Genomic DNA, 144,179 nt, shown 5'->3' on the forward strand with positions numbered 1-144,179 from the left:
TCAAAGAACTCAAGCAAATTTGTCAAACATGACTTCCCCTTCATAAACCATGCTGACTTTGTCCTATTAAATTATGTTTATCCAAATGTCCCGTTACTGTCTCCTTAATAATGGACTCTAAAATTTTACCAACCACAGATGTTAGGCTAACAGGTCTATAGTCTTCTGCCTACTACCCTTTTTAAATAAGGGTGTTAAATTAGCAGTTTTCCAATCTGCCAGGACCTTTGCTGAGTCCAGGGAGTTTTGGAAAATTATTACCAATGCATCCACAATCCCTACCGCCACTTCCCTCAAGACCCTAGGATGTAAGCCATCAGGTCCAGGGGATTTATCAGTCTTGAGTCCCATTATTTTACCAAGTACCACTTCCTTAGTGATTTTAATCGTATTTAGCTCCTCCCCCCCTAGAGCCCCCTGTTTGTCCAGTGTTGGGATATTGTTAGTGTCCTCTACCGTAAAGACTGATACAAAATAATTGTTCAGCGTTTTTGCCATCTCCATGTTTCCCACCATTAATTTCCTGGTCTCATCCTCTAAGGGACCAACATTTACTTTAGCCACCCTTTTTCTTTTTATATAACTACTAGCTGAAGTGCCCGGCGGTGCCGAGGCTTTTTCGAGGGCATGTTGTTGTTGGAAGAGAGAGAGAGAGCGACTGGGGGGAAGAGAGAGAGCGACTGGGGGGAAGAGAGGGAGGGGGGGGAGGGGAGGGGGGAGGGGGAGGGGAGGGCGGGGAAGGGAGGGCGGAAGGGAGGGCGGGGGGGTGAAGGGAGGGGGAGGGCGGAGGGGGGAAGGGGGGGAGGGCGGGGAGGGCGGGGAGGGGGGAAGGGAGGGGGGGAGGGCGGGGGTGAAGAGGGCGGGGGGCCCCCCCCGAGGGTCGCGGCCCCCCCCCCAAGGGTCGCGGCGGCCCCCCCCAGGGTCGCTAGGCCCCCCCCCCAGGGTCGCGGCGCCCGCCCCCCGAGGTGAAGACTGCCGATTGCGCGCGCAGCAGGAGCTGAGACACGGCGTCTCTCTCTGGTGGCTGGCGGGCCCGGTTGCCAGGGTAACCGTGACGCTGACCAAGCCCCACCCCCGGGCCGAGCCAGAGAGAGAGAGACGCCGCATCTCATCTGCTCCTGCTGCGCGCGCGGCCCCCCCCCCCCGCCCGAGGGTCGTGGCCCCCCCCCCGAGGGTCGCGCCCCCCTCCCCCCGAGGTGAAAACCGCCGATTGCGGCTGTGCGAGACGGCCGGCCGGGGTTGCCAGGGTAACGCTTGACGCTCAGCAAGCCCCGGCCGGCCAGAGAGAGACAGCGCGTCTCAGCTCCTGCTGCGCGCACACCCTAGCGGCGCTGGGCTGAGGCTCGGCCCTCCAGCCTTCAAGTGGGGCCGGGAGGTGCCTAGCTCGGGCGTGGGTGCGGAGGAGACGCCGAGGCTTCTAGGCCTACCTGGAAAAACGGGGAAAGGTAGGAAAATTAATGAGATTAGATAAGTTAATTACTTTCTAAATCATTTTTTTTTAAAACAATATGTGTTTTAAAAGCAACGTTTTTTTTTTAAGACGCAGAAAGTGGGAAAAAGAAAGGAAAAGTTTGGAATCAAGATGACGGCAACTCACCTCGGTTCAGAACGATAAAGCCCGGCCACACACGCACCGATTGGCCCGGCGGCACACGCCAGCAACCCGGCGTACGATTGGTCGAGCTCGAGGTCACTCTGTCGCTAATGAGCGGATAATGAGATGCTAATGAGCGGAATGTTGAAGGTTTTTGGGATACCGCGAGCGCAATTTTAGCCCGGCCGAAACGTAAATACGCTTAAAACCGTCTCGGAAGCGTAAGCTTTCTTTGGAGGTAACGCGCGCGTAGGTACGCCCTGTAACTTTCGAGCGCATACCCGCAAGACGCACACGCGATGACAGACAGAATGACAGACAGAAGTACCGATTTATATATATAGATAGAAACTTTTGCTATCTGTTTTTATATTTTTTGCTCATTTACTTTCATAATCTATCTTCCCTTTCTTAATCAATCTTTTAGTTATTTTTTGCTGTCTTTTAAAGACTTCCCAATCTTCCAGCCTCTCACTAGATTTGGCTACCTTATATGCCCTTGTTTTTAAGTCGGATACTATCCTTAATTACTTTACTTAGCCACGGATGTCTATCTTTTCTTTTACACCCTTTTTTCCTCAGTGGAATATATATTTTTTGGAAGTTGTAAAATAACTCCTTAAATGTACACCACTGATCATGTACCGTCTTACCCTTTAATCTATTTTCCCAGTCCACTCTAATCAATTCCGCTCTCATACCTTCATAGCTCAGCACGCTTGTTTGAGATCCAACCTTCTCACCCTCTAATTGAATATGGAATTCAACCATGTTATGGTCACTCATTCCAAGGGGATCCTTTACTAGGACATTTTTAATTGATCCTGTCTCATTACACAGGACCAAATCTAAGGTTGCTTGCTCCCTGGTCGGTTCATTTACATACTGCTCAAGAAACCCATCCCTAATACACTCAATGAACTCATCCTCAAGGCTGCCCTGCCCAATTTGATTTGTCCAGTTAATATGATAGTTAAAATCCCCCATAATTATAGCTGTTCCCTTATTACAAGCCTCAACTATTTCCTGATTAATACTCCGTCCAACAGAGTTGCAACTGTTCAGAGGCCTATAGACTACACCCACTAGTGTTTCTTTCCCCTTATTATTCCGTATCTCCACCCAAACTATTTCACTATCCTGATCCTTTGACCCAATATCATTTCTCTGTATTACACTGATTCCTTCCTTTATTAATGTTTTTTAATTTGACCCCTAGCTGTTCATACTCCTTTAACAGAACCTTCTTCCTTGCCCTATCTATGTTGTTTGTACCAACATGGACCACGACAACTGGATCCTTCCCCCTCCCACTCCAAGTTTCTTTCCAGCCCAGAAGAGATGTCCTTAACCCTGGCACCGGGCAGACAACACAGCCTTCAGGACTCCCGCTCTCGACTGCAGAGAACCCTATCTATCCCCCTAATGATACTATCCCCTACCACTACAACATTTCTTTTTACTCCCCCCACTTGAATGGCCCCCTATTCCACTGTGCTGTGGCCAGGTTGCTAATCCTCCCTGCAGTCCCCGCTCCCGCCCTCACAAGGAGAAAGAATCTCAAAACTGTTTGACAAGAGCAAGGGCTGTGGCTCCTTCAACACTACCTCCTGGATCCCTGTACCTGCCTCACTCATAGTCACACTGTTCTGTCCCTGACCACGGACTACATCTGAATTAATTAATTTCATAGATGTGACTATCTCCTGAAACATAGAGTGCAGGAACTTCTCCCCCTCCCTGATGTGTCGCAGTGTCTGAAGCTCGGTCTCAAGCACCTCAATACGGAGCTGGAGTTCCTCTAGCAGCAAACACTTGTCGCAGATGTAATCACCGTGAGCCTCAATGGGGTCCACCAGCTCCCACATCTCACAACAGTAACACATCACCTGCTCCATTCTATATATTTAATTAAATTTCTTATTATTAGTTATGAAGACCCTGCCCGGATATAGATGATAACAGTGAGCTGTGTCCAGACTGAGCTCTCTCAGTGAGCTGTGTCTAGACTGAGCGCTCTCAGTGAGCTGTGTCCAGACTGAGCGCTCTCAGTGAGCTGTGTCTAGACTGAGCTCTCTCAGTGAGCTGTGTCTAGACTGAGCTCTCTCAGTGAGCTGTGTCTAGACTGAGCGCTCTCAGTGAGCTGTGTCTAGACTGAGCGCTCTCAGTGAGCTGTGTCTAGACTGAGCGCTCTCAGTGAGCTGTGTCTAGACTGAGCGCTCTCAGTGAGCTGTGTCCAGACTGAGCGCTCTCAGTGAGCTGTGTCTAGACTGAGCGCTCTCAGTGAGCTGTGTCTAGACTGAGCTCTCTCAGTGAGCTGTGTCTAGACTGAGCGCTCTCAGTGAGCTGTACCCAGACTGAGCGCTCTCTGAGCTGTGTCTAGACTGAGCGCTCTCAGTGAGCTGTGTCCAGACTGAGCGCTCTCAGTGAGCTGTGTCTAGACTGAGCGCTCTCAGTGAGCTGTATTCAGAGCTGTATCTGAGAGCGCTCAGTCTCGATATGAAGTAGAACCATAAACAGGCATTATTCGGGCAGTAGAAGAAGTTAACCTTGTGGCTTATCTTAAGCAAGCAGGCATGAGGGTTGATAGAGAAAACGCTACTGGCACAGTGCTGCTAGTGCGTGTTGAACAGAATTAGTTTTAGTTTTGCTGATGTTGAGGTGCAGGACATTTCAGCTTATCCAGAACTTGATATCCAATAAGCAGTCAAATAGTACAGCACCATTCCCAGAACCAATGGCGATGCTGGAAATTAGGGTTGGGAGTCATTGACATAACATATAAAAGCTGACCCCATGCTTGTGAATGATGCTTCTCAAAGGCTAGGATGTGCATGAGATTGGAATGATTTAACCACAGAATTGATGGTTTGTGGGAAAATTACATACAAAGGAAAAAAATAACCAATGCTTTCAAAAATTAAAAATAGCAGACAAAAGTGTAAAATTAGGATATTATGTGGGGGTGAAATACACTTTTAGCAAAAAAATGGAAGAATGTCTGTAATTAATAATCTACTCATTAAATCAGTAGTGGGCCATTAATTGCGCCAAAAAAATATATTTTTACATGTTCATTAGTAGAATTTCAGGACCTTGTCATTAGTTATGGACAACTAACCTTTGTTGTCCTGGCCTGAAGAAGCATTAAAATCTGGGTATGTGATCCTCCATGCATTTCTTATACTTCAATCCGCACACTACCATCTTTATGGCACTACACAGCTTAAAATAAATATCCTTGGGTATATAAAAGTAAAACACTGTACTTGTTACTGAATGCTTTTGGAAGATGAAATGGAGAAAGTGACAGTAACAGGGATCCAGTGCATATGCACGACTTGAATGAACAGTGCCAAGTGCTTTTTTCTACCATGTTTCTTTATGTAAGTACCATAAGATGCAATACTTGCTTATTTTCTAAAGTGATGACTGCACTTAGAAAAATGAGCTGCAGCTTCAAGAAAAATAAATTGGAGTCAAAGCTTTTTAAGTGCTTCAGTCATGAAAAAGTTGATGCAATTATTTGCCAGGAGTATTGAAGTGTTTCAATTTAGATTTTCCTCCGCCTCCCCCCACACACACGCATATTTTTCATTGTCATGCCTCCATCCTCCGCAACCTTGTGGCATCCTCCTTAGCTGGCAGACAACTGTATGTTAAACAAAGATGTCTTGTCACTAAATTGGTTCTGCTTGCATGTCTCTTGATAGCTGCCATGCTTTACAGAACTAACATTTCCAAAGCACATGATAAAAGTCACATTAATGTAAAGGAAGTTGCATTATTTAAAAACTACAGGGGAATAGGTAAAAAAGTGGAACAAATATGTATAATACCAGTAATGGTACATACAGGATAGAACATGGTGGAAATGAGTTTGGCTTAATTGCTGCCTAGAACTCTTGGTGCAGATGGGAATCTATGTTTAATTGCTGGTGGTGACTCAGACTAATTGCTTGTAAGATTTGAGAGCTCAACCGAACTTTCGCTATGTCATGTGTTGGTGTTTGAGTCAATTCAGTCATATTTTTCATCTGATTAATAAATGGATCAAATACTTCCTTAGTCACAATGCCCCCTATTTTCCGATGCCTATGGGTGTGTATGGGCTGTGTACACACCCGTAGGGACATCGGAAATGCCAGTTTCAGGCATGCAAAACGCATGCGCTGAAAACCGGCATTTCCGATCTGTCAATCTTGACAGATCGCACGCCTGCCCTGGAGAAGGGCCTCTGCAGGTGGACAATTCCGCTTTCTGCAGAAACTCCGCCCGCTGAAAACCTTTAGAAATCTTACTCCTGGTAAAAGCAGGCGTAACGCCTGCTTTTACCAGCATAAGAGTTTAAAAAAAGTGAAAAAAAAAATGTTTTCACTCATTTATAATTTTTAAATACTTTTAAAAAAGTAAGTTTATTTTTAGCCCCATAAAAAACTTTAATTATTTTTTTCAAAAAATTAAATTTTTGTTTCAAATATTTAATTTAATGTAATTTTAACTCATTTTAAAAATGTGAGGGTTTTTCAAAATTTGTTCAATGTTTTAGTGTCTTTTTGGGGTGGTCTCCATTTATACTTTTGATAGTTCTATCTGTCAAAAGTATGAAGGGAGATTCCCTTCTTTCATTGGCTCGCCTGGCCCACGTGATCCCAGGGACGCTTGCGAACCGCATGCGCCCCCGGGATACGTGGGCCCTGCGCATTTCGACTGTGGAGAGGCCCAGGATCGGAAGTGTCCGGACCTCGGGAGCCCTCAGGGAAGTGCGTAGATTTTTTTCCGATAGGAGGCCTCCGCACACAGGAAGCTTCCTATTGGAAATTACGAGCCAATAATTCTACATTCCTGCAGGGGGCAGAGTGAGAGGGCAGTTGGCCAGGGCTGATTTGAGATGGTAAATATTCTGAACTTTTGCTAGACTACCCAGATCAGGGAGTAATTATTTTAAAAATTCCTTCAGGAGGTTAAATTAGTGGGCTAGCATTTACCTAGATGGAGTGGCTTGATGGGTGAAAAGGCTTGTTCTCATTCTTGGGTTGACAGAATGGTAGCTGTTAGGCAAGTATTTACTTAGTCTCACAACCTGCTGTGTGTGCTAACAAGACCTCCTCTAAATTAGTGAAACTGGAGACATTGTTTACAGTTTAATTCGATCTCAGAAGCACCTTTATGTCCTGAAGAAAGAACTTGCATTTATATAGCGCCTTTCATGACCTCAGGATATCCCAAAGTGCTTTACAGCCAATGAAGTACTTTGAAGTGTAGTCACTGTTTGCGCAATGCCAGGTCCCACAAACAGCAATGGGATAGTGACCAGATAATCTATTTTAGTGATGTTGGTTGAGATATAAATGTTGGCCACTGGAGAGAACGCCCTGCTCATCTTCGAATAGTACCTAGGGACTAGGGCAGACAGGGCCTTGGATTAACCTCTCATCTGAAAGATGGCACCTCTGATAGTGCAGCGCTGCCTCAGCACTGCACTGGAGAGTTAGCATAGATTTTGTGCTCAAGTCTCTGGAGTGGGACTTGAACCCATGACCTTCTGACTCAGGTGAGCGTGCTACCGCTGAGCCAGATTTGGGTTTTTTTGGTCAGTAAATAATTTGTTTTAAATTTTTTGTCTGCAACATTACATGGTCCAATTGTGGATACTGCCTTACACCAGGCAACCATCAGTTTGGGGATATGATAATGTCATTCTCCGCCACTGTGATGAAGGTATCAAGTGTTGCAAAGCTTTTGTTAAATTTCATTGTAAAAAAACATTGGCCCAGAAATTCGGGTCGGGTGCTTCCCGCAGGTGCAAGCCCCCGACCTGCACTTACCTTGTGCGCCGGCCGTTGTGTTGTGGGCCCCCGTGGAATTCCGATCCTGGGCCTCCTCCAACTGCCGGCGCGCAGTGCTTGCATATCCCGGGGGCGCAGTTAGTTCGGTGCGTCCCCTGGGATCACGTGGGCCACGGAGAGCCAATCGGAGCAGCGAATGCTTCATTCATAAGTTTGACAGGAAGGGCTGTCAAACTTATAAATACTATAAGCCCCAAAACATCACTAAATGTTCAAATAAAAAAAATTTTTAATCACATTTTTTAAATAAACTATAAATTACATGAAATAACTATTTTAAACAATAATTTAAATGTTTGAAAAAAATAATTTTATTTTCTAACGGGGCTAAAAATAAACTTACCTTTCTTTAAAGTATTTAAAAATAATAAACCTGTGGAAAAAATGTTTTAATTTTAATTAATTCACCACTTACCTTGTAAAAAGCAGGCCTTGAGACTGCTTTTTAAATGTCTAACTTCTGGAGACTTACCTTCCCGGGAAAACCTGCAAAAAATACGTAAGTTCGATGCGCACGCACTGCCTCTCCTGTGCACGGGTTCGAACTCTGAACCCCTTCTTTCAGGGGAATGGAAGTGCCAGTTTCCTGCGCATGCGCAGTGCATGCAGGAAACCGGCACTTCCATTGGGCTTATGGGTGAGTACCCCGTGTGTACTCACCCGTGGAGACCCGAATGTCTGGGCCATTGTAAAAAACATTGCATTTCACAGTATGGGCTTAACTGGTTACGGATGTATTGCTGCCAAATGGAGAGCTAACAATTTTATGTTTTTATATATATCTGCTTAGTGAAATAATGAGATTTATTTTTTAAAAATCCCACAGTTACTGTATTCAATTTTAGCTGTTGAGGTCCCATTTAGATTTTTTTTTAAAATAAGAATTAACTAATTTCCCTTGTACATGAAGCTTGGACATGTTCTGCTAGAATAATTATTTGACGATTTATAAATGTAATGAATTTCTGTAAGAATCCATAATCACTTAAAAGATATTCCAACTTAAGGGAACATTGTTGTCTGGGAAATTGCTTTGTGAAACAATCAGGGTAGTAAGAAGTTGAGACTGCAATGATGAGGCTATTGAACACGATGACCTCACACCATGGGGGTAATTTTCAATTTGGTCGCAGGCAGAAAACTGCCAGTTCCAGATGCCCGTCATGCACCTTGCCCATTTTCACATTGTCCATTTTTCCTTTTCATTGACTTCAATGGAACTGGAAGTCAGCCAGGGCATAAAAAGGGTGGCCAACTACAAATGCCAGTTCACCGCTCGTGCGGAAAGTGAAAATCAGCCTTCATTAGTCACATCTGTTTCTCATTTTAGTTTGATAAGAGCTGAAGAGTCAAAACAAAATTGTATAAATTTGCATTTAGTTGGAATAAGTATTTGCTGCAGATCTCAACATCAGCTTTTCCTGGTGGCTAACGTGACTTTGGTCTGAAATTCTCAGGCAGCATTGCTTTTTGAAAGAAAATGTATTTATTTACTACTATTGATTAATTCATTGATGGGGCAAGCAGAAGGTTTGTGGCTGACTATTGGTCTGTCTAATTGCTTCTTTGCCAACTTTCCATGATTCCGGACTTTTGTGCATTAACCTCTCCCTTTGCCAACTGTTGGTGGCCGTGCTTTCAGCCTCCTAACCTGAACACTCTGCAATTCCCTCCCTCAACTCCTCCCTCCCTCAACTCCTCGTCCTCACTCTTTTTTTAAGGTGCTCCTTAAAATCCACCTCTTTGGTAAAGTTTTTTTTCACCCCTCCTAATATCTGCTCTCTTCTTCTTCTCAGGCAGTCCCTCGGAACCGGGGATGACTTGCTTCCACATTAAAAATGAGTTCTCAGGTGACTTATGAGTCCAGTGCAGGACCTACAGTCTCTGTCACAGGTGGGGCAGACAGTGGTTGAAGGGGCTGGTGGGTGGGGTGCGCTTGGCTTCCGCTTGCTCCTGGCGAAGTGACTCGAGGTGTTCGGTGCCTTCCCGGATGCTTCTCCTCCACTTTGTGCGGTCTTGGGCCAGGGATTCCCAGGTGTCGGTGGGGATGTTGCACTTTTTCAAGGAGGCTTTGAGGGTGTCCTTGAAGCATTTCCTCTGCCCACCTGGGGCTCTCTTGCCGAGTCGGAGCTCCGAGTAGAGCGCTTGTTTTGGGAGTCTTGTATCGGGCATGCTGACAATGTGACCCGTCCATCGGAGCTGATCGAGTGTGGTCAGAGCTTCGATGCTGGGGATGTTGGCCTGAGCGACAACACTGACGTTGGTGCGCCTATCCTGCCAATGGATTTGCAGGATCTTGCGGAGGCAGCGTTGGTGGTACCTCTCCAGTGCTTTGAGGTGCCTGCTGTCTCTGAGGCATACAGGAGGGCGGGTATCACTACTGCTCTGTAGACCATGAGCTTGGTGCCGGGTTTGAGGTCCTGGTCTTCAAACACTCTCTTCCTCAGGCGACCGAAGGCTGCACTGGCACACTGAAGGCGGTGTTGGACTTCATCATCGACGTCTGGCATTGTTGACAGTCGGCTCCCAAGGTATGGAAAGTGATCTACGTTGTCCAAGGTCTTGTTGTGAATTTTGATAATCGGGGGGCAGTACTGTGTGACAGGGGCAGGTTGGTAGAGGACCTTTGTCTTACGGATGTTTAGTGTAAGGCCCATGCTCTCGTACGCTTCGGTGAAGGTGTGGACGATGGTTTGGAGTTTGACATCCGAGTGTGCGCAGACGCAAGTGTCTGCATACTGTAATTCGATGACAGAGGATGGGACGAACTTGGATCTGGACTGGAGGCGATGGAGGTTGAACAGTTTCCCGTTTGTTCTGTAAATTAGCTCCACTCCAGCAGGGAGCTTACTGAGGCTTACTGCTCTCTATTATGCCTCTGTAAAGCGTTCCGAGACATTTTTCCACTTTAAAGGTACTGTATCAATGAAAGTTATCTTGTTACACTGTAGGCACTGTTTTGATATTGTTAGCTGCTTTATAGCAGTGCAAAGTGATTTGTGAATGTGCACTACTGACAGAAAAATCTGCCCACCAGCTCCGTATTTTAAGAAATTCTGGGTCTGTAAATCTGTATGCATGGCCCAAGGGTGAGGCTCCTTGCCTGTAATTGCAAGCTTATAAAATCAGCTCTATAGTGCCTGCTGCTTATTGCTGTGCAGTCCAGTACGCATGTGTTTACCAATGTCAGAATGGTGCCTGCAGTATAACAGCACCATCAGTTAAACTGAGAGATGACCAGCTTACCAATAAGTTGGCTACTCACTCCATCAAAGAAATAATTCAATTAAAATAAATATACTCCTTTGAAGGATATTATTGCTTGAATAGGGTTTTTTAACAGAACAAAGGAAATGTTCCTATTCTATCCCCCATTTTTGAACTTGTAAGAAAATGATAACTATTACAGATTCAGACAGTCCGGACATATTTTTACTGAATTACTGGGAGAAAATTTTAGCCGTGCTGTAATCACGAGAGAAAATTTGCTATGGCATATTAGAACAAGAAGGTTGAAAGGAAAACCAATGAATAAACACAATTGGACAAATGGTTCAATGTATCGCTTTCTTGAGCTGAATAGTATAATGGGTTAGTCGGCACAGTTCAAGGACTCGGATGTGATGTTGTCAGGCTAACAAAATGCATGTGGATATTTCAAAATGTCAAGTTAGCATCCTAACCAGGAACAATACTCTTTTCAGTGTCTCCAATTCCCAGGAATCAGTCTTTATTTTGTCAGCATGGTGATCTTACCTGGGTCCCTGATTGGTTTTGCTACCATAAAAGGAAATGGGATAGTGACAGGTACAAATGGGTGCAAAAAAAAGTGGCATTTAAAGCAACAGTCTGTATTGATATGGATCCTGGCACCAACACAGGCCTTCATTTATATTCGTCAATCACTACAGCTCTTATAACCATCCCCTTTATCATTGTCACAGTCAGCAAAAACTCTGGAGATCAGTCATTTGTTCTAGCTGTGTGTTGCCATCTTGCAGTTTCACTTTGGACTTGTGGGATTTGGAAGAAATTGATGTGTCATTAAAAGTCAACTGAATAACAGTCAGGTGTATGGTCCTTCCTATGTATGGTTCATTCTGATTATGTCAGACATTCTGGAGTATATGTTTTGTGATTTAATTGCCTTGTTAGATAGACCTAATTAAGCCCTCTTATTTACTGCTTTTTTTAATGAAGCAGAGATTTTTATGCTACTGTCAACTGTGACATATAATGCGCTGCATGGGCAGTGGGGTCAGTACAATTGGCCTTAACGGCCTCAAGCTTGAGGAGAAAAAAATAGCTATTTTCTGCTCCTGACCACTATCTAGTAACTTCTGTTGTGTGCATTTGTCTGGTGAGGAAAGGATCAGGCTCTTTATGGTCTAATATCCTGCCAATACTCACTATCTAGGGTCCCGTGTTAAGAATGGGCACTTGACAAGGCTGCTGATGTCTATGCTGCTGAACCCCATTATTAGGTAGCAGCTTTGCAGATGAAAAAGTTGGCAATGCCATTTGCATTGATCAGATTGTCAACGTTATTACGAATGAAAAGTCTACCAACAAATATTCTCCCTCTGTTTGGACTGATTTGGACATGAATTTCTCAGTGTAATTCAAGTAATTCAGTCAGACGTTGCATTTTGAGCTGCAAATACCTCTTGGATATTTAAATCTGAGGGATCTAATTAGATGGAGCCAGAATTGCACACACCTGATGTGGCGTCGTTATTGGGTGTGATAGCACAACCAACCAGAATTAAAGAAACTTCAACCCCTGATTTTTTTGAGGAAAATTATTCTAATCACAACCCACAAAAGTTTTGTACCTTGGACAGAGTTCAATTCTCCCATAAGTGGGGGAGACCCTAACAGACACAAGGGGAGCTGTATTTGGAAGTCCACATTTCCTAGTTGGACCTGGAACTTGGCAAACAAAATGGTTGCAAGCTTGGTTTCTAGTCAATAATTATGTGACAACATTGGCCTGGATACGTGCTGCCCACAAGCAAAAAGTGGTATGGACTCATCTTGGATACAATCACGGGTGACAGAAGTTATGCTTTCCAGTTAGTTTGGACAGTGTCTTTTCTCCTTCCTTTTGTATCATGCAGGAATCAATTTTAACACTCAATCTAATCTGCAAATCCCTTTTCAGTAGTTTTGAACCAAATGCAGTTGTTTAAATTTGTACATTTTTATTGTTTTCCTCTTATGGGGTTAGATTCAAATTGTAAAATCAGTAACCCCAATTTTAACTTGGGGCTGGAATAGGCAGGCAGGGGCCGAGGTGAGCGACAAACCACCTTGATCTTGGTCCCATGAGGTCCGGCAATTTTAATACTCAGGCTGCATCTGAATTCCCCAGGTCAGCTGCCCATCCGATACTGGCGGGCAGCAGCAGCTGGCCAGCAGGCAGAGGCGGAATGTCAGCAGCAGAATGCCACTGACAGTGACCAAAGAAACAGTCCTCGGCACTCAGGTAAGTCGCAGGAACGAGGTTTTGGGAGGGCCTCGAGCAGGCAGTGTTGGGTGGTGGCCTAAACTCTTGACCCACAAGAATAGTAAGAATTTTTTTTTTTTAAACTTACCTTTTTGGGCCTCTTCTGTCCCCGATTCCTCCTCCCACTAGCTTCACCTGATGGGAAAATGACAACAGTCTTAATACTCAGGCCACTGGTTAAAATCTGGTCATCGCACCCCGATTTTCATATTTAAGGAAGGACCCTTAAATTGTAGATGCAATTTAATGCAGATAAGTGTGGAATGATGCACTTTGGGAGAAACAACATGGCGAGGCGCTATAATCTAAATGATACTATTTTAAGGCGGGTGCAAGAGCAGAGGGTGTTACGTCCGTGTAATAATAAGAAAAGGACTGCAGAGAACGGTACAACAGGTGTTTACTCAACATGCTTCAAACTGCAACTGAAACAACAGATTACTACTCAGCATTATATACAGGTGTGGTCACTGCCGGTACTACAGTATACATGAGCTGTAGAAAGTATTTCCCCCCTTAAAGGTACATACATTACAATTCCTCCCCTTTTAGATTAACAGTACCATAACACTCATTTAACAATTAAATATCAAACTACTTACAATTAACACTTTTAACATGCAACATTAGCTGAAAATAGTCTATTTATAAATTTAGTCTTTGGGGAGGCTTCCTGGTCCTTTCTGGATAGCGCCTTTCCCGAGTGTCTTGCTCTTGGTGCGGAGGCGATTCTGGCCCCCTGTCGTCGGTTGGTTCATCAGCTTCCGATGCTACTGTTTCTGGGGTAGATGCTACCTGTACGTCGGGTTCATCACCAGGTACGTATGGGCGAGGCATGGGGTTGACTCGTTCCTGTGACTCTAGGATCTGGTCAGCATGGCGTCTCACGATGCTCTCCCCAACGTCCACTGTGTACATTAGTGGCCCCTGCCGTGTGCATATCGTTCCTGGTTGCCATTTCTCTGTTCGGTAGTCGCGGGCCAAGACTGGTTGCCCTACATTGAAGCTCCTTGTCGGCTTCTCATTGATGTGCTGGAATTGCTTACTCTCAACATCTCTTCGTACATTTGGTCTGAGCAAATCCAGACGAGATCTCAACCTTCTGTTAAAGAACATCATGGCCGGGGCCTGGTTGGTGACTGCATGTGTCGCATTTCTGTAGGCTAACAGGAAATTGTCCACCTTATGCTGCAGTGGAATGTCGTCATCGCACATGGCCTTTACTGCTTTTTTAAAGGTTTGTACGAACCTCTCAGCCAATCCATTTGTGGCTGGATGATACGGGGCGGATGTGTAATGCCTTACCCCATTCCTTTTCATAAATCTTCGAAACTCTTCGGACACAAACTATGGTCCGTTATCAGAGCAAATCTGCTCTGGCAAGCCGTTCCTGGCAAAAATGGTCCGTAGGACTGCAATAGTTTTCTCCGTGGTGGTGGAGGACATTTTGATCACCTCAGGCCATTTCGAGTGCGCATCCATGGCTATTAAAAACATTGAGTCCATGAATGGACCAGCAAAATCAATATGCACCCATTGCCATGGAGATGAGGGCCACTCCCACGGGTGTAGAGGGGCATGTGGTGGTGCATTTTGGACCTTCTAGCATCCTGAGCAGCTCTTTGTCAGGTCCTCAATTTGCTGATCGATCCCTGGCCACCACACATAAGCCCTAGCAAGGCTTTTCATTTTCACCCCTCCCAGATGACCTTCGTGAAGCTCATTGAGCACTCTCTCCCTTAACTTGGGTGGAATTACCACTCGGGATCCACACATCAAGGTCCCCTGGCATACTGACAGCTGTTCTCTTCTGGATGAGAATGCTGGCAACAGTGAGTCGCCATGTGCTGGCCATCCCTTCACCGTCAAATCATATACCCGAGACAGTGTCGGGTCATTTCGGGTCTCCTTCTCTATACCAGCGTTAGTTACTGGCAAGCATTCAATTGGAGTTGAATGAACTATTTAAACAGGATCCACTGCTGGTGCTTCCTCCGCAGTAGGCAGTGGCAGGCGTGATAGCCCATCACCGTTTCCATGCTGTTTCGTGCCCTTATACTCGATTTCATATTGGTGCGCCCCTAGAAAAAGGGACCATCTTTGTAGCCGTTGCGCAGTCATCACCGGAACGCCCTTCTTTGGATTAAAGTTGGAGACAGGTGGTTGGTGGTCAGTCAGCAAGGTGAACTTCTGCCCGTGCAGATAGTGATTGAACTTTTTCACTCCCCACACTAGGCTGAGGGCCTCCCTGTCAATCTGGGCGTAGTTACGCTTGGCTGAGGTTAGTGACCGAGACGCAAAAGCTACTGGCCTCTCCGAGCCGTCTGGGAATTTGTGCGACAGCACCGCTCCAATGCCATAGGGTGATGCATCACACGCCAACCGAATTGGTAGTGCTGGGTTGAAATGAGCCAACACCTCTTTTGATGTGATCAATGCTTTGCTCTTCTGGAAAGCTCGTTTACATTCGTCACTCCACTTCCATGGTACCCCCGTTTGCAGTAGGGTGTTCAGTGGGTGTAGTACGGTAGACAAATTCGGCAAGAACTTATGGTAGTAGTTCACCAGCCTGAGGAACGACCTCAGTTGTGACACATTTTCCGGTGCTGGAGCCTTGGCTACTGCCTCAATCTTTTCAGGGGACTTACGTAACCCTCTATCAATAACGTGGCCACAATACGAGATCTGCTTCTGGAAAAACGCGCATTTGTAGCGATTAGCTCGGAGCCCATATTCCTTCAATCTAGTGAGCACCTGCTCCAGGTTGGCGAGGTGATCACTGTCATTTTCGCCCGTGACCAGGATTTCGTCCAAATAACACTGGGACCCTGGAATCCCTTGCAGGACTTGTTCCATTGCCCTTTGCCAAATAGCCAGAGCTGATGCTACCCCGAACACCAGCCGGTTGTATTGGTAGAGACCTTTATGAGTGTTGATCGTGAGGTACTGTTTCGAGGCTTCTTCTACCTCCATTTGCAGGTACGCCTGGGCCAGATCAATCTTAGTGAAGCGTTTCCCTCCAGATAGCGAGGCGAAAATATCTTCAATCCGCGGAAGCGGATATTGTACAGTGTGAAGGACTGGGTTCACTGTCACCTTAAAGTCCCCACAGATGCGAACCTTCTTTGGTTCCCCAGGCGTATTACTCAACGACCTCTTCATTACAGGAACGATGGGTGCAGCCCACTCGCTCCAGTCCACTTTGGACAGTACTCCTGAACGTTCCAAACCTTCCAGCTCTGCTTTGACGGCTGAGCGGATCGCATAAGGTACCGGTCTGGCCTTAAAAAACGTTGGGCTCGCATTTTCCTCTATTTTGATCGTCGCTGTTATGCCTTTTAGTGTTCCGAGACCCTGCTGGAACACTTCTTGTGCGTCAGTTAGCATTTTTGACAGTCGTCCAGGTGTGACGTCGTCATCCTTTTTGGCATCTACAGTCAGTGCTTGTATGGAATGCCAATCTAGCTGTATCTTCCGGATCCATTCACATCCTAGTAGTGGTGGTCCTCCATCTGGCAATACATATAGGTCCATTTTTGGTGTTTCCTTGCCGTTATATATAACGTTCACCCTTATTTTTCCTTTGGGGTAGACATTTTGCCCCGTGTACGTCTTCAAGACAATCTTTGTATCTCTCAAGGGCATATGTGAGAATAGCCGCTTGTAGTCCCTTCGGTTTATGACTGTTAGGGCTGATCCTGTGTCCAATTCCATTTTCACTTGGACTCCTGCTATCTTGAGCGTGACCCAGATAGTTTGGTGATCCTCTGTTTTGATCACATTATGTAGTTTCAGACAATCCAGCTCCTTGCTTCCGGAGTCTGTATCACTCTTCTGTTCGTCTGAATTACTCTCCGTCACCTTATGTACCTTCTAGTACTTCTCCTGTGGAGATTTCTTGCTGCTGGTTTTCTTTCCCGACCTGCAGACTCTTGCTATGTGTCCTACTTTTCCACACTGTCTGCACACTTTGTCCTTGAACCAGCAATCATTATGGTCGTGTGTTGTTCTGCCGCAGCGATAGCACTTCACTGTTCCGTATGACATTTCATTTGTGCCATATTCTTGCGGTCTCCGTTGTATCTCTGCAGCGCCCCGTGCTGCTGCTTCGTGTGATACTGCAATGCTGAAAGCCTTGTCCAGCGTAAGATCCTTTTCTGATCGAAGCCGTTTCTGGGTTCCTTCACTTTGAAGCCCACACACAAACTTGTCCCTTAAAGTGTCTGCTAGTCCCGTTCCAAACTGGCAGTGTTTAGATAGCTTGCGCAGTTCCGTTAAATACTCAGCATTACTTTCATCTTTATGCTGGTTCCTTTTGTGAAACTTAAATCTTTCTGCTATCAGCAGCGGTGTGGGGTTTAAGTGGTCCTGTAGGATTGACACTATGTTTTCAAAATCCTTTTCTACTGGCTTCTCTGGGGTTACTAGGTTTCGTAGTAAGCCATACGTTTTTGCACCCATTGAATTCAACAATACCAGCGCTTTCTTGTCATCTGGCACTTCATTCGCCTTACAGTATACTTCTATGCGTTCGACATATGTCGTCCAATCTTCGACTTCATTGTCGAATGCTGTGATACTGCCACTCTTCGGCATTTTTGGGTGTGGTTAGACTGGCTTAAAATGGCGTCTCCCGCGCTTTCCTTTCTTCCCCGCTGCGGCTTAAAATGGCGTCTCCCGCGCTGCTGCCAACACTGCTCTCGGCGGTCCTCGTGGCAAATGGCGATGCCCTGTGGGTTTCGTGCGCTTCTCCTGCGCTGCTGCCAACGCCGCTCTCTGCGGTCCTCGTGGCAGTGGCAGCGCCTTGCGTTTTCCTGCGCGCCTCTCTCCCCCGTTGACGCTGCTCGGCCCTTGACCACCGGCTGCGCCCTGCTCTCTTTCGCCTCTCTTCCCCCGTTGATGCTGCTCGGCCCTTGACCACCGGCTGCGCTCTGCTCTCTCTCGCCTCTCTCCCCCGTTGACGCCGCTCGGTCCTGAACACCGGCTGTGCCCTGTGCGCTCTGCCCTCTCTCCCCCCCGTCGACGCTGCTCGGCCTTTTTCTGTGCCGCCCGGTCGGGCTCTAGCCCATTGCTGTCCGGGAAGGGTCTGTGCAGTACCTGTTGCCAGCCCGTTTCACTGGACCACCGTGACTGGAACGCCAAGCCTGGCTCTCGACAGCCTCCCCTGCGATGCTCAAATCTCCGCTGGATGACTGGGCGGTTGCCCGTGGTCGACGCCCGTGCTTCTGGACTCGACCTTCTTCCACTGTTCTCCAGGAGCGAATCCCTGGGAGGTGATGCAGAGTTGCAGGTAGGTTCGAAGTTGCTCGTCGCCACTGTTACGTCCGTGTAATAATAAGAAAAGGACTGCAGAGAACGGTACAACAGGTGTTTACTCAATGTGGTTCAAACTGCAACTGAAACAACAGATTTCTACTCAGCGTTATATACAGGTGTGGTCACTGCCGGTACTACAGTATATATGAGCTGTAGAAAGTAGTTCCCCCCTTAAAGGTACATACATTACAAAGGGACCTGGGAGTACATATTCACAAACCTTTGAAGGTGAAAGGGCTAGTTGATAAAGCAGTTAAGGAAGCATATGGAATACTGGAGTTTGTAAATACGGGCATTGAATACAAAAAAGGAAATTATACAAAATCTTTACAAATCACTGGTTAGGCTTTAGCTGGAGTATTGTGTCCAATTCTGCGCACCACACTTTAGGAAGGATGTCAAGGCCTTGGAGAGGGTGCACAGAAGGTTTATCAGGATGATAGCAGGGATGAGAGACTTCAATTATGTGGAGAGATTGGAGAAGATGGGATTGTTCTCCTTAGAACAGAGAAGCCATGGTGTGGAGATGCCGGAGTTGGACTGGGGTGGACAAATGTAAGAAGTCACACAACACCAGGTTATAGTCCAACAGCTTTATTTGAAATCACAAGCTTTCGGAGCGCTGCTCCTTCTTCAGGTGAAACTCAGAATCAGTCTCATTCCTGGACACACGAATCTCCATCAAAGACGGACACCTCAGCACTTCACTCTACCGCAAGCCCACGGACAACCTCACGATGCTTCACTTCTCCAGCTTCCACCCTAACCACGTTAAAGAAGCCATCCCCTATGGACAAGCCCTGCGAATACACAGGATCTGCTCAGACGAGGAGGAACGCGATGGACACCTACAGACACTGAAAGACACCCTTGTAAGAACGGGATATGACGCTCGACTCGTCGATCGACAGTTCCGACGGGCCACAGCGAAAAATCGCATAGACCTCCTCAGAAGACAAACACGGGACACAACCAACAGAGTACCCTTCGTCGTCCAGTACTTCCCCGGAGCGGAGAAACTACGCCATGTTCTTCGCAGCCTTCAACATGTCATTGATGACGACGAACACCTCGCTAAGGCCATCCCCACGCCTCCACTACTCGCTTTCAAACAGCCGCCTAACCTCAAACAGACCATCGTTCGCAGCAAATTACCCAGCTTTCAGGAGAACAGCGACCACGACACCACACAACCCTGCCACAGCAACCTCTGCAAGACATGCCAGATCATCAACACAGATACTATCATCACACGTGAGGACACCACCCACCAGGTACATGGTACATACTCATGTGACTCGGCCAACATTGTCTACCTCATACGTTGCAGGAAAGGATGCCCCGGAGCATGGTACATCGGCGAGACCATGCAGACACTGCGACAACGGATGAACGGACACCGCGCAACAATCACCAGGCAGGAGTGTTCCCTCCCAGTCGGGGAACACTTCAGCAGTCAAGGACATTCAGCCTCCGATCTTCGGGTAAGCATTCTCCAAGGTGGCCTTCGAGACACACGACAACGCAAAATCGTCGAGCAGAAACTGATAGCCAAGTTCCGCACCCATGAGGACGGCCTCAACCGAGATCTTGGGTTCATGTCACGCTACATGTAACCCCACCTGATGCAGGGTCATCCAGACTCGAGTTGACATTGGCTTGTTCTCTCCACACAGATGCGGCCGGACCTGCTGTGATTTCCAGCCAAAAAAAATGTTTTTTGTCTTTTTTTGTTTTTCATACAGACCCCAGCATCTGCAATATTTGACCCCTTGTGACCCCACCTCATTGTTCTTTGATGTAATGTTTCCCTGACTGACCTGTTTGGACACCATTCACACCTTTGACTGCTGTGATTATCTCTCTGCCGAGGTGTGATAAATGGCAGTTGGAAAGGTTACCTGTAAACATCTGACATGATTCTCTGACTATATAAGCTGTGTCTTTATGCATTTCTCCACTTCACCTGAAGAAGGAGCAGCGCTCCGAAAGCTTGTGATTTCAAATAAAGCTGTTGGACTATAACCTGGTGTTGTGTGACTTCTTGACTTCTTACATTAGAACAGAGAAGGTTAAGCGGAGATTTAATAGAGGTATTCAAAATTATGAGGCGCTTTGATAGAGCAAGTAGGGAGAAACTGTTTCCTCTGGCAAATGGGTCAGTAACCAGAGGTCATAGATTTAAAATAATTGGCAAAAAAAACCAGGAGAAATTATGAGAAACTTTTTCACACAGAGGGTTGTTAGGATCTGAAAAGCACTGCCTGAAAGGGTGGTGGAAGCAGATTCCATTGGAACTTTCAAAAATTAATTGGACACGTACTTGAAGAGGACTAATTTGCAGGGTTACGAGGAAAAAGTTGGGGTGTGGGACAAAATTGGACAGAGAGCTGGCACAGACACAACGGCTGAATGGCCTCCTTCTGTGCTGTAAGAATCTATGATTCTATTCTTCTATGATTCTATGACCCCACCGATTTCTAGTGGGTATCCTTGCCGCCTGTTCAAATGAGCAGTTTAAAATTGAAGACAGTGAGAAGAGAGCGAGATATAGACAGGTAAATCTCCTACGCAATTTTAACTGCCCACCCACTTTATTTTTGCAGGCTGGGTTAAAATCGCCCCTTGCGTGGGAGCTAGATTCTACACAAGAATATTACTAGAGCCTTCTCTAGCAACTGGAGTTCAGTTTATACAATCATGCATATTTGGAACACTGGCTCTCATAGAATGCACCAAGATTATTTTTGTATCAAGTCACAAAGAAAGGTAACAGTTAACCTTTGAAGTAGCTCTATTATTTCAGCTTACCAGAAAATCCTGGTACATCTTCTGTCAGCTAAAGGATCCCAATATTCAGGGCTTATTTTCTTGTTTTGCTTAAAAGTCATCAAGCGAAAACAGAAAAAAATTTCTGTTTAAGAATTTATGATCCTTCTGGCAATACATTGCTGGTGTGATGAAATCTTTAATGATCCATCATCATATTCATCATGCTTTTATTGCAATTTGCTGAATAGCAAATTACCTTTGAAGATCTAGTCTTCGAAATGTTTGAAGATCAACGTGTTGTATAAATAAAAAATATCATGTGCCATGCAAAGAAAAATGAGAAATCAAGCATATTAGTATCACAATTCAAAATGGTAAGTTTCTTATGAATAAAAGATGATCTTTACTGTGCTTCTTATGCATTGTACTTAGGATGAAGCTACTAAGATGAAAGTATCAAGAGGGGTTCAAAACTGGCTCAGATACATCACAAAAAGCTACAAAGTGCTGGAAATCTGAAAGAGAAAAACACAAAGTGCTGGAAACATATAGCAGATCAGTCAGCAGAACACATAAAGGCCTAGCAATTTGAGCGAGAAATGGACATGGAAGGGTCCAAATGGTGTGTGGCGTACACGCGACCAATCTGCTCCAGAAGTGTGCCGCATGCCATATTGGTTAGGCTGTCCCTGTGGTTGTCCAGGGCCTCATGCCTGTTTCGGACCCCTTTGCCAAACTGGGTCGCACTTAAGCGCAGCATGAGTCTTACAGGGACCGTTGTAGGCTGCCACCAAAAAGTTAAGTAAAAAATGTTACACTTACCTGAATGTAAGAATTAAAACTGCGGGCTGCTGCCAGCCCACACTCACCTCCTCCCCATTGCCTCACCCCCACTTCGCAGTAATAAACAAACAAAGCCGGTGGACCAATTTCACATGGTCCTGTCGTCGTTGGTTACAATCGAATTTCTAGGCCAAATTGTTTCAGGCATAAAACTGTTTATCAGAACTAAAGCAAATGAACGAAGAACAAGAACTGTATCAATGGAATGACTTGCAACCTGTTTAAATGAAAAATATAATTCAGATCATTTTTATATCAGACAATAGAAAGAAGCATTAGCAAAATTAAATACATTAAAGCAATCTATTTATGCACACCTTAAAACTTTACTATCCTCTTCCATTTGTGTGTGTTTGCAGAGGGAACTGCAATTAAAGAAAGCTTACATAGTACCTATCAATATCTCAAAGATATCCCCCACTATATTCAGTTTTTGCAGCAGGTGCTCAAGAAGTCATCCCTGCGTAGAGGCCAAGACACTCGGCCTGCCCATATCTGAGGAGATCTGCATGTGGAGACTACAGTTTACCAGAGAGGTAGTGAGACAACTTCGCAGTCCATTGCAACCAGACCTTAAACTCACTTCCAGGACAGGGATGTCTCTGTCACTGGCTGTGAAAGTGACCACCCCCTTTATTTTTTGTGCCAGTGGATTATTTCAAGCAATAACCTAAGATGTGTGGCAAACCTTCAGACATGCTCTGTGCAGCAGTCATGCAGGTGATGTATGTATTGTTTGGGCAGGCCACAGATACACTACAAGGCTCAAGCTGTGCAAGGAACTCATATAAATTATTAAAATTAGCTGACCTTACTGAAGGCTGCAAGGTCAGCTTTCCCCTCCAGTTGCGCAAGTCATTTTTTAAAATCAGTGATACCATAGCTATTTTCCTCAGGGTTGTTTTTTTCTCTCTAACCTGAGTTTGAATGCAGTCCAGACAGATCCTATGGAAGCCACCTCTCTGTCATCTGTCAAGATCCTAATTGAAATGAGTCTGGGCAGTCTTGCCTTAGCCGGGAGTGCTTAAAGCTAACACTGTAGGCCCGATTTTAATTGTGCAGCATGCAGGATCTGGGCAGGTGAGAAGCATCCCCGATGGCCTCGGCCATCTTACCTCCCGGGTCTCATTAGCATGTAGAAGGATGGACTCCCGCTCGAACCCGGCAGCAGTGATGAGGTGGCTGGGGGGATTGAACACGGCACGCAGCAGGCGGTCCCCAGCAATGGGTAAGTGATGATGGGGCGAAGGGGGTCTGGTCACGGCTGGGGAGGGGGAGGGAAGTTCAGGGTAGGGGAACATAAGAACATAAGAAACAGGCCCCTCGAGCCTGCTCCCCATTCAATAAGATCATGGCTGATCTAATCTTGGCCTCAACACCACTTTCCCGCTCTCTCCCCTTACCCCTTGACTCCCTTGTAGTTCAAATGTCTGTCAATCTCCGCCTTGAATATAGTCAATGACTCCGCCTCCACAGCTCTCTGGGGTAGAGAATTCCAAAGATTCACGACCCTCTGAGAGAAGAAATTCCTCTCCTTAAATGGGCGATCCCTTATTCTGAAACTGTGCCCCCTAGTTCTAGATACCCCCACTAGGGGAAACATCCTCTCAGCATCCACCCTGTCAATCCCCTCAGAATCTTTTATGTTTCAATAAGATCACCTCTCATTCTTCTAAACTCCAATGAGTATAGGCCCAACCTGTTCAACCTTTCATCATACGTCAACCCCTTCATCCCAAGAATCAACCTAGTGAACCTTCTCTGCACTGCTTCCAATGCAAGTATATCCTTCCTTAAATATAGAGACCAAAACTGTACGCAGTACTCCAGATGTGGTCTCACCAGCACCCTGTAAAGTTGCATCAAAACTTCCCTACTTTTATACTCCATACCCCTTGCAATAAAGGCCAACATTCCATTAGCCTTCCTAATTACTTGCTGTACCTGCATGCTAACTTTTTGTGTTTCATGTACTAGGACCCCCAGATCCCTTTGTACCGCAACATTTTGTAGTCTCACTCCATTTAAATAATAATTTGCTTTTTCATTCTTCCTTCCAAAGTGAATAACCTCACATTTTCCCACATTGTACTCCATCTGCCAAATTTTTGCCCACTCACTTAACCTATCTATATCCCTTTGCAAACTCTGTGTCCTCCTCACAACTTGCTAACCTGTGAAGGAATAAGCCATATTCAGAAAAATACACCATTCTATGAAAGAATTCTGGCCTTTGTAACATGACAAACTGGGTTTGGAAATCTGGAAGTCTCAACAATCTAAAGCTATTAACAGCATACAGGCTATTGAGATAAGATAAGTTGTTGACACTGAATCAATAACCTTACTGAAACAGTAGGTTGGAGGTTCCTGATAGTCTGAAGCTTTGGAAAGAGCACAATGGTACACCCTGTTAAGGTGTCCTAAATTACACTTTGGAAAGAATCACATAAGATTAAGAAACATATGCCTTCGTAAAATGACATCAAATCAAACACAGGAGACAGCATTCTGTGTTCCAACCAGCTGAGGTAAATAAGAATTGCATAGATCACCCTGGTTGAGGAGTTTTAATTTACACATTGTAAAAAGACACAAACAGAAGAACTTGGTAAGAATGACATCAAATAGATGCACCTGCTGGTTACACCATTTTTTATGATAAGCTTCGAACACCTAGGGTAGAGACATAATTCTTTATGCTATCGGCTGATCGAACTGTAAAAATAGCAGGGGTCAGCAGAAAAATGACAAGATAATTAGCTTACATCAGCAGAAAACGTCAAAGGAAATACTACTGCAAAAGCGTATAAAAATTGAACTTTCAAATGGGATGATAGATCTGCTGTAAGGGGCAAAGTGATTCTCGGCTTCAGAGGCAGGCTCTGTAAGTTTAGAACTCTTTGTGTCTTGGGGATCAACGGTATATTTGATTTTGGTGGATATTCTGAATAAGACTAAGAACTGTGAAAATGTAGAGAAGTTAAGATTTGAGAATAAGGATCTTTGATAATAGAATTGTAAGCTTTTTGTTTGTGGAACTGTTAATGTTGCGATTGAAACACCTGCTGTAATTACATGTCGGTTCTTTAATAAATCTATATATTTTTAAAATTGTTTCACATAATACTTCTGTATCAAACTCGCGAACTCAATCTCTGTATGCTCTTTGGTGAGGAGTTTCAGAATTCTAAGGGCGTTTTCTGGACCCTCCTAATATCCGGAACGTTACAGTCTAGCTAAACTTATTAAAAGTGCTATCTGGAGGACGGTAACATCTTCAGGTTGTTCCTTTCCTTTAGGGAGAGATAGTCTGGACCTTTAGACCCAATTAAGCATCTTTATGATTCAGCTACCTCAAACTTTAGTTGAAAGTGAATGTCTGGGGAATACACCTGATCCGGGGTAGCCCAAAAGGGGCTAAGACTAGTAATTATCCCTTCAAACCCACCGATCTTTGTATCATCAGCAAATTTGTCTACAGTACACTCGGTCCCTTTTTCCAAGTCATTAATATAGATTGTAAATAGTTGAGGCCCCAGCACTGATCCCTGTGGCACCCCACTAGTTACTGATTGCCAACCGGAAAATGACCCATTTATCCCGACTTTCTGTTTTCTGTTAGTTCGCCAATCCCCTAACCATGCCAATATATTACTCCCAACCCCGTGCGCTCTTATCTTGTGTAGTAACCTTTTATGTGGCACCTTATCGAATGCCTTCTGGAAATCCAAATACATTACATCAACTGGTTCCCCTTTATCCACCCTATTTGTTACATCCTCAAAAAACTCGAGCAAATTTGTCAAACACAATTTCCCTTTCATAAAACCATGTTGACTCTACTTGATTGTCTTATGATTTTCTGAATGTCCTGCTATTACCTCCTTAATAATGGATTCCAGCATTTTCCCAATGACTCATGTTAGGCTAACTGGCCTATAGTTTCCTGCTTTCTGTCTCCCTCCTTTCTTGAGGAAGCCCAAGGTTTACTTATGTGGAAGCACTCCTGCTCCTCCTGGACTGCAAGAAACCATTAAAAATAAATTGAAAATGAGAACTTACCTGGGTATGTTCTGGCCCCAATCCTGCTTGCCGCCAGGTTTCACCGATGGGTACGCAATCCTCAATAAAAATTGAGTTGGGGACTGGCTGATGTTATCGGATCCCATTTTTTAAATATTAATGAGGCCCATGCCTGCCAGTAGCGGGTGGCCCCAATGCTGCCGAAAACATGGCTGTTAAAATGGTGGTGGGCATAAATGCAGTGGGAAGCACCCAACTGCTGCTTAACCGTTTCCATCAGGTGGGCAAGGTTAAAATCAGCCCTTATGTGTCTAAAATGGAAAAAATGTGTTCCTCACTGATGAACATTGAATTCATGAATTAAAAACATGACTTCAGACTCTTTTGTGCCTGCAGTGCTTATGAATTACGTTGTCCAATACAGAAAAAGCATTGGATTGGGATTGGGATTATTTGGCTATCTCAAACTGCATAATAAAATCAATGACCTTGCTGAAAAATACCTATTCTCTAAAAGTTACAGTTATTTGATAACTCCATTTTATTGCACAATGTTGGCAAGATCTTATTCATCACAACTTAAATATGCTTAAATATGGTACCAACGACATAGATAGGACAAGGAAAGAGGTTCTGCTGAGGGAGTTTGAGCAGCTAGCGGCCAAATTAAAAAGCAGAACTACAGGGTAATAATCTCTGGATTACTACCTGAGCCACGTGCAAATTTGGCTAGGGTAAATAAAATTAGAGAGTTAAATGCGTGGCTCAAAGACTGGTGTGGGAGAAATGGGTTTTGCTTCTTGGGACACTGGCATCAGTACTGGGACAGGAGAGAGCTGTTCCGTTGGGACGGACTTCACTTGGCCAGTGCTGGGACTAGAATCCTGGCGAATCGAATAACTAGGGCTGCAGAGAAGGCTTTAAACTAATTAGTGGGGGGGAGGTTTTAAGAGAGCGAAAAATAAAAATGATAGCAGAGAAGGCAATAGAGCAAGGTAGCAGTGGGGAAATTAAAAACCAGAGCGTGTCAGGAAGGGACAGAACGTATAATGATAAAGGTAAAGTAGTAAAAGGGGTAAAAGCAGGAATAAATTGTCAGAAAACATATTTGAAAGTTCTTTATCTGAATGCACGTAGCATTCGTAACAAAATAGACGAGTTGACGGTACAAATAACTACACATGGGTATGATCTGGTGGCCATTACGGAAACATGGCTGCAAGATGATCATGACTGGGAACTAAACATACAAGGGTATTTGACAATTAGGAATGACAGACAGGAAGGAAAGGGAGGTGGGGTGGCTATGTTAATCAAGGATGGAATCACTGCAATAGTCAGAAATGATATTGGGTCAAAGGATCAGGATAGTGAAACAGTTTGGGTGGAGATAAGGAATAATAAGGGGAAAAAGTCACTAGTGGATGTAGTCTATAGGCCTCCTAACAGTTGCAACTCTGTTGGTCGGAGTATAATTCAGGAAATAGTTGGGGCTTGTAATAAGGGAACAGCTACAATCATGGGGGATTTTAACTTTCATATTGATTGGACTAATCAAATTGGGCATGGCAGCCTTGAGTAAGAGTTCATAGAGTGTATTAGGGACGGGCTCCTTGAGCAGTATGTAACTGAACCAACCAGGGGGCAGGCAATCTTAAATCTGGTCCTGTGTAATGAGACAGGATTAATAAAAAATGTCCTAGTAAAGGATCCCCTTGGAATGAGTGACCATAATATGGTTGAATTCCAAATTCAGTTTGAGGGTAAGAGAGTTGCATCTCAAACCAGTGTACTGAGCTTACATAAAGGATACTATGAAGGTATGAGAGTAGAATTGACTAAAGTGGACTGGGAAAAAAGATTAAAGTGTAAGATGGTACAAGAGCAGTGGTCTACATTCAAGGAGATATTTCACATCTTTCAAGATAAATATATTCCACTGAGGAAAAAGGGGAGTAAAAGAAAAGACAGCCATCCATAGTATCCGACTGAAAACAAGGGCATATAAAGTAGCCAAATCTAGTGGGAGGATAAAAGATTGGGAAGCATTTAAAAGCCAGCAAACAATAACTAAAAGATTAATTAAGAAAGGGAAGATAGATTATGAAAGTAAACTAGCAAAAAATATAAAAACAGATAGCAAGAGTTTCTACAGCTATATAAAAAGAAAAAGGGTGGCTAAAGTGAACGTTGGTCCCTTAGAGGATGAGACTGGGAAACTAGCGGTGGGGAACATGGAGATGGCAAAGACGCTGAACAAATATTTTGTATCAGTCTTTACAGTAGAGGACACTAAAAATATCCCAACACTGGACAAACAGGGGGCAATGGGGGGGAGGAGCTAAACACGATTAAAATCACTAAGGAGATGATTCTCGGTAAAATAATGGGACTTAAGGGGGATAAATCCCCCGGACCTGATGGCCTACATCCTAGGGTCTTGAGAGAAGTTGCGGTAGGGATTGTGGATGCATTGGTGATTATTTTCCAAAACTCCCTGGACTCAGGAAAGGTCCCGGCAGATTGGAAAACTGCAAATGTAACACCCTTATTTAAGAAGGGAAGTAGACAAAAAGCTGGAAACTATAGACCAGTTAGCCTAACATCTGTGGTTGGCAAAATGTTGGCGTCCATTATTAAGGAAACAGTAACAGAGCATTTGGATAAACATAATTTAATAGGACAGAGTCAGCATGGTTTTATGAAGGGGAAGTCATGTTTGACAAATTTGCTCAAATTCTTTGAGGACGTAACATACAGGGTGGATAAAGGGGAACCAGTGGATGTAGTGTATTTGGACTTCCAAAAGGCATTTGACAAGGTTCCACACAAAAGATTACTGATCAAGATAAAAAATCACGGGATTGGGGGTAATATGCTGGCATGGGTGGAGGATTGGCTATCTAACAGAAAACAAAGAGTTGGGATAAATGGTTTGTTCTCGGGCTGGCAATCAGTAACTAGTGGTGTTCCACAGGGGTCAGTGCTGGGACCCCAACTCTTTACAATCTATATCAACGATTTGGAGGAAGGGACTGAGTGCAACATATCCAAGTTTGCTGACGATACAAAGATGGGAGGGAAAGCAGTGAGTGAGGAGGACATAAAAAAACCTGCAAAAGGACATAGACAGGTTAAGTGAGTGGGCAGAGATTTGGCAGATTAAATATAATATTGGAAAGTGTGAGGTTATGCATTTTGGCAGAAAAAATCAAAGAGCAAGTTATTATCTAAATGGAGAGAAACTGCAAAGTGCTACAGTACAAAGGGATCTGGGAGTCCTGGTGCATGAAACACAAAAAGTTAGTATGTAGGTGCAGCAGGTGATCAGGAAGGCCAATGGAATCTTGGCTTTTATTGCAAGGGGGATGGAGTATAAAAACAGGGAAGTCTTGCTGCAGTTATACAAGGTATTGGTGAGGCCACACCTGGAATACTGCGTGCAGTTTTGGTTTCCATATTTAAGAAAAGATATACTTGCTCTCGAGACGGTTCAGAGAAAGTTCACTCGGTTGATTCCGGAGATGAGGGGGTTGACGTATGAGGAAAGGTTGAGTAGGTTGGGACTCTACTCATTGGAGTTCAGAAGAATGAGAGGTGATCTTATCGAAACATATAGGATTGTGAGGGGGCTTGATTGGGTGGATGCGGTGAGGATGTTTCCACTGATGGGTGAGACTAGAACTAGGGGGCATAATCTTAGAATAAGGGGCTGCCCTTTCAAAACTGAGATGAGGAGACACTTCTTCACTCAGAGGGTAGTAAATCTATGGAATTTGCTACCTCAGAGAGCTGTGGAAGCTGCAACATTAAATAAATTTAAATCGGAGATAGACAGTTTCCTAGCAGATGAGGGAATTAGGGGTTACGGGGAGAGGGCAGGGAAGTGGACGTGAGTCTAGATTCGGATCAGGCACGATCCTATTGAATGGCGGAGCAGGCCCGAGGGGCCGTATGGCCTACTCCTGCTCCTACTTCTTATGTTCTTATTAAACATATATGTATTTAGAGGCAAAAAACATTTAAAGTGCAGAGGGCATCAAATTATCTATTTAAATCTCAGTGGGGTGATGCTGTGAGCTGGGAAATTCCAATTGATAACTATCCTGATTGGAAAGTTAGTTTCCAGCTTGGCTCCAAATATAACCAAAGCCAATCAGCTGCTTGCAACTAATCCATACCCATAGAATTCTCAACAAGCCAGCTTTTATCTCTTTTCCTTATTTATATTTGTGGTACTTGCACTTATTTACTGGGCACTAGAGAGTCTCCTATTGGTTGTAAGCACATTGTAGCAATTACATTCCAAAGTCTTTTCTTGTATTGTTTTGTTATTCTTTGACAAAATGTTCTACAGGGTCTGGAAGTAAAAACAGCTCGTTATTACCACACTAATTTAAGTGTTTATTCGGGCATAACACTCACCATGCGTCATTCCCTACCATGGTGCTGCATTTTTTGGACAAATACACCCTCTAATTTTCCCTGTCTCGCTGTGGGGAAGTGCAAATAGATGGGGAGCTTGCTGTGCTAAGATTTAGCATTGCTAATTCTGGACAGTTTTGTGCTGTTGCTTACACCTCTCTCAAACTAGATTGAGGCTAACTATCTTCTTTTCACTTTGTAACGTTGCAATCAGAAGAAAGAAACTCTAATCCCATCAGTCTAGCTTGGATTTGAACTAAGATGACAGTGGCCTGTAATTTGCAGTCAGAGGTAAAGCAAAGGCGTTCGCCGCTGGCCCCGAAGAAAGCTTCCCACAAAGATCTCACCATCTCTGTGGCGAGAAGTTCAGCTTTTTCGAAGTCCAGTTGAGATCAGTGCAATATAATGCAGAATTCCTCGCGTGAGCTGCTGTGACATCAACAAGCTGTCTAAGCAGCCAATCACAATGCAGAATTCTCAGAGACTGGGAACCAGGAAGTGAAGAAGCTCCTTTTATTCTAACTTTTTAAAAATGTTAGAGAGAGCAAAACAATGATTGGGGCTCTCACATGGGGAAAAGGTAAAACTGAAATAAAACTGAACAGACTTTTAAAAAAATATTATTTTTTTAAAAATTTCTTTAAAATTTGTTTTTCAGGGCCATAACATTTGTTTAGCAGTCAATCCGTTGTTAAAACCAAAGTTACACCTAATCCAACAAGGTCTAACTTTTAATGGGGTATTTAGCAGCGATGTTACTGCAGAAAAGCGTTTTGTCAGTTTCACTGATTTCCCTGATTACACTGATTGCCGGCTGTCGGAGCAGTGAATGAATGACCGCAACTTCAGGATTTCTGCGTTATGATGCACATGGGCTAAATCTTGAAGTTGCGGACAGTTTCAAAGGGGTAATAACAGCGAAGTTAAATTGTTAAATTCAGTCGACCAGCTCAAAACCTTTGGGGTGATATTAACGGCACCGGGAGCTCACCTGCCACGATTTTTACCTGCTCTCCTAAGCCGACGTCAAGGACACCCGCCCAGAGCAAGTGGGGTCCTTTTTAACATATGCATGTTGGTTCCCGATGACATCACGGGGACCCGACTGCAATTTCGGTGGCAGAAGTGCTCCTCCGGGAAACAGAGCAGAATTGATGCACTACCTGATCCCACATCACAAAACTACCATTACTTAGAAGAACTGACTGGAAATTGGTCTATATTGGAGAATGAAGGATAGAAATTCTGTAACATGTAATCCCAGAGTGGAGATAGTGTGCAGTGGGATATCTGCCTGATGCACTGTGCACGGCCATTCCTGCTGGTTCTTTTGATTAAGCCTCTAATTAATTATACTTTATGAGCTACCGCCGAAACAGCAGATTACCCCTGGGAGCTAGCACAACTGAAAGTGCTTCAATTGCAAAGTGTCTGACAAATCTATGGTTTTAGATGTATAAATGAAATTACAGCTGGCAGGTCAGATAGTAGGATGAAGAATGCGCTGATAAAGGAAAGTGAGTGCACAGTTTTATCTACATTAAGGAATGACTAACCACACAGTGCGGATCATATGCAACTCCTGTGGCCTGGCAATAAAGCCCTCAAAACCCATGCAACTCAGTCTTCATTGCGCTTGTATTTCTTATTTGCTGGTTTCTCCTGTTTGAAGGTTATGGGCCTAAAGGTTTGGAACAGGCTGTCATTAGCAGTCTTGCCTCTTTGGTGGATAAATAGTAAATACCAGGATCTGATAGTATCAGAAAGCTTAGATATTTGCAAATTAATGACAATGTGAATTTAAACTTGTTATGTGACCCTTTTGCTCTGTGCAGAAGCTTGTGCTGTGTGTTCTGAGTCTTTCAGTTACTTTCAATCCCTTATTTGCATTTTGCTCCAAAAAGCAGAACTTGTTTAGGACATAAATTTGTAAGACACTGAGATATAATTTCAAAGCAATCTCGCGAGTCGTGAGTGCAACCAAAGTCTTCTGGAATGATCATCCCTCTTGAAGTTATTATTAAACAAATGAAAGAAAATGGTCACACGACTGAAGGGAAGAGGATGAGAAATTCATAGTATTTCTCGCCAATGGAAGATTTCTGAAAGGGCTTGGGCATTTTTACGAATGCTGCCCTTGAGGTGCTGAACCATGCAGAGGAAGTTGCGGGAGGAGGGCATGGGGTACCCGAGCTGCATACTCAAGATCAGCCTTCTTAGAGTAGAGTCATCCAAATTGTCTGGCAGGTGATAGCTGATAGGATGGTTGCCCTCTGCAATGCCATTAGACCTGGCTGCAAACATACAAGAGCATGGCTGACCTGAGAAAAGATGCCACAGTAACATTACCCAACAAATTTCTATAGCAAGCATCTGTCCCAAGTATGCATACTACAGAGTGTGTCCTCAGAACCTGGTACTCTTTTACTTCATATTGATCCAAATCTGTCATTAAACTTTTTGAATGCTTCGCATGCATGGATATACAACATGACACATATACAGGATGTCAGTTCCATTTGGAATTGTTGTCGCACTAAATAGTGTTTCCCATCGCAAATTCTACCAAAACATCAATGTTCAGATACCAGCACACAGGAAGGATTGCAGAGTGATGTCATAGATGCCTTCAGTGATTTTCTGCCCTTTGTAAAACATCAGTGCAGTGAGATTGTGCAGTTATGCCATGTTGCTATTGCTGTTGAGTGGGAAAGGAAATGAAAGTGCTAGCCCTACTGACCAATGCATCAGTCACTTGTTTGATGCATCTGTGGGCGTCATATTGGGTGATACTGCAGATGACCCATGTGTTACCTGCAGGGAGGCAAAGGCGTAATAGCTGAGGGACAATGCGACTTTGATTGTCATTGGCAGTGTTGCCCCTATGATGAAGTTCCTCAGCAGATATTCTTATAGCAAAGGGCACAGCTTTGCAACTGCCTCTATGCTGATGCAGTGCCTGTGGAGAAAGCCCTCCTTGGTCTTTGGCAGGTATGTGTGCCAGGCAGACTGCAGTGCAAAAAAACCCTCAACAGGACTGTCCCCACTGATTGGCAATCCACCTTTCAATAACATTTGAACCCTCACAAAAGCTTCAGCTTACACTCTATATTGAAAGGAGGTTGATTCAGTAAATATTAAAAAAAAACCTTTCCCAGCTTTAATCCTGAGTTGAACCAAACTACATTCATCAAACTAATAAATGCTGAAGTTATACAGAATGAACTATAATTATTCTCAAAATCATGCAAAATATAGAGCTTTAACTGGGAATTGAACAGAGTTTATAAAGTTAGTAAACCCTTGAATGACGCAGAGCTGCAATTACCCACAATGCCTTTCAAAATTTACAACTCCCAGCTTGCAATGGATTGAGATACAGTAAATTTATCACACTAATAAAGTCTGCAGTGCAAAGAAACTATAATTCTCTTTATAGAGGGAAGCTCTAGCCCTGAGATCATCAAAAATGTTTATTAATAAACCTGTTCTTCAAAAAATGTTTAGCTAATTAACCTCAAATATGACCATATTGGGGATAATGTGTTAAAGTGAGTTTCTACAACACTCGCACCCACAATCTGGGTTTATGTCCAGTTCAGACTGGTCGAATGAAGGTCCCCTCTCTGATTATTGAGGTCCTACCTGAAAGTCCAGTTCTAAGTGGACTTGAGTCCACAGAGGCAAATTTGTCATAATTAACTCTAAAAGGCAGTCTCACAACAGACACAAAGATAGACAGAATAAGAAGTAAAAATATCGCACTGGTTCAGTAGGAGGTGCTGTAAGGTTGTGATTAAATGTGTTGTTTCCCTCCATCCAATCTATGCTGTAAATAATATTTACTTTCTGGAGAAACTGTTATTGGGAGAGGCTTAGACATTGACAACTCACTTAGATAATTTTTCTGAGCTGTTAAGCACTTTGCAAATTTTACTCTACGCTGTTCCAGTGGGAGCAATCTTATCCCTTATTGCATTTTTGTTAGTTTCTGTGGGAAATATGATCTCTCACTGCTCCCACCTTGCAAAAACACATACAGTGTAAATATGGAGAGAAAATATGAAAGAAAATTATCTCCACAGGACTGGTACAATTGTCATATCAACCCAACCATTAAACCTTGAGGGAGGCAACCAGCCATATGTAAGCCTTTAAGAAGATCATACATCTGGCCAATCAACATGACAGTTTTCTGAAACATATACAAGCAAGAACAGACTTCTATATGTCACCTTCATCTGGATTTGGCACCATCCAGCTCAGTGGTGTTTGAGTCAGGGAGTCTGAGTCAGGGACTAGTGCTCTCGGCTAAGCACTTGGGAGCAGATGCCAGAATAATGGATACCCTTGTGAGACTGGATAGAAAAACAAGTAAGTGGAAGGTGCACCTTGAAGTCACCCATCAGATGTTCAGGGCTCAGCTATGTCTGGAGATGGACTTGTTTGGCTTTTCATACAACCATCATCTAACCTGTGTTTGTGCAAGGACTCAGGATAGGTTCTCCTTTTTGTGGATGTAAAATATTGTGTCTGCATTTCCCCTGTTCCCCTTACTTTTTCACTGCTAGTACATAAAGGGGGAAAAATTTGGTTGCTTTGCGCCTCCCTAAGAGGGCGCTAACGGGGCGCAAAGCAGCTAGTGCCCAGGCGTGGCGATGCTAGCGCCGCTCGCGAAATTGACCAGTCGTTTTGCGGCGGCATAGACACTACCGCCACGATCTCCTGCGCCCACAGATCGTGACATCAGTCAAGCGTGCAATGCCCCGGTAGCACCCCAGACCAGATATTGAGTTGCGCTGCCTGTCTAGCACCTGCCGCTAGGAGCGACAGGTAGAGGGGAACGTTTTCAAGTCGGGAAGGGGCTGGGGGAGCGCTATTTAAAGGTGGGCGCTTCCTGCCGTTTCTTGTCGGCAAAATTTCTGGTTTTAATGCTGTCCTAAGGAGTTTTGGCCCTCAACACCACTTTGGTGTTTCTAAGTGCCGAGCTCTTTCTGTGGGCCCAACCATTAGTGCTTCCAACACAATTGCTTTTGAGGTCTCTCCAGGCCGAGATTCAAGGCTGCAATGAGCAGGGAGTGGCTGGCCAGCAAGATGGCCCCTCCCCTTTAAGAATTGGATGGCGCCAGTCTGTCTGGCTTCCATGGAAACTGGCATCACCTGAGCTTCGGTAGCGTTCTGAGGTAGCGCCTCGCTCCCTGACATTTGCGCCTTAAGAGAGGTGTGTAGCACCTGATTTAATGCTCAAATCACCTCCAGGGGCGATAGAGGCAAATTTTGCAGTCGGAGGCGATAATTAGCGCCGGGTGCTAAACTTTGCGCCCGGCCGATATTAGCTCCCCAAAATGGGCGTTACCAATTTTTCCCCCTAAGTCTTTTCCACTGGCACTGCTCTTGAGAAGTTGGATGATAACACTGCTATGTTCCCCTCTGCCACCAGTCATTTATCCCCACTCTCTTAGTATCTCACTATGTCTTATTTTGTTGCTATTAATTATCCCTTGTCTCCTGACGGCCATTATCTCCTCTCAACATTTTAAGTGGTAATTTTTCTCTAAAAATAAATGCTGCATGAAATGGGATTTCCCCATCCAGTGTTGACGGGCCCAGACCCAACGATCCCTGTAAGCTGCGCTTTCTTCTGCACGGCCTCTTTCTTTTAGTGCGAGGTCCCTTTAAACTGCCACACATGTGCAATAGTTACAATAGAGAAGCCGGTGAACGACCTGCGTGGGACCTTTCCCATTATTGTGCTGCTGTGCAGCTTAGAGGGAACATTGCCTAGACCCTGCCCTCCCCTCACCGCTGACAGCAAGAATCCACCATTGAGCCAATTTTACATTCCAACTGCATTATGCCAAACTTCAGTTTCATTTTCCGCAGTGATGCTAGAGCAAAAGACCACTCCCCATGCTGCCAAGCTCTGGAAGCCCCACTGCAGCACTGTCAACTCCAGGACACTCACCCAAGTTCTGTCAAATCCCAGGATCATTCTCCAGTGCTACCAAGGCATAGAACTTTTCTTAATTCCCCCTCCCCAATAGTGCTAACAACCAGATAGCTATCTCCAGTTAATGCACCTTACATACATTGTTGCTGTATATTCTCAGATTTAAAAATGGTAAGGGATAAAAATTAATTACATAGGTAAAGGATTATATATCAATTAAAAGCTACCCATTTACAGTTTTCACAGAATAATTGACAGAATTGTTTAACTTAACCTCCAGAACACCAGAATATTATTTAATAAAAATGGAATGTGACTTATTCACTCACTTTAAGTCAGTGTCCCTGATGTTATCCTGAATATGGCATAAACATCCCTATTGTTATAAAATAGCGAGGCCATTGACTCACCATGAGTAATGCCACAGGTAATCTGTTCTTCGGTTAAAATTTGTCACGAATGATTTCTCTTCTTTTCCTTAATCTTTAACCTTTAATATCTCTGCCTTATTCCCTCCTCAAGCTCTCAACCTTCAATGCTCTATCACCTGGAAATTACAGCAAGTGATGTTATTGTATAAATGCTTAATGTTCAATATCAAATTCCTCTTTCACTATTTCATCAGAGGTGTCGACCCGTTGATATCTCTGCTGAAATAGTGAACAGAGGAATTTGATTGAACAGTAAGCACTGATATGAAAAGTCACCAAAAATTTCCATGCTTTTGTGTCTTACCTTTTTCTGTCTCCTACGTTTATTTTCCTTTCTATTTCAGCACCAATTTTTATTAACACACCCGCCTGAAATATAAACTGATAGAAATGTTGCACTTTGTAATCCTCCCTGATCCGCCTCATAGACCTACATATAGTTTGACCAGAAGGTTGCAATTTGAAAACCAGTCAAGCAGATAATGTAAAATGGTATAATAATTTTATTAGTAACCAACCTGCTTCCTCCTCCTCCCGCAAGAAAGTAAACAAAATATTTTCTCAGTTATATGTTGGACACTGCCTCTTACCTTCGATGCTTCATGAACGCGACACAGAATCCTGCTAACCCTGAGAAAAATGATCATTTGCTTAAATATTTTTAGATGCAATTAAGTCACTGTAGACAGTACACTTACTATAATTGCAAGGCAGCAACTAAACTCAATTTAAAGTATGTACAATAGTAACTACACATCAAAATGTACATAATTGGCTGTAAAGCGTTTGAGAAATGAAACGTTCTATATTAAAGGCAGTCTTTCTTTTTTACTTAAGACTGTAAACTAGCTTTTTGGACTGTAAGAATTAATTCTCTTTATCCTCAAATTAAGGACAGAGAACAATTTAATATCTCTGGTGATGTAATTTTGGTAACAATGACATCAAAGTAGGTCCGAATCAATAACAACTAATGGAATTTTAAAAACAAATTTTAAAGTCCGGTACAACAGCTATACGCCATTTAATTAACATAGTATCTGTAAGGTTTGTTTCTTATTAAATCATAGGCTGCAATTTTCTCGATCGATGCGGCTTGGGAGCGGGTCAGCTGGTTTCCGGGTTCTAGTCCCGCCCCCAACTTCATCCGGCCCACGGACGTGATTTTACGTCAATTGGTCTTGTTAAGCCCACCCTGTGGGCCTGCTGGCCAATTAAGAAGAAGCCGGTCAGATGACGTCATTTGATGACGTGTCATCTGCCGGTTTTCTTAAAGAGACCACGCACAATTTTTCTTTGACAGCTCATTTCTCAGTGTTTGACAGCATTGAAGTGCTGCAAACACTGACAATGATTGTTCACAGGTGAGTTCCTGCACCCAGGCTCTCCAGTGACTCCCTCCTTTAGCTAGAACAGATGACAGCTGCAGGTAAGTTTACAGAAGCAATCTGTCACTGGTGAAAGAGGTTCTCCCAATGAGGTGGGACCACACATACAATTCAAAACTTGTTACCTACTGAAAAGTCTAAATGCATTAAAAATGAATTTCCCAACATTTTCTTACATCTGATACTCACCAGTGCACCATTGGATCCTTCACACCACTTTTGCAGCTGTCATCAATGCAGAAACATTACAGCAGACTCACAACATGCCACACTTACCTGGCATGGTGTCCAGACATCAGGAAACCCGAAGTAGAAGTGTCAAAATTGAAAAAGAGCCTGTTAACAGGCAGTTAAGTGGCTATAATCCTCTTCCCGCCACTAGGTGTGGGTCCATGCGCAAATCGGGGACCCGACACTTGGGAAGATTGATTGGAGACGGGTTAACAGCGGGTTTCCTGCCCACTGTCAATCTTTGCGATTTTGCCAGCAGTCCTGCCTCCACACTCGCCCCCTGAGCCCTGGCAAAATTCCGGCCATAGTATCCAAATGGTTGTTAGACTAGAGTAGTTTGACCATAATATTGCAACTGAATCATTTGTAATGGAACTTATTGGGCCAGAAATTAGGATCGGGTGCTTGCCGCGCGTGCAAGCCCCCGATCTGCACTCACCCTGCACGCTGACATCTGAAGCCCGGGCCTGCTTGCATTTCCTGTCACTGGCCCGGTTCCGATGTCGGCGCGATGTGCTTACCTGATCCAGCGGCGTAGTTAGTGTGATGTGCCGGCTGGGATCAGGTGAGCACTGTGCAGCCAATCAGGGGAGGGGAAACTCATTCATGAGTTTGATCGTAAAGACTGTCAAACTCATGAAAAGTACAAGCGCCCAAAAGACTAGTTTAACTTTTATTAACATTTTAAAAAACATCCCAATAATTAAATAAACTATAAATAACTTTAAAAAACTATTTAAAACAATTAATAAAATTTTTGAAAAATTTTTTTTTTTTACTAATTCGGGTCTAAAAATAAACTTACCTTACTGTAAAGTCCTTAAAAACAATGAAACTATGGAAAAAATGTAATAATTTTAAATAATAGACCACTTACAAAAATCCACTGCTTACGCCTCCTTTTTTCATTTCCAAAAAGTTCAGTCCCTTGCACACGCGCAAACCTGTCTAAACGAAGGAAGTTCAACGCGTGCGCGCAGCGTTGGACCTCTTAACCCCTTAGTTCGATGGAGAGGAAATGCCGGTTTCCCGCGCATGCGCTGTACATGCTGGAATCCGGCACTTCCAACCGGCCACACGCGTGAGTACACCGTCCGTACTCACGCGTTGGGACCGGAATTACTGGCCCAATATTCCTAATTATCAATTAATTAAACATAGCAGTCCCAAATTGATTTTTTAATTAACTGTTACAAAATGACTGAGCTTGCAGAGCAAAGAGAAAAGTTGGGAAACCTTTCCTTATTTCTCACAGCTCCAACATGGTGGAACAGTGAGCATACTGCATTTTTAAAGTTACCCAGTGGCCAAATAGTGGCAGTCTGGAGATTGGAGCAGATGTGCTGCTGGTGGTGAAGTAGCCAACTGAGGCAGAAGGCAGTGATGTGAAGTAGACTCGGTGGTTTGGGAGAAACATGGCATTTTGGAGAGGAAAGTGGCGATGTATACAAGGAAGTGGCAGACCTGCAAGCCACACAAAATATTTCATATCTGGTTGGTGACCTATAGTAGAATAAATGATGCACTCTAGGGAGTATCCTGAGGGAGTATAAGGTCAGCTTTTAGATTTTTTAGGGAAACCATACTAAATTCTCTCTCTTTTTGCCCCTTTTCTCTTTCAATTCTTTGATCCCCAAATGTAAAGGAATTTGTGTATTTTATGGAAAAGGTTTGTGATTCATAAGCTTTCTGAAGTAGTTGGACATCCCATTTGTATTACGTTACATGGAGCATGTATTAAAGTTAGCCCTGGCTTTCGAAAGCTAGAAATGAATAAAGTTGATTTTAGTTTAAACATAAAAATAAAATCATGTTTGAGATGTGAGAGCAATTATTGGCATTGAGCATCAGATTGAATTCTGAATCTTAATAGGTCCAATTTGGACATTTCAAAGTTTCTGTTGGCCTCTGGTTTTGGAAAAATGATGGCATCCATGGTCAGAGGGAAACAATGCCACCTCTGTTCCTGTGCTTCACTGGCCTACTTACCTTGGTTCAAGTTTCCTTGTAGTCATGGTGATTAGCAGGCAAATGTGTGCTAAGTTTATGTAACCCCGTCCCCCTCCAAATAAAAGTTATGTTCCAAAACCACCACATAACCTGCCAGCTGGTGGTTTTTGGACAAGTCTGATGATCAGTTGAATACAGTAAAATAGCAGCAGTTCTTAACGATGATAAAACTGATGACATTATACATTGGGCCATAATTTGTGGCCTCTACGGGTGCGTACGAGGTGTGTACATGCCCGTAAGGGCCGCGCAAGTTCCGGGTTTAGGCATGCGCTGCTCACGCGTGAAAACCCGGAACTTGCGATCTGTCAAGAATTTTCTTGACAGATCATCCGCATCCCCGGGAAAAGGGCATCCATGGGCGAAGAGTTGGGCTATTTGCCCAACTTCTACCCAGCGAATGCCCATGAAATTCTTATACCTGGTAAAAGCAGGCATAAGGCCTGCTTTTAACAGTGTCAGGCCTAGAAATTGGGTATAGCCCCGCTTGAGGCGTTAGAACTGGCGCTGCGCAAAGTTTATAGCCAGACGAAACTTATCGCTGCCTGGCGAGATATTGGGTTGCATCGCCCCCAAAGGGGATTGAGGCGCGAACTCAGACGTTGCACGGGGCTCCTAAGGCGCAAAAGTTCAGGCGCTGCCCAATATCGGCGCGGACGGGCGCAGCGCAGGTGATCTCAATTACCAGAAACCACGAGACTTCCAGGCGTCGGCCGGCTCTTAAAGGGGTGGGTCAGTCAGCCTGAGCTGCCACACTCAATGCCCTGTAGGCCTCAGAATCGGTGCTCGCCCTTCTCTGGCGCAAGAAACTTGGTCAGGATGGAGAAGGTGAGACAGAGAGCAGAGCGCTTCAGCACTGAGGCTCTGGACCAGTTGGTGTCTGCAGTTGAGCGCCATCGAGATGTTCTGTATCCTGACAATGGCAAGAGGCCGAATCAAAAGGCTTACCGGCGATCTTGGAGGGAGGTTTCTCTGAGGGTCAACTCCAGCAGCATGGTGACCAGGACCCCTGTTCAGTGCAGGAAGAAATTCAACGACCTCACTCGGGTCGTTAGGGTGAGTGTTGGTTATGCAAACTTCTGATTCCCTCCATCTGCACCTGACTTCGAGCACCCTGTTGCCATGATGCCCCAATGGCCATGTGTCAGCAAGCACCCATGGCCCTTTCTGGGCACACACATGGACATTTCACTCAAGGCCACATGTAAGGGCCCTTGCACCATGGGGGGCATGCGATGATCTCTCAAGGCCTCGTGTAAGAGCTGTTGTACCATGGGGGGCATGAGATGATCTCTCAAGGCCTCATGTAAGAGCTCTTGCACCATGGGGGGCATGAGATGATCTCTCAAGGCCTTATGTAAGGGCTCTTGCACCATGGGGGGCATGCGATGATCTCTCAAGGCCTCATGTAAGGGCTCTTGCACCATGGGGGGCATGAGATGATCTCTCAAGGCATCATGTTACAGAACTTCCCCTTTCCCCTGCAGTCCAAGCTGGCAGCGAGGCGAAAGGACCAGACTCGAACCGGTGGCGGGCCTCCACAAGTCGTCACTCTGATGGATCTCGAGGAGAGAGTGCACCAGATTCTTGGAGGACGTCTGTCTGGTCCTGTTACCACTGCAGCTGCCGACCCCATTTCCGACAGCGAGGGTAAGGCTCTCTCCTTTTTCAGCTGTTTCCTTCCACTTGGTCCCCCCGCCAGCATGCTTCCTCAGTGTGCAGCCATGTCAGAGCCTTGCCGCAATCTGGCATGCCTTTCCGCCAACCTGTCCTTTTGCTAAAGCCACTCTTCCATCTCCCTGCTTTCAGATGATGCATCACCAACTCGGGCTCAACGCCCTGAAGCTGCCAGTGCCAGTGCCTCCGGAGGCGAGGATCAGGAGGAAGCCGGACCATCCGTTCCAATCTCAGGGGAGCATACACATCTACAGACTGGGGATAGTAGTTCCCTGGAGGGGAGGGGGGGGTGCTCTGAGGATCAGCCAGTTGCCGGAACAAGTGGCATGCAGCAACGCAAGGAGGGTAGGCAAGTTCGGCCACCGTCTCCCCGGAGGGCAAGGCAGGTAGTGATGACTGCTGCACAGAGTGCAGAGGAGGTGCGTCGCCTGGCTGAAATGAGCACCCAGGCCCGGCTCAGGCACACTGAGCTGATGGCTGCAGTGGGGAGGATGCCTCAGTCAATAGATACACTGGCAAAGAGTGTGTTGGACTTCGGGGCAACAATGGAGAGGACTCTCCAGGCCTTCGGGGCAACAATGGACAGGACTCTCCAGGGCTTCGGGGCAACAATGGACAGGACTCTCGAGGGCTTCGGGGCAACAATGGAGAGGACTGTCCAGGGCTTCGGGCCAACAATGGAGAGGACTCTTGAGGGCTTCGGGGCAACAATGGAGAGGACTGTCCAGGGCTTCGGGCCAACAATGGAGAGGACTGTCCAGGGCTTCGAGGCCGCTATGGAAAGGACTGTTCAGGGCTTCGGACAATCCCTGGAAAGGTCTGTCCAGGGCTTGTCCGAGGCAGTGGAGCGGTCGGCACCGGCCTTGTCCGAAGCAATGGAAAGAACTGTCCAGGGCTTCTCCGAAGCACTGGCACCTGGCTCACAGGTCCTCACTGCTGCCACACAGTCACTTGCTGGCCTCGTCCACACCCAGATTGAGGCAACGCGAACTCTCACTGCAGCCACCCTATCTGCATCAGCTAGGATCACCCCGGGCCCTTCCAGTCCCATACAAGGCCAGGAATCAGTGGAGCATGCGATTGTGGCGGATGAGCCGAGCCGGTCCCCTCAGAGAGCCAGTGTGTCGTCCGACCATGGTGCAGGTGTCCCCTCTCGGCAGGTGACCATTCCACATGCCAGCGCTGGTACGTCTGCAGTGCAGCTGCCACCACCTGCAGGGCACACTGCTTCCAGCCATGCTCAGATCAAGCATCCTGCGTCCGCACCCTCCAAGCCCAGAGGTCGGCCAGGCCGTCCCTCGGGCTTCTGTGCTTCCACACAGTCAGCAGGCGTCCCCCAGCCTTCACCCTGCCACTGGGGTTCAATTACGTAGGAGCAGCAGGGAGGGAAGGGGCTGTCCGCGAAAGAGAAGTCGTTCTCCATCAAGGGGCCAGCAGTAGAGGGAGGTGCTGAGACGTTTCCTTGGCCAAATTCAAGGACACCCTCACTGTTGTAATTGTTGGAAATGGTTTGTTTAGTTTTGCGGCTTTGCCGAAGAGTTAACTGTTATTTTGTTAGTTATGGTTTCTGTTGACATGACGTTGTTTTGCTGTAATGAAAGACTTTTGTGACAATAAAGAGAAGTTTTAATGTGCTATGGTGCACGTGACTAATTACAGTGATGCTGGCCTTCAGAGGCTTTCAAACATCCAAAGTGCGCAACAATGGACTGCAACCTGAGAGATATTCGCAATGTCCCCAATGGCTGACTGAAAGGATCCGTTGCCATAAAAATTGAGGGCAACAGTCAGTTTAACGGCCACCGACAGAGAGGTCCTGCACCGTAGACGCGGCTGCAGATCCTCAGCAAGCAGGTGGCACAGCTCAGTAACAACGTCGCTCCTGATTCGGAGCCTTCGCACACACTGCTCCTCCGACATGTCAAGGTATGACACCTGCTGCCTAAAGACCCTCGCAGCATACCCTCGGATTGGCCGACCTCCATTGCCCCTCCTTCTTCTGGCCAATCCCGGCCCTCTCTCCCGCCGTCTCTCTGCCCCTTCATAGTGTTCGGCCATGAGGCGGTCGCCCTCCAAAGCATCTCCTATTCCGATGCCAGTTGGTCAAAAGGCTGTTAGGTCTAGTGCTCCAACTGCTCCGGACAGGTTTGAAGGTCCCAAGTACTCTAATGCTAAATTCCAAAAACTCTGCTCCACAGTAGCTCACCAACTCTCTCCACCAACAATCGCAATGAACAGGCCAAGTGGCTGAAGCTTCTATACTAGAGCTGTCCCCTTTAAATAGCGCCCCCCGACTCCGAGAAGGGCCTGCTAACACTCCTTCGAACTGTCACTAATAGCGCTAGGCGTAAAGGCTCCGGGCGCCACCCAATATCCGCTCAGGCGCCCCTAAAAGGCGTTGCACACTGAAATGACGTCATGATCTGCTTGCGCTCGCGGGCGCGCGCAAACACTTAGCGCAGGCGTTAAATGTATAGTCAATATGGGAGTTGTCGCTATCTTCATTGCACCCGCCCCAACATTGGGTAACGCCCCAATTCTCGGTCTCTTTAGGCGCTAACTGCTGGCGCAAACAACCGAATTTCTAGGCCACAGAGTTTTAAAAAACAGAAAAATAATTTTTTTTCAATAATTTATACATTTAAAAACCTGTGAAATGAGGTAAGTTTATTTTTAGTCCCTTTAAAACATGTACATTTATTTTTCAAAAAATTAATTTTTTGTTTTAAATATTTAATTAAATGCATTTTAATTAATTTTAAATGTGATTTTTTTTAATTTAAAGTGTATCGGTATTTTTTGGAGTATTCCCATTCATACTTATGGGGATTCCGTACATACGGAGAGCCCCAGGAGCGTGAGTTTCTGTGAATCCCGAGGCAGAAGGTAAGTTCGTAGATTTTTTGCCAGACGAAGGCATCCGCCCGCAGGAAGCCTTAGACCGCAAATTCAGGCCCATTGTTTTACACAGAGGAACATCAGTGAGAAATATAATTTCATTTGAGTACATTGGAGTGTTATATTGTGGTCTTTTACTTAGTCTTGAGACAGTCCAAATGATTAAACTCTGAAGCCAATTGTAAAACTTAACTTCAAATTCCTAAGTTAGGTTGGAGATAATATAAATGTCAGTGGAGAGAATCAAGAAATTTGCTGAAAATGGAAAAGAGGAAAGTTGATGGAGAGAAAGTAGAAGTGCCGGAGGTAGAAAAGTTGGGAAGAAGACAGCTTGGGAATAGGCTTACTATAATGAGGAGAAATACAGCAGCCTTTGAGGAGAAAAAAATCTGTAGCCATGAGAAGAAAATTAAAGCTTTACAAGGAAGGGGACAAACTGAAGAGTTAGGTGTCGAAAGCAATTCAGTATCACTTTCTTGAAACAAATTTAAATAATAGCATAAATCATTTTTTTTTACAAATAGTCAGCTTTTTCTTGTGCAGCAGACGCACTATAATCTTATATGGGGTATACTTTTATTTAGGTAAGTTTATATCCTAACTTTAACTGTAACGGCTGCACCTCCACAGGCTGCTCATCTGATGGGAGACATGAATTTCGGGCTGTCTGCCTCACCAGCAGCGGCCCTACGGTAATTCCCGGGAGGGAATGGGGTTTGCAGCAGGCTATGGAGAGGGTTTGTGGAGGGGTGGGGGAGAGGCATTGATACTCCTTTGGAATCGTGGGAGCGCTCCAGCTCCTGCTGACTTCACAGGACGGTGTTTCTTAAAAAAAAGAATACAACACTTATCTTTGGTTGGTGGCCAAGGGGGCCGTTGAATAATCCTGGGCAGATGAATTTGTCAAAGGGATCCTTTAACAGGTGGTAGGCCTCTTGAAATATGTAAATTAGGAATGCTTAAAAAAAATGAGCCCCACAAATATTGCAGTGGGAATGAAGCCTGAGCGGATTGGCCACAGGCCGACCACTGCAAGAATGGTATGCATTACATCCCGTTTTACGTCCAAACAACAGGTAGAACGCTGAACGATTTCTACCCCAAAAACATAATTACAAAATAGGGAAGGAAATTTTATTTTAAAATCAGTAAATCTTGCAGTCACATGCACTGACGTATTTGTCGTCAGATCAGCAGAAAATGAATAGTGGTTTAGCTTATGCGACCTCAGGCACATCACATGTTTTACAGGCCTATGATTATGCAGTTTACTTCATTCATCATAGACTTTGACTCCCCTAATCTCTTTTATGAGCCTGCTGATGTATATTATGAGTACTGTGAATAGATATTAGAAATTTACACACTTAAAATTTTATAGGTTTACTTAAGAGAAATATGACACACCAGATGAACTACAATAAAACTGTCAGACCGTCTTATTCCATTACTCACATTTTCTCAACTCATTGATTTAAAGCACAAATTCCTGGTGAAATGATTACCAAAGTGTTGAACTTTGTCAGCAGAGATGTACAAAGTCATTAATATCCTTCAAGTCATCTTAATGGACTTCTGGATGCATTGTTTGTGTCTCTTGAAAGAAATTTCTATTTTTCCCCTCGATAACCTTCCATCACCAGGGAAGCATCAATTATATTGAGTTGTTGGCCAGTGACCTTGTTAAAGCCTCGGATACATTTTGAAAAATGAAGTGGTTGAGCTTCCACCCATTCTGTAATGTAGTGATGCAGTGCCATGAATGAGCTACAGTACCTGGTGTCAAGTCAGACACGTACACAGGATTTGATATACAAAGCCCACAGCTCCACAGGAGGGTTTGCAATGTCTTTTAGGCAGTCTTGGAGTATGGTAGATGTCAAACTTGGGTCACGAGTTACTTTTCATACCCAACGACACCTGAACATAAATGAGCTGATGGAAATGATGGGTGTTTTTAAAGGAGCTCTGTACAATATGTATTATTAAGAGAAAACTGTAGTGATTCTCATGTGAATTGAGCATTTTTTTGTTAAAAGTTTGTTTTTAGCTATAAAATTGGATGACAACAATACGAGGTAACCTGAGGTGAGATTTGCCGACAAAAGCAGAGGTGAGTCTAAGTGGTTAACTTTATTCTACATTGAGCTCTGCAGTAGGGTTGGAGAGGTGGTAAGGTTCATCCTGTTGACTCTACTATGATAAAATTCCTCCTCCTTCTCCATTGGGATCTAAAGCAAGGAGCCTACTGAACAAAGGGCAAGTCTTGCTCTTCTCATGAAATAATTAGTTTTTTCTCTTTTTTTCTCATTCTTCCTTCTTGTTCGGGTTGCCCCCATGCCACACACCACCCGTGGCCGAGAATGTAGGCCACTGACCTATCTTTGTAACCAGCTGTTCAGAGATATGTGAGGGTGCCATAGGACAGTTAGTCCCTTCCTTTCCCTGTGGGAGAAATGTCCCACATCAGTTTTTTACCTGCCATAGTGACTCAGCTAACATCAGAAACTTGGCATGTGGGGTACCATGGACAGTTATCATTCTTCTCTTTTTAAATTTATTTCCATGCGTTGAAAGCTGGTAACAGGAGGGAAAAGGTTGAGAGGGAAAAAAACAGGGAAAGGAGGAGGTAGAGGATGAGAGGAATGAAGATAAAGAAAAAAGAAGGTAGAAAGTAAAAAGGAAAGAGAGAGAGGGGAGAGATAGAAAGGCAGGAAATGGGACATGGACAGGGAAAACAGGTGGTAGGCAGTTAGATAGGGAAATCAGCCAAAGAGAGCAATGGTGGGTGGAAGGAGACAGAAGATGGGGGCGTGTTAAAACAGTTAATTGGAATACTGATCAGGCCCCCAAAGTAAGGTTGTGTATCAGATGATTGTAAAACATGTTAGGGGATGGACTACTGAATAACAGCTTGCTCTCTGTGTATTGAAGGTTGAAGGCTAACTGTGTATGTTATCTCTGGCTTGTGCCCAATATTTACTGTGGTGTACCGCAGAGATCTCTCACTCAGAGGCATTGACATTTCTGTTGGATTATGCGGCATTTGTGGGCAGGTGTAGAACGTCAAAGGAAGTGGAGCAGCCTGCTGAGAGATACTGTTTCCATTTGAAAAACAAGGTCAAAATGTTTGGCTTCAAACTAAAATGTGAAGGACATACGAATGACCTGTATTGGCAAGCATTATATAAATCCTGCACGCATTGGTCAGTGTTCTGGTAATCTATAATATTTTAAGTCCAAACAGGAAACTGTTGTAACAGTTTACTGTAATCCTAACAAACAAATACTGTGGTGGATAGGAATTATTTTTGTTGTTTATTATGTATACCACTTTTGATTATCGTTTACTGTTCCACTTATATGAATTATTTCATTCAACAATTTGCTGCTGGAAATTAGCTGTCAAGGTTGTTTTATCCCGATGAGCTTTATCACATATTTTCAAAATTGTTCTGGTTGGAAAATGTGACATTGTATTTTGAAAGTCTTCTGTGCTGTACAGTATCTCCAGATTTCAAAATGCCTTTCTTCCTCACTGTTCAAGAGTCACACAGGAGCTGCTTTTTTATTTTAAAAAAAGATGCATCCATCAATGTGAGAGCAGACCACAGGCTTTGGCACGCTGAGAAAGCTGAAATCACAGGGGCGAGACAACTGGCATTCCTTTCATGATTATCTCTGTAGCTAGTTCCAAAGTGGTAGGGTACAGAGCTGGGAGATGGCTGCTTGTCTGCTCTCTTGGCCTCGAAATACAGTGAAGGTGTTCAGAAACATAATGAGAATTTTTAATCAGATTCCTTTGCAGCAGATATTACTGATAAGTTGCATTTACATTAAAGGTCATTGCTTTAAAATTACAGTCATCCTCATCTAAAATTCCCTGAAATGTAAACATCAAATGATGACTAAAATACATAAAGGGGGATTTTTCTAAGTGGGATGGATAAGGTATTTGCAAATGGTGAATGTCTACTATTGATTATAATTATACTGGCAGCGGTAACTTAAGAAATCCAATATTAAATTATACTGATTTACTACCATAACAACTAGAAATTATCTGCATTAATTATTCTGGCTTCATTTCAGTGGATATCAAAGAAAAACGGGTGTTAAACAAAACCAATGAGGAAGACATGCTCTATGGAAACTAAATTGGAACTTTTATTCAAATATAATTTTTTTTAAAAAGGAGAGTGTTATTGATTTTTTTGATACAACAGATCGGCATTAAAAGCAATCATATTAACATAGTAAGTTATGTTATAGAAGATGCGGAGGGATGTAATGCAGGTCAAAGGGAGATAGCTGGGGTTACTCTTGTTCAGAAATAACAACAGAAAATGCTGGAAAAACTCAGCAAGTCAGGCAACATCCGTGGAGAGAAATTTGAGTTGACGTTTCGGGTTTGACCCTTCTTCAAAACTGGAGAGAAAAGGAACTAGATCGAAGGCAGGGCTGCGATCGGACAAAAGAATAAAAGAACCAAAAGAAGTAAAAGAGATTAGAAGCTAGACGAGATGGTAATAGGCTGTGATTAGGTGTAAAGTGTACTGGCAGGGCAAAAGATAGCTGCCAGGTGTGAGAGAGAAACAAAAGGAAAGGGCGGGGGGGGGAAAGGAAAGGAGTGGAAAAATATAAGTGAAAATGAAATAGGGGCCGAGGTTATGATCTGAAATTGTTGAACTCGATATTGAGACCGGAAGGCTGCAGACTGCCTAATCGGAAGATGAGGTGCTGTTCCTCGAGTTTACGTTGAGCTTCCGTGGAACAGTACAAGAGGCCAAGGACGGTGAGGTCCGAGTGGGAATGGAGCGGTGAATTGAAATTCCAGCATTTTCTGTTGTTATTTCGGATTTCCAACATCTGCAGTATTTTGCTATCTTACTCTTGTTCAGGATGGTCATTATCTGGCACTTAAATGGCATGAATGTTAACTGCCACTTGTCAGCCTAAGCCTGGATGTTATCCAGGTCCTGCTATAGGCTGGCATGGACTGCTTTATTTATAGAGGAGTTGCAAACAGACCTGAATAATGTGGAATTGTCAGAAAATGGCCCTTGATGTCCTATGGATGTGAAGACTGGCCTCCAACAACAACAGCCATTTTCCTTTGTGTCATGTATGACTCCAGCTGCTGAATGGTTTTCCCTTTGAACCTCATTTGCTGCAGGTTTTGCTTGGGCTCCTTGCTGTCATACTTGGTTGAATGCTGCCTTGATGTTGAGGGCAGGACTCTCACCTCACCTCCTCTGGGGTTGAGCTATTCCATCCATGTCTGGAGTAAGGCTGTGATGAGTCCTGAAGCCGATGATTCTGGCCAAACTCAGTCAGTGAGCAGATAATTAGTGAGTAGGTGTCGCTTGATGGCACTGTTGATGACTTGTTTCATCACTTTTCTAATGATTGGGAGGAGGGAGATAGGGTGGTAATTGGTCAGGTTAGATTTATCCTGTTGTGTTTTGTGGATAGCACATACCTGGGCAATCTTCCACATTTTGGGGTTGATGCTTGTATCTAGTTGTACATGAACAGCTTGGCTAGGAGACCAGCTATTTCTATTCTTCAGTACAGCTGGGATGTTGTCAATGCCTATAGTCTTTAATGTGCCCAATGCACTTAGCTGCTTCTTAATGAAGTGAACCGAATTAGCTGGACACTGTCATCTATGATAGTGGGAACCTTAGGAGGAGGCCAACTAAGTCTTATTGTCTACTGCCCCCTCCCAAGCCCCATCCTGAGTTTCTCATTGAGATAACCTTACTCTTTTCTTCCCTCAGTCTCTGCACTGAGAAACTCCTCATCTTCTGTTTCCATCTCGGCTCCCCTTGTCCCCTTTCCTCTGAATTCATTGCCCTCCTGCCCTCCCTAAACCATTCAACAATATAAATTCTTCTACACATATTTAGAACTACCCCTCGAACTTGCCATCTGCCATGGCCTCTATACTCCCTTGATCTCTATTATAAGGCCATCTTTGATCACTTCCTTGTATCCCTCATCACTCACATCCTCCTATGCCCTTCCAGTTCCACTTCCTTCTATGTTCACCCCTGGAAAGTATTGTCCCCCAATCATGTACAACTGCACTTTCAAACTCCAAACAGCCTTGTCTTTGGTCATCCATTCAGGACGATACTTCTGCAGCCATCGATCTGCTCAACCAATCTCTCACCTCCACCTTTTGGTGCCTTTGCCCCAGCAGTGCCTTTACTTTGTTCCATTCCAGTTGTTCCTCTTGGTATGGCCCCTATCTTCACTCCATCAAGTCCAAGGTGCACAGACTTGAGCATATCTGGTGCGCAGCTGGTTTAACCATCCATCATCAGATCTGGCTAGACCACATCAAATGCTATCGGGTCTTACTCTTCTCGGCCAAAACCATTCACTACTCCAGGATCATCGTGAAGAGCAAAGATAAACCCTGGATTCTTTTCTCCACTACCAACTGTCTCCTTAAACTCTTCTCCACTGCTCCCTTCACCTCCAACATCAAGTGCAAGGAGCTGATGGACCTCTTTGTCACTAAGGTTGAGACCATCTGTTCAACTGTCTCTGCTAATTCTCCTTCCCTTGCCCACCAAACCAAAACTACAGCACAAAGTGCCCATATTCAATCTAATTGGCACTGAAACATCTGGTCTCTTTCCAAGATGTGGCTGGCTGGTTTGGGAAATGGACTAATTCACTCTGGTGTGGCTGGATGTGCTCTTATATGTTTGGGTCAAGATAAATGATTAAGGTAGAGAGGACAGAGTCTCATTCTGCATGCTATACCTAACCCTGGGAGTACTTGTTGGTACTGGGTGTCAAGAAGGGAAAACTATCCCCAACGTTGCCATCCCTCATTGATGGGCACCAAAATAAATCAAATACATATTTTAAAAATACATAATTTGGTTCATTTGCGTTCTCTCCTTCCAAATTTGGAGTCATAAGTAACATAGTCGTTAACAAGGTTACCAGTCTCAGCTCTGAAATCGTACCTGTGAGATTTGCAGAATTATTTACCCTCTTTCCCTTGTCATTAACCATTTGGTTCTCAGTCTTATGAAAAGGATTCAACAAGTTAACCATACACTACAATTTAATCTTTATCTCTGGTTCACTGTTTAAAAACTGAATAGTTATTACTGAAAGGGGAAACAGATTTCTCTGTATAAGGGATAAAATGTAATTTGAAGGAGCAAGTTAATTAATTAGAGGTGAATCATGTAACCTCCAGTGTCAAGTGAACTTACTAAAAACTTGCCTAGTGATTTTAGTGTAAATTATTTATTGGAGATTTTTTTTACGATTACGCATTCCTGTTTCCCCCAGCTTTAGCCAAGAAAGCCTTGAATGTTACCTGCTTTGCCTTTTCTCGTACTCTCCATAAGGACCCAATGCTATGTTCAGTACATTCATTATTTTTTCTCTCATTTTCCATGGATTCTATCTGAAGAAGGCATTGTAGTCAAATTGTTTGTTCAATTCAAATTTCTAATAGTGTCATGTTTTTAACTCTTCTCTTTCCTCTAAATGACACATGAATATCTATGGGTGAGCAGACAGCCTATTTATCGGTCTTTGCCAGTGCCATTAAGCTGCTGCTTAGAGATGCACAGGTCCAGCTTAGGGGTTGACTAGCCCTCTGATTGTGATTGCCTTTGTCTGCCACTCCCTCTTAGACCTCCCCCAGTGGGTGACCTAAGTTACATTAGTAATTCCCATGTGAGAAAACTTGAAGAGCAAACTTAAATCTTGCCCCTCTGTAGCTCAGCACAGAAGTGCACCAAAATGATGTGCTAATGTGGCATTTCAAAATTGTTGCTCTGACATAAGATCTGCACCTACTTTAGAATAGCATTTAAACTGTCATTGTGTAATTTATTACAATGTAAGATGATATCTGCAAACACATTTGAATAAGGACTTGGAATAATCTGAACATTAAATAGTTTTTAGAAATTGTAAAATAGTGATAGTGGGACTACAGATTGACAGTAATTTTTACACTTGTGGTAGAGAGCACCAACGCATTACCTTCAGTCTTCTCTGACAGGGCTGCCATTTGGCAAAAACTGTCTGAATGTTCAGGAAACAAAATAGATTTGCATGTGTTCCCGTCCCCTGGTATTAGCAGTACTCCAGGATCTGGTCCTATAATGGCCTTATCTTTAAGTATTGGCCTGTAAAAGATAACCATTGTACTTCTGAGCTGTGCATGTGGAAATATAAACCATTGCTTAACCTCTGTTCCTGGTATTCCTTGACAAACATTGGAAATCCTAAATGATGGGGTGAGGAAGGAAGGTCCAGGTTTTCCAATATAACATCATCTTTTTGTACCCAAGCAGTAGAAATACAATCAAGAGAGGGAAATTGATTGAAAGACATCCATCTTGTAGAAATGTTGTGGTGCAGTCTGTAGGTGTTTTTGTTTGGAACATAAAGCTCTAGGAAAACATCATTTAAAAACCCACTGAGGCAAAAAAGACATTTTATTTAGAAATGGTTGGGCAAATTTTTCAAATGGCAGGATAACTGCCTGCCCCATGCTTGCATCCCTGACACTGGTTTACTCCCTGGGGTCAGAGTGCTTTGATTAATTTGGATGGCCTCCAACAGAATTTCAGCCATCACCCACGGGGGTCATGGTGGACAGAAGTCCTCTGGTGCGAAATGGAAAATCCAAGCTTTGGAATTGGCCAGCAATTGAGAAAGCGAAGACAATTAGCTAATATATTTAGATTTGTATGCCAATCCAGCAGCTATTCTGTGTTTCAGTAGTTGTTTAAAGCTGGCTAATTCCTTTTGATTATCATTTCAAACAATATTCATTTTTTATGTTGAATATTGTGACTGTACCTTTTGCCCAGCTACAAATATATATTTCCAATTTTCATACTCTCTCCTCTCATCCTTTCCTGAAGGTGTTGACTCATGCTGGATATGGGTCCATGGGAACTCGTAGCCTTCCAGTAGCTTGAACTAGTACCCGTTCTTCAAGTATGAACCCACACAGTGAGAGTTAGTACACTATTCCATCGTGGTAGGTATTATGTCCGTGTATGATTGAGACACGGACAGCAGGAGTTGAACAAAACAAGTCTTTACTGAATGGAGACAAATGGGAAACTGAAACTACAGATGATTGCTAGCGCCTTATATACAGGGGTGGTCACTGCCGGTACTGCAGTCTGAGACCAGTTATTCCCTTAAAGGTACATACACAACAATTCCTCCCCTTTTAGATAAACAGTACATAACATTCATTTAACAACTAAATGATAACTAATTACAATCACAATTATGGTTGTTAGATACATTGGTTGAGGTTAAGCAATTATAAGTTCAGTCTTTGAGGAGGCTTCCTGATTCTGTCTAGGTAACGCCTCTTTGGGGTATCAGGTTCTTCTGGCAAGATTGAGTCTGAGTCAATGTCATTGTTTGGTTCATCTGCTTCCAAGATCACCGATTCTGCGGTAGCTGCAATTGGTACGTCGGTTTCATCGCCAGGTGTATCAGATCATGGTGTGGGGTTGACGTTTTCCAGTGACTCTAGAATCTGGTCAGCATGGCGTCTTACAATGCTCTCTCCAACGTCCACGGTATACATGAGAGGTCCTTGCTGTGTACAAATCGTTCCTGGCTGCCATTTCTCTGTGCGGTAGTCCCGGGCCAAAACTGGTTGACCTATCTTAAAACTCCTGGTCGGCCTTTCATTCATATTCTGAAAATGCCTGTTCTCCACATCTCTTCGGACGTTTGGCTTAACCAAATCCAAGTGGCATCGTAGTCTTCGATTGAAGAACATCATGGCTGGAGTTTGGTTGGTGACCGCATGTGTCGCATTCCGGTAGGCAAACAAGAAGTTGTCCACCTTGTGTTGTAGGGGTATCTCTTCATTACACATTGCCTTGATAGCCTTCTTGAATGTTTGAACAAACTTCACGGCCAATCCATTAGTGGCTGGATGATATGGGGCAGATGTGTAATGCTTAACACCATTGTTCTTTAAGAACCTCCGGAACTCTTCAGACACAAACTGTGGTCCATTGTCAGAGCAAATCTGTTCAGGCAGCCCATTTCTGGCGAATATGGTTCGTAAGACTGTGATGGTTTTTTCTGTGGTGGTTGAGGACATTTGTATTACCTCTGGCCACTTTGAATGGGCATCCACTGCAATTAAAAACATCGAGTCCATAAAGGGATCAGCAAAATCAATGTGCACCCTTTGCCATGGAGATGAGGGCCACTCCCATGGATGTAGAGGAGCTTGTGGTGGGGCGTTTTGGACCTTCTGGCATCCTGTACAGCTCTTGGTCATCTCTTCGATTTCTCTATCGATTCCCGGCCACCACACAAACGCTCTGGCTAAGTTCTTCATTTTTACCCCACCCGGATGACCCTCATGAAGCTCATTGAGCACTCTATCCGTCAACTTAGGTGGAATTACTACTCTGGACCCACACATCAAGGTTCCTCTGCACACTGACAGCTGTTCTCTTCTCGGCGAGAATGCTGGCAGCAGTGGTTCGCCATGTGCTGGCCATCCCTTCACCGTTAAATCATAGACCCGGGATAGTGTCGGGTCATTCCGTGTTTCCTTTTCTATGCTTGCATTCGTCACGGGGAGACATTCGACTATGGTCGAGTGGAATATCTCCATTGGATCCACTGTAAGTTCTTCTTCCACCGTCGGCAACGGTAGGCGCGACAATCCATCAGCATTCCCATGCTGCTTAGTTCCTTTGTACTCTATGTCATATTGGTGTGCCCCTAGGAAAAGGGACCACCTCTGTAGCCGTTGTGCTGTCATTATCGGTACGCCCTTCTGAGGGTTGAAAATGGAGACAAGAGGTTGATGATCAGTTAGTAGAGTAAATTTTTGACCGTGCAGGTAGTGATTGAACTTCTTCACCCCCACACTAGGCTGAGGGCCTCTCTGTCAATCTGGGCGTAGTTACACTCGGCCGAAGTTAACGAACGTGACGCAAAAGCTATCGGCCTCTCTAACCCATCAAGGAATTTATGTGACAGTACCGCCCCAATGCCGTAGGGAGACGCATCACACGCCAGTCTTATCGGCAGTGATGGGTTGTAGTGAGCCAATACTTCCCCTGAAGTGATTAAGTCCTTACTCTTCTGAAAGGCCCGCTTACAGTCATTGCTCCATTTCCATGCCACTCCCGTTCGTAATAGGGCGTTCAGTGGTTGCAGAATTGTGGACAAATTCGGTAAAAACTTATGGTAGTAATTTACCAGTCCGAGGAATGACCTCAGTTGCGACACATTTTCAGGCGCTGGGGCCTTAACAACCGCTTCAGTTTTGTCCGGGGAGTTATGTAACCCCTCTTCATCAATCACGTGGCCACAATACGATATCTGTTTCTTTAAAAACTCGCACTTGGGGCGGTTGGTTCGTAGCCCATGTTCCCGTAGTCTAGTGAGCACCTGTTCTAGGTTGTTAAGGTGTTCACTGTCATCTTCACCTGTCACAAGGATGTTGTCCAAGTAACACTGAGTCCCCGGAATCCCTTGCAGGACTTGTTCCATCGCTCTTTGCCATATCGCCGGAGCTGATGCTACTCCGAATACCAGTCAATTATACTGGTAAAGACCTTTGTGAGTGTTTATCGTGAGATACTTCCTAGAGGATTCTTCAACCTCCATCTGCAAATATGCTTGTGTTCGGTCAATTTTAGTAAAACGCTTCCCTCCAGATAGCGAGGCGAAGATATCTTCTATCCTTGGAAGAGGATATTGTACTGTGTGAAGGACAGGGTTCACCGTCACCTTGAAGCCCCCACAAATGCGAACCTTCCTTGGCTCCTCAGACTTATTGTTTAACGTTTTCTTCATGACAGGAACAATGGGTGTCGCCCACTCGCTCCAGTCTACCTTAGATAACACGCCTGCCGTCTCCAGATTCTCCAGCTCTGCCTCGATGGCTGGGCGAATTGCATATGGTACCGGTCTTGCTTTGAAAAACTTGGGAATTGCATTCTCCTCTATTTTTATCAAGGCGGTTACGCCTTTAAGAGTGCCCAGTTCTTGTTGAAAAACCTCTTTGGCGTTAGCTAAGATTGTTGACAATCGTCCAGGAGTGACGTCGTCATCCTTTTTACCAGCCACCGTTAGTGCCTGAATGGAGTGCCAGTCTAAACTTATCTTTCTGATCCATTCACGTCCCAATAACGGTGGTCCACCATCTTGCAGAATGTAGAGATACAATCTCCGTATTTTCTTGCCGTTGTATTCGACAGGCACCCTTATTTTCCCTCTGGGGTATACTTTTTGCCCCGTATACGTCCTCAAGGCAATGGATGTCTCTCTCAAAGGTATGTGTGAGAATAGTCGCTCGTAGTCTCGTCGATTCATGACGGTTAGGGCTGACCCTGTATCCAATTCCATTTTGACTTGAGACCCTGCTATCGTGAGGGTGACCCAAATGTTTCGGTGATCCTCTTTTGCGATTACGTTGTGAAGTTTGAGACAGCTTAGTCTCTTGTTCCCGGATTCACTATCACTCATCTGGTCTTCGGAACTACTGTCCATCAGCTTTTGTACTTTCCTGTACGGTTCCTTAGGAGCCTTTTTGTTGTCGTTGGTCTTCTTCCCAGACCTGCAAACTCGTGCAATGTGTCCCATCTTTCCGCATTGCCTACATATTTTGTCCTTGGACCAGCAGTCCTTCTGGTCATGGTTAGTTCTGCCGCAGCGATAACATTTTGCAAATTCCCGTGTCATTTCGTGGGTGCCGTATTCCTGTGGCTTTTGTTGTATTTCTGCAACTCCCCTGGCTGCTGCTTCATACGATACTGCCACGCTGAAAGCCTTATCTAGCGTCAGCTCTTTCTCTTGAGAGTAACCTCTTCTGGGTTCCTTCACTCAGGAGTCCACAGACAAATTTGTCCCGTAGGGTATCGGCCAGTCCTGCTCCGAACTGGCAGTGCTTTGCTAGCTTGCGTAGTTCCGTAAGGTACTCAGCATTGCTCTCATCTTTACGCTGAGTTCTCCTGTGGAATTTAAATCTTTCTGCTATCAGCAGCGGTGCAGGGTTTAGGTGTTCCTGCAGGATAGCAACAATGTTGTTAAAACTCTTCGCCTTCGGTTTGGCTGGAGCAATTAGGTCCCGCAATAGGCCGTACGTTCTTGCGCCCATTAAATTTAGCAGTACCGATGCCTTTTTCTCCTCGGCTATTTCGTTTGCCTCGCAATATACCTCGACTCTTTCCACATACGTGATCCAGTCATTGACGCGCTATCAATTACTCATAAGAGACTGAGAGTTAAGAGAGTAACTAAAGGCTTTTATTAACAAAAGAATGAAGGTCTGCCTCGAGTGGTCGACCGGTCCAGAAATACAAAGGGCTGGGGAGCAGTCACCTTTATACTAGGACTTGTGGGAGGAGTCAGCCGAGGCATGTCCAGGCATGTCCACAGTGGAATACAAACAGTGGTTTACCACATTCACCCCTTGTTTAAAATTGAGTCCGGCGGGGTGAAGTGTATTAAAAGTTAGTGTATTGGAGTCTCTCCGGAGGTCTTGTCTGCCGCGGTGATCGGCGTGGCGACGGCAGGGGTAGTGGAGCTTCCGGCGTCGAGTCCTGCGTGGGCTGTGGCACAGGCGTGTCGTCCTCGTAGATGTCGAGCGGGTCGCGGGGCCCAGGCCTGCCGTCTGCTGGGGCTGGATATCGGATCGTGGGGGGGGGTGGTAGTGAGTAGTGGGTTACTGCGGCCCCCGAGGGTGCAAGGTCTCTTATGGAGACTGTGTCCTCCCGCCCGTCCGGTTATGCAATGTAAGCATACTGGGGGTTGGCGTGGCGGAGGTCGACCCTCTCGACCAGGGGGTCCGTTTTATGGGTCCTCACGTGCCTTCTCAGTAGGACCGGCCCTGGGGACGTCAGCCATGGTGGTAGCGATGTCCCCGATGTGGACTTCCTTGGGAAGACAAACATTTTCTCATGAGGGGTGGCGTTAGTGGCAGTGCAGAGCAGTGACCGAATAGAGTGGAGCGCATCGGGGAGCACATCCTGCCAGCGGGAGGTTGGAAGGCCCCTAGACTTTAAGGCTAGCAGGGCGGCCTTCCAAACTGTCGCATTTTCTCTTTCCACCTGTCCGTTCCCCCGGGGGTTGTAACTGGTGGTCCTGCTTGTGGCAATACCCCTAGTTAGCAGGTACTGACGGAGTTCGTTGCTCATAAACGATGAGCCCCGGTCGCTATGGATATAGCTGGGGAAACCGAACAGGGTGAAGAGGTCGTTCAGACATTTAATGACCGTGGCACTGGTCATGTCCGGGCAGGGGATGGCGAACGGGAAACGGGAGTACTCATCAATAATATTGAGGAAGTACACATTGCGGTCGGAGGAGGGGATAGGCCCTTTAAAATCAACGCTCAGGCGCTCGAAGGGGCGAGTGGCTTTTATCAGGTGGGCCCTGTCTGGTCTATAAAAGTGCGGTTTGCACTCAGCGCAGACTTGGCAGTTCCTGGTCATGGTCCTGACCTCCTCAATAGAGTAAGGCAGGTTGCGGGCCTTGATGAAGTGGAAGAACCTGGTGACCCCCGGGTGGCAGAGGTCATTGTGGAGGGCCCGCAGTCTATCGATCTGCGCGCTGGCGCAGGTGCCACGCGATAGCGCATCCGGGGGTTCATTGAGGTTCCCGGGCCGGTACAAGATCTCGTAATTGTAGGTGGAAAGTTCGATTCTCCACCTCAAGATCTTGTCATTTTTGATTTTGCCCCTCTGCTTGTTGTTAAACATGAAAGCAACTGAACGTTGGTCAGTGAGCAGGGTAAATCGTTTTCCGGCCAGGTAGTGCCTCCAATGACGCACAGCCTCCACAATCGCCTGGGCCTCCTTCTCAACAGCGGAGTGTCTGGTCTCCGGGCCTTGGAGGGTTCGTGAAAAGAAGGCCACGGGTCTCCCCGCCTGATTGAGGGTAGCGGCCAGGGCAAAGTCGGACGCATCGCTTTCCACCTGGAAGGGGATGGATTCGTCCACTGCGTGCATGGTGGCTTTGGCAATGTCTTCCTTGATACGGTGGAAGGCTAAGCGGGCCTCTGCCGTCAAGGGAAAAGAGGTGGACTTGATCAGCGGACGGGCCTTGTCCGCATAGTAGGGGACCCACTGGGCATAATAGGAGAAAAACCCTCGGCACCTCTTCAGGGCCTTGAGGCAGTGGGGCAGTGGGAGTTCCATAAGGGGACGCATCCGGTCGGGGTCGGGGCCGATGACTCCGTGTTCCACAACACAGCCAAGGATGGCGAGGCGGTTTGTGCGGAATATGCACTTCTCCTTGTTATATGTTAGGTTCAGGAGTTGGGCGGTGCGGAGGAATTTTTCGAGGTTTGCGTCATGGTCCTGCAAGTCACGGCCGCAGATGGTCACATTGTCCAGATATGGGAACGTGGCCTGCAACGCATTTTGATCTACCATCCGGTCCATCTCCCTTTGGAAGACGGAGACCCCGTTGATGGCGCCAAAGGGAACCCTAAGGAAGTGGTAGAGGCGGCCGTTTGCCTCAAAGGCAGTATACTGGCGGTCCTCAGGGTGGATAGGGAGCTGGTGGTACGCTGATTTCAGGTCAATGGTCGAGAAGACGCGGTACTGCGCGATCTGGTTGACCATATCAGCTATGCGGGGGAGTGGGTAGGCGTCCAGCAGGGTGTAGCGATTTATTGTCTGGCTGTAGTCGATGACCAGGCGCTGCTTCTCGCCGGTCTTAACGACCACAACCTGGGCTCGCCAGGGGCTGGTGCTGCCCTCAATAATCCCTTCCATCAGGAGCCGCTCCACTTCGGTTTTAATGAAAACCCTGTCCCCGGCACTGTATCGCCTGCTCTTTGTGGCGATGGGCTTACAGTCGGGGGTGAGGTTAGCAAACAGTGGGGGGGGGGTGACTCTGAGCGTGGAGAGGTTGCACCTGGTGCGCGGCGGGCAATTTGGGAGCTGCTGGCTGCGGACTGTGAGTGGGGGTAGGGGTCCACCGTACGCCATCGTAACACTTTTAAGGTGGCACTGAAAATCTAACCCCAGCAGGACGGCAGCGCAGAGGTCGGGCAGGACCAGAAGTTTAAAATGATCGTACACGGTCCCGTCTACTATGAGTGTGACTACGCAGTAGCCGCCGATGTCCGCCGACTGGGACTCGGAGGCCATAGAAATCCGCTGGTGCGCAGGCAGGACTGGGAGAGAGCAACGCCGCACCGTGTCGGGGTGGATGAAGCTCTCCGTGCTCCCAGAGTCAAAAAGGCAGATTGTATCGTGGCCATTTACCTTAATGTCCATTGTGGAACTGGCCAGCTGGTGCGGTCTCGCTTGGTCCAGTGTAACGGATGCCAGCGTAGGGGTCGGTGTGTCGCTGCGGGTATCAGATGAGGCGGTGTTGGGGGCCTGCTGCGTTCCGGCTGTCATCCAAGATGGCGGCGTCCATGATCCCCATGTGGCTGGAGGCGTCCAAAATGGCTGCTGTACCGGTGGTTCGCACATGGCCGGGGAGGCCCAAGATGGCGGCCCGCATGGCCCACACGCGGCGCTGCTGGGGTTCGGGGTGGCTTTGGCCCTGCAGATGTTAGCGTAGTGTCCCTTCTTCCCGCAGCCCGAGCAGATCGCGTTTTTCGCCGGGCAGCGCGCTCTGGGGTGTTTTGCCTGGCCACAGAAGTAGCATTTCTGGCCTTGGGGCACTGCTGTCTGGCCTTGGGACACTGCTGCGGTAGTTGGGCCGTTGCTGGGGTGTGGCTGGGGTGGCACGGCGCTATGAGGCGGTCCTACCGTGTCCCAGGCTGTCATTCCCCGCGGCGTCCACGGTGCAGAGGAGTAGGCATCCATGCCCCGGTAGGCTGCATCCAATGATAGTGCGAGTTCAGAGGCCTTGTTGAGGTCGAGGTCACTCTGCTCCAACAGTCGCTGTCGGGTGTAATTGGATCTGTGGCCCGCTACAAAAGCGTCCCGGATAAGTTCCTCTGTGTACACGGCGGCCTTTACATCCTTACAACCACAGGCCCGGCCAAGCACAGACAGTGCCTGAAGGTATTCCACGGTCGATTCCCCAGGTTGTTGTTTACGACTCCCCAGAAGGTGCCTGGCGTACACTTCGTTCACTGGGCGCGTGTACTGGTCCTTGAGGAGCTTGATAGCGTCCGCGTACGAGGTCGCGTCTTGGATGACCGAGTACACTCGGTGGTTCACTTTGGAGGTCAGGACATCCAGTTTGTCCTCGTCCGATTTGATTGCTGCGGAGGCGGTCAGGAATTTTTCGAAACACTTAAGCCAGTGAGTAAACTTGGTGGATGAGTCCGCCTCCCGATGATCTAAGTCCAGGCATGCTGGTGTGAGGATCTTCTCCATTATAAAAATTTTGTTAATAAAATTGACGCGCTATCAATTTCTCATAAGAGACTGAGAGTTAAGAGAGTAACTAAAGGCTTTTATTAACAAAAGAATGAAGGTCTGCCTCGAGTGGTCGACCGGTCCAGAAATACAAAGGGCTGGGGAGCAGTCACCTTTATACTAGGACTTGTGGGAGGAGTCAGCCGAGGCATGTCCAGGCATGTACACAGTGGAATACAAACAGTGGTTTACCACAAGTCCTCTATTGCATTATCAAAGGCAGTGATACAGCCAGTCTTCGGCATCTTGAAAATCTAAAATGGCGCCTCCCGCGCTTTGCCTTCTTCCCCGATTTAACAAAATGGCGTTTCCCGCGCTTTGCCTTCTTCCCCGCTGATTAAGATGGTGCCTCCCGTGCTTGCCTTCTTCCCCGCTGTTGCTAGCGCTGCTTTCCACGGTTTCCGTTGCAACCTGCAGCCCCTCGCGGCTTCCTGCGCGTTTTATATATATTGCCTTGGTTATTTTATTATTTTCCCATCGTGGAACAACCCTGTGGGACTCTTGCCTCCCTCTTCTCGGGTCTGTACGCTGCCCGGCTTCGTAGCACCGGCCGCGCCCTGTGTGCTCCACCCTCGCTCTCTCTCCTCTTCCCGACAACGCTGCTCGGCCCCGTCGCAAGCCACCCGCTCGAGTTCTAGACCGCCACAGCCCAGGAAGGATCAGTGTACTACCTGCCACCAGCCCGATTAGCTGAAGCACCGTCGACAGGAACCCAGCCCCGCTCTCGACAGCCTCTCCAGCAATCTTCAACTCCGCTGACTCAGGGGCGGATGCCCACGGTCGACGCCCGTTTCCACTGCTTCTTTCTTCCTTCAGGCCTCGACCTCTGCTCACTTCGCTTCAGGAATGGATCCCAGGAGGTGGTGCAGACTGTAGGTAAGTTCGTATCTGCTCGTCGCCAATATTATGTCCGTGTATGATTGAGACACGGACAGCAGGAGTTGAACAAAACAAGTCTTTACTGAATGGAGACAAATGGGAAACTGAAACTACAGAAGATTGCTGGCGACTTTTATACAAGGGTGCTCACTGCCGGTACTGCAGTCTGAGACCAGTTATTCCCTTAAAGGTACATACACAACAGTAGGCAACACTGGCAAGCCCAAACCTGTATTCAACCAACACCTACATGCATTCCTGGCTATTTCCCCTCTCCCTATCCCAGGAATGCTGAGATTAAGGGGGCGATTTTGCCAGCCCTGGGGAGGCGGGACTGCCGGGAAAATGGCTGAGTCTGGGGGCAGGTACCCATCCTGCCCCCAACCCGCCTCTGTGCCATCTTCCCAGGAGGCGGGTACCTGACCTGCGCCGGGCCCCATCTCCTGGAGGCGGGAAAGAGATTACAGCCACTGAACTGCCTGTTAACAGGTAGTTAACAGGCAGTTAAGAGGATTATCCCCATTTTTCCAGCAGAGGCGCGGGCTTCCCAACGTCGGGAAACCCCACCAGGGTCATCGAGGCGAGCAGTGAGTCTGCGGGGATCTGCGGAGTCCAAAAGTCCACTGTGGAGGTGAGCGATGGGTGCAAGTGTGGAGAGGTAAGTATGTGAGGTGAGTGAAAAGTGATAGAAAATGTTTACTTACCTTTGTTTCTTCCTGCAGGCTTCAACCATTGGGGATTTGAAGACTCCTCTCATCTCCTCGGCAGAGGTGACAGAATGGCTGCTGCATTCTCCAATGCAACAGCCATCTGATTTCTGCTCAGCAGATAGGTTTGATGTGTCTTGAGTACAAGGATTCATCAAACAACATAGAATGTCAGTGTTTGACAGCTTCACAGAGCTGTCAAACGATGACAATTCATCTGTCAAACGTCATACGCTGACGTTCTCTGTATCCGTCTTTCCCTTAATTGGCCTGTGAAGCCTGCTGGATGGGCTTAACAAGGTCAATCAAGGGAAAATAGTGTGATGGGTTGGCCACAAGTGGATGGAGGCGGGACTAAAACCCGACAAGCAGCAGTCCCCCCTCCAACGCGCCCCCATTAGCAAAATCACCCCCAAAGTGTAGTACCCCACTGCTTCCCTGGTTGTGATCAACCTGTGATTGATATGAGGCCTTCTGGGTCTGTGCGGCTGAATACCTCAGCAGCTGCACAGTTACATATATAATTATCTAATCACTAACCAGAAATACATTTAAAAATAAAATAATAATGTTGCTCAAAATATGAAATTCTTAGGTTGGCTGCTGTTTTCCCACTGGTGGTGTAATTTTTCAGTGGCACTACATTGAAATGTTTCTTCCATTTTGTGGGAACGGAGTCTAGTCTTACAAAGTTACACCATGCATTGCTGTTTACAAGGAGGTGGCACATTTGATTTTTATGGGGATAAATTGCTTTTAACCACATGTACAAGTAAAGCAATCTGCCTGGCACAGTAGGTTTCTGAAAGCCACAGCAATATCAATCAGATGGTTAGCAGTTCGGCATGTCATCACATGACCTGAACTTGCTTGTCACATAACCTGTGCATTGCATTACATGAACAGTTTGCTTGTATCAGAAATTGAATCCTCCTGAAATAAACAGGAAAAACTGTACATGAATTAAACCTATCCTTAACTGGATCTTAATCTGAACAGAATTGCTCTTAATTATTGGAGTTTATGTATGCATGAGATTTTGTAAGTGGGATACGTGTTTGATTGAGAACTTTCATGGTAACCTTGTCCCTATGGATAAACCTATTATACCCCTCGTAGTACTAGTCACACCTGTAGATATATCTGTGATAGCTTTTAATGGCAATGCCTGTCACAGACTCATTCAACCAGGTGTCCCACAAAGTACGGGTGATTGAACCGGTAGGGGTTTAAATTGTATTCCCTTAACCATCTGAAGCTGAGGTAAAACAGTCATTTTTATGGGGGAATTGTTTCATATCTACAGACACAGACCTCTTTAAAAAAAAAACACTTTGACCTCTAATTCCTTGATCTCTGACTCCTTTCAGTGTTTGACATTCCGCTGCTACCACAACAGCAGAGATAGCAAGATATAAAACTGGTCCAGCACTTCTTTCCGACCTCATCAAACTGAAAACACATTCCCTGCCCAAGTGTCATCTTCTTCTTCTTAGGCAATCCCTCGGAACCGAGGATGACTTGCTTCCACACTAAAAATGAATTCTCAGGTGACTGATGAGTCCAATGCGGGACCTACAGCTTCTGTCACAGGTGGGGCAGACGGTGGTTGAAGGGGCGGGTGGGTGGGGTGCTTGGGTTGATGTGCGCTCCTTCTGCTGTTTGCGCTTGGCTTCTGCTTGCTCCTGGCGAAGAGACACGAGGTATTCGACACCTCGCGGATGCTTCTCCTCCACTTTGTGTGGTCTTGGGCCAGGGATTCCCAGGTGTTGGTGATGTTGCACTTTTTCAAGGAGACTTTGAGGGTGTCCTTGAAGCGTTTCCTCTGCCCACCTGGGGCTCTCTTGCGGAGCTCCAAGTAGAGCGCTTGCTTTGGGAGTCTCATATCGGGCATGTGGATGATGTGGCCCGTCCATTGGAGCTGATCAAGCGTGGTCAAAGCTTTGATGCTGCAGATGTTGGCTTGAGCGAGAACACTGACGTTGGTGGGCCTATCCTGCCAATGGATTTGCAGGATCTTGCAGAGGCAGCATTGGTGGTACCTCTCCAGTGCTTTGAGGTGCCTGCTGTACATGGTCCATGTCTCTGAAGCATACAGGAAGGCGGGTATCACTACTGCTCTATAGACCATGAGCTTGGTGCTGGGTTTGAGGTCCTGGTCTTCAAACACTCTCTTTCTCAGGCAACCAAAGGCTGCACTGGCACACTGAAGGCGGTGTTTGACTTCGTCATCGACGTCTGCCCTTGTTGACAGTAGGCTCCTGAGGTATGGAAAGTGGTCCACGTTGTCCAAGGCCTCGTCATGGATTTTGATAATCGGGGAGCAGTACTGTGTGGTGGGGGCAGGTTGGTAGAGGACCTTTGTCTTATGGATGTTTAGTGTAAGGCCCATGCTTTTGTACGCTTCGGTGAAAGTGTTGACGATGGTTTGGAGTTCGGCCTCCAAGTGTGCGCAGACGCAAGCATCGTCTGCATATTGTAAGTCGATGACAGAGGATGGGGTGACCTTGGATCTGGACTGGAGGCGATGGGGTTTGAACAGTTTCCCGTTTGTTCTGTAGATTAGCTCCACTCCAGCGGGGAGCTTACTGAGGGTGAGATGGAGCATTGCAGCAAGGAAGATCGCAAAGCACGTTGGTGCAATGACACAGCCTTGCTTGACCCCAGTTCATACGTGAATTGGGTCTGTGGTGGAACCGTTGGTCAGGATCACGGCTTGCATGTCGTCATGAAGCAGGTGGAGGATAGTGACAAACTTTTGAGGGCAGCCGAATTTGAGGAGGACACTCCATAATCCCTCATGGTTGACAGTGTTGAAGGCCTTTGTGAGATCAAAGAAGGCCATGTACAGTGGTTGGTGCTGTTCCCTGCATTTTTCTTGTAATTAACGCGCGGTGAAGATCATGTCCATTGTGCCCCTTAGTGGGCGGAATCCGCATGGCGACTCTGGGAGGAGCTCATCAGCCACTTGGAGAAGGCGATTGTGGAGGATTCTTGCGATGACTTTCCCTGTGGCAGACAACAGGGAAACTCCTCTGTAATTACCACAATCGGACTTGTCACCTTTCTTGAAGATGGTCACGATTTCTGCTGTTGCTGCCACAACAGTAGAAATAGCAAGATATAAAACTGGTCCAGCACTTATTTCCGACCCCACCAAACTGAAAAAATATTCCCTGCCCAAGTGTCATCCAACCAGGTGTCCCAAAAAGTAAGAGTGATTGAACCGGTAGGGGTTTAAAGTGTATTCCCTTAACCATCTGAAGCTGAGGTAAAACAGTAATTTTTGGGGGGGGAATTCTTTCATACCTACAGACACAGACCTCTGAAAAATCTTTGACCTCTAATTCCTTGATCTCTGACTCCTTTCAGTGTTTGACATTCCGCTGCTGCCCCAACAGCAGAAATAGCAAGATATAAAACTGGTCCAGCACTTCTTTCCGACCTCCCCAAACTGAAAAAATATTTCCTTCCCAAGTGTCATAGATGCTCTCACAGTCTGTTTTCCCCATCGAGAAGAACCATGTGCATTTATACTACCACACCATTTATCTCCCACACTTGAGTAGGATGAACATTTCGTGGCACCTCTGTGGGAAGGAAAGCTACTAATGCCTCACAATTTCACTGAACTTCTCCCTTAGATCTTTTAGTGACAATTATGAATTTTTGCCCTGTAGTTATTAACTCATTAATATGTGGAAATAGTTTTACTTCTACTTATCTTATCAAAACCCCTCATAATTTTGAACAGCTATAATCAGACCTCCTTTGAACTTACTGTGTTCTAATTAAGAGTGCCCAGATTTCTCTTGACTCTCATCATAATTAAAGTGTCTCAGTACCTAATATTATCTAAGTGATTCTCTTCTGGACCTGCTCCATGGCCATATCATCTTTATATCATTCCTAAAGTGGAACTATACTTCAACATAAGTTCCTACCTTGATTAAGAGTAAGAAAATTTGGTGGGTGGAGTGCGATAATCACTTTCCCCTGTAACAGTGTGATACTTCCCACTCCAGCTACCTACTTGCCAGCTCTAAGTAAAAGTGACAGTCAGAGCCTAATTATGGAAATTTTGTGATGTGGGCCTACACCCACGAAGTCTATCCAAACCTCATGTATTTAAGATCCTTAGGACAAAGAGATGAAAGGCTTTCATTCTGTCAGTCTGAACTGGATTTAAGTGCAGTTCCAGAGATGGAACAGTGGTGTTTTCCTGCAATCCCCTATTTGTTTTATATACAGATTATTGCCATCATGTGCATGTGTGCTTGGTTGAGCTGGCATTCCCCTTTGCCTGTCATTGGGAGTTCCTTATTGCACGTGATTTACAATTAAGAATAGTGGACTGAAAGCATCGCACCAGATGAGGCTATGGGTTTCTGTGTCTTTCATTGTTTATTGTAGACAGCCTGCTGCTTTTAATCCCAGTGAAAATGCAGGAAAGCAAACCTCACATTAAATTATTTGTCAGAGCTAACCCACACGGTCTGATTTACATAATCTTCCACTCGCTGCAATTCCATTAACCTGACACTATAATAACTTAGGAAATCAAGTGGAAATTCAATTCAGAAACTGTAGACTTGTAACAGAAATAATCTCATCCCATCACAATGATAGAAATTATAATTATGTATCCACTGAAGATGCATTAAACATTAAATTATCAATAAACTTAATTATAGTGATTGGATACATGTCTTTCATGCTGTATAATCCATGCTACACTTGGGTGAGTTAGCAGTGGCTGTTTTGGGAAAGGCTACTCTTTGTAATATTGAGAGAAAACCAACAAAACCTTTATTCTGCACCGAGGGTTGCCAACTGTGATTGGACCTATTCCTGAAGGTTTGATCATGTAATGATTGACCACATGATTAGTGACATGACAGTTGAACACAAGACAATTGATCACAGTTTGCAAATATTATGGCATTTACCTTATAAAAGTTGGGTCCCCTGTAATTGCTGAGCTGCTGCCGTGGCCATTCACAGAGTGGGGATTGCCCCTTGACTGAGAGTGGGCAGTGCGCACAGAGGTGACCCCGCAAGCTCGAGTCAGGTGCCTTCACTTTGAAAGCGCACACCCGCTGCTGAGACTGACAGTGACTCGCTCTTTCATTTCAAATAAAGAAGGACAGAGCAGGACCTCATGGAATATATAGGGACACCAAAGCAGGGGCAAGTCAGGCTGGAAAAGAAAGCCTGAATCCCAAAGTGCAAACTCTACTTTCCTGTGATTTTGCTCCTGGGTTCGCAGCAGTGCCCTGGAGATACCTTCATTCCTGGAGACACCTGGACAATCTGGGAGGGTTGGCTACCCTATCTGCCCCAGATGTTATTCTCAGAGTCTGAATTAGTTTTAGATAAAAATGCAGGAATGGTGAGTGTTCTTGAGTAGGTGTCTGTGCCTGACAGTTTGTAGTACTTCCCAGTTAATGTAATGGTTAACTGTATAACCAATGTAAATGAAACATAATCTTAACTCTCACTTTTGCCCCATATGTCATTGCAAACCACTTAATACAATAAACATTTATATTTCTCAGTAACAGTGAAAGGCACACAACAGGAATTAGTACACTCTCTTCCATCTGTGGCCTCCCTTTGTATAGCTGTGGGGAAGGCAAGTTGATGCCATTGTGAGTGGGTAGTAAATGTTTTATTTCTGGCATGTCAAAACATTGAAATGCATTGTCAGTGGGTAGTGCAAAAACAAGATCTAAATAGCGGAATGTGTTGTAGTTGAGAATTGCAGTTGGGTTATTAATGTGGACAATTTTATTGGCAGCCTGCAGTTTTTCCTTTAACCCTCTGCCCCCATTCCAGCAGCGAATCTGCACATGAAAGCATGAATTAATTAGCTTGAATTAGCTCAAACTCTACTGCTTTTGGAAAAAAGAGCTTGTTATTTGCTGCACTGGGGCCGTTGGTGCATGGAGCCACTTTTATCAGCTTCTAATAGTCAACAGCGTCGATTTGAAGTATTGTTATTTTATCTTCCACTATTAGATACTGCTGGTCTCTTTATCAATTACAGTAAAGCTTTGTAAAACTGTGTAAAAGATATCCAGAGGGGTATATTTCTCCATTCACTAACATTAGTGAAAAGGTTGGCAGTACATAATAAGTTTCCCTATTTTATAATCATGACAATTTTTTTGTTAACGTTAATAAATGGAGAAAAAAATCCGTCCCCCCACTGGTTAACAGTTCCTGTACCAACTTTAAAATTCAAATCACAAGGGGTAGTTTTCCAGCTTTGTGCTGCTGGTCGGGATCCTTGCCCACCAGAAATTCAGGCATGTGCTACTCACTATCTTTCAACCACCTTGGAACATTACCCCTTCTCTATCAGTAATGGGTTTGGCTGCACACACAAAATTTAATATTCTCAGCTAAATATTTAGCTACAGGATAACTGATTCACAGAGTGCAACGTTCCAGTGGTTTGTGATAATCATCTGAACCCTTAAAATATGTTAGCTTATCAAGATTTTATTTTACATTATTTAGAATATATACAAGACTGATCAGAATATATGTTTAAAAATGTATTGGTAGCAGTCATGCTACCCATCTGACAATCCTAATACACAGGGCCTGAAGGGATAGAGCACATTGGCGAGTTTGATTTCCTCCAGTTTCAGGTATGAGTTCCTAATCTCAGCCGTGCTGCCACTGTTGTACATTTGGTCATTTGACACTACTCGTTTGATTATTGATTACTACTCATAGTTTTAACGGAAATGTTAGTATGAGTACAAAACAGGAAACACCTTTTTATTCCCAGGTGTACGTTTTTGCTAAAATTTGTGCACAGTGGGAAATCTACTCTCTAGTGGATGTGATAAAATCAAAAGGACAGTCCTCCATAGGACACCAGCACATCGCCAAGCTGTCAGTTCAGAGCAGTATTGTGGGAAGCCTGCGAGCAGGAAGATGACCCATGTTCTCAGCTGCAGTCACCTTGTTTGAGGTGATCAGGGGCTGGGAAGAAGATGGATGGATTTTACACCCTCACCAAAAAATATATATTTAGTCAAATTATTTGAATTATTGTGTGTTAATCTGCAATCAGACAGTTTACTAATGGAATGTGATTTATCACTTGCAAATTTGTTACTTTAATGAAAGTAGTAATTATGTACCATTGCCCTGTTACAGGATTGCCTTGTTTGCAATATCCATTTGTCACTCTGCAGTGATGTTACTTATTTTCTTTCTTTAAGCACATTGGAAGAGCTATTTACTATCTGAAAGCACCAGTAATGAGATGCAATGCTGTAGCAACAATTACTTTGGCTCAAGGTGGTCTTTAATCTTCAGTGCCAAAGAAATGCATAACCCATTTTGTAGCACTTTCATTGGGAACTGTGTCTTAATTGTAACCTAATGAAATAAATTTTGCACAGGCTATTAAAGGAGATTTTTTCTGAAGTTTGGAAGGAATTTACATTTCATATGTGGAAAGAATTTTTCATTTATTACGAAGCTTTGTTTCTCTACCATGATTTTTGCTTGTGGAACAATTCAACATTTAAGCTCCGACTTGAACTCCCTGGTGGAAGTTGTACGACTGGGGCTGAGCGGACAGCGAAGTGAGCGTAGATCTGCATGATGTGCTGCCGCTGATCGTACACCAGTTGCCCTTTATGGAAGCCCTTGCAACTCATGAAACCAGTGGGTCTGTCTACAGGAGCGCGCAGGGCAACGTGGGTGCAGTCACTGATGCCCTGGACTGAGGAAAACCTGCATTCTGTGGCAACCCTAGAGCTCTATTCTGCCTTTTCCAGTTGCCCTTGGAGAAGGTGATGAAAATGCCTGCGCTAACAAACATGACATCAGTCACATGCTTAATGCAAGCAATAGTTTCATGGTACTGAGTGATGTTACTGACATCCCCGTTGCAGTTCGGAAGGAGCCGGAGACAAAGAATTCAGGGCAGCAGTGACCTTGACTGCAACAGGCAGTGCTGGATATAGCAGTGGGTTGCAGGTGACCACTCTGTGACAACTTCCCTGGAGAAATGCAGTCTCCTTGTACACTGCTCCTCAGGTAAGTGCAGGTATATTGTCCTGGGCTTACACACTCTGTTGAGGGGTAAGGATTCCTGTGATCACGCTTTCTTCTATCTGGTGTCCCTGCAGCTCTAGTTGCTTTTTCCCTTTGCTGCTGCTGTTCTCTTCCTCTAGCCAGAGTGGAATTGCCAGAAAGATCCCCGTGTAGAAAAAAACATGTTGCCAGATACCCCTTAAGTTTTTAGAAGCTTGTACTTGAAAATCATCTATGTAGCCAAAAACCATTATAAACAACCAAATAAATGACTCCCGAATCTTTGCAGCATTTTAAATCCGAGCAGGTGAGTATCCCTTTAAATAGCACTTTAATAGCCACCACCTGACCTGTGCCGCCCATGGGTTGAGGAAGAAGTACTGGTAGTCCTGATTGACATAACACTAGCATTAGGGGTCCTTCCTCATCGACATGCTGTCGCTCGGCAATGTCATTAGAAGACATGGGATAAGTTTCTACATGTATACTCCTGACACCCAGCTCTACCTCTCCACCTTCTCTCTCAACTCCTCTGCCTCTGTGTTGTCAGACTGCTTGTCCAACATCCATTTCTGAATGAGCCGCAATTTTCTCCTGTTAAACAATGGGAAGACTGAAGCCATTGGCCCAGATTTTCCGGGGCCCATGAACGCGGGCGCCGTGCGTATGTTATCCTAAGCACCCTGCAAGTTCCAGGTTTCCGCTTACGCTGCGCATGCATGAAAACCCAGAACTTGCGATCTGTCCAGTTTCAGCTGGACAGATCGTACGAATGTACAGGAAATGGACATTCGCTGGTGCAGAGTTGGGCTATTTGCCCAACTACTACCCAGTGAATGCCCACAAAACCCTTAGGGCTGGTAAAAGCAGGCTTAAAGCCTTCTTTTATCAGCGTAAGGGTTTAAATAAATATTAAAATACATTTTTTTTAAATGTTTTAACCATACAAAAACCTTTAAAATTACTTTAGGTTATTTTTGGCCCCTTGAAAAATGTTAAATTTTTAAAAAAATTAAATATTTGCTTTAAATGTTTAATTAAATTGTATTTCAATTAATTTTGACCATGTGATTTATTTTTATTTCAATGTTGTGAAAGTGTTTTTTAAGGGATTCCTATAATGCTTATGCGGATGCCATGGAAACCCCATAAGCATAATGGGAATCCCCCTTTGTGATTGGTTGGGCTGGCCCACGTGATCCCCAGGACGCTTTCGAATTGCATGCGCTCCTGGGATACGTGGGCCTTTACACAGGCGTACGCCCGCAGGCCCAGGACCACAAAAGTCCGAAGGTCCGGAGGCACCAGGTAGGTGCGTACTTTTCTTGTAGTTCCGGAGGCAATCGCCTCCGACCACAATTTCCAGCCCCTAGCCTTCAGCCCCACCACAAACGCCGCCAATTCTATCCTCCTCCCTGACCATTGTCTTTGGTTGAACCAGACTGCTCACAACTTTAGCATTCTATTTGACCCCAAGCTGAGCTTCCGATACCATATACGCTCCATCACAAAGACCGCCTACTTCCCCCATAAAAACACCTGTCTCTGCCCTTGCCTCAACACATCACCCACTGAAACCATCATCCAAACCTTTGTCACCTCCAGACTCGACCATTACAATTTCCAGTGCTTTCCTGGTGAGCCTTCCATCCTCCACCCTTCAGCTCATCCAAAACTCTGCTGCCCTTAACCTAACCCACACCAAGTCCCGTTCACCCATCACCCCTGCACTCAAATTGCCTTCTGGTCACCCAACGCCTCCAATTTAAAATTCTCAAGTTTGTCTTTAAATCCCTTCATGATTTCTATAACTTACTCCAGCCCCACAAACCCTGATTCTAGCCACTTGTGCAGTCCCCACTGCCTTCACTCCATCGTTGGTGGCTGTGCCTTCATTGGTTCATGTTGTGAGATCTGAAACTGAAGGCTACACTTCTGGACAGTACAACTCAGTATCGTATTAATCCTTGAGGCCTTCATTGTACCCTTGCTACACAACTTTAAAATCTAGATTATGTGATAACTGTTTTTGATGTGATAATGCCACTGTTACTCTGCACTACCATCTACACGTGGTCAGTGGTACAGCAGGTGCCGTTTGGATTGATTGATTTGCCAGTGACTACTTTTCCTGGTGTAAACATTCACCCCTCCCTACTTCAATTGTGCTAAATCTTCCTGTGCATTGATTGGCACAAGATAGATTATTTACTAACAAAGCCACAGAATTTGAGATAAATCAACATCATACCAAACCAATCATTTAATTAATAGCAAAATACTGCGGATGCTGGAAATCTGAAATAACAACAGAAAATGCTGAGTGTTTCCAGCACTTTCTGTTGTTATTTCAGTCATTTAATTAGGTGTCTAAACTAGGGCTGAGAAATTGGATGTCAATGTGCCCTTTTTTTAGGCAATAAATTAAGATTAGGGAGACTGATTTTGAGTCATTATCTGTCACGTCCGGTCTCCCCGGAAGTCCTAGGGCTCGATTTTAACTCAGGTGCAGGGAATTGTCGGGTTCCCCGAATTTGGTGTTTCCCACACGAATCTAAATGGGTGTGTGAGATTGATGCAATTTTAACTCAATTGGCCACTTGATTTCCAACGTGTGGGAACCCTTGGCAAATGAGTATTTCCAGTCAGAAAGTCGCATAATATGACGTCATTATTGCTGCTGCATTTAGGGTCTGCAACAAGCCTTGCTTCTTCTGCAGGCTGCCAACCTTTTGGCATTTGCTGATACACTGAGCTGGAAGCAGAATGGCAAGAGAAAGACCGAGGTCTGCACCCCGTTTTGACGACGTTGCCCCGCAGGCTTTAGTGGAGGGAGCAAGAGCTCACAAGGAGGTGCTCTTCCCTTCATCGGGGAGGAAGATACCTCCCCAGCAGACAAAGGCTGCGCGGCTGCAAGTGGCAGAGGAGGTCAACTCCTTATCGGCTACCCGCAGAACCTGGATACAATACAGGAAGAGATTTCATGACCTTCAGCACACTGGAAAAGTGAGAATGAAGTTCCCATCACTCTCAATCTGATCTCCATTGCCTCTCCTCACCAGCACTCAGCTTTAGCAATCTCTTCCTCCACATCCCACTTGACACTGACATCCATGCACCCTTACCCATTCCCTCTCTCTCTATGCTCACATTCACCTAACTATTTGACTATGCAGCCCTCACACTCCCTATCACTCTGATGCTATGAAAACAACTGACAACACACAGGGAGGGCCCTTGGTCTTGCCACCTCACTCCATCTTTGTCTCCTAAGCATCTATGTTATGGATTCTCTACACTCACTCCTTCATTCTCACTCAAACTCCACTTGTCTCCCTCATTGCAGGAAAAGAGAGCTCACAATAAAAGAGAACGAGCGAGGACAGGAGGGCGGTCACCATCAGTAGCCCACCTCACCCCCTGGCAGGAGGCAGTCCTGGAGATCGTAGGACTGGAGGATGAGGCGCAAGTGGGGGACGGACAGTAGTCGGGTGCATCACAGCAAGCTGGTGACAGAATAGTTTTCCATCTCTCTCATTGACATTGCATGAGTTACTGATAATGATTCTGAAGGTACAACAGATGGACCTATGATCATCTGCAGTATGCAATGTGCATGTAACCTTGACCTCACATCTCTAACTCTTTCCTTCACTCCCCCACAGGACCATCAAGAGCCCCCGTCCCCACTGTCCAGGAGGAAGAGCCTGAGCTTCCAGACTCCTCAGAGGAATCTGCAACATCTGAGGGTGCAGCATCAGCAGAATTCAGCACACCCAGCACCAGCGCAGACACTCACATCTCGGTGGGACCTTCGGGACATAGAGTAGTGTTGTCACCTGGTGTATCACAGCTCACAAGTGAGCATCAGCAGATTGTGGAGACAGGGACAGCAGTGGAGAGTCCTCGTCGGAGGGCGCAGAACTCTGCCAGCTCGGCTCAGCTGCATGTCGACCCTCTGACTCTGGGTCCATCCATAAGATCAGCGGGGCTGGAACTCCAGGAACAGATGCAGGAGCCTCTGGCAGGTTTTGTCTCCAGGGTCGATGTGAGTGTGGTGCGAATGGAGGAGTCCATAGCAAACATGAGCAGAGCCTTTGTGGAGTCATTGGCGCATGAACGCATCACCATGGAAAGGATGGCAACCTCCATGGAGGAGAGAAATCAACAGGGTATGGAAAACATTGTGAGTGTTCATAATAGAATGACATCTCTTGAGGAGCAATGGGCATCTATTGAACAGAGAAACCAGACCTTCATGCAAGTCCTTCTGAGTAGGACTGCCAGTGCAGATACAGGTCCCCATGGCCCCCTGATGTGCAGCAAGGTGCTCTCAAGCCACTTCCAAGCGCTGGCCCCTTCTGGCCTGTGCAGCTTCAGGTGGGTGAGCAGCAGCCTGGCGCTCCTGTTGCTGCTGCTGTTGTTCCTGGCTCTGCTGGTGCCGCAGCTGGTGTTCGAGCTCATCTAATGCCCAGAAGGGAAGGAAATAAATGGTTCCAATGCTTCTGGTATATGCCTCCATTGAGGAAGCGCTGAGTGAGGGTGGCGAGAGGGGTTTCCCAGAGTTCACACTGGAGATTTGTGTGAGGCTCCAACCTTCCACAGGTTTGGTTAAGCCTGGTAAAAGTTGCCCCAGGCCTGAAACAACAAAGTCCTGCCACCTGCAAATGATGACTGATCAAATCTCCTCTTTAATGGTTGACCTGCAGTTGATAGTCGGCAAGCCAATAGTGCTCACGTCAGGTTTCACAGGCATGATCCCCACCAGGCGTGTTTTACGTGGGAAAAGGGTTAAAAATGCAAGGGCTTGTTAAAATGGGATTATAAAGGCCAATTATTGCTGACTAAGGGCCTTAAAGACCAGTCCCGCTTGTTGGAGGAGGGACTGATTCGGGTCCATCAGACATGCCTGGGTTAAAATGGCTTGGGGTCGGTAACCAGGCGGGGGGGGGGGCCCCCCAACCCCCAGTTTTTGCGATTTTTAAACCCCCCCCAGCCGTTAAAGCCCGCCTCACGGCTGAGTTAAAATCGACCCCCTAGTGTCCAGGACTCCCATCCGAAACAGGTGTTAAGTGACTTGAAGATGCAAAACAGGTTTTCACACCTTGGTGCTAATTTTCCATCATCTTGGACAGTGCATGCACCAGTTGTTATGTATCGCCAGTTCTGTATGGTCCTTCAAGAGATTGCTAGAGGCTGCCCACAAAAAGGCAAAGGAACTGTTTTATTGCTACATTTCTGTGGAGTCAGGAGGAGCGGGAGCTCCCACAAAGTACTGATGGCCACGGCACGCTCCCCTCCACTTCATCTCTCTCCCCAGGACCTGCCTGCAGACTGACTCAGCATCACAGCTAGTTGAAATTCCAAAGGCCCCGACCGGCGAACAGTATTGGGATGCTTGATTGGTATCTAAAGCTCACCGGTGTCATGAAGATGAGGCCTGAGGCTCATTTTCGATCAAGCCGATGTCTTTGGGCGTCCAGCGCTATCATAGCACCCATTTCGTGCCAGAAATCAATGCCACTTGAATTTTTCCCCCTAGCTGTCTACAAATAATGGGCTGATATATTCACTGATGGTCATTTTACTGTTTAATTAGTCTAGAATGGAAAATCTGACCTTTGATGCTATGGAGTTATAAGCTGGCATGGTGCAATTAATATGACATTGATCTGACTGGTATGAAACTTAAGCCTTGCTTTTGATTCAAATTTGAATACTTATATACTAATTTATGAAACAACAAATGTTGTCAGTAAAAAATACACACTGGGGTTGTGAAATTATTTATTGATGTACCTATGTCAGATGTGTCCTTTGTTACCATAGCACTGCAAGGCTGTGAAAAGCCGCTCATTTCCCTCAATTGGAAAATAGCAATATGCTAATTCAAATAAAGGTTTACGCTGCCCTGGAGATTCTTAAACTCACTTTTCAATATAGTAACAACACGACAAGAGAATTTTAATTTTCTTCTGTTATCTTGTACAGTTTTTGTAGCCATGCCTTATTTTCAGTCATTTGAGTTGCAGGACTCTCTGGGGCATGTTGAATTAAATGAGTTGCTACTCTTTGTCACAAATCAGAATGTACCTTTCATCCAATCTTTCTATTACAACTTAAATGCACCTTCTCCCCGAAGTCCTCTTTTTAGGATTTTTTTTCTCTTCCCGATCACACACCAAAATGAAATTGCTTATGACTGTTTTATCATTTTCTAAAACATCTAGCAAGACTTATTTAGCTGGCAAATGAGAAAATAAAATGAGTGGATGTTTCAGTGCTTAATATTTCAAAGGCAATATGTACATACATCATATTCTGCAGATGTGCATCCAAAAAATAGTACATAGTACAGTAAATATATTTCACTGAGACTGGATATCCTGATATAATTCCAGAATATTATGAATATTAAAGAGAAGTTAACGGATATTGGGATATTGATGCTCAAAGTAAATGTCTTCAAAGCCTGCTGACACAAAGCACTTAATATGCAAAAATGTTTTTAAATTAATGATCAATTTAGGGGAAGGTCTTTTATCAACAGTCAATCACAAAACTGGATGGTTTAGTACAAACACACATTACATAAGGAATTTATCATGCTGTACAAAAACATATGTGGGGAAAAAAAATTATCTGTATATTTGTGTAAAAAAAATCTCAGGAAGAGAGACTTGGGCAAGGTGATAACTGTTAGATACAGTGGGACTATTATTGGAGGTAAGACTTGATATTGTACGCAGCAACCCAGTGCTTCTACACTTGTTAGTTTAATCACAGGAAGGGTGAGGTCTAGTATAACTTACAGTCAATAGAAACTTTATAGAACATTTTATGGGTACAAGGAAAAATATTTCTGCTCAATATTAATGATTTTTTAATTTTATTTTTTGACTTGCAATGAACTACCCACGAGGAATTAAAATGGGATTTGGTAAGGCTATACATAGCAGTTTCTGAAAAGGAAAGATGTTTGCTGAAGGTTCTTTTATATTAACAGTTCTGCCCTTTTTTTTTAAGTCTCCAACACATAAACTATTTCTGTGTACAATAGCAAAATACTGCGGATGCTGGAAATCTGAAAGAACAACAGAAAAAGCTGGAAAACCTCAGCAGGCCAAGCAGCATCCGTGGAGAGAGAAACAGAGTTAACGTTTCAGGTCGAAGACTTTTCATCTCTCCACGGATGCTGCCTGGCCTGCTGAGTTTTTCCAGTGTTTTCTGTAACTATTTCTGTGTGTTTTTCATGACACCCTCATTAATAGAGAAATTAGAGTTTCTCTGTGATACTTTGCTACTTTTTGTATAATTCTCAAGAACTGTTTTGTAGAAAAAATGGTGGATTTTCTTCAGGAAAACTGTTCATTTCTAGGTAGCTCTGGGGTAGAGAATGTCAAAAAATGGAAACCTTCTGCAAAATCTCTGCCCCATGGCCATGGATGTTTTCCTCTACCCCCTCCCCCTCCCCCCACCAAGAGCTGATAGCACTGTCAGACACATGTAAATTATGGCTTTGTGCTCCAACATATTTCCCTCATACTTGCTCTGGCCCCAGTGTACAATAACTGCATAGAAGAGACAATAGCACTATACTTGAGGCGGGAGCCATGTTATGGGTCACCTGTTTCCTCCTGCAAACTGGTATAAACAATGAAAGCATAAGCTGGCTAATCTTGATTGACTCGATTGCATTGCACTGTCTGCACAAAACATCTTAATGTTATTGATTCTGTTTGTGCTAAAAAAATAGATTTGAAAGATGTGTGCTGCTGTATTGCTTCCTGCATTCCCGCCGCCCCCCCCCCCCCCCCGCCATCAGAGTTCCTCGCCTCTGCCTTTAAGAAGCAATGCTGCTGCACCCTTGTCGCTACTGCAGCAGCACAGTATTTCTCTCCGTCACAGAGGGGGACTCCCACTGCAGAGGGCTAGTAGCACTGGGAGTTCACCATGGATACTAAATTGACCTCAGCCCAGGAAGATGAGATAGGGTTATGGTGGGAATGGACCGACAGGCAGAAGTTCTGCTCAGATCCACTTCAGGCAGTGATCCCGCTATCCAGGAAAATCCGCCTCAGGATTTTTTTGTGCCCTTTCTTTCGGTCTGCCTACATGAAGGCCAGTGCCCTGGCCACTAGGCGGTTCAAGAATAATTTTGTTGACTCATTTTCCAATTTTGCCTCCCTCTTGCGCTCTCCCATTCACAGTTTCAGCAGCTCTCTCACCATGCATAGAATAACACTGCCATCCTGCACCCTACAACCATTATATTCTTAATGGTCAATTATATCTTTAGCTGACATTTCAATATCTGCCAATAAGGTTGGTAGAACATTTGTGCAAAAAAGCCCATAAATGTTCATAAATAGCACAATAATTGCTACGTTTAATATTGAAGTCACACCTATCGAAACACATTTGTATTTGTTGTAAATATGAGAGTTGGGCAGCAATGATTTAAGCAGTTGCCTTAAGTGGTGGGACATGATTTAAGTTGCAGCTTTGCACATTTGGCATTCAATCTGTATTGATAAATCTTGATGTGCGCCATAGTCAATTGGCTTTGAGTTTAATGGAACAAATCGGCATTGAATTATTATTGTGCATAAGCAGAATACATAGGTTTGAAACCATTTGATTTGTGCCGTAATTTATTTCAATTTTGTAAAATAGCAATAACTGCAAACCATCGAGTAGATTACTTTTTTATTTTTGCTGAACTAATAAAAGAAGAAGAAAAACAATTGACTGTGGAAGAATAGATTGATTGGGCATCATTTTATCAACATTAAAACTGTAAAAGGTAACTGTTTTGTACACCGAGGGATATTTAACAGCCATAAGAAGACATTCATTGCATCTGGATTAGATAAACTCGTTTTTTTTTAATCTGAAGATTTGGATCAAATGAAAACCTCTCCCTCTAATAAGGAACCTTTTTAGTGGCTTGCTTTTGCACTTCCAAATGTATGAAGAATTCCTTTTTTACTTGACAAACCAAGGTTAAGGGCCAGGGCCTGTAGCACAAGATATCAATAGAAGAAAAAAAGCACACATTTATATAGCACCTTCCACAACCTCAGGACGTCTCAAAGCATGGTACAACCAATGAAGTACTCTTGAAGTTTAGCCACTGTTGTAATGTAGGAAATGAGGCAGCCAATTTGCGCACAGCTAGGTCCCATAAACAGCAATGAGATATTGACCAGATAATCTGTTTCAATGTTGTTGGTTGAGGGATAAATATTGGCCAGGACACCCGGGAGAACACCCCCGCTCTTCAAATACTGCCATGGAAAATTTTATGTCCACTTCGGAGGACAGATTCGGTTTAACGTCTCATTCAAAAGACAGCACCTACGACAGTGCAGCACTCCCTTAATACTGAAGTGTCAGCCTAGATGCCACCCTCAAGTGGGACTTGAACCCACAACTTTCTGACTCAGGCGAGAGTACGACCGCTAAGCTACAGCTGACACCGTTCAAAACGGGTTTCAAAAGAGTAGGAAAGGAGAGGTAAATAAAGGATTAGTGGCTAAATAATGCCAAGCCTGTATTTTAAAAACCTTTCAATTGTAGGTGGAAAGGAAGACTGAAAAAGAATGAATAAAGTAGGTGACGGTGCAATGAACCTTGATTTCAACATGGTGATTCCATAAACATCTTTAAAATCAGTCCCTAACATTCATTTCCCCTTCTTCTCTGTGCATCATTTCTTTCTACCACAATTTACACGAACTTGAAAAAAAGTGTTTTTGGAAATGCAAAACAAGCCAGTAAAAATGCCCCACCTGTGTAAAGGAATCACATTGGAAATAATAGTCGTAGTCCTACAGACATGAGATCTCAAGGACAAAATGACAGCACAAAGCACATTTGACTGAATTTTCTTCCCTATAAAATCTATTCATTTTTATTCATATTTTATTCCTTTTGAAAGTTTTACTATAAGTGGTACAAACAGAAGCACCTATGGGCACTATTGTGATATGATAAATGACTCCACTCACAAAGCTGATCATAACCCACTTGTGAGTTATCTGTTCTGTTCCATTTTCCAAAATGTTTATCATATTACAAGGCTGATCATGACATAGCCTGCATTTGTACAGCACATTTTAACCTGGAATTATGCTCCGCAATATTCTCATGTGAATGTTCAATGTAGATCAAATTCTTTTGACCATCTTTTTAAGTGAACTGTTAAACATCATTTACATAAACAACAACAACTTGCATTTATATAGGGCCTTTAGCGTAGTAAAACGCCCCAAGGTGCTTCACAGGCGTGTTATAAGACAAAACTTGACACTAATCCAAAGAAGGAGACATTAGGAGAGGTGACCAAACACTTAGTCCAAGAGGTAGGTTTTAAGCAGCGTTTTAGAAAGGAGGGAGAGAGGAAACGGGGAACTACAGACCAGTTAGCCTGACAGTAGTAGGGAAAATGCTACAATCTATTATTAAGGACGTGGTAACAGGGCACGTAAAAAATAATAATTAGATTGGGCAGAGTCAACACGGATTTATGAAAGGGAAATCGTGTTTGACAAATCTGTTGGAGTTTTTTGAGGTTGTAACTAGCAGAATAGATAAGGGGGAACCAGTGGATGTGGTGTATTTGGATTTTCAGAAGGCATTCGATAAGGTGCCACACAAGAGGTTATTAAACAAAATTAAGGCTCATGGGATTGGGGGTAATATACCAGCATGGATTGAGGATTGGTTAACGGACAGAAAACAGAGAGTAGGAATAAACGGGTCATTTTCGGGTTGGCAGGCTGTAAGTAGTTGGGTATCGCAAGGATCAGTGCTTGGGCCTCAGCTATTCACAATCTAGATCAATGATTTGGATGAGGGGACCAAATGTAATATATCCAAGTTTGCTGATGATACAAAGCTGGGTGGGAATGTAAGTTGTGAGGAGGATGCAAAGAGGCTTCAAGGGGATACAGACAGGCTAAGTGAGTGGGTAAGAACATGGCAAATGGAATATAATGTGGAGAAATGTGAAGTTATTCATTTTGGTAGGAAAAATAGAAAAGCAGAGTATTTTTTTAATGGTGAGAGATTGGGAAACGTTGGTGTTCAGAGGGCCCTGGGTGTCCTTGTATACGAATCACTGAAAGTTAACATGCAGGTACAGCAAGCAATTAGGAAAGCAAATGGTATGTTGGCCTTTATTACAAGAGGATTTGTGTATAAGAGTAAAGACATCGTACTGCAATTATATAGGGCCCTGGTGAGACCACACCTGAAGTATTATGTACAATTTTGGTCTCCTTACCTGAGGAAGGATATACTTGCCATAGAGGGAGTGCAAAACGAATGTTCACCAGACTGATACCTGGGGAGGGGATATTTGTCCTATGAGGAGAGATTGAGTAGACTAGGCCTATATTCTCCAGAGTTTAGATGAATGAGAGGTGATCTTATTGAAACAAAAAAAATTCTTTCAGGGCTTGACAGGGTAGATGCAGGGAGGATGTTTCCCCTGTCTGGGGAGTCTAGAACCAGGGGTCACAGTCTCAGACTAAGGGGTCGGCCATTTAGGACTGAGATGAGGAGAGATTTCTTCACTCAGAGGGTGGTGAATCTTTAGAATTCTCTACCCCAGAGGGCTGTGGAGGCTCAGTCGTTGAGTATATTCAATAGATTTTTGGATATTAAGGGAATCAAGGGATATGGGGATCGTGCAGGAAAGTGAAGTTGAGGTAGAAGATCAGCCATGATCTTATTGAATGGCAGAGCAGGCTCGAGGGGCCAAATGGCCTATTCCTACTCCTATTTCTTATGTTCATAGAAGGAGAGAGAGGTTTAGGGTCTAGGCAGCTGAAGGCACAGCTGCCAATGGTGGAGTGATGGAAATTGGGGATGCACAAGAGGCCAAAATTGGAGGAGCGTAGAGATCTCATAGGATTATAGGGCTGGAGGAGGTTGCAGTGGAATTTATGCACGTTGATATCACAGCGTAATTTCGAGGCTAATGCTATTATCAGCCTGGCTGAATTGCTAGCTCACTCACATCTGAATCAGAAGGTCATGAATTCAAGCCCCACTCCAGATCTTGAGAAAATATTATTTAACACTTCATTGCAGTACTGTGGAATTTTGCATTGTCAGAGATGCTGTCTTTCAGAAAAGATATTGAACTGAGACATCACCTGACTGTTTATGTGGGTGTAAAAGATCTGATGACACTGTTTGAAGACGAGTAAGAAGTTCTCCTGCTGTCATGGCAATCCTGTCTTGCCGTTCTTCAAATTCCACCAAAAAACAAGCTGGTTAACTGGTCATTCATTTCATTGCTGTTTGTGGGATCTTGCTGTGTGCAACTTGCTACCGAATATGACCACATAAGAACACTGACAACACTTCAAAAATAATTTATTGGCCATTTAGGATATATTACGGATTTGATAAGAAGCTTTATACAGCAAATGCAGGTCTTTCCTTAGAGCAGAGAAGGTTTAGGGGAGATTTAACAGAGGTGTTCAAAATTATGAAGGGTTTTGATAGAGTAAATGAGAAGAAACTGTCTCCTCTGGCAGGAGGGTCGGTAACCAGAGCAGCCAGATTTCAGATAATTGGCAAAAGAACTAGAGAGGAGGTGAGGAGAAATGACTTTACACAGCGAGTTGTAATGATCTGGAATGCAATACCTAAAAGGATGGTGGAAACACACTCAATAGTAACTTGAATTGGATATACTTGAAAAGAAAACATTTGCAGGGCTCTGGGGAAAGAGCAGGGAAGTGAGATAAATTAGATAGCTCTTTCAAGGAGCTGACACAGCAGGATGGGCCGAATGGCATCCTGCTGTGTAGTAATATTCTATGATCAATGAATCTATTGTGCAGATAAGTATGAATTATAATCACTATTATAACACCATACGTGCCACTCACTTGCAGTGAAAACTGTGAATTTAAAACAAAATGAGAAAAGGAGCACTGGATGGTGATGAAAAACAATTATATTGTTTGTGTGAAAGATCTCTATAGCACATTCTAACTTGCATCCCACCTGACAACCTGATTTATTATGTGTGTGTGAGTCGTATTTGTTGGGATTTTACTGTTCCAGTCAACTGAGAGTGGTGATGATCTATCATTCAGAAATGTAGGCAGTAATTTAGAACTGTACCTTCTACTTTCAAATGCTGCCCCCACCCCTCCCTCCATGACTGCTGGTGTGTAAGATATGCTGTCATGGAAATTCTGAATTTTTGCATTAAAATTCTTGTTGATTTAAAATAATTGTAAACACTCTTATTTCACTTTTTAATTTACAAAAAAAATGTGAAAATTAGGTCATATTTTGGTTTATCCATATTCAACAGACCAACCTGAAAGGTACCTGAACAGCCACTCGTCCCTTCACACAGGCAATCTTTCCTCTAACTCCCTCCAGTTCACCTGCTCTCCCCAACACCCCTCCCTTCCTCCCCTCTGCCCAGTTCACAGAGACATTCTCCCCCTCTAGCCATTGTTCTACTTCTAATTCCTTCAATTCACAGTCGCTCTTCCCCCTCGTAACACCCACTCTTCAGAGAACCTCTCTTGCTGTTCTTGACCGCCACCCCCTCAGATCGCAGAGGCACTCTTTCTCTTTGATCTTCTGTTTGTTGATCAGGGCTGCAGCTTGTACCAGAGGCTATTCCTACATTTTGAACGTGGACTCTGTGCTGCAGGCAGAATTGCTCACCTATTGCAAGATCAGGACCACTTGCAGCCCACAGTGCAGAGTCCAGTCCCAGCGCAAAGCAGATGCTAGCTGAACAACTGCCTATTTCACACCAGCATACATAGGTACTAGAGAGAGGCACTGGTACGCAGTGATGCTACCTTGATTCTGTGCAATTGTAGGCTTTGCCATTTTTGGCAACAACTTCTTTATTTCAGTTAATACACTGGACATAGAATCTTGGGGAAGTCAACTATCTCTCTATCTCCATTAATGCTCCTCTGTAAAGATCGCATATCAAAGACATGGAGTGAATTGTCACTGACAGCTGCTGACAGCAAATAAAATATGATTTACATCTGAGCAAAATGGACCATGTAAATTTAAAAATTATGAGAATAACATACCCACGAGTGATTTAAAGGCAGTAAACTAAACTAGGCATTTATGTTGTTGTTGTTTTTAATCCCTTGATTCACAACTGCTCCACAGTCATTCCTTGGTAACTTTTTTTTATTCCCAGATCCATAACTGTTATATTTGTAAATTTTCAACAATAACATTTCTTGTACCCTTTATAAACCCACACATGATGAGTTCTCATGTTCAGACTTTTTTTGCAGTTTGTATCAGGGTTACTGTTACAATAATAATGAAATTAAAAAATGAAATGAGACATCATATCTCAAGAACTGTCAGTACTCCTTTAATGCAAATGTATCCTCATGTTGAAAAGTTTTAAATATTTTATCATAAATGTATTTCTGTATGGTATATGTAGATACATGATGGTTATTGGGTTTCATCCCTTGGCTCCCTCTGCTTTAGATTGCATTCCCTTGAGAATGCTGATTGTGTGCCCGGTCTATATTTGTCATGGTAAAATGTATACATTATGGGATCACAACTAACGAAAAAAATACAAGACCGCAGGATGAAATCTTGACATTCTTACCAGAGACAGAAGATTGCATCTGCTTGTCTTGCAAATAATGTTTCTACATTCTCCCTGTTTGGTAGATTTAGAAAAAATATGAGGGGTGTCTGCTTGTTTTTGCCTTTCTAATGCTACAGATTCACATCTGTTTTTAAACCCCATGCTTAAGCTGCAGTTTTGGTAAAAGAACAAGTATGTATGTTCGAAAGGGAGACCACTTTAACCCTTACTATGTGTTTGCTCAGGAATCCTGAATATATTTCACTATCTATTTGTTGGTGTGAATGCGAAAAGGAAGCTTTGCAACATTGATATTGGCTATTTTATTATTGCTTAAGATAAAAAATCACGGGATTGGGGGTAATATTCTGGCATGGATAGAGGATTGGCTATCTAACAGAAGGCAGAGAGTTGGGATAAATGGTTCATTCTCAGACTGGCAATCAGTAACTAGTGGTGTTCCGCAGGGGTCAGTGCTGGGTCCCCAACTCTTTACAATCTATATTAACGATTTGGAGGAGGGGACCGAGTGTAACATATCAAAGTTTGCAGATGATACTAAGATGGGAGGGAGAGTAGTGAGTGAGGAGGACATAAAAAACCTGCAAGGGGACATAGACAGGCTAAGTAAGTGGGCAGAGATTTGGCAGATGGAATACAATACTGGAAAGTGTGAGGTTATGCACTTTGGCAGGAAAAATCGTAGAGCAAGTTATTATCTTAATGGCAAGAAACTGGAAAGTACTGAAGTACAAAGGGATCTGGGGGTCCTGGTGCATGAAACTCAAAAGGTTAGTATGCAGGTGCAGCAAGTGATTAAGAAGGTCAATGGAATGTTGGCTTTCATTGCTAGGGGGATAGAATATAAAAATAGGGAGGTATTGCTTCAGTTGTACAAGGTATTGGTGAGACCGCACCTGGAATACTGCATACAGTTTTGGTGTCCATACTTAAGAAAAGACATACTTGCTCTCGAGTCAGTACAAAGAAGGTTCACTCGGTTAATCCCGGGGATGAGGGGATGGACATATGAGGAGAGGTTGAGTAGATTGGGACTCTACTCATTGGAGTTCAGAAGAATGAGAGGCGATCTTATTGAAACATATAAGATTGTGAAGGGGTTGAATCGGGTGGATGCGGGGAGGATGTTCCCGATGATGGGTGAAACTAGAACTAGGGGGCATAGTCTTAGAATAAGGGGCTGCTCTTTCAAAACTGAGATGAGGAGGAACTACTTCACTCAGAGGGTGGTAGGTCCATGGAATATGCTGCCCCAAAAAGCTGTAGAAGCTACATCATTGCATAAATTTAAAACAGAAATAGACAGTTTCCTAGAAGTAAAGGGAATTAAGGGTTACGGGGAGCGGGCAGGAATTTGGACATGAGTCTAGGTTCAGATCGGACATGGCCCTGTGGGTAGTGGAGCGGGCCCAGGGGCCGTGTAGCCTGATCCTGCTCCTATTTCGTGTTTCCAATTCTGTTAGATTCAGGAGATGGTTCTGTGATAGTAGATTGGCGGTTAGGATCAGATCAGCCATGATCTTATTGAATGGCGGAGCAGGCTCGAGGGGCCGATTGGCCTACTCCTGCTCCTATTTCTTATGTTCTTATTCTAGCTCATTTTAATTCCCTAAATGTTAAAATACTTTTATTTAAATGTTAATATATAAGTCAGGCAACTGACGTGGAGGTGTTACTGAACTAAGCAGTGTGAGGGAGTAGAATTAATATGCATAGTTGATGCTGACTCACCTCTTACTTCTTGACTCTGTGTCTATTAATGTTAATTCAGATCCCTTGCTCAATAACTCCTTTGAGCTAGTAACTCTGATAATGGGTTAGAGTTTCCACTTTGGGCGCAATTGCTGATTCCGCCGCAAATTCCACTCAAAATTGCGTCCATTTTGAAGTTCTTTTTCCCCTGAGTTGCTGTTCGAAGTCATTTGAATATCACCGAACGCAAAATCTGCCATGAACCAGCGCAGTCGGGCAGCGTTTTAAAATGATTTTTTTAATTTGCTTTAAATAAATTTCCTTCATGTATTTAAGGGTCCTAACTTGGCAATGTTTGATTAAAACAGCTCAATATAGGTTTATCGCAAAAAATAAGCATTTTTAATCGGTGTCAATTCACCACCTCTGAGTAAACCAATTTTAAATGACTGAAATTCACTTTTTTTTAAATAGAAAACAATTTTCTAGTTATATTGGGGTACATCAGTCAGTTTCTTTGTAAATTAAAACAAAAATCACTTTTAAAAGCTTTTAAAACTTACCTTTTACTGTCCTTGCACCCAAAAGGACCAGCTTAATTTTTAAAACCTCCCTAAAGGCCTGCAAACGAGCGTAATTAGCAGAATGGTGATTAATTCACCCTGGGGGCGTGGTCAGTTTAGTGGGCGGGGCCTGCTTCCAGCACGATGTTTTCAAAACTAACGCAAAAGATCGTGGAAACTTGGGTTGCGCTGAACGCAAATTGCGCTTAAGATTCCACCATCTTTTGTGCTGAATTGCACCGAAAATACCAGCGCAATCGAGTGGAAACTCCAGGCCATTGAACACTGCTTAAATGAAAAGCATTTTAAAAAATTGACAGAAAAGGACAGAACTGAACAAAAAGATGTTAAATAGACTTTAATTTTTAAACTTGAGAAAGGTCCTGATGGTGGGACACACTGTTTAAGGAGGTCTATGCACAGGAAATGCTTGCCACATTGGGGAAAGTCATCCTCTGATCCCTTCTTGTAGTGAATTCATAAACGTATTCTTTGTAAACACATAAATGACTTAATTACGCAGAGCACACAGAGGAAATCTCTTCCCTCCCCATGCCCGTGGATGTGTGTGTCTCATACCACTTGTTTATTAATAGTGGGATAATATTACACTACATTGGAGCTTGTAGCAGTTCTCTATGGAAAGATGGGGTGTGGGTTCACTCCTACAATTTCCCACATGATATCTTCTCCAATTTCCATTGTGCCATTGTGAGAAAGTAACAAGAAAAGGCCAGATATTTCGATATAATGAGTGAAGGAAGAAAAATCAGAGGACCTGTCACTATAGTTGCTCTCATACACCTCCATGTTTGTCAAAAAGCAGCATTCAGAAAAGCTTTTAAGCAAAGTCTCAGGTGAGCTGCATTGTTCAGGAGACTTCAGCGGGAAAAGGACAGAGAAAATAAATAGCTTTCAACAATTATGAACTTATGAACAATGACAGGTAAAGTCCCGTTGGTCCATCGAGCCTGTCCCACACAATTGTGATACCTTGTGTATCACACTATATACACTCCACCATACCTGAAACCATGTGATCTCCTGGGAGAGGCAAAAAAAAGCAGGTAAAAAAAACCAGGCCAATGTGGGGAAAAAATCGGGGAAAAAATCTGGGAAATTCCACTGTGACCCATCTAGACAATCGAAACTAGCCCAGGAGATCACTCTGGCCCCAAATTCCCTGCAGCACCTATCTTCTATAAGAGGTGATCTCTGACCCAGCCAGAAACAGGTCCAGCTCTCGCTTGAAGGAATTCAGCGAATCAGCATCCACCTCACGAGACGGCAGCCTGTTCCAGAGGTCCACGATTCTTTGGAAAAAGAATCACTCCCTGACAGCTAACCTAGATCTAGCCTTGTACAACTTAAATTTGTAACCCCTGGTCCTCCCTAACCGACTTAATTGAAACAAACTGTCAACTGGAACACATTCTATTCCCTTTATTATCTTTTAAACCTCAATTAGATCACTTCTAAGTCTGCGCTTCCCTAAAGTGTAGAGTCCCAACTCTTTTAGCCTATCTTGATAACTAAGATGCTTTCGACTGGGAATTAGTTTAGTAGCCCTCCTCTGCACCCTTTCCAAATCCTCAATATCACCCATCATGTGAGGAGGCCAAAACTGGACACAGTATTTCAAGTGTGGTCTGACTAAGGTCTTGTACAAGGACAAAATAGTATGCCTCATCTTATATTCAATTGTCCTATGCATACACCCCAACACCCTATTTGCTCTGGCTATTGCTTTATGGCATTGCTCATGTACCTTTAAGGATGTATCCACTAGAATGCCCAAATCTCTTTCGATCTCCACCTTCTTTAACGCTTTTCCCCATAGGGTGTATGAATGTTGAGCATTTTCCCTGTCTACATTAAGATCTGCCTGAAGCAAACGAGTGTCATCCACAGTCCTAATGCTCGCACAGATCTTGGTATCATTTGCAAATTTTCAGATCGTGCTCCCAGCACCTACCTCCAGATCATTAATAAAAAGTGAAAAGAAATTTGAAAATAAAAATTTAACTACTCATGTTGATCATCTTGTTTAAAAAAAAATGCTCTTCTGTTGAGCCCGAAGCCATGTGTCCAACATTTAATTGAAGGAGGTGTAGTTCACATGATAGATTGAGGAATATTTGATTAAACACTCTTACTTGTCACCTCTGAGCACAGCCTGGTCAAAGGTACCTTTTCTTTTAAACTGTGCTGATGCCAAATTTTACTCTGCTCAACAAAACTTGTCTGAGTTAAAATGGAAAAGGTGACTGTCGGTCAGCCTGCTCACTGAGGATCGTTCAGCCTGATGTTAGAAAACCATGTCTGTCCCACAGAAACATTGAGCAGCAAAGCTCAATGGAGAAACCTTTCAATTGGGTCAGTCAAAATGTTTTAATATTTTACAATAAATGCTGTGGGACATGTGAGGTGGGTGGTAGGCCTATTCCTTTAATTTAATTTTGTCAACTGAAATCATCTTGAGAAAGACAAACTACACCAACTGACCTCTGTCTTCAAACCATGGTTATTTGTTTACCGCAGAGACCGAGGTTCCTTTGTTGTAGTTCAAGTTGAGTGGAAACATTTGCCTGAAACAAAGTCAAATCTTTCTGCAGCAAGCAAAACAGCCCCGCAGGCAAAACATTAGTATTATCTCTGTTCTGTTATTGAATTGTGCTGCTGTTCACCCTAAACAAATCATTTGTTTTTACCCATGAAGTAAAATTAGAAAAAGGAAAGACAAGTTGACTCTTCCATTATGCTTTCAGACTTGAATAGCCTGGGGGAAATAGGGTGCGTGCTACATCTTTATTAATAGCTACAACACACACATGGTTGAATTTAAAATATGGCTTTATCCCACACTCAGAAACTAGAGGGGCAGCCCTTTGAAGATATTTTGTTGCTGGAACTGCTTTCAGATGCACATGCTGTCACGTTCCTTCCAGACATTTCTTCACGATGCAAATCAGTAATTATTTTGAATAATTATTGTGTTAGTTCTGTGCTTTATCATCTGTCCCTAATTATTTTACATTGTCATAAACTACTGCACTATCTCCCCACAACTGTTGCAGTGTTAAGTGAATTGTTGTGACATCATATTACCTCTAAATTCCCTCTCATTTGTCTTGTCTCCTTTTCCTTCCGCCCATTAATGTTTGGTATGCTGGGATAGGCATCTCAGGTTTGTGGGTTGAATAATTAACCATTTAGACTTACAAACGGGCTGAGCTGCCTTCCATAAAACAGTATGATTTTAATGTAATCTGCATTTGCACCTGTTTGCATTCAGTTTTTTTCTTGAAAACCCCAATTTGTACGTGCTCACACTTTTATAGTAAAATATAAGCAGTTAGAATTTTATCCCCTACCTTCAATATTTGTTACTTTGCATATGAAGTTGTAATGACATTATTCAATAGTGTTGATATGCAAAGTTGAAGAAAGTTGCAAAAAATATTGCTTTGAGAGATTCCAGGAGAATGGATTTATTGTATGCCAGTCATGGTTTCAGACTTGAGACTACAAGCAGTAATGTTTTTGTAAAACCAATATTAACACTTCCTCAGGCCAAAGAAAGAATGAAAGGTTAGAATGAAAACTGATTTGAAAGAGGTGTTCAAAGTGTCCACAGGTTAATTGATTCCAGTACATGCTTTATACAATTTTAATAATATAAAAAGTTACACATCTAACAACATTTTTACTGGTCTTTGAAAATGAATGCTGAATCAGAATCTCAAACAAAATAATCTAACCTGAGCCAATTTGGGTTACTGTAAAGGCCAAATTTGCCCTAAATTGGATTCCTTTAAGGGGCAGTAAACATGTAAAGAAATAACTTGAATTTATGTAGCACGTTTTGCATCCTCAGGACGTCGCAAAGTATTTTACAGCTGTAGTTACTGTTGTAATGCAGGCAAACACTGTAGCCAAATTGCACACAGCAAGGTCCCACAAACAACAATGAGCTAAATGACCAGATAATCTCTTTTATAATGGTTGAGGATGTAAGGGGTTTTTGCTAGGTCTCTCTCTCTGGTGAGACCTCTCTCTCTTTTGCACAGTAATTTACCGAGTGGTTCGACCCACTCACCCCTTAGGTTCTGTACACTGGACTTTGAGGCAGGAACTACAATGCAGAGAATACTCTGTAGACCAAGTTTAATGAAACAAAGTGAAATTTTATTGCATAAAGGAAAAATTGAATGTAAGCCAATAAGGTACATGGGAGGGAAAAACAAATCATAATACAGTACTAACCAATATATCCACAGGCATATTATACTTTACAAGGTTCACCATGAAATAGGGAAACACACAGAACATCGAGGGACAACAACTCATTGTTAATTATCCCCTAAAATGCCCACCCCCTAAACCTAGCTAGATTAGATTGAGGGGCCAGAAACATGCTCACCAGTCCCAGTTAGAAAAGTCTTCAAAACGTCTCCGATCCCAATCGTCTACCGAATCGTCGTCTTCTTCCGAGTCTGAACGGCCTCTCTACTGAACCCGAACTCCTAACCGAACTGCACCTTCTTCGGACCCCCGAACGATCTCTCGAAAATGATCTCTACAATGCTCTTCTTGCTCTTCCGCACTGCTCTCTCTCCGAACTCGAACTCCTAATGGCTACCCCAGGTCTCCAGTTATACTTCTCATGGAGGCCCTTATCGCCTGCCATATCAAGGTTAGTCTTTGTTTAAATTTTGGCTGGCTTGTAGCACAGAGGGGTAGTCATTGGCCTAGAAATTCAATAAGGCGCCGGCAGCTTTGCGGCCAGTTACCGCCTAAAGAGGGCTTCTGCGCCAATACAGGAGTTTGCGCTGATATTCAGCGCAGCGGTAATGGCGGCAGTAGCCGTTAGCGCTGCGCCGGCACCGATGACGTCATCGGTGTGCGCAGTGCCCCGGTTCCGCCCCGATACCGGCCCGATCCCCATATTTAGTTGCGGCCGCCTCTTCCGCAGCGGCCGCAAACAGCGACCAGAAAACGGGGCCGTACTGTAGCCTTAGTGGGGCGCTTTAAGGTGGAGGTGCGGCCGGCCGCTTTTTCGGCGGCCGCCTGCCCGCACCTTCCCCGGCCTCCTCCACCGCCCCCCCCCCCTCGCGGCATTGCCGGCTGCTTTCCGCGAACCCGGCACTTCTCCGTGGTGCCGGGCTCATTTGCCGGCACTATCCAGCGGCGATCTCCCCGTTGCAGGCACCTCCCCCTTAAGAGAAGGAGGAGGCCTGCAGTACCGCAGCCTGCCGCTCCGCAGCGGGTGGCGCAGCGGCGCCTAGAGCGCTGAAATTCAGTTTCAGCGCCCCAAGTGGGGGCGGGCACACCCTGGAATAGCGCCCGGTTCCGACTTGGGGCGCAAAAGCTGAATATCTGACGGTCGCAACTGGCTCCGCACCCAGCGCTAACTTTTGGGCGCTAGCCAGCTGGCGGGGCCATAGTGAATTTCTAGGCCATTGTGTTTAAAGTACTTTCGGGATGGCCGGTAACTGCCATCTCTGGTCAGGAATGACCTTGTATTGTCTTTAATGGGTCTTGATGTCCCCCTTTGAACTTGAAGCTGTTCCCCTTTGTCTGGGTAAACATTTTGATGGCCTTTATCTACAGGCTGATCTGATTGGATCTGCATCCAATCCATATGTATGGGGTTCTGTCTGGTTTCGCATTCTCCGAAATTGCATTCCAGAACTTACTGTGGGCTGAATCCACAAAAGCTGTCTGTGGACTGCAGGAACCATTTTAAAATGTCCCAAAAAGCTGGTCACAGGGTCTGGCGGCCATTTTTGTGCCCCTTTTTCTGGGCTTCTTTTAAAACAGTCTTTAAAATTAAGGCCTTTTCTGCCAATAGACCCTTATAGGACAATGTTCAATTTTTGCGAATCCTACAAGGAATAAATGTAGAGGGGATTAAAAGTTTTTATGTGGTTGTGTATTATCTGTACTCTCACAAAGTCTTATTCTGAGTCAGAACATTAAGCATAGTTTCTGAAACACGTGTATATACATAGATAAACATGTGTGTAGATTTATCATGGGCTGGAATCTGACCTCTATGTTTTGATATCAGACTCCAACCCAAACCCAGCAAGAAACACTACTTGGCTGGTGGGCAGGAAGGGGATTACAGGTGGCAGGAGGGACCAAATGAAATGGTACCAGGACTAAAGTAAGTGGTTGGGATGCAGTTCGGAGGGAATCATAGGCGGCAGAGGGGGAGGGGAGCCAGTCAGGAGAGGCCCAATGTTTTCTTGTGGGGCTTGGAGGATCACTCCTGCAAGACGTTCCTTGGCCTCTTCTGGCCCCGCTCCTGCTTGCCACCAGGTTTCACTAGCAGGTCTGGCACTGTGTACAATGTCCGCGATCGGAAGTTAAAATCGCGTCGGGGTCCTATTTGTGTTCTGGAACCCCGACTTTTAATGAAGCATCTGCCTGCCTGTGATAGACACCTTTTTTGAGCTAAAACTAGCATGATTAAAATGGAGAAAGGCGGGAATGCAGCAGGAAGTTCCTGACCACCATTTTACTCACCCTCCCACCCTGTTCCTGCTGCACTGGTAGGGTTAAAATTGGCACTAAAGAGGGTGGCTGATGTGGCAACTGGAAAACTTCACACGTACATTTGATGGGGGACTCTTAAGAGGTTAGAGTTGAAGCATGTTGGTGCAGTATAGAAGGAGCTTTATTCCATATCTGAGCATAACGTGTGCAAAATGTGGACAATAAGTTTGTTCCCAGCATATAATGGACAACATTTAATTAAAAAATATATACAACTACTTTAAATGAATTACTTTTGCACATAATTCAGTTTTCTCTGTCACAGGTTATGAATCATCTTCTAATCTGTTTTATAAATGCTGGCATTGTGACCAACCAGTCAGGAGGGATCACTGCCAGTGCAATGCACATTTCTCAAATTCACTCTTTGAACAAATCGGTCCCGCATTCACAATGACATCCTGTTATGTAACAAGCTGCACTCGATCAGAACGTGTGAGAACACAACAATTTCCCTTTCCTTTTCTTTTGCAGGCCTGCTAAGATTTATCTACTGATTTTCAACTTGCATGACCAGACAGTGAAAGCAGCTCATTTATAAAATAATATAGCATTTGTTGAGGAAGTACTTTGGGTTTGCTTTTAACTGTGAAGTCTCTCATAGAAACATAGAAGATAGGCGCAGGAGTAGGCCATTCGGCCCCTCAAGCCTGCTCCACCATTCAGTGAGATCATGGCTGATCATCCAAATTGAGTACCCTGTCCCTGCCTTCTCGCCATATCCCTTGATTCCTTTAGCCTTAAGAAATATATCTAACTCCTTCTTGAATATATTTAATGAATTGGCCTCTACTGCCTTCTGTGGTAGAGAATTCCACAGGTTCACCACTCTCTGGGTGAAGAAATTCCTCCTCATCTCTGTCCTAAATGGCTTACCCCTTATCCTTAGACTGTGACCCCTGGTTCTGGACTCCCCGGCCATCGGGAACATCCTTCCTGCATCTAGTCTGTCTAGTCCTGTTAGAATTTTATAAGTTTCAATGAGATCCCCTCTCATTCTTCTAAACTCCAGCGAGTATAAGCCCAATCGACCCAATCTCTCCTCATACGTCATCCCTACCATCCCAGGTATCAGCCTGGTGAATCTTCGCAGCACTCCCTCCATGGCAAGAACATCCTTCCTCAGATAAGGCGACCAAAACTGCACACAATACTCAAGATGTGGTCTTACCAAGGCCCTGTACAACTGCAGCAAGACATCCTTGTTCCTCTACTCAAACCCTCTCGCTACAAAGGCCAACATACCATTTGCCACCTTAACTGCCTGCTGAACCTGCATGCTTACCTTCAGCGACTGGTGCACAAGGACACCCAGGTCTCGTTGCACTTCCCCTTCTCCCAATCCATTGCCATTCAGATAATAATCTGCCTTCCTGTTTTTGACACCAAAGTGGATAACCTCGCATTTATCCACATTATATTGCATCTGCCATGCTGCTGCCCAATCACCCAACCTGTCTAAATCATACTGGAGTTTCTCGGCATCCTCCTCACAGCACACACGCCCACCCAGCTTTGTGCCATCTGCAAACCTGGAGATATTACATCTAGTTCCCTCGTCTAGATCATTAATATATATTGTGAATAGCTGGGGTCCTAGCACCGATCCCTGCGGTACCCCACTAGCCACTGCCTGCCACTCGGAAAAAGACCTGTTTATTCCAACTCTTTGCTTTCTGTCTGCCAACCAGTTCTCTATCCAAGTCAATACCTTGCCCCAAATCCCATGTGCCTTAACTTTACACGCTAACCTCTTATGCGGGACCTTATCGAAAGCCTTCTGCAAGTCCAAATACACCACATCCACTGGTTCTCCCTTATCTATTTTACCAGTTACATCCTCAAAAAATTCCAGTAGATTAGTCGAGCACGATTTATCCTTTGTAAATCCATGTTGACTTTGTCCGATCCTGTCACTGTTTTCCAAGTGCTCTGCTATTACATCTTTTATAATGGACTCTAGCATTTTCCCCACCTTTTTTGAATAGTGGGGTAACATTAGCTACCCTCCAATCCATGGGAACTGTTCCAGAGTCTATCGAATTTTGGAAGATGACCAGCAATGCATCTACTATTTCTAGGGCCAGTTCCTTAAGTACCCTAGGATGTAGATTATCAGGCCCTGGGGATTTATCAGCCTTCAATCCCGTCAATTTCCCTAACACCATTTCCCTACAAATACTGATTTCTTTCAGTTCCTCCCTCTCATTAGATTCTATGTTCCCCGACATCTCTGGGAGGTTATTTGTGTCCTTCTTTGTGAAGATAGAACCAAAGTATGTATTTAATTGGTCAGCCATTTCTTTGTTCCCCATTATAAATTCCCCTGATTCTGACTGCAAGGGACCTACGTTTGACTTCACCAATATTTTTCTCTTCACATACCTATAAAAGCTTTTACAGTCAGTTTTTATGTTCCCTGAAAGCTTACTCTCATACTCTATTTTCCCCCTCTTAATTAATCCCTTTGTCCTCCTTTGCTGAATCCTAAACTGCTCCCAAAACTCAGGTTTACTGCTTTTTCTGGCCAATTTATATGTCCTCTCCTTGGATCTTATGCTATCCCTAATTTCCCGTGTTAGCCACGGTTGAGTCACCTTTGTTTTATTTTTATGCCAAACTCTCCACCCATTGTGTGCGAAGGGTTGCTTTCAGCTGATGCTGGGTGAGAGTCTGAAAGTATTTTTTTGATTAAAAACTTGCTGACAGAATTGCTTTTGTTACAATCAAGGATTTTTTTCCACTCAGTAGCAATTAATTAGTGTTTGACTTATCCAGTGGAGCAACGTGAATAAATCTTATATAATTGACCTCAGCTTGACATGCTTTTTCCGGTTTAAAAAAAGAGCTTTTGTTTAAAACTTTAGCAAGCTGTAAACTTTAAATTCATCTTCCAGTTTGCATTCAAATCATTTCAAAAATATACAAACTGACATATTGTTATACACAAAGATATGATTTGACTTTTCTTTACTGAACCATTGCATTGTTTTGGAATTAAAAGCTAAACAAAAGCATTTGCAGCTCTGTAGCCAGTACGGTCTATCGCATTTGAAGTGGTCTCTGCCTATTTTGATTCGCTCTCTGTTTCATAGAGACAGACTCTTTTTTTATAAATACTCAAATTAGCTTCACCTTAATAAAGCTTTTCAAATTTAGCCTCTTGCTTTTCTACAAATAATTTCAAAAAGCAGTCAAACACATAGGCTGGAATATTAATCGGGAGGTGGGTTGGGAGTGGGGAGAGAGGAACCGGTCGGGAAGCCCGGGAGAACGGGTTCCTGCCGAATTTAACGGCAGGGCCTGATTGACATTTCAAAGGTTGGTTTCACACCTGCAGCCAGCCAGATGGAGAGGCTGTCTGGCTGCGGGCGGGTAGGCCTGCGGCACAAGGCCACAGAGAGGAGGGAAGGAGGGATCGGGTGGGGGGGTTGGTTGGGGCTGGAGGAGGATCAGTGGGGCGGAGGGAAGCATCGGGGATGGAGGATTGTTGGGGGTGAGTCCGGGAAAGCCATCGGAGGCCTCGTGGGGGGCGGGGGGATCGGAGGCTTCGGGGGGAGGGGGGAATCGGAGGCCTCGATGGGGTTGGGGAGGTGGTGGGGGGGGGGTCTCCAATTGCGGAGGTTGGGTGAGACAGGGACGCTGGATCCAGGAGTTAAGTGTAAAGGCACTTACCTCCTGGATCCAGCCATACTTGCCTTACTTTAGCTGGCGGGTTCTCATTTGAAATGCTGGTTAAATCTGAGCCAGCTTCATTATAATATTTAAATGAGCGACCCGCTTCCTGGGAGCGGATTTGGTGCCCGCCCCGTCCCGCCTCAGTTAAAACTGGAAGTGGGCAGGTTGGAGGTGGGTTGGGATTCAGTTTTTTAACACTTCAACCTCCCATCTGACCCCAGGCCACTCAGTTTCTGGGGTTAGAATTCCCCCCATACTGTTCAGAGGGCGAATAAAAGAATTCTTCCAGTTGGACTGACAAAGTGGCACTGATACATTATGACAGTTCTGCACCTGTTCAGACTGTGGGATTTTCTTTCAGCTGATGGAGTCAGAGCCTCGGGCAAAAATGTAGGGTCAGAAATTCGGGTTGGAGGCTTCCCGCGGGTGCAAGCCTCCGACCTGCACTTACCTAGCGCGCCGGCTGTTGCGCTGTGGGCCCGCTTGGGATTCCGATCCTGGGCCTGCTCCAACTGCTGGCGCGCAGTGCTTGCATATCCCAGGGGTGCAGTTAGTTCGAAGCGTCCCCTGGGATCACGTGGGCCATGGAGAGCCAATCGTAGCAGGGAATCTCTATTCATAGATTTGACAGGAAGACCTGTCAAATCTATGACTAGAGTTCGGCCCCAAAACATAACTAAAACTTCAAATACATTTTTTTTTTTAATCGCATTTTTAAAATAACTATAAATTACATAAAATAACTATTTTAAACAATAATTAAAATTTTTGAAAAAAATTACAGTTTTTAACGGGGCTAAAAATAAACTTACCTCTCTTTGAAGTATTTATAAAAATAATAAACCTGTGGAAAAAATGTTTTAATTTTACTTAATTCATCACTTACCTTGTTTAAAGCAGGCCTTGCGACTGCTTTTTAAAAGCGTAGCTGCTGGAGACTTACCCTCCCGGAGAAACCTGTAAAAAAAAACGGAAGTTCCAGGCGTACGCGCTGCCATTCCGGCGTATGCGTTCGACCTGTGAATCCCTTCCTTTAAGGGAACAGAAGTTCCGGTTTCCCACGCATGTGCAGTGCATGCACAAAACCGGCACTTTCGTTGGCCCTACGCGTGAGTACCCAGCGCGTACTCACCCGTGGGGACCTGAATTTCTGGCCCTAAAATCCAAAGGCAGGTTTTTGAAAGAAGGTGTGATCTTCAAATTATTGAAGATGCTCAAGAACATGAAAGATAACTTCAAAGGTTAGATATGTTATTGGGAAATATATATTTTTTAACACTTAATTATATTGAAAAACGTATTTCAAGTAGCTGAGGGTAAACAAAATAACAGACAAAATAAAATCATAGTGTTTTGAGCAATTTAATTTGTTGGCCTTCTCCTACCTTTTATTGGTATGTTCTCCTGACTGGTCATTCAGGATTTGTTATTTTCATGAAAGTTTAGTGGGCTCTCATTTGCAGTATGCTTGCTGCTTTCTGATTTGGTTCTGTTTTACTCTGAGTCAAACAGAGTCTGATAGTAGAGCCACATGACAGGAAATGTACACAGACATACCATTTTTTATATACAGCGAGATGTATTTATGGGTGAATACAACAGATTGTTAGGAATTGTAAGTTATACGATAGTCTTAACAAGATTAAGTTTGTTTTATATTTGATTCTTGAATTATAAAGTGAGCCATTTGTAATGTAATGCTTTACTTTACTTTACATAGGAAAATTCCAGTATTAAATAGAATAGAATTGCTTATCCCAGTGGTGCCTGAATGTATTAACGTCCTCTGCATCATTTCAGTCCCCAATAGAACACTGACTCATATCCCATCGGCGTTGCATTGCCTAACTGACAGCTGATGTTAAATCTTGCACTGTGTCCCTCTTACTGACAGCTCGTGTCCCAGCCTGTCTTGTACCCCTGACAGCTCATGTCCCACCTTGCACTGCATCCTTTAACTGACAGCCCATGTTCCATTTTATACTTAATTCCCCTGCTGACTGTGGCTTTTTTAACCTACATGACTATACCAACCTATTTAAAGCCTAAAATCAGTGTTAAGTGTCATAAATCATCAGCTACACCATAGAAGTTGCTCATGATTTTGACATATGTCCACGTTAAATTTTGAACCTGTGTAACATTTGTATATATATCTTAGTTGATGCTTTAGCACTAAGTGTTTGTCATAGAGATTCCAGTTGCCCTTCTTCTGAATTGCAACCATTCTCGTATTCCAGTACCAAGACCAAACAGAAGCATCAAAAGATAATCATATCATAGAATCATACAGCAGAGAAGGAGGCCCATTGTGCCTGTCAGTTCTTTGAAAGAGCTATCCAATTAGTCCCACTCCCCTGCTCTTTCCCCATCGCCCTGTAAACTTTCCTTTTCAAGTATATATACACAAATCCTTTTTGAAAGTTACTATTGATTCGGCTTCCATTATCCTTTTCAGGCAGTTGCAGTCCAAATCATCATAACTTGCTGCCTAACAAAAATTCTCCTCATCTCTCCTGTTTCTTTTGTCAATTCCCAATTAGTTCACAGTACAAATTGAAAGACATTTAATAAACACTTCAATTTTCCTGAAATCAGCAGAGATTTTTAAACAGTAAGTAGAGAGTATTAAGTAATTTAAAGTAATCACACTTTAACGAGGTGCGAAAAGCTTATTGAATAACCCAAAATAGCCGACATGCTGAATGTGTTATAAGTGGTGCCTTTGTAAATGACTTCAGTGGAAATGGCAAATGGTTAGCGCCATTTGTCCGATGTAGGCGGTTGTCCGTGATAAGCGTGGACAATGTAAGTGGTGGGGGCTGTGAACTAAAAAGAGATGAATCCAAAATGCACCTTTCAGATTTTGGAATAGCCTTGGAGCTTAGCCCTACTTGAAGAGCTGCTTCAGTTTTACAGTCTACAGTAAACATTCCACAATGAGTTGATGAATTCAGGCATTAGCTCTATTACTCATGAAACAAATTAAACCAGCTGTTGCATGTGGCTTGGATCTCATGATAACACCAAGAATTTTACAGTTTCTGTACATCTTGTGTTACAGGCGCAATGCAAAATAAGACACAGCTGAAATCATTTTGTGTCTTTAGATCACTCTTACTCATAGTGTCAAGATGAATCAGCCCTTTACGTGCAATATGTGGGAGAGCAACCAACTAAAATGTTTAAAAATCTGCAATGGACATCAGCCATTTGTGTCATGCCGACTGAAAGTCAAGCCAGATGTTTCCACGTTCATCAGGATTACACTGTACAGTTTAAAAAAGCTTACAACCATTCACTTTGTAAAAGATTAGATAGTCATAGTTCTCAGGGATGAGATTTATTTGTTTCAGGTCAGCTCAGTTCCTGCATCATTCCACTAAAATCTTGGTTCAGTCACTGCCACATTGGTAGCTTTGTAAAGTCTTTGCTGCAGTTTAGGCCTTGCTGATGTGGTTTTCTCATTTAGATTGCTAGCTCTGACTACTAGTGTACGCACTGTAAATTAAGTAATGTTAGAGGGAGGGGCAATGATGACATCTCTTCACTGAACATGTCCTGCACTTCTCTTGCAAACTACAGAAGATAATGCTCTTAAACATGTGAACATATATTCTACCCTTTACAAACTACATTGGAAAAACTACTATAACCCTGCAGTTATTCATGGAGTGAAAATTATATTAGCTTTTATCAATTGTGTAAAAAGGGATTTATACAAAATAACAAATGAGTAAAGAGTGTTAATTTGACCCTGGAAGCTCCTGGTCATTTGCAAGTTTTCTCAGTTTAATTGTTGAAAGTCACATTACTTGCCTCATTTTTAAATGTATGGGTTTCATAGAAACATAGAAGATAGGAGCAGGAGTAAGCCATTCAATGAGATCATGGCTGATCATCCAAATTCAGTACCCTGTCCCTGCTTTCTCTCCATATCCCTTGATCCCTTTAGCCTTAAGAAATATATCTAACTCCTTCTTGAATATATTTAATGAATTGGCCTCAACTTTCATACTTTGTTTGTGACACACTTTGCGGGGGGGCGGGGGGGGGGGGGGGAATTTTAACCCTAAAAAAACAGGTGGGTTTGGATCATGTGGGAGGTTAATGAGAAAAAACCCATCTCCCCTTGACATTCAATGGCATTACCATCGCTGAATCCCCCACTATCAACATCCTGGGGGTTACCATTGATCAGAAACTGAACTGGACCAGCCATATAAATACTGTGGCTACAAGAGTAGGCCAGAGGCTGGGAATTCTGCGGCGAGTGTCTCACCTCCTGACTCCCCAAAGCCTTTCCACCATCTACAAGGCACAAGTCAGGAGTGTGATGGAATACTCTCCACTTGCCTGGATGAGTGCAGCTCCAACAGCACTCAAGAAGCTCAACACCATTCAGGATAAAGCAGCCCGCTTGATTGGCACTCCATCCACTACCTTCAACATTCACTCCCTCCACCACCAGCGCACTGTGGCTGCAGTGTGTACCATCTACAAGATGCACTGCAGCAACTTGCCAAAGCTCCTTCAACAGCACCTTCCAAACCCGCGCCCTCTACCACTTAGAAGGACAAGGGCAGCAGACGCATGGGAACATCACCACCTACAAGTTCCCCTCCAAGCCACACACCATCCTGACTTGGACCTGTATCGCCGTTCCTTCACTGTCGCTGGGCCAAAATCCTGGAACTCCCTTCCTAACAGCATTGTGGGTGTACCTACACCATATGGACTGCAGCGGTTCAAGAAGGCGGCTCACCACCATCTTCTCAAGGGCAATTAGGGATGGGCACTAAATGCAGGCCTAGCCAGCGACGCCCACATCCCATCAATGATTTTTTTTTTAAAATTCCGATCCCAACTCGCCTCCAAACCGCCCACTTCCGGTTTTAACGGCAGTGGGATGGGGGGGTGAGGGGGTGGGTGGGCAACCAACCAGCTCCCCAGAAGGCGGGTCACCCATTTAAATATTATAATGAGGTTCCGTGCCTCATGGCAATCCACCATTTCAAATTTTACTGTGGGTGGGCGGGTTTCCCTGGCCTTGGGAAACCTGCCTGCTAAATGCAGGTGAGGATTCCTGGATCTAGGCAATGATGTGCCAAATAACTGCCTGAATCCATGAGGTTACAACTTAAAACTAAAGGCTTTTATTAAGTAAGAATCTTGGCATCAAGTTAACACAGGGCAACCGTCATTCATCACCGACCCAGCCCTTATGAGTAAAACCCAGCTCTTATAAATAAGACTCGCACCAATCAGGAGGATCCATAAAGGCAGAGCCAGGGAGGAACATTAGTGGTTACACCTGTAAAACATTTACAGACATTAACAAGTACAACAACAGACAATCCACAACACAGAGTTATTTCATCACATTCACCCCCTGCTATAGATTCAATCTGTCAGGAGGTCTGATAGTCCTCTGGGAACGATGTAACTCTTGCCGAGGCTCCTCCCGGAGTACCAACTCCGGTTCATCCGAATTCCCAGAATCATCAGTGTTTTCCACACTGAGGGTTTGTGTCTCTGACGGTCTAATACCACGATTGAAAACTCTACTCTCAGAGTCGAACGCTTTGAGCTCCAGCAGGTGCAAGATCTTTAATAGAGACCGTATCCTCTCGCCCATCCGGATATTGAATGTATGCATACTGGGAATTAGCATGAAGGAGTTGTACTTCCTCCACCAGTGGATCAGTCTTGTGGCCTCTCACATGTCTGCGCAACAGCACAGGGCCCATGGTCGCCAACCATGTGGGTAACGATACTCCATTAGTAGCTTTTCTTGGAAAGCTAAACATCCTTTCATGAGGGGTGGCATTCGTCGCTGTACACAAAAGAGACCTTATGGAATGCAGCACGTCTGGCAGGACATCCTGCCAGCGAGAGGTCGGCAGGCCTCGCGACTTCAGAGACAATACGATAGCCTTCCACACTGTCGCATTTTCTTTCTCGACCTGCCCATTACCACGAGGGTTATAGCTAGTAGTTCTACTCGTTGCAATTCCTTTCGATAGCAAAAACTGTTGCAATTCTTCGCTCATAAAGGAAGAACCCCTATCACTAGGCAGAGGCATTTAATTACAACAGCACTAGTCACATCCGGACAGGGGATAACAAAAGGGAACCGAGAGTACTCGTCTATAATATTAAGAAAATAGACATTACAGTCGCTTGATGGAAGGGGACCTTTAAAATAGAGACTCAAACGCTCAAATGGTCGAGTTGCTTTAATAAGATGAGCTGGCTCGGACGGCTTATAGAAGCGGGGTTTGCATTCAGCACAAACACAACAGGTTCTGGTCATTGTCCGGACCCCCTCAATAGAGTAGGGTAGATTGTGGGACTTAATGAAGTGGTTCATTCTGGTAACCCCAGGGTGGCAGAGTGCATCGTGGAGATTTTGAAGCTTATCTATACCTAGACTAGCACATACTCCTCATGACAAAGCATCCGATGGCTCATTGAATACTCCAGGCCTGTACTGAATATCATAGTCATATGTTGACAGTTCTATTCGCCATCTTAAAATCTTATCATTTTTGATCTTGCCTCTCTGCTTAGTATTGAACATAAAGGCCACGGATCGCTGGTCAGTAATAAGCGTAAAACATCGGCCAGCGAGATAATGTCTCCAATACCTGACTGCTTCGATAATCGCCTGCGCCTCCTTTTCCACTGAAGAATGTCGAACTTCTGGTCCTTGCAATGTACGAGAGAAGAAAGCTACTGGTCTACCAGCTTGGTTAAGAGTTGCTGCCAACGCAAAATCAGATGCATCACTTTCCACTTGAAAAGGGATCTTCTCATCCACGGCACATACCACTGCCTTCTCAATGTCCCATTTGATATTACAGAAAGCCTCCTGAGCTTCCGCCGATAGCGGAAAAGACGTCGACTTAATAAGAGGTTGGACTTTCTGAGTAGCTAGCCACCCACTGGGCATAGTAAGAAAAGAATCCCAAACACCTTCTTAAAGCTTTTACAGTGTGAGGTAAAGGTAATTCCTTAAGTGGGCGTAATCTTTCAGGATCTGGCCCAATTACCCCATTCTCCACAACGCAACCAAGAATACACAAACGTGTAGTATTGAAGGTACACTTGTTGTCGTTGTAGGTCAGGTTTAACCTATTTGCCGTCTCTAGGAACTTCGCGAGATTTTGATCATGCTCCCATTGGTCACGCCCACAGATAGTAACATTGTCCAGGTACGGGAATGTTGCTTCCAACGCGTATTCATCCACCATACGATCCATCTCCCGTTGGAAGATGGATACCCCATTCGGGCACCTTAAGAAATTGATACAGGCGCCCATTAGCTTCGAAGGCCGTATAAGGTCGGTCTTCTATTTTGATAGGGAGTTGATGGTAGGCAGACTTTAAATCAATGGTGGAGAACACGCGATACTGAGCTATCTGGTTCACCATCTCAGAAATGCGAGGCAAAGGATAGGCGTCCAATTGGGTATACAAGTTTATAGTCTGGCTATAATCGACCACAAGTCTTTTCTTTTCATTAGTTTTAACCACCACCACCTGGGCATGCCACGGGCTATTACTATGTTCGATGATTCCCTCCCGTTGAAGCCTTTCCACTTCCTCTTTTATAAATGTTTTATCTTCTGAACTATACCGTCGACTCTTAGTCGCTATAGGTCTACAATTAGGAGCAAGGTTCACGAACAAAGAAGGCGGACTTACTTTTAAAGTAGAAAGGCTGCAGACTGTGAGTGGAGGCTGAGACCCACCATACTTAAGGGTAACGCTCTCATGCTGACACTGGAAGTCCAAACCTAAAATTAAGTTCACACACAACTGAGGTAATATAAGGAGTTTAAAGTCCTTATACTCCGTATCCTTAACGGTCAATGTGACTTTACAATATCCAGTTACCTCCGAAGTAAGGCACTTGGACGCCATCACAATTTCCCTTCGAGTAGGATACACCTTCAATGAACAGGAGTTAACAAGGTTGGGATGTATATAACTTTCAGTACTGCCATAGTCTATCAAACACCCAGTAGGATGACCATTAATCTTAATGTCCATCATAGATTTCGACAAGGAACACGGTATGGTCTGGTCAACCGTAACCGAGGCTAGAGTAAAACAATAGGCGGCAGCAGAGAAGACATCAGGTACAGGATTACCCTTATACACTTTACTAAAATGTCCCCATTTTTTACATTTAAAACAAGTAGCCTCTCTGGCTGGGCATCTTTGCCTGGAGTGTTTAGGTTGGCCACAAAAATAACACTTAGACCCATGGGGTACAGCCGCAACAGTAGGATTAAGAGGAGGCTCCATTGACGTTATGGATGCCTCCATACTCGGAACACACGAGGCTGAGAGAGACGCATGGGCTGATGCATACACTTCTAAATTCTTCTGGGCTACATCTAATGATCGAGCCGTAACAACGACTGTTTTTAAAACTAACGAGTCATTCTCGAGGAGTCTCTGTCTAATATAATTAGATCGAAGGCCAGATATGAAAGAATCACGGATGGCTTCTTCCTGATACAATATGGCAGAGACAGCCTTGTAGTTGCAATCCTTAGCCAAAGCCTTAAGATCCTGCAGAAAATCATCCAGGGATTCCTCGGGTAATTGCCTGCGAGTAGACAAAAGATACCTGGCGTATACTTCATTAACCGACTTAAGGTACTGGGCCTTAAGAGCTGCAAGGGCCTCTTCATACGTAGTAATATCTTCAAATATATAGAGTAAGTTTGATGACTTACCAAGTTGGTTAAAAGACCCAACTTGTTAACCGTCGGATCGATCGATGCGATGAAGTATTCAAAACATCAAAGCCAATGCGTAAATTTCTTCGATGCATCTGGTGAATGGGGATCGATATCCAGACGTTCTGGTTTCAAAAATCAATCCAGCTTCCAAAGTTGTTACTTAATAAAATTGATGTGCCAAATAACTGCCTGAATCCATGAGGTTACAACTTAAAACTAAAGGCTTTTATTAGGTAAGAATCTTGGCATCAAGTTAACACAGGGCAACCATCATTCATCACCGACCCAGCCCTTATGAGTAAAACCCAGCTCTTATAAATAAGACTCACACCAATCAGGAGGATCCATAAAGGCGGAGCTAGGGAGGAACATTAGTGGTTACACCTGTAAAACATTTGCAGACATTAACAAGTACAACAACAGACAATATGTTCGCGCCCGGGTGGCCCTGGAGATGGAGCACGCGGTGTCCGGCGGCACGCTTGAGTACTTCCACGACCGGTGGGCGCCGCGGGGACTGGAGTGCATAATCGATTTGGACAACCAAATTTTAAGTTGATTTGCTAAGGTTTATTTAAAGTTTTATTAGTTACAGTCTTAGTTACAGTCTATTTGTTTAATTTGCTTGGTCCAATCAAAAGAGGACAACAGACAATCCAGAACACAGAGTTATTTCATCACAGGCGATAAGTACCTTAACATCGTTCCTGCCTTGCAAACCCCCTGCGATCGGACACCACCACCCCGCACCCCCCCCCCACCTCCATCCCTTCTGATCTCCCCCCCGAATCTCCCCCCTACTCCACACCAGGGTTCCAAGTGCCATCCCCCCCCCCCACACAAGGCCTACGATCACTGATTCCCCCCTCTGGCATATGATCCTTGGCACCCGGCCTCCGATCCACCCCCCCGGCCTGCAACCCCCCCTTCAGGCATCCGATCCCCCCTCTGGCCTTTTGACCTCCCCCCTCCAGCCCCCGATCCCCCTTCGGTGATCCGAACTCCCCCCTCTGGCCCCAATCACCCTCTGGCCTCCCCTCTCTGGCCCCGATCACTCTCTGGCCTCCCCTCTCTGGCCCCGTTCACTCTCTGGCCTCCCCTCTCTGGCCCCGATCACCCTCTGGCCTCCCCTCTCTGGCCCCGATCACCCTCTGGCCTCCCCTCTCTGGCCCCGATCACCCTCTGGCCTCCCCTCTCTGGCCCCGTTCACTCTCTGGCCTCCCCTCTCTGGCCCCGATCACCCTCTGGCCTCCCCTCTCTGGCCCCGATCACCCTCTGGCCTCCCCTCTCTGGCCCGGATCACCCTCTGGCCTTCTCCCCCTGGCCCCGATCACCCTCTGACTTTTTCCCTCTGGCCCCGATCACAATCTCCCCCCCCCACTCTCTGGCCCCGATCACCCTCTGGCCTTCTCCCTCTGGCCCCGATCACCCTCTGGCCTCCCCTCTCTGGCCCCGATCACCCTCTGGCCCTAGTCACCTTCAGGTCTCCCCCATCCAACCCCAGGAGCAGCGCGCGAAACCCACAGGGCGTCGCCATTTGCCACGAGGACCGCCGAGAGCGGCGTTGGCAGCAGCGCGGGAGATGCCATTTTAAGCTGCAGCAGGGAAGAAAGGAAAGCGCGGGAGACGCCATTTTAAGCCAGTCTAACCACACCCAAAAATGCCAAAGAGTGGCAGTATCACAGCGTTCGAAAATGAAGTCGAAGATTGGACAACATATGTCGAACGCATAGAAGTATACTGCATGGCGAATGAAGTGCCAGATGACAAGAAAGCGCTGGTATTGTTGAATTCAATGGGTGCAAAAATGTATGGCTTACTATGAAACCTAGTAACCCCAGAGAAACCAGCAGAAAAGGATTTTGAAAACATAGTGTCAATCCTACAGGACCACTTAAACCCCACACCGCTGCTGATAGCAGAAAGATTTAAGTTTCAAAAAAGGAACCAGCATAAAGATGAAAGTAATGCTGAGTATTTAACGGAACTGCGCAAGCTATCGAAACACTGCCAGTTTGGAACGGGACTAGCAGATACTTTAAGGGACAAGTTTGTGTGTGGGCTTCAAAGTGAAGGAACCCAGAAACGGCATTTATCTGAAAAGGACCTTACGCTGGAAAAGGCTTTCAGCATTGCGGTATCATATCAAGCAGCAGCACGGGGCGCTGCAGAGATACAACGGAGACCGCAAGAATATGGCACAAACGAAATGTCATATGGAACAGAGAAGTGCTATCGCTGCGGCAGAACAACACACGACCAGAATGATTGCTGGTTCAGAGACAAAGTGTGCAGACAGTGTGGAAAAGTAGGACACATAGCACGAGTCTGCAGGTCGGGAAAGAAAACCAGCAATAAGAAACCGATCAAAGGAAAGTACAAGAAGGTACATAAGATAACGGAGAATAGTTCAGACGAACAAAAGAGTGATAATGAATCTGAAAGCAGGGAACTGAATTTGTCTGAAACTACATAATGTGATCACAACAGAGGATCACCGAACCATTTGAGTCACTCTCAAGATAGCAGGAGTCCAGGTAAAGATGGAATTGGACACAGGATCAGCCCTAACACTCATAAACCGATGGGACTATGAGCGGCTATTCTCACACATACCCTTGAGAGACACAAAAATTATTTTGAAGACGTACACGGGGCAAAAAGTCTACCCCAAAGGAAAAATAAGGGTGACCGTTATATATAACGGTAAGGAAACACCAAAACTAGACCTGTATGTATTGCAAGATGGAGGACCATCATTACTGGGACGTGAATGGATCCGGAAAATACAACTGGATTGGCATTCCATACAGGCACTGACTGTGGCTGACAAAAAGGATGACGACGTCACACCTGGGCGACTGTCAAAGATCCTAACTGACGTGAAAGAAGTGTTCCAGCAAGGACTCGGAACACTAAAAGGCATGACAGCGACGATTAAAATTGAAGAAAACGCAAGCCCAAAATTTTTTAAGGCCAGACCGGTACCTTATGCAATCCGCCCAGCCGTCGAAGCAGAGCTAAAGAGTCTCGAATGTTCAGGTGTACTGTCCAAGGTAGACTGGAGCGAGTGGACTACACCCATCATCCCTGTGATGAAAAAGTCGTTGAGCAGCACGCCTGGGTAACCAAGGAAGGTTCGCATCTGTGGGGACTTTAAGGTAACAGTGAACCCGGTCCTTCACACCGTACAATATCCACTTCCGCGGATTGAAGATATTTTCACCTCACTATCTGGAGGGAAACGCTTCACTAAGATTGATCTGGCCCAGGCGTATCTGCAAATGGAGGTAGAAGAAGCATCAAAAAAATACCTCACAATCAACACCCATACTCTACCAATACAACCGGCTGGTATTCGGGGTAGCATCAGCTCCGGTTATTTGGCAGAGGGCAATGGAACAAATCCTGCAAGGGATCCCAGGGACCCAGTGTTATTTGGACGACATCCTGGTCACGGGCGAAAATGACAGTGATCACCTTGCCAACCTGGAGCAGGTGCTCACTAGATTGCAGGAATATGGGCTCCGAGCTAACCGCCCCAAATGCGAGTTTTTTAGAAAACAGATCTCGTATTGTGGCCACGTTATCGATAAAGAGGGGTTACATAAGTCCCCAGAGAAGATTGAGGCAGTAGTCAAGGCTCCAGCACCGGAAAATGTGTCACAACTGAGGTCGTTCCTCGGGCTGGTAAACTACTACGATAAGTTCTTGCCAAATTTGTCTACAACACTACACCCACTGAACACCCTACTGCAAACTGGGGTGCCATGGAAGTGGAGTGATGAATGTAGACGAGCTTTCCAGAAGAGCAAAACACTAATCACATCGATAGAGGTATTGGCCCATTACAACCCAGCATTACCAATTCGGTTGGCATGTGATGCGTCACCCTACGGCATTGGAGCGGTGCTGTCGCACAAATTCTCGGTCGGCTCAGAGAAGCCAATAGCCTTTGCGTCACGATCACTAACCTCAGCCGAGCGTAACTACGCCCAGATTGACTGGGAGGCCCTCAGCCTAGTGTGGGGAGTGAAAAAGTTCAATCACTATCTGCACGGGCAGAAATTCACCTTGCTGACTGATCACCAGCCTCTTGTCTCCATTTTTAATCCGAAGAAGGGCGTTCCGGTGATGACTGCGCAACGACTACAAAGATGGTCACTTTTTCTAGGGGCGCACCATTATGAGATTGAATATAAGGGCACGAAACAGCATGGAAATGCTGATGGGCTATCACGCCTGCCACTGCCTACTGCGGAGGAAGCACCAGCAGTGGATCCTGTCGAAATATTCCATTCGACTATAGTTGAATACCTACCGGTAACTAACGCTTGTATCGAAAAGGAAACCCGAAATGACCCGACACTGTCTCGGGTATATGATTTGACGGTGAAGGGATGGCCAGCACATGGCGACTCACTGTTGCCAGCATTCTCGACAAGAAGAGAACAGCTGTCAGTGTGCCGGGGGACCTTGATGTGTGGATCCCGAGTGGTAATTCCACCCAAGTTAAGGGAGAGACTGCTCAATGAGCTTCATGAGCGTCATCTGGGAGGGGTAAAAATGAAAAGCCTAGCCAGGGCTTATGTGTGGTGGCCGGGAATCGATAAACAAATCGAGGACCTGACCAAGAGCTGGTCAGGATGCCAGAAAGTCCAAAATGCACCACCACAGGCCCCTCTACACCCATGGGAGTGGCCCTCATCTCCATGCCAACGGGTGCATATTGATTTTGCTGGTCCATTCATGGACTCAATGTTTTTAATAGCCGTGGATGCGCACACGAAATGGCCTGAGGTCATCAAAATGTCCTCCACCACCACGGAGAAAACTATTGCAGTCCTACGAACCATTTTTGCCAGGAATGGCTTGCCAGAACAGATTTGCTCTGACAACAGACCACAGTTTGTGTCTGAAGAGTTCCGGAGGTTCTTGAAAAAGAATGGGGTAAGGCATTACACATCCGCCCCGTATCATCCAGCCACAAATGGATTGGCTGAGAGGTTCGTACAAACCTTTAAGAAGGCACTAAAGGCTATGTACAATGACAACATTCCGCTGCAGCACAAGGTGGACAATTTCCTGTTCGCCTACCGGAATGCAACACATGCAGTCACCAACCAGGCCCCAGCCATGATGTTCTTTAACCGAAGGTTAAGATCTCGCCTGGATTTGCTCAGACCAAACGTACGAAGAGATGTTGAGAGTAAGCAATTCCAGCACATCCATGAGAAGCCAACAAGGAGCTTCAATGTAGGGCAATCAGTCTTGGCCCGCGACTACCGAACAGAAAAATGGCAGCCAGGAACGATATGCACACGGCAGGGCCCACTAATGTACACAGTGGATGTTGGGGAGAGCATCGTGAGACGCCATGCTGACCAGATCCTAGAGTCACAGGAACAAGTCAACCCCATGCCTCGCCCATACATGCCTGGTGATGAACCCGACGTACAGCTAGCATCTACCCCAGAAACAGTAGCATCGGAAGCTGATGAACCAACCGACGACAGGGGGCCAGAATCGCCTCCGCACCAAGAGGAAGACACTCGGGAAAGGCGCTATCCAGAAAGGATCAGGAAGCCTCCCCAAAGACTGAATTTATAAATAGACTATTTTCAGCTAATGTTGCATGTTAAAAGTGTTAATTGTAATTAGTTTGATATTTAATTGTTAAATGAGTGTTATGGTACTGTTAATCTAAAAGGGGAGGAATTGTAATGTATGTACCTTTAAGGGGGAGAACTACTTTTTACAGCTCATGTATACTGTAGTACCGGCAGTGACCACACCTGTATATAACGTTGAGTAGTAATCTGTACAGTTCAGTTGCAGTCTGAGCCACGTTGAGTAAACACCGTTTGTACCGTTCTCCGCAGTCTGTGTCTGATTATACACGGACATAACAACCACCACCTCCTCAAGGGCATTTTGGATGGACAATAAATGGTGGCTTTGCCGGCAATGAAAGAATAAAAAAACAACTTGTATTTATATTGCACCTTTAACGTAATAAAACATCCCAAGGCACTTCACAGGAGCATTATGAAATAAAATTTGACACCAAGCCATATAAGATGATGTTAGGGGGTATGACCATAAGTTTGGTTAACGAGGTAGTTATAGGATTTTTTTCCTCCTGTGTCCCATTTCTAGGCTTCCAGGAGGTATGTGAGAGCAGCTTGGAGAAGAGTCCATCACCCAATCATTTCTCCCTCCAGTTTCTTTCTCATTGTTCCTATGTGGGAAAAATCCAACCTTTGCTTGGTGCCTTGACATGGTGATTTGGTGAGAATCAGTATTCAAGCACAGGAGGATCATCACTCGATGGCACAATATTCTGGCGACTCACTGCAGTGCCCTTTACTTTGCTTCTAACCTGTGCTGTACCTGAGGTTAAAGCGCAAACTGGGTGCAAAAAGTGCAAAGTATTCTTCTTACAAATATCTGTTACCTTGAGTTCAGGAGAAAAAATCAGTGCTGCCTCTGGCCAAAACAAAACTAAATCAATTTAAACAATTCAACAGAGTGACCAAATTTTACCATTTATTTCTACCACATTTTTTTTACCTTTATCAAGCCATGGAATTGAAAATTACATTGTTATTGTAGGTTTATTAAAAAACAGACTGTTGCTGGTAAATGAAAACTCATCTTAGCTGTTGTGGCACAGTGGTGGAATGTGTTTGAATTTGATCTGAGATACTCCATGAATTTCTCCTCAAAGTCCATCAGTGGTATTTAATGCTACAGTGTCACAGGTAATATCATTTTATAATATATATTTTTCTATTTCTGGGTGAGTTGCACCTACTTTCCACTGTGGAAAGCATGCTTGCACCACAGAACAAATTTATGCCTTTTCAAACAAGCTGATGGCTCAAAAATTTGGCTGGACTGCACATCCAAGTTTCAAATATAGTTAAAAGCGGGAAAATAGCCCTCTCAGCAGTACTCTGGTGACTGGCCTCTCAGTGTTGCCAATGGCAGGAATCATTGGCTCTTCAATCGAGGGCCTAGCACTAAATCTAAAGTGTAACAAATACTTTTTTTCCCCCCTGACAGATGCTGGTACAGTTTTGCTCACACAGGAAATTGCTACTGGCAATAACTAAGCCATGTGTAAAAATAACAAAGATTGAATGGAAGAATGATATCTCCCCACTCCGCCCCCCCCCCCCCCCCCACCCAGGTTATTGTGAATCGTTGGTGATGTGGAAGATTCAGAGCCATGTGTTGTTGAGGATTAATGCTGCAGCACCAGTGGCAATTCCTGCGGGTGTAATTGCTGTGCTGGATGGCATATGACACTGTCGAGATGATTCACTCACTTCAGGTGCTGTTTTGAGAGACGGAAGAGCTGAGATACAAGCAAAGAGACTCTTAACTGTTTTCCTTGCAATGTTATTGGAGTTTTGTTAAACATTAGGTTTTAAATTATGATAAACTGGAGTTGGTTGTTCTGGAGAATGTTTGTCGTTCACTCCCTTTTCTGTAATCTTTTGTCTTTGAAATACCACCATGTTACAAGGATGGATTTGGCAAATGGAGTGGACCATCACTGGTAAATGTAGACTTTCATATTGCTTAACATGGTTGTAAATATGGAAAACTAAAAAAAAAATTCTTAAAATTTAGGTATTGGCCTCTAACTGTAGCAGAACAATGATTTTGGGTGTTGGTCTGTACAGTGTGTCAGTCAAAATGTGACAAATCAAACAGTATCATTGCTTTTCTTTGTATGTGTGAGGGATGCTAGAGCTGGGAGATATTTCCACTTTTTGTATCCTCCGCATCAAGCACTCCTAGTTTAGGTTTAGCATACTTACAATGCCGATTTAAACTCCCTCCCAGCATGGTGCTTTAACTTCAACCTCAGAAAAGCACGCCAGTCTCCTCCAGTCTGGCATTTCTATTTCCCACACTATCCATCATTCTGAAATCTCTGAACGACATTGGCAATCCAGTGTGAATTATGGGCAGGTCTGTGTTTTAAACTCATGCCAGCAAGGAACCGGATATAAAGAGGTGCAAGGACACAGAGTTCTAACCCATTACACCAACTGGTTGCTTTAGAGAAATCTTTCATGAATTGACAGATGTCATGAGTTGACTGAATAACGGAAGCAATGTATCTGAGATTCAATCAGTGAAATTGTTCATTGTGATATTCATGATTTTGAAAGTTTTATAAAGCTGCCATTACTTATCAATTTGTAAATGGTTTACTGTTACTAATTTAGATTAGAGATATTTTTAAGTCATGCAGAGAATAGATTATGGTATGGCACAATGTGATTAGATTCCACAAGTGTGGCTGAGGACTAATTCACATGAGTTTTGGGTATGCTCATAAATAGCAATACAAACCATATTTCACAGTTGACAACAGCCTGTTACGTTTTTAGTCTGTGTTTAAAATATTGTTTGGCAAGTCATTTTTCTTATTTCATGAGCTTTAATTTTTAATTAATTTTAATGGCAATTGTTATGTGTAGAGGACGTTTGCATGTGTGAACATCCACGTACTATTCCTAGAGGTGACCAGCTGCATTTATAAGAATCCCAGTTGTCCAGTAACTGAGGGCAAGGATATGAACAGGGCTTCAGTAATAGACTTATGAGTTGGTATAGACTTAACCCAGGTCTCTGTGGCTTAGGAACGCTCATTGTACAACCTAGAGGTTACTTTCATTCCACCGTCCTTAGTGTGACCCCTGGCACACTGCCAGAAATGAGATATATGAGTATGTATGTGTTTGAGGGAGATATAGGCCTAGAAATTCACGGGAGCCAATCTCACCAGGGCGCCGGAAGTACCGCCCCAGAAGGAGTTGCGAGCGCCTGCCGGAAATTCAGTTTCAGCGCCCCAGACGGAAGCGCAGCGCTACTCAAGGCGCCCCGCATCCCTCTTGGGGCGCAGCAACTGAAAATCGCAGCGCAACGTGCTGCAGCGCCAGACGCTGCGGCACGGCGCGCTGTGGTACTGCAGGCCTTCCTCCCCTTCTTAAAGGGGAGGGGCCTGCTGCAGCGCGATCGGCGATCGCGAGTGCTGGCAAAAGAGCCCGGCACTGAGGAGAAGTGCCGGGCTCTTAGGACACAGCCGGCACAACGCGGGGGGGGGGGGCGTTCAGGAGGCCGGGGACGGCGGCGTGAAGAGGTGCTGGCAGGCGGCCAGCAAAAAAAAATGGCCACCACGCACCTCAGCGCCTCTACCACCGCAGGTAGGCCCCCCTGAACCGGTCGCAAATTGCGACCTGCGTTAAAGCAGGGGGCGCTACCAAATTTCGTGATCGGGGTGGTAGCGGGGCGCTGCGCACACCGATGACGTCATCGGTAGCGGTGCAGTGCTAATGGCTAGCGCCGTCATTAGCGTCCCACTAAATTTAGCGGGAGGCGTGGCCAGTGGCGTTAAACCCACTAAGTGCCCTCTTTGGGCGCTAACGGGTGGCGCAGCCCACTGAATTTCTGGGCCGTAGACTTAAAAAAAAACTAGTTGATCTCCAATGATGTTGCTTGTGGATCAAATTTCAAATCAAATCTCTGCATCCTTCTCCATGTAATTGTTTCTCTGCTTATCTCTAATACGTTATGTCTCCCTTTCTCTTTTTCTTTGCCTTCTACTCTGTATCTTTTTGTATGGCTTTGAGACAGTTTTTCTTCCTGTCCTTGAATCGGTCTATTTTAGTCTTATTCATTCTTTCAATTCCCCTCCTTCTATAAGTTTATTCTTCACACTGTCTCCTTTTTGTTCTCTGACTTCCACTCTGTGGATACTTTGATACAACTTATTTCTATCTTGTGTCTGCCTGAATATCTTTTTCTCATTATCTTTTATTTCTGTATTATTATTTTGTGGTGGTATTTTTGTTGCCTTTCTTTCCAGTTCACATTTGCTTTTTGTTTAATTTTCTAGCCCGACTCCATGGCTGTCCTTGGAGGAGAGGAGAGATATTGGTCAGGTTGGAGAGAGCAGGAAGGCTAGACAAGCCAGGCCTGCTGGAGAGATGAATGATTCGAGGTGGGGATAATAAAGAGACTGAGAGTACCAGGCTCTTGGCACTGGCTGCCCCCTGAGGAAAGGAATCTTTGGATTGGCCACAGAAAAGACACTGACTAAATTGGGAATTGGTCACGTAAAGGCACATAAAAACTAGTTGATCTCCAATGCCGTTGCTCATGCACAAATTTTTAAAATTAGGAGACAAGTTGATAACTTTTTTTTAAAAAGCATATGCGATTGTAGGTTTTATAAACCGTCAAAAATAAAGAAACAAATCATTTGTTATGCCAAAGTTAGATTATTATGTCTGATTTTGGGTGCCTTACTTTTGGATGAATAGCAAGGCCATGGAGAGGGTGCAGAAGAGATTTGCTAAGAAGATACGAAAGATAAGAATCTTTAGTTAATAGGCGATACTATGAAAACTGGGGCTTTTTTCACTACTGTATTAACTTGGTTGCAGTCAGCACCAGATCAACCTTGTATCTAAAACCAGAATCATTACGTGTTACAGTTCTGTGACTCTTATATCTTCCATGCCCTGCTCACCCACATCCATATTCTGTAACACAGAACTACGTATTTATGTGGCTGAGTTGTTTTTGTTCATCAGATTTTTAGCTAGATTGTACTTATTGTTGACAACTAGGTAACTTGGTGACACATGCACAAGCCTGCTGTTAAATTTACTAATTTGCTTTGCAAGCAAGTGCTTGACCATGCTGTGAAGCAAATGTCAGTCGATGTGAAACACATTGCATAGTACAATAAACAGAATGAAACACAAAAGTGGGGCAGTGCTTACAATTTGCATTCATTAAGCATCAACATGTCGTCAATCTTCAGATGTAGTTTGTTCACTAACTTTTCAGAGCACCTGTGTTGTGAATTGTTGTTAAAGTCTTCCATTTGGTCACTTCCTAAAATGACATTTGCTTTTTGCTATAAAGAAGCATGTACCATTTCATTCTATTTCTTATGTGTCTCTGTGACAACATTTCCCTCTGAGTGATTCCAGCCATGAATATAACACAAGTAATATAATTCAAGCAATTTGTGAAGAGAAATGGCAGTTCAGTACCAATTTGTAAGGTAAAACAGGTTACAGCTTACAATTAATTGACCACAAAAATGTTAATTGATTATGTCTTGGCTAATCACTTGTGACTGTACTCAGTCACGTTTAAGACATTAGAGCTGCATTATTATTGAGATTGGATGGTGAAAAGCTGTACATGGTCAGCTGCATAAAGCAGTAGGTAATATAATCATACTGCTGTTGCAATAGCATGCAATCAATTCTAATGAAGATTTTAAAGAGATTATTGGATGTTTTGAGTTCTAAGAATCAATCTTGTACACTTCCTGAGAATGCCCTCAGTCTCTGAATATTGAATTCTGTGGTTTTGTATTAAAGGATGTTAGGAACTGAGTCACCTCAAGATCTAAAATGTGTCCTTGTTATGTTACTTGGTAGAAACTACAGGATGAATCAAAGCTAATTCACTTTTTGAACACATCATTCAATGTAGATGAACATAGGAACAGGGGTAGGCCATTCATTACCTCGAGCCTATTCAACCATTCTATTAGATCATGGCTGATCTGTACCTCAACTCCAATTACCCACCTTGGCTCCATATCCCTTGATGCCCTTACCTAAAAATAATCTATTTATCTCAGTCTTGAAAATGTTACATGACCCAGAATCCACAGCCTTTTGGGGGAGAGAGTTCCACATCTCCACTACCTATTGTGTGAAAAAGTGCTTCCTGATTTCACTCTTAAAAAGTTAAGCTATAATTTTAAGATTTTGCCCACTTGTTCTTGATTCCCCCACCATCTACTCTATCATATCCCTTTAAAAAAAACCTTGATTAGATCACCCCTCAACCTTCTAAGCTCAAGGGAATACAAACCAAGTTTATGCAACCTGTTCTTATAATTTAACCCTTTAAGCCTTGGTATCATTCTGTTGAATCTAAAGCTAGGTGATGTGCCTCAATAATCCCGAGACTCGATGTTAGCGGAACAAAACAAGGCTTTTATTAACTTAGAAGATAACACGCAGTGGAGAGAGGTATCTTCCATCTGGAGCTCTGCAGTACTGGATATGAGGCCAGACTGAGCTGGCTTACATAGAGGCCAGGTATGGGCGGAGCCCTACACACAACACATTCCATACATTCCAATATACAATACAATGGTGAGGAGAAACCTGAAACCAACCACAGTCACAGGCAATACAATGGTGAGGGGAAACCTGAAACCAACCACAGTCACAGGCAGTGATGAATGGAATATTTCATCACACTAGGTAACAGCAGATCAAGAGTCTTAAAATCTCTGGGGTTTACTTTGCTCTGGTACCACACTGGTTAATGCGTTTCTGTCAGATTTCTTGGTGGACTAGTTTAATACAGCCATTAACACCTGTGAAATAAAACAAATTGATTAAAATACTGCACAAAGGACTTTTACAGAAACATGCCAGCCAGTGTGTTACCAGAGGAAATTAAACCCCACCATGCGTGGGTGTGACCAGTTTGGAACTATTGGACAATGGTTGGTCTGGTAATAATCTTACTCCTTTGAATTGACCTTCAGAGTTCAAAACTGTATTTCAGAAATAGCTCGTACAGCAGTTTTATTCTCCATCACACTCGGGTGTTACTGTGCTTTACTAACCCTATAAAAGACCATTAATTCTATTCTCCTTGTTTTAAATGATACCTTGACATTTATACAATGACTAGAGTGAATAACAAAGTCTTCTGCTCCTCCATCTATTTGAGTATATTATGCAAATTCATTCCAGCAGAGAAGCTGTGCGGAAGTACTTGAATCCATTAATACCTGACTCCATTACTGGCTTCATTTAAAACTGTTTTGTGTATTAGCATTTAATCTGCAAGAGTAATCAACCGGCTAATAATGGATTACGGGGCTACAGATGCTCTTTATAATGAGGCATGAACAGACCCAAAATGAAGCAAGAGTGAAATGCAGGGAATTTTGAGAAACATAAAAATGTAGGCATTTCTGTATATTTTTCTTTTATTATACTGTCACTGATGTTTTCGTGTTGTAATTTTAAGAAAATTATAGTATCTACCATGTTGCACTGTGGAAAAAAATAATAATGGCTGATGTTTGGCATGGTGTCTGTTAAAATGCAATTTGAATGTAACAGGATCCTAGGGGAGATATTTCCAACTGTGTTCTGGTAAGGCATCTTGACTATCACCTTAGAAAGGAATCTCTGTAGAACATCATGAGCAAGAAATTGGAAAACTTGCAGCAGCCTGCTGTGTAGGTGTTGTAAAGGGGGTGAAAAGTAACAGTGACCTATTAACTCAAGAGGCTCACAGATTCAAAGAATAATGCATGGACATCAGCGCACAAGAGAACAATGTTAACTAAGTGCCAGACTGAAATACGAGCGCAGTATGTCCCCACCTAGCAAGGAATGAAACCACTATGAATGACAACAAGGATAGTAAGTAAGAAGGGGTCGCCACGATGTATCCAACCACACTTAGAGAGATATATTGTTCATGTTCCCATCCCCTATTCTTTTAATGGAATAGCTTTTCTTGTAGATTTTATTTTATTTCAAAATATTTATTTTGCTTTCTCAGAGACCTTTCACTAGTCTCCCATATGTTAGCTCATCCTTTGCATCTGCCTGTTTGGATCTTATTACATATAAAAGAAAATAATGGGTATTATGGAGAATGCTACAAGGCTGTAATTAAGTCAAGAATTCCAAATAATGTCAAACTGTAAGAGTGTGGGGTTTATGAAGACTTCCAAATTCCCAAGATAGTATTAGAGTCTTTGGCCGAGAAATTAGCGCCAGTCTCACCAGGGCACCGGAAGTACCGCCCCGGAAGGTGTCACGAACGCCTGCCGGAAATTCAGTTTCAGCGCCCCAGACGGAAGCGCAGCGCTACTCGAGGCGCCCTGCATCCCTCTTGGGGCGCTGCAACTGAAAATCGCAGCGCAATGTGCCGCAACGCCACTCTTAAAGGAGAGGGGCCTGCTGCAGCGCGATCAGCGATCGCGAGTGCCGGCAAAAGAGCCCGGCACCGAGGAGAAGTGCCGGGCTCTTGGGACACAGCCGGCACAATGCGGGGGCGGGGGCTCATGAGGCCTGGGATGGCGGCGCGAAGAGGTGCTGGCAGGCGGCCAGCAAAAAAAATGGCCGCCCCGCACCTCCGCGCCTCTACCGCCGCAGGTAGGCCCCCCTGAACTGGTCGCAAATTGCGATCGGCGTTAAAGCAGGAGGCGCTACCAAATTTCGTGATCGGGGCAGTAGCGGGGCGCTGCGCACACCGAAGGCGTCATCGGTAGCGGCGCAGCGTTAATGGCTAGTGCCGCCATTAGTGTCCCACTAAATTTAGCGGGAGGCGTGGCCAGTGGCGTTAAACCCACTAAGTGCCCTCTTTGGGCGCTAATGGGTGGCGCAGCCCACTGAATTTCTAGGCCTTTAACTCTGCATCTTTTTATATATGTTAAGTCTCTTGGTCAGCCAATTTCATGTTATACGATTTAGATATTTTCACACTACTTTTAGAGCTGCTGTGCACTGTTCCATTTTAGACTGATGTTGACCACAAAGTAGTCTTCTCAAATTGGTAATCAGAATATTGAATTTCAATATCAGTTTATTAGGCCCCCTTTACCACAACAACTTTGTAAAAGCCTTTTCAAGAGCTGATTGAAAGCTTGGCCAGAAAATAGGTTTTCCAGGAGGTTTTTGAAGGTGGAGAGAGAAATGGAAAGTCAGAGAGAATTCAAGATTTTTAGAGAGTGGAGCCAAGACAGCTGAAGATTCTTCCACCACTGGTGGGCTGAAGAGAGGGGGGAAAGCACAGGTCAGTGTTGGGGGACTGGAGGGGCCATAAGGCACAGGAGGAAGTTGCAGATGGCAACAGGGCATGGAGCAATTTGAAGATGGCAACAGGGCATGGAGCAATTTGAAGATGGCAATAAGCAGTTTAAATTCAATGTATAGGACCAAGGAGCCAGTGTAGATCAACAAGGACAGAGATGAGTGAAATTGATGTGGATTAGGATATGTATGTGTGAGTTTTGAAAAGGCTAGAGTGGGAGATAGGAGGGTGGCAGGGACGATTTTGTTCAGTTTGAATCTAGACATGAGAAAAGGATGCATAGCAGCTTTAGGGATAAGATTGGCTGGAGGCAGGCAATGTTGATAAGGTGAACATAAGACGTAGGAGCAGGAGTAGGTCATTTGACCCCTTGAGACTTCACCGCCATTCAATAAGATCATGGCTGATTTGATCTTGGCCTCAACTCCACTTCGATGCCTGCTCCCCATAACCCTTGACTCCCTTACCATTCAAAAATCTGTCTATCTCCACCTTAAATATATTCAATGACCCAGCCCCCACAGCTCTCTGGGGAAGAGAAATCCAAAGATTCACAACCCTCAGAGAGAAGAAATTCCTCCTCATTTCCGTTTTAAATGGGTGCCCCCTTATTCTGAAACTATGCCCCCTAGTTCTAGATTACCCCACGAGGGGAAACATCCTCTCTGCATTTACCCTGTCAAGCCCTTCAGAATCTTTTAAGTTTCAATAAGATCCCCTCTCATTCTTCTAAACTCCAATGAGTATAGGCTCAACCTTTCTTCATAAGACAACCCTTTCATTTCCAGAATCAACCTCGTGAACCTTCTCTGAACTGCCTCCAATGCAAGTACATCCTTCCATAAATAAGGAGACGAAAACTGTACGCGGTACTCCAGGTGTGGTCTCACCAACGCCCTGTACAGTTGTAACAGGACTTCCCTACTTTTATATTTGATTCCTTTTGCAATAAAGGCCAACACTCCATTTGCCTTCCTAATTACTTGCTGTACCTGCATGCTAACATTTTGTGATTCATGTACAAGGACCCCCAGATCCCTCTGTACCTCAGCATGTTGTAATCTTTCCCCATTTAAATAATAATTTGCTTTTTTATTTTTCCTACCAAAGTGGATAACCTTGCATTTTCCCACATTATACTCCATCTGCCAGAATTTTGCCCACTCACTTAGCCTATCTATCGCTTTGGAGGTTCTTTGCATCCTCCACACAATTTGCTTTCCCACCTATCTTTGTATCATTAGCAAATTTGGCTACATTACACTCAGTCCCTTCATCCAAGTCATTAATATAGATTGCATATAGTTCAGGTCCCAGCACTGATCCCTGTGGCACCCCACTAGTTACAGTTTGCCAACCTGAAATGACCCATTTATCCTGACTCTCTCTTTTCTGTTAGTTAGCCAATTCTCTATCCATGCTAATGTTTTACCCCCAACCCCGTGAGCTCTTATCTTGTGTAGTAACCTTTTATGTGGCACCTTATCGAATGCCTTCTGGAAATCCAAATACGCGACATCTGCTGGTTCCCCTTTATCCACCCTACTCGTTACATCCTCAAAGAACTCCAGCAAATTTGTCAAGCATGATTTCCCTTTCATAAAACCTGACTGTGCTTGACTATATTATGATTTTCTATATGTCCTGCTACCACTTCCTTAATGATGCACTCCAGCATTTTCCCAATGACAGATGTTAGGCTAACTGGTCGATAGTTGCCTGCTTTCTGTCTCCCTCCTTTCTTAAATAGGGGCAGTTGCAGTTTTCCAGTCCGCTGCGACCTCTCCAGAATCCAGGGAATTTTGGTAGATTACAACCAATGTATCCACTATCTCTGCAGCCACCTCTTTTAAGACTCTGGGATGCAGGCCATCGGATCCAGGGGACTAGTCCACCTTTAGTCCCGTTAGTTTGCCTAGTACTTTCTCTCTAGTGACAGTGATTGTTTTAAGTTCCCCCCCCCCCCCCGCCCCAATAGCCCCTTGATTATCCATTATTGGGATGCTTTTAGTGTCTTCTACCGTGAAGACCAATACAAAATATTTGTTCAAAGTCTCCGCTATTTTCGTTTCCCATTATTAATTCCCAGACTCATCCTCTAGGGGGCCAATGCTTACTTTAGCTACTCTCTTCCTTTTTATATACCTGTAGAGGCTCTTATTGTCTGTTTTTATATTTCTTGTTAGCTTACTCTCATAAGCTATCTTCTCTCTCTTTATCATTTTTTTAGTCGCCCTTTGCTGGTTTTTAAAAATTTCCCAATCCTCTGGCCTTCCACTATTCTTCGCAACATTGTATGCTTTTGTTTTCAATTTGTTACCATCCTTTACTTCCTTAGTTAGCCACAGATGGTTCATGCTTCTCTTAGAGTCTTTCTTTCTCACTGGAATATATCTTTATTGAGAGTTATGAAATATCTCCTTAAAGGTTTGCCACTGCTTTTCTACAGTCTTACCCTGTTTTATATTTTCCCAGTCCACTTTAACCAAGTCTGCCTTCATACCTTTGTAATTACCTTATTTAAGTTCAGGACACTAGTTTGAGACCTAGCTTTCTCACCCTCAAGCTGAATTTGAAATTCTACCATGCTATGATCATGCTTCCCAAGAGGACCCTTCACTTCAAGATCATTAATTAATCCAGCCTCGTTACACATTACCAGATCTAAAATAGTCTTCTCCCTGGTTGGTTCCACAACGTATTGTTCCAAGAAACCATCCTGTATACATTCTAAGAACTCTTCCTCAAGTCTGCCTTTGCCAATTTGCTTTGTCTAATCAATATGAAGATTAAAATCGCCCATGATTATAGTCGTACCTTTCTTAAAAGCCTCTATTATTTCTTGATTTATACTCTGTCCTACAGTGTGGCTACTGTTTGGGGGCATGTAGACCACTCCCACCAGTGACTTCTTACCCTTATAATTTCTTATCTCCTCCCTAACTGATTCTATGTCTTGATCTTCTAGGTCAATATCATTTCTCATTACTGCACTGATCTCATCCCTTATTAACAGAGCTACACCACCTCCTTTTCCTTTCTGCCTATCCTTATGAAATGGCAAATACCCCTGAATATTCAGTTCCCAGCCTTGGTCACCTTGCAACCATGCCTCTGTAATGGCTATCAGATCATACCCATTTATTTCTATTTGTGCTGTCAACTCATCTATCTTGTTATGAATGCTGTGTGCGTTTTTTTGTCTTTTTAACATTTTTCCCTACTCTGACCCCTCTTTTTGATGCATTCTTATGTGTGTACGCTCTGTCGCTTCCTGTCACACTCTAGTTATTATTACCCCTATCGCTACCCTGCATTTTTGCCTTCTCATTTTTCTTTGACTTTTTAAATTTCCGCTCAGCCTATCCCTCCCCTCCATGATTTATTTTAAAGCCCTAGTTATTCGATTCGCCAGGTTACTGGTCCCAGCCTGGTTCAAATGAAGCCCATCCCAATGGAACAGCTCCCTCTTATCCCAGTACAGGTGCCAGTGCCCCATGAATCAAAACCCACCTCTCCCACACGAATCTTTGAGCCACTCATTCATCTCTCTGATCTTATTACCCTATGCCAATTTGCACGTGGCTCAGGTCGTAATCCAGAGATTATTACCTTTGTGGTTCTGCTTTTTAATTTAGCCCCTAGCTGCTCATACTCCCTCAGCAGAACCTCTTTGTCCTACCTATGTTGTTGGTACCTACATGGACCACGACAACTGGATCTTTCCCCTCCCACTCTAATTTCCTCTCCAGCCCAGAGAAGATGTCCTTTACCCTGGCACCGGGCAGGCAACACAGCCGTCGCTACCACTACCACATTTCTTTTTGTTCCCCCCACTTGAATGGCTCCCTGTACCACGGCGCTGTGGTCAGTTTGCTCATCCTCACTCCAGTACCTGCTCTCGCCCACACAGAGAGTAAGAACCTCCTAACTATTGGACAAGAGCAAGGGCTAAGGCTCCTCTGCCTCTACCTCCTGGGTCCTCATACCTGCCTCACTCGTAGTCACACCCACCTGTCCCTGACCACGGACCAAATTTTAATTTATTAATCTAAGGGGTGTGACTGCCTCCTGGAACACAGTACCCAGGTAACTCTCCCCCTCCCTGATGTTTCGCAGTGTTTGAAGCTCGGACTCCAGCTCATCAACACGGAGCCGAAGTTCCTCGATCAAACAACACTTACTGCAAATGTGGTCACTGTGGACCTCAATGGTGTCTACCAGCTCCCACATGTTGCAGCAGTAACACATCGCCTGCCCTGCCATCTCTAATGTATTTAATTAATTAAGTGTTTAAGTTTTGAACATTTAGTTTTTAATCCCAGCTCTTAATTTAAACCAATGCCCAAGAAAATGAGAGAAATGCTGACCAACCAATCGCTTCCCTGCTTTCCTGTGATGTCACTCCTTGTTTATTGTTGTTCTTTAAATCGTCGGAGTTGCCACCTCCTCTGGTGCTGCCGCCGCTTAGGTCCGCATTGCCTTGGTCTCCCGCTGTTTCTAACTGCTGCCTCCTCTGGTGCTGCCGCCGCTTAGGTAGATAAAAGGGTTTCAAAATAGAGAGTTTTGGTAGAGATGTGCACTGAGCTGGGAGGTACAACACATGCAAGGACCTTAGAGAGGAAAGGGAAGTTAGAGATGGGGCAGTACTTGGATTTTTGTAACACTCCACAAACAAATCTGAAAACGATGGCAGCACTAACAGTAGAGTGCAGTACCTCCAGATTACGAGGTTCTGTAATTTCCTGGGTTTTAATCCCAACCATAACTGATTGCTATCATAACTGATAAAGAAACTGATTCATGTCTGATTCAGTCTGGTAGTTGTAGTACCTCACAGCAATAGAGCAGAAGATAAATAATTGTTAGAGGAACCTATCAAGTCAGAAGCCCAATCACCCTGCCAGCGAAAGGAAAAGAGCTAGAAGGCAGGAAGGTGTTCTTTAAAAAAAAAATCTTCTTTGAGTAACTCTACGTAAAAACTTTAAACTGAAAGGGGAACATTTCTGTACAGGGTCCACAAAATAAAAAAAAAATGTTTGTAACAGATGTACCAGGTTTTCATTTGAAATAAAGTGGCTTGTAATTTCCGATAGGAGGCTTCCTGCGTGCAGATGCCTCCTATTGGGAAAAAATCTACGCACTTATCTGAGGGCTCCCGAGGTCTGGCCATTTCCGATCCTGGGACTCTCCCTGACGAAATGCGCAGGGCCCAGGTATCCCAGGGGCGCAGGCAGTTTGCAAGCATCCCTGGGATCACGTGGGCCAGGCGAGCCAATGGGAGAAGGGAATCCCCCTTCATACTTTTGACAGATAGATCTGTCTAAAGTATGAATGGGGATCACTGAAAAAAGACACTAAAGCATTAAATAATTTTTTTTTTTAAATCACATTTTTAAAATGAGTTAAAATTACATTAAATTAAATATTTTAAACAAATTAAATTTTTTACAGGGCTAAAAATAAACTTTTAGTATTTTAAAATTATAAATGAGTGAAAACTCTTATGCTGGTAAAAGCAGGCCTTACGCTTACTTTTACCAGGTGTAAGATTTTTAAGTGACTTCAGCGGGTGGAGGTTCTGCAGAAAGCGGAACTCTCCACCCGCAGAGGACCTTCTCCAGGGCAAGCATGCGATGACAGATCGGAAATGCCGGTTTTCAGCAGATGCGCTTCGCATGCATGAAACCAGCATTTCTGATGTCCCTACGGGTGTGTACACACCTTGTACACACCCGTGGGCATTGGAAAATACGGGCCAATATTTCAAATGGAGCTTTGTAATCCCAAAATTTCAAATTCAATTTGTGAGTAATCCAGTAAGGTTCAGCTCTGAATATATTTATGCTACATTAAACATTTCTGCACTGATATTCGAAAGTACAATTTCAAGTCATTGTTAGTAAGTCTCAGTTGTTTACTTGTAAAAGCAATCTTGCGAAAAGACTTCTGCCCCATCGGTTGCTGTTTTGGGTACAAATCTAAGCTTTAATATTACACTTGGTGAATATCTTTGATTTTCCTTTATGCATTTTGGTAACATTGTCATGCAATCTGTCACTTTGCTTCACAAAAATCCACAGAATTTGGGCTTATAAACAAAATATTTTCTATTTTTACATTCCATTTATAACTGGTATTATGTTACATGTATTAATTTGTACTAAACACTAGATCTGACTATTTAAAATTGTTACTAGATTTAAAGCTACTCTCTAAAATTTATATCTTCAATCTGATCCATGTATCATTTATATTCAGAGCGCTATTCCAAAAGAAGATTATCAAGTACTAAGTATATACTTCCTCAATTTATTAATTATTATTTATGTCTTCAAATCATTCCAAAATGACAACAGTCCATTTTATGTGTTAAATAGAATGTTAGCATATATATTATATCGTACATGAACTAATAAACCACTGTCAGAATGTTTTTTAATCTCCTGTAATACCTGCAATGTATTTCTGGATTATCTTCACACTGGATATTACCAACAGCTTTAATATTCTTTCTCCCACACATTGGTGCCTCCTAACTTTGCTGGCTACATGACAATAAGAAAATATCATGTTTTACCTTTTTCTCTGCTAAAAATAATTATGCTCATCAAGTCAATTAGAATTGGAATACATTTCCAATTTTTGCATCCAGTATCTACATCAAGCATTCCCTCCAAGTGTAGCACATCTAGATACAGATCAGAGTTCCCTCTACTCCAGTGTAACCTGGCCTAGAAATTCAGTGGTGTTATGTCTGTTTTGCAGGCACTAAACGAGTTCCTAAGCTTCCCATATGGTGGGCAGGAAGTGTGCACTCACTACGAGCGCGCTGCTTGGCACATTGGTATAGGCACAAAAATAGGCTTCCAGGTAACCCCCCCCCCCCCGCCCCCGCAAAGGACAGGCATTACCTATTTGCATATGCAAGTAAGGGACCTGATGCCGATTGGAAGCTCCCTATACAAAGTTGGGTTGCTCTGAATCTGATTTCAGGAAAAGCAGGTCTACATGTGGTCCTTAAAAGAATTACTGCAAGCCGCCACCAAAAAAGGTACATTTAAAAATAATATTTTGGATGGCAGTACAGGCTCGAACGACTGAATGGCCAAACATGTGTTCCTATGGAGTTGGAAGGATCAGGTATGCTCCTCTCAGATCCACATTAAAAACACATGCCACTGCCAGCCACTGCTAGATTAGCCCCACCATCATGATGTCCTGATTGACTGCCCCCCTCCCCCAGTTCCAATATCCCAATCCACCCCCATCCTGATGTCCCAATTACCCCTCCCATCTGATGTTCCAATCGACCTTTGTCCAGGTTGTCTGATCAACCTTTCTCCCAGTTTGCCTTCTCTGTGCTGGTCTCCCCCTCCCGACTGATTGTTCTCGCCGCCCCCCCCCCCCCCCACCCATCCCACAGACCTACCTGTGGACCGAAATTCCAGAGGTCTTCACCAGCGAGATGCCTGGGGACACCCAGCAGATGTGATTTTTAATTAGTGCCGAGGCCCAATTTTGGGTGGGACTCAGCTACCTGATCTGGTAGAGGGATTGTTTCCCGCGTCGAGTTCACGGGTCTTCACTCCACCATGTGATGAGCACATTCTACCGCACCAGCATGATTTTGTTTTCTATTTTGCACCCTGGCCATAGTTTATAGCCTCTTTGAGTGAAATTATAAGTTTGTCTCGGGGACACAGTTTTGTGTAATCGAGCTTTTCCCATTAGAATTTGAAATGTGGTCACTCTGGATGAATAGGCATCAACTGCTTGCTGCTGTAACTATAGACAGACACTGTCCTTAAACAGGGACCAATCTCACAAGTCATTCAAAATGTTTGGAACAAATCAATGGATCAGGTCATTAAATACAATTACAACCATCCTGAGATGCTGTTTACAGTACGTGTTTTTTTGGCAGCTGTATTTGTGTGGGAAAACACTTCGGAATCCTATGAATGTCAGACCACCTGAATGTCGTTATCAGAAATTCAATTCAAAACGTGGCCACAGTAAATAATAATTCTAATAGGTCTAAGAGCGTTAAAAAAACAAGCCTGAAGGCTTTGTGTCTTAATGCGAGGAGCATTTGTAATAAGGTGGACGAATTAGCTGCGCAAATAGAGGTAAACAAATATGATTTGGTTGGGATTACGGAAACGTGGCTCAAGGATGGCCAAGACTGGGAACTCAACATCCAGGGGTATTCGATATTCAGGAAAGATAGGCAAAAAGGAAAGGGAGGTGGGGTAGCATTACTGGTTAAAGAAGGGATTAATACAATTGTAATGAAGGATATTAGCTCTGATGATGTGGAATCTGTATGGGTAGAGTTGAGAAATACTAAGGGGAAAAAAACATTTGTGGGAGTGGTATATAGACCTCCCAACAGTAAGGCGGAGGTTGGGGATGGCATTAAAAGGGAAATTAAAGAAGCGTGCAATAAGGGCACAGCAGTCATCATGGGTGACTTTAATCTACATATAGATTGGGCCAACCAAATTAGTAACAATACTGTGGAGGAGGAATCCCTGGAGTGTTTACGGGATGGTTTCCTGGACCAATATGTCGAGGAACCAACCAGAGATCAGGCCATCTTAGACTGGGTATTATGTAACAAGAAAGGATTAATTAGCAATCTTGTTGTACGAGGCCCCTTGGGTCTGAGCGATCATAATATGATCGAATTCTTCATTAAGGTGGAGAATGAAGTAGTTGACTCAGAGACTAAGGTCCTCAATTTAAATAAAGGAAACTACGATGGCCTGAGGAGTGAGTTGGGTAGGATTGATTGGGGAATGGCACTCAAAGGGTTGACGGTGGATAGGCAATGGCAAACATTCAAAGACCGAATGGATGAGCTACAGAATTTGTTCATCCCAGTTTGGCATAAAAATAAAACAAAAAAGGTGACTCAACCGTGGCTAATGAGGGAAATTAGGGATAGCATAAGATCCAAGGAGACGACATATAAATTGGCCAGAAAAAGCAATAATCCTGAGGATTGGGAGCAGTTTAGGATTCAACAAAGGAGGACAAAGGGATTAATTAAGAAAGGGAAAGTAGAATATGAGAGTAAGCTATCAGGGAACATAAAAACTGACTGTAAAAGCTTTTATAGATATGTGAAGAGAAAAAGATTGGTGAAGTCAAGCGTAGGTCCCTTGCAGTCAGAATCGGGAATTTATAATGGGAAACAAAGAAATGGCAGACCAACTAAATTCATACTTCGGTTCTGTCTTCACAAAGGAGGACACAAATAACCTCCCAGAGATGCCGGGGAATATAGGGCCTGATGAAAGGGTGGAACTGAAAGAAATCAGTATTTGTAGGGAAATGGTGTTAGGAAAATTGATGGGGCTGAAGGCCGATAAATCCCCAGGGCCTGATAATCTACATCCCAGGGTACTTAAGGAAGTGGCCCTAGAAATAGTAGATGCATTGCTGGTCATCTTCCAGAACTCGATAGACTCTGGAACAGTACCCATGGATTGGAGGGTAGCTAATGTTACCCCACTATTCAAAAAAGGTGGTAGAGAAAAAGCGGGGAATTATAGACCGGTAAGCCTGACATCGGTAGTGGGGAAAATGCTAGAATCTATTGTAAAAGATGTAATAGCAGAGCACTTGGTAAGCAGTGACAGGATCGGACAAAGTCAACATGGATGTACAAAAGGTAAATCATGCTTGACTAATCTAGTGGAATTTTTTGAGGATGTAACTGGTAAAATAGATAAGGGAGAACCAGTGGATGTGGTGTATTTGGACTTTCAGAAGGCTTTCGATAAGGTCCCACATAAGAGATTAGCATGCAAAACTAAGGCACATGGGATTGGGGGCAAGGTATTGACTTGGATAGAGAGCTGGTTGGCGGACAGAAGGCAGAGAGTTGGAAGAAATGGGTCGTTTTCCGAGTGGCAGGCAGTGACTAGTGGGGTACCGCAAGGATCGGTCCTAGGACCCCAGCTGTTCACAATATATATTAATGATTTGGACGAGGGAATTGGATGTAATATCTCCAAATTTGCAGATGACACAAAGCTGGGTGGGAGGGTAAGCTGTGAGGAGGATGTTGAGAAACTCCAGTACGATTTGGACAGATTGGGTGATTGGGCAGAAACATGGCAAATGCATTATAATGTGGATAAATTGCATTATAATGTGGATAAATGTGAGGTTATCCACTTTGGTGGCAAAAACAGGAAGGCAGATTATTATTTGAATGGCAATAGATTGGGAGAAGGGGAAGTGCAAATAGACCTGGCTGTTCTTGTGCACCAGTCGCTGAAGGTAAGCATGCAGGTGCAGCAGGCGGTTAAGAAGGCAAATGGTATGTTGGCCTTCGTAGCAAGAGGGTTCGAGTACAAGAACAAGGATGTCTTGCTACAGTTGTACAGGGCCTTGGTGAGACCGCACCTTGAGTATTGTGTGCAGTTTTGGTCGCCTTACCTGAGGAAGGACGTTCTTGCCATGGAAGGAGTGCAGCGAAGATTCACCAGGCTGATACCTGCGATGGCAGGAATGACGTATGAGGAGAGATTGTGTCGATTGGGCTTATTCTCACTGGAGTTTAGAAGATTGAGAGGGGATCTCATCGAAACCTATAAAATTCTGTCAGGCCTGGACAGACTAGATGCAGGAAGGATGTTTCTGATGGCCGGGGAGTCCAGAACCAGGGGTCATAGTCTAAAGATAAGGGGTAAGCCATTTAGGACTGAAATGAGGAGGAATTTCTTCACCCAGAGAGTGGTGAACCTGTGGAATTCTCTGCCACAGAGGGCGGTGGAGGCCAGTTCATTAAATATATTCAAAAAGGAGTTGGATATATTTCTTAAGGCTAAAGGGATCAAGGGATATGGGGAGAAGGCAGGGACAGGGTACTGAATTTGGATGATCAGCCATGATCTCATTGAATGGCGGAGCAGGCTCGAGGGGCCGAATGGCCTACTCCTGCTCCTATCTTCTATGTTTCTAATTTTAATATCTTTTGTTCTGGACTGTTTTAAAGGGAATATGAAGTTATATTGTGGGCAGTATTGGTTGCATGTAAGACAGTCTGAAATCTCTGGTGAATTCAGTTTATTAAATAGAATTATTAAAGCGATATAGGAAATTTATAAAATACATTTTAATTAGTTCTAGTAATGTTAAACATCTTTTAGTGTAAATCTGTGAAAAACCAGGTAAGAAATATTTACGGGCCTATAAATTGGGCTGTGCAGCACCTGCTTTTAAGGTGCTAACCAGTCTACTAAGCCCCAATATGGCGGGCATGGGGTGGCACCTGCGATGGCTGTACTCAGTAAAGCCAGATGTTGGGACCTCCGACTACCTACTTGGTATGTTTTTGAAATTTACTGACCTGAATGTGGAGTCTAGAGGAGCAGAAGTGCTACTTCCAACCCTATATTTGAAGAACGCAGGCCGCCACTACCCCGACCCAGGCTCGCCCCATTCCCCCGGCCTCCAATGGTCCCAACCTGGCCTCCGAGTCTTCTCCCTGGTCTCGGATGCTTCCGACTTGAGTATGTTGTGTCCGTGTATAATAAGACACAGACTGCGGAGAACGGTACAACAGGTGTTTACTCAACGTGGCTCACATTGGATCTGATATGTACAGATTACTACTCAGTGCTATATACAGGTGTAGTCACTGCCGGTACTGCAGTATACATGAGCTGTGAAAGATAGTTCCCCCCTTAAAGGTACATACATTACAATTCCTCCCCTTTTAGATTAACAGTACCATAACACTCATTTAACAATTAAATATCAAACTAATTACAATTAACACTTTTAACATGCAACATTAGCTGAAAATATTCTATTTATGTATTCAGTCTTTGGGGAGGCTTCTTGATCCTTTCTGGATAGCGCCTTTCCCGAGGGTCTTGCTCTTGGTGCGGAGGCGATTCTGGCCCACTGTCGTCGGTTGGTCCATCAGCTTCCGATGCTACTGTTTCTGGGGTAGATGTGACCTGTACGTCGGGTTCATCACCAGGTACGTATGGGCGAGGCATGGGGTTGACTTGTTCCTGTGACTTTAGGATCTGGTCAGCATGGCGTCTCACGATGCTCTCCCCAGCGTCCACTGTGTACATTAGTGGCCCCTGCCGTGTGCATATCATTCCTGGCTGCCATTTTTCTGTTCGGTAGTCGCGGGCCAAGACTGGTTGCCCTACATTGAAGCTCCTTGTTGGCTTCTCATGGATGTGCTGGAATTGCTTACTCTCAACATCTCTTCGGACGTTTGGTCTGAGCAAATCCAGGCGAGATCTTAACCTTCGGTTAAAGAAAATAATGGCTGGGGCCTGGTTGGTGACTGCATGTGTCGCATTCCGGTAGGCGAACAGGAAATTGTCCACCTTGTGCTGCAGCGGAATGTTGTCATTGTACATAGCCTTTATTGCTTTCTTAAAGGTTTGTACGAACCTCTCAGCCAATCCATTTGTGGCTGGATGATACGGGGCGGATGTGTAATGCCTTACCCCATTCTTTTTCAAGAACCTCCGGAACTCTTCGGACACAAACTGTGGTCCGTTGTCGGAGCAAATCTGTTCTGGCAAGCCATTCCTGGCAAAAATGGTCCGTAGGACTGCAATAGTTTTCTCCGTGGTGGTGGAGGACATTTTGATGACCTCTGGCCATTTCGTGTGTGCATCCACGGCTATTTAAAACATTGAGTCCATGAATGGACCAGCAAAATCAATATGCAACCGTTGCCATGGAGATGAGGGCCACCCCCATGGGTGTAGAGGGGCCTGTGGTGGTGCATTTTGGACTTTCTGGCATCCTGAGCAGCTCTTGGTCAGGTCCTCGATTTGTTTATCAATTCCCAGCCACCACACATAAGCCCTGGCTAAGTTCTTCATTTTTACCCCACCCAGATGACCCTCATGAAGCTCATTGAGCACTCTATCCATCAACTTAGGTGGAATTACTACTCTGGATCCACACATCAAGGTTCCTCTGCACACTGACAGCTGCTCTCTCCTCGGCGAGAATGCTGGCAGCAGTGGTTCGCCATGTGCTGGCCATCCCTTCACCGTTAAATCATAGACCCGTGATAGCATCGGGTCATTCCGTGTTTCCTTTTCTATGTTTGCATTCGTCACAGGGAGACATTCGACTATGGTCGAGTGGAATAACTCCATTGGATCCACTGCAAGGTCTTCTTCTTCCACCGTCGGCAACGGTAGGCGTGACAATCCATCAGCATTCCCATGCTGTTTAGTTCCTTTGTACTCGATGTCATATTGGTGTGCCCCTAGGAAAAGGGACCACCTCTGCAGCCGTTGTGCTGTCATTATCGGTGCGCTCTTCTGAGGGTTGAAAATGGAGACAAGACGTTGATGATCGGTTAGTAGAGTAAATTTTTGACCGTGCAGGTAGTGATTGAACTTCTTCACCCCCCACACTAGGCTGAGGGCCTCTCTGTCAATCTGGGCGTAGTTACGCTCGGCAGAAGTTAACGAGCGTGACGCAAAAGCTATCGGCCTCTCTAAACCATCAAGGAATTTATGTGACAGTACCGCCCCAATGCCGTAGGGAGACGCATCACACGCCAGTCTGATCGGCAGTGCTGGGTTGTAGTGAGCCAATACTTCTCTTGAAGTGATTAAGTCCTTACTCTTCTGAAAGGCCCGCTTACAGTCATTGCCCCATTTCCATGCTACTCCCGTTCGTAGCAGGGCGTTCAGTGGGTGCAGAATTGTCGACAAATTCGGCAAAAACTTATGGTAGTAATTCACCAATCCGAGGAATGACCTCAGTTGCGACACATTTTCAGGCGCTGGGGCCTTAACAACCGCTTCAATTTTGTCAGGGGACTTATGTAACCCCTCTTCATCAATCACGTGGCCACAATACGATATCTGTTTCTTAAAAAACTCGCACTTGGGGCGGTTGGCTCGTAGTCCATGTTCCAGTAGTCTAGTGAGCACCTGTTCTAGGTTGTTAAGGTGTTCACTGTCATCTTCACCTGTCACAAGGATGTCGTCCAAGTAACACTGAGTCCCCGGAATCCCTTGCAGGACTTGTTCCATCGCTCTTGGCCATATCGCCAGAGCCGATGCTACTCCGAATACCAATCGATGATACTGGTAAAGACCTTTGTGGGTGTTTATCGTGAGATACTTCCGAGAGGATTCTTCAACCTCCATCTGCAAATATGCTTGTGCAAGGTCAATTTTTGTAAAGCGCTTCCCTCCAGACAGTGAGGCGAAGTTGTCTTCTACCCTTGGAAGAGGATATTGTACTGTGTGAAGGACTGGGTTCACCATCACCTTGAAGTCCCCACAGATGCGAACCTTCCTTGGCTCCTCAGACTTATTGCTTAACGTTTTCTTCATGACAGGAACGATGGGTGTCGCCCACTCGCTCCAGTTGACCTTAGACAACACGCCTGCCTTCTCCAGATTCTCCAGCTCTGCCTCGACGGCTGGGCGAATTGCATATGGTACCGGTCTTGCTTTGAAAAGCTTGGGAATTGCATTCTCTTCTATTTTTATCAAGGCGGTTACGCCTTTAAGAGTGCCCAGTTCTTGTTGAAATACTTCTTTGGCGTTAGCTAAGATTGTTGACAATCGTCCAGGAGTGACGTCGTCATCTTTTTTACCGTCCACCGTCATTGCATGAACGAAGTGCCAATCTAAGCTTATCTTCCTGATGCATTCACGTCCCAACAACGGTGGTCCACCATTTTGCAGCATGTAGAGATACAATTTCCGTATTTTCTTGCCGTTGTATTCGACAGGCACCCTTATTTTTCCTCTGGGGTATACTTTTTGTCCCGTATACGTCGTCAAGATGATGGATGTCTCTCTCAAGGGTATGTGCGAGAATAGCCGCTCGTAGTCTCGTCGATTCATGATGGTTAGCGCTGATCCTGTTTCCAATTCCATTTTAACTTGGGACCCTGCTATCGTGAGGGTGACCCAAATGGTTCGGTGATCCTCTTTTGCGATTACATTGTGAAGTTTGAGATAGCTTAGTCTCCTGTTCCCGGATTCACTATCGCTCATCTGGTCTTCGGAACTACTGTCTGTCATCTTTTGTACTTTCTTGTACGGTTCCTTAGTAGCCTTTTTGTTGTCACTGGTCGTCTTCCCAGACCTGCAAACTCATGCAATGTGTCCCATCTTTCCGCATTGCCTGCATATTTTGTCTTTGGACCAGCAGTCCTTCTGGTCATGGTTAGTTCTGCCGCAGAGATAACATTTTGCAAATCCCCGTGTCATTTCGTGGGTGCCGTATTCCTGTGGCTTTTGTTGAATTTCTGCAGCTCCCCTGGCTGCTGCTTCGTACGATGCTGCCACGCTGAAAGCCTTATCTAGCGTCAGCTCTTTCTCTGAGAGTAACTTCTTCTGTGTTCCTTCACTCAGGAGTCCACAGACAAATTTGTCCCGTAGGGTATCTGCCAGTCCTGCTCCGAACTGGCAGTGCTTTGATAGCTTGCGTAGTTCCGTAAGGTACTCAGCATTGCTCTCATCTTTATGCTGAGTTCTCCTGTGGAATTTAAATCTTTCTGCTGTCAACAGCGGTGCAGGGTTTAGGTGTTCCTGTAGGACAGCAACAATTTCGTTAAAACTCTTCGCCTTCGGTTTGGCTGGAGTAATCAGGTCCCGCAATAGGCCGTACGTTCTAGCACCCATTAAGTTTAGCAATACCGATGCCTTTTTCTCATCGGCTATTTCGTTTGCCTCGCAATATACCTCGACTCTTTCCACATACTTGGTCCAGTCCTCTATTGTATTATCAAAGGCAGTGATACAGCCAGTCTTCGGCATCTTGAAAGTCTAAAATGGCGCCTCCCGCGCTTTGCCTTCTTCCCCGATTTAACAAAATGGCGCCTCCCGCGCTTTGCCTTCTTCCCCGCTGATTAAGATGGCGCCTCCCGCGCTTTGCCTTCTTCCCCGCTGTTGCTAGCACTGCTTTCCGCGGTTTCCGTTGCAACCTGCAGCTCCTCACGGTTTCCTGCGCGTTTAATATTTACTTTCTTTTATTATTTTCCCATCGTGGAACAACCCTGTGGGACTCTTGCCTCCCTCTTCTCGGGTCTATACGCAGCCCGGCTTCGTAGCACCGGCCGCGCCCTGTGTGCTCCACCCTCTCTCCCTCCTCTTCCCGACAACGCTGCTCAGCCCCGTTGCAAGCCACCCGCTCGAGTTCACGAACGCCGCAGCCCAGGAAGGATCAGTGTACTACCTGCCACCAGCCCGATTAGCTGAAGCACCATCGACAGGAACCAGGCCCCGCTTTCAACAGCTTCTCCAGCAATCTTCAACTCCGCTAACACAGGGGCGGATGCCCACGGTTGACGCCCGTTTCTACTGCTTCTTTCTTCCTTCTGGCCTCGACCTCTGCTCACTTCGCTGCAGGAATGGATCCCAGGAGGTGGTGCAGACTGTAGGTAAGTTCGTATCTGCTCGTCGCCAGTATTATGTCCGTGAATGATTGAGACACAGACAGCAGGAGTTGAACAAAACAAGTCTTTACTGATTGAAGTCAATCGGGAAACTGAAACTACAGAGGCTCACTAGCGCCTTTTATACAGGGGTGGTCACTGCCGGTACTGCAGTCTGAGACCAGTTATTCTCTTAAAGGTACATACACAACAATAATCTTGCGGTCTCTGTTGTATCTCTGCAGCGCCCCGTGCTGCTGCTTCATATGATACCGCAATGCTGAAAGCCTTTTCCAGCGTAAGGTCCTTTTCAGATAAAAGCCGTTTCTGGGTTCCTTCACTTTGAAGCCCACACACAAACTTGTTCCTTAAGGTATCTGCCAGTCCCGCTCCAAACTGGCAGTGTTTCGATAGTTTGCGCAGTTCTGTTAAATAATGAGCATTGCTTTCATCCTTATGCTGGTTCCGTTTGTGAAACTTGAATCTTTCTGCTATCAGCAGTGGTGTGGGGTTTAAATGTTCCTGTAGTATCGTTACTATGTCTTCAAAACTCTTTTCCATTGGCTTCGTTGGGGTTACTAGATTTCGTAATAAACCATACGTCTTTGCACCCATTAAATTTAACAATACCGACGCTTTCTTGTCATCTGACACCTCATTTGCCTTGCAGTATACCTCTATTTGTTCGACATATGTAGTCCAATCTTCAACTTCATTGTCAAATGCGGTGATACCGCCACTCTTCGGCATTTTGGGTGTGGTTTAAAATGGCGTCTCCCAATGGCTTAAAATGGCGTCTCCTGCGCTTTCCTTCCTCCCCGCTGCTGCCAACGCCGCTCCTGGCAGTTCTCATGGCAATGGCGGCACCCTGTAGGTTTCGCGCGCTTCTCCTGCGCTGCTGCCAATGCCGCTCTCGGCGGTCCTCGTGGCAATGGCGGCGCCTCGCGGGTTTCTGTGCGTCTCTCTCTCCCTCTCTTCGACGCTGCTCGGCCCTTGAACACCGGCTGCGCCCTGTGCACTCTGCCCTCTCTCTCCCCCGTCGACGCTGCTCGGCCCTTTTCTGTGCCGCTTGGTCAGGCTCTAGCCCGCCGCTGTCTGGGAAGGGTCTGCGCACTACCTGTTGCCAGCCCATTTCGCTGGACCACCTCGACTGGAAAGCCAAGCCTGGCTCTCGACAGCCTCCCCCGCAATTCTCGAGTCTCTGCTGGATGACTGGGCAGTTGCCCGTGGTCGACGCCCGAGTCTCTGGCCTTGACCTCCAATCCACTGATCTCCAGGAACGAATCCCCGGGAGGTGATGCAGAGTTGCAGGTAGGTTCGAACTTGCCTTGTCGCCAATGTTGTGTCCGTGTATAATAAGACACAGACTGCAGGAGAACGGTACAACAGGTGTTTACTCAACGTGGCTCACACTGGAACTGATCTGTACAGATTACTACTCAGTGCTATATACCGGTGTGGTCACTGCCGGTACTGCAGTATACATGAGCTGTAAAAGATAGTTCCCCCCTTAAAGGTATATACATTACAGAGTACTGCTGCTATATTGGGCAATTATGCCTGCTTTGTTCTATAGCTGGGTAATTATGTTCTTGTAAAGTTCCTGCCAAAGTATGCAAAGGCTGGAACCACTTTCATTCATGGTAGGAGAGGTGTGGAGGGGAGAAGGCCCAATTTGCATGTCAGCATTTGGCTGACAGAATTTAGCATGGACCAGGCCCCCAAAATACAGACAGCATGACTACAGTTTTCTGTAATCATGTTATTTTTGCATGTATATACATGACACTTCATTTCCTGTTCTTCCAGTAGTGCTGTCCTGTATAAACAAATTGTCAAATACAACCTGAGCAGTGGAAGATTGAGAAAGCAGTGCAGGCTGAGTAGGTTATTAATTTCTTGAGCCTTTAACTGATTTTGTGAATATGTTGATCAAACATCAGTGCACTAAGTGCAGGCACTATATTGCATGTCAGCTAAGGCTAAATACTGTTAATGAAAAAAATGGAAGCGATATTGCTTGAGTATTCTGCTTGCAAGCCTATTTTCTCATTTATTCAGTGCATGCAATGCAATCAATTCATAAAGCCCAATATTGTTTACTGGAACTTGTATGGGTGGGCGAGGGTGGAGGGAAGGACAATGGCTGAAAATGCTATTGACTATAGGTAAGCATTGACTGACAAGTGAAATAACCCCCAGAGAAAGCTCAAGTACGCCTCAAAGGCAGCCTAAAGGCCTCTCTGAAGGATAGCGAATCTTTGACATTCTTTTATGACATGACACATTTGTCAGTTCTGTGCCTGATTTTGTTTGCTGTTCCATTATCTCTTCTGCAAAGTGCTTTCTCAATAAAATGCAATACCCACGGGGTGTCAGGTAAATCCTATTAAATGGGTTGAAGAGATTTAAGTGGTGACCTTTGAGTTTTCAGTGTACCCATAAGCCAGCAGATGCGTAATGCTGCATTAACAGTGTGAATATAACGGTGCTACTGTATTGTTTGTCAAAGGGAGACCAGGCACAGTGCAAACAAAATGCAGTGGGACTTGAACAGTGTAAATTTCTGGTTATTAATAAATGTCAGAGTGGCTCGTGTTCAGATGGCATAGATTTCAAACGCAGGAGTTATAATAAATCTTTCACTGTTTAAAAAATCTCAAACTGTAATGGAAAACACAAATCTTACAAAAAATTACAGGTGTGAGAACCATTTTTCAGAAAGGCCTAGTATAGTATCTGATGGTAAATTAATGTATAACAAGAATAATTTATACTAAGGATTATGAATTCTACATGCCTGCAGTGTGGGTCAGCATGCACATGATATAAATACAGTTTCACAACTGCAGTATTTCATTTTGGTTAGTCTGCAGATACTTAAGAGTCTTGAATTTCAATTAAATTCTTCAAAGAAAACACCGAGCAAAATAACATCTGAGACAAGAATGGTTGGCTGCTTTCTTGAAGATGGACAGGATTTTAACAAAGGGCATTTGCTCTCTCGATGGCTCATTTAGTAAAGCCAATAGAAAAATAGAATGATACAGCACTGAAGAAGAAAATTCAATGACAATGGGGAAATGGCGGACATGTTGAATAATTACTTTGCATCAGTATTTACAGTAGAGGAGGACAGCATGTCGGAAATCCCAAAGAAACTAATATTGAATCGTGGGCAGGGACTTAATAAAATTAATGTAGGTAAAATAACAGTAATAAAGAAAATAATGGCACTAAAGAGTCTCAAATCCCCAGGACCAGATGGTTTCCATCCCAGGGTTTTAAAGGAAGTAGGTGATTACATTGCAGATGCCCTAACTATAATCTTCCAAAGTTCTCTAGATTCAGGAACTTGCACATGTCACTCCGCTTGCTCAGAATGGCGAGAGAGGAAAACCAGGGAATTATTGGTCAGTTAGCCTAACATCTGCTGTGGGGAAATTGCTAGAGTCTATAACTGAATATAGGGTGACTGAACACCTAGAATATTTTCAGTTGATCAGAGAGAGCCAGCATGGATTTGTGAAAGGCCTGACAAACCTGATTGAATTTTTTGAAGAGGTGACTAAAGTAGTAGACAGGGGAATGTTTATGGATGTTATTTATATGCAATTCCAGAAAGCATTTGATAAAGTCCCACTTAAGAGACTACGGTAGAAGCCCATGGAATTGAGGGCAAATTATTGACCTGGTTAGGAAATTGGCTGAGCAGCCGGAGACAGTGAGTAGGGATAATGGGTAAAAAAAGAAAGACTTGCCTTTATATGGCGCCTTTCATGACCAGTGGATTTCTCAAAGCGCTTTGCAGCCAATGAAGTACTTTTGGAGTGCAGTCACTGTTGTAATGTGGGAAACGCGGCAGCCAATTTTGCACACAGCAACCTCCCACAAACAGCAATGTGATAATGACCAGAAAAGCTGTTTTTGTTATGTTGATTGAGGGATAAATATTGGCCAGGACAACAGGGATAACTCTCCTGCTCCTCTTCGAAATAGTGCCATGGGATCTTTTACATCCACCTGAGAGAGCAGACGGGGCCTCGGTTTAACATCTCATCCGAAAGACGGCACCTCCGGCAGTGCAGCACTCCCTCAGCACTGCACTGGTGTCAGCCTAGATTTATATGCTCAGGTCCCTGGAGTGGGACTTGAACCCACAACTTTCTGACTCAGAGGCAAGTGTGCTACCCAGTGAGCCACAGCTGACATTCAAATTGGCAGGATGTGACTAGTGGTGGACAGGGGAATGTCTATGGATGTTATTTATATGGACTTTCAGAAAGCATTTGATAAAGTCCCACATAAGAGACTGTTATCTAAGGTAGATGCCCACAGAGTTGAGGGCAAATTATTGACTTGGTTAGGAAATTGGCTGAGCGTCAGGTGACAGAGTGTAGGGATAATGGGTAGGTACTCAAATTGGTAGGATGTGACTAGTGGTGTCCTGCAGAGATCTGTGTTCGGGCCTCAACTATTCACAGTATTTATAAACGACTAAGATGATGGCATAGAAAGTCATATATCCAAATTTGCCAATGACACAAAAACAGGCGGCATTGTAGGCAGTGTAGTTGAAAGCATAAAAGGCAGGTATATGGAGTTAGATCGCAGATCAGCCATGATCTCATTGAATTGCGGAACAGGCTCGAGGGGCCGAATGGCCTACTCCTGTTCCTGTTTTCTTATGTTCCTAAAATCAACCTGCAGGTGACCAGACACAGATTAAGCAGAGCCAGAGAAACAGACAGTATCGGGAAACACCGGGAAATAGACAAGAGATATTGACCAGGACTAAAAGTGCTTTGCTATCAGCCCATCGTGTCTGTGCCAGCTCTTTGAAAGAGCTATCCAATTAGTCCCACTCCCCTCTCTTTCCCCATAGCCCTGCAAATTTCCCCCCTTCAAGTATTTATTCAATTCCCTTTTGAAAGTTACTATTGAATCTGCTTCCACCACCCTTTCAGGCAGTAAATTCCAGATCATCATAACTCGCTGCATAATTTTT

The sequence above is a fragment of the Somniosus microcephalus genome, chromosome 14 (genome assembly GCF_052327205.1).
Source record: "Somniosus microcephalus isolate GS21.2 chromosome 14, FLI_Smic_1.0, whole genome shotgun sequence".
Lineage (NCBI taxonomy): Eukaryota > Metazoa > Chordata > Chondrichthyes > Squaliformes > Somniosidae > Somniosus > Somniosus microcephalus.